A 112,044-nucleotide genomic window follows, 5' to 3' on the forward strand; every position below is an offset into this window, starting at 1 on the left:
GGTCGTATCCTGGGAAGTCAAGCGATTTGCTGTTCCATGTGCCAAGCTTCCAATCGTAGTCCTTTGTTCGTCGCGTAGGTCTTTGCCGATTATTCCGAGTCGTATTTCTTTCTTGATTGTTCGTAACTTCCTTTTTCCGGGCGGCTTGTTAGGCTTGTTGTTTAGAGTCCCACACTGACACAAGGACGGTAATCAGCCGCCCCTAACATGGAGAACAGATGCTGTTTCGAGCCGCATCAACATGGGGAACAGACACTCGGATAGGCTCGCTCTCTGTAAAGAGAGAGCCATACCCCCCCCCCCCCCCTTCCCTGTCAGTATACGACCAAGGTCCCACCGGGGTTGGTTATCCGATCTTTCCTCGTACACCAGCCGGTACAGGTAGGGATAGGAGTCACTGGACAAGAGGCTAAGAACCACTTTGGGGCCTCAATTACGCATTTTCCAGTCGTTTACCATTGCAAAGTCCCAGATCGACCTTCGAATTCTTTCATAGATATAGGGTAAGGGCTCCCTATTTCAGCTCATTTGTAAGGACATCGCCTTCAAACCCCGATTTAGCCACTAAAATCACTGTAATTATTTCATATTACTGATTCATTCGCTTTGCTCCACGTTGAGAATTGATTCACATCTCTTGAAAATTCAACTAATATTTATAAAACATCTAAAAACACTAATGATGTTTTCACTACTCTGCTCCTAATTTCATCTCAATGGATTTTTATCCATCCTATCGTTGATCTTTTATTCATCCTATAAATTAGCAATGGCGACAGCAATCAAAACAAAATATTCCACTATTACACTCTCACCCGCATACGCATGGCTGCCAGATGGCTGACTAAACGCTGCCAGCTATGAAAAATATGGCTGGGCAGACATTCTGGTGACCGACTGCCTCACCGCTGCCTGATATACTACTCAAACGATACAACCGTACCCACCAGGATTTTTCCACATTATTATTATTGGTAAAAAATTTACTCCTTGAATTATCTAATTAATGGGGCAATGGCTTACGGAGATCTAAAGAACTATCTTTTAACATCATTTTATTAGTAAAAACATATAGAACAGATATAGACTTTCTATGCAAAGTAATACATATTTTCTATGAAAATATCTGGCATCTCTGTGCACAGCCGATGAAACACACACACACTTCACAGCGTTATGTTGGCGTATAGCGGAATGAAACCAGTGCTACTAGATTTGCCACAATGGTTATTTCATTAGTATTTAACACGTTCTTTCTGGTAATATTCGAAGCTGAAACAGTTTTATTGAAATATTAATATCAATAATATAATTAAACTAATGTCACGGATACCAAAAACATACTTTTTATGAGAATTTGAAGAAGATAAACAATTTTTGTTTTGTAACATTATGAGATAACTTGGCAACTTTGCGAAACCAAATGAGATGAAAACAAAGCACAATCAAGTGAACGAAGTGAAAAACTTTCATCTCATATTTTCGAAGACTTTTATTGCTTGTCGGGTATTTTTTGAAGTTTTTAATCGTTAACTAAACAAGTGGCAAGTGAACATAACTAATTATGAAGTCATCCAGCATTCAATGGTAGTGTAATTATGCGAAATAGTGATCATGTTTTGAGACGAATCGATTAGTAGATATTCAGAAACATGACGAACTGTAAATCTTGAGACGAAAATGTGTCCTAAATTGAAAAGTGAGTTTATTTTTTATGAAAAAAACTATCACCGAAGAATTTAAAACCATTTCTTTCAATAGGAAAGTGTGACAATAGCTTTTCAAATGATTTTAAAACATTTCACAGTTTGCTTTCGGTAGGTTGTAAAATATTATTCATGTTCAAAGTTGTGAGGTGAAGAGTTGAGATGGAAATAGGAGCTCAGATGAAATAGGGAGCCGTTGCCCTATTTCTTTGAATTTACTCGCGCCCAACCATCTCTTTGAACCGTATAAACTTCGTTCAATAAAGCTCAAGAATTATTGGGTTGTGGAATATAATCCCAGGTTGTGGAATATATTACTAGTGGCTTTTATCTATATATATATATATATATATATATATATATATATATATATATATATATATATATATATATATATATATATATATATATATATATATATATATATATATATATATATATATATATATATATATATATATATATATATATATATATATATATATATATATATATATATATATATATATATATATATATATATATATATATATATATATATATATATATATATATATATATATATATATATATATATATATATATATATATATATATATATATATATATATATATATATATATATATATATATATATATATATATATATATATATATATATATATATATACATATATATATATATATATATATATATATATATATATATATATATATATATATATATATATATATATATATATATATATATATATATATATACATATATATATATATATATATATATATATATATATATATATATATATATATATATATATATATATATATATATATATATATATATATATATATATATATATATATATATATGGATGTAAGTTTGTATGTTTGTAACGCCATAACTTCGGAACTACTGAACGGATTGCCACCAAACTTGGCACAGGTACTACTCGCATTTCAGAGATGGTTTAAGGAGCATTTTCATAGGGGAGGGAGCGTAGCAAGTGTAATTATCAGGAGGGTGTCATGAAGAAATTCATATAACTTGACGAGAATCGATACGATTTGATGACCATAGAAACATTTTGCATACATTAGATATGACTTTACGGGGGGTGGATGTAGCAAGTGGCTTTAAAAAGGGGGGTGTAATATTTGAAACGGCACAATTCCGAAACTATTGAACGGATTGCCACTAAACTTGGCACAGATACTTCTTGCTCTTCTGAGAAGGTCCTTAACAGGGGGGTCATGAAAAAATTAGTCTAATTTGACGAGAATCGATACTTTTTCAGATCATAGAAACAGTTTGCAAATATTAGATATGATTATATGGCTGGTGGATGTAGCAAGTGCCTTTAAAAAGGGGGGGGGGGGTGTAATGTTTGTAATGTAATAACTTCGGAACTAATTAACGGATTGCTATCAAACTTGGTACAGATGCTTATTGCTCTTAATAGATGGTCATAAGGGTATTTTCGTGGGGGAGGGAGCGTAGCAAGTGTCCTTAACAGGGGAAAGGTCATGAAAAAATTTGTATAATTTGACGAGAATCGATACTTTTTGAAAACCATAGAAACATTTTGCATTGCGTAGGTATGATTATATGGGGGTTGGATGTACCTTTAAAAAGGGGGGTGTAATGTTTTTAACGGCATAACTCCAAAACTACTGAACGTATTGCAATCAAACTTGGCATAGGTACTTCTTGCTCTTCAGAGATGATCATTAGGACATTCTCAGGGGAGAGAGTGTGTAGCAAGCGTTCTTAATTTGAGGAGGCCATGTCGAAATTTATATTATTTAAAGAGAATTAACACTTTTTAAAACCATACATACATTTTGAAAAACTCAAATATGGTTTTAAGGATATTTATGGGGAGTGGATATAATGAGTGCCTCCAAAAAAGGAAGTTTAATGTGAAGTTTATAGAATTTTCCGTAAAACGATACTACTTGCTGAGTACAGATATTATTTGTGCTTCAAATGATCCTAAGAGCAAAGTTCCATAACAACTCAGAAAATTATCGCCAAACTTGGCTCAGGTACTTTTCACTATTCAGAGGTGGTCACGACAAGCTTAGATATTCATGACAAAGGTTTATTGTAACACTTTCTTATTCGTCGTCAAACAAGATAGGGGGGCGGATTCAGACTAGGAGAAGGGGATCTTGAAAATCAATTTTCATCTTGATTTTTTTTATAAAATAAGAGAAAGGCAAGAATGTCAGGATTGTGCTAGATAGTATTGCTATTGTTATTTTGAATTAAGTAGTACTGCTATTGTTAATTTCAATGAATTAGTCGATACTTTTTTAAGAGCACAGATACTTCGTACACTACTAAGAGGTGGTCATAAGGGTTATCATGGAAGAGAGCTGTAGTAAATTCACTAATAAAAGGGGAGTTCAATATAAAATTTATTCTACGAGAAACGATGCATCTTGACAAATATAGATACTACTTTTATGTCAATGTAGATTAAAAGGTTCTTTTAGGGAGAGGGAGTGCAGCAAGTGCCACAAACATGGGAAGTGTAAAGTAAAATTGATTGAAAAGCAACATTAAATTGCTCAGAGTATTTCACTAAGTAGGACAGCTTCGGGAATTTTGTTCGGCTTTTCTTCCCAAAACATTTCCGAGCAACGCCGAGTCATTCAGCTAGTGATAAAATAAAATTTTTTATGTTATGTCATGACTTCGAGAAAAGGAAACAAAGCGGTGGGGCGAAAATTGCATTTTTTTGGTAAGTCAAAAATGACCACTGGGCGCGGTCTGAGTCGTAAATTTATTGTTGCTTTTTACAAAAAAAGGAAATGGCCGATCTCATGAAGCTCACCACTATTTTCGAGTCCGTACCAACAAAATAGTACAAAAATTCTTAAATCTCGGTCATAACCGAAATGATTGCACCACATTTGAACGAAACGCTAAGATTCACGGGGGAAATAAGAAATGCTATGGAAGTAACTGAAATGTTATTCATTTGGTTTTACCGACCTTTTCGATTTTACGGACCATTTCTGGAAACACTGAAGCAAAATTAATAATCAAATTCTAAAATTTAGGATTGTTCGAAGACAAAACATTTTTCCGAAATATGATTTTTCGCCGAGCTTCACATGAAACCCTGAAACATCTTCAAACCAAGATGTCGATATGCACAGTCCTAAAGTGCTAAACTAGGTAACTTGAGCAAGCAAAATGCGTTTCTGTTTTGAAACAATTACTTTTTTCTTAGTATTGTGAATGGATTTAAGATCGGGGATAAATGATCTGAAGCTACCTGATATGAACTTGGGTCCGACAAACGGTAGAATATGAAAATTAGAAGTGTAGTTTGAGGCGATTGTTCTATAATTTTTGGCATCGCGTTTCGAAACAGTTTCATCTCCATTGCCAAGGCTATTAAAAATTCAGGTATTGTTTGCTTTGGCTGTTGACACACACTAATGTTTTGTGCATTAGCAACGCAATGGCCTTCGCAAAAAGTGCAACAAACGCATTAACGGTGCTACGGTTCCTTCTGGGCTACCGAATTCCAACCCGTCGTACTAGTTGTTGCGCGGTGTAGTGGAAAAGGTCGAGAAAGTGTATCAGTATTTACTGCTAGTAATTTAGTTGTCTTTCAATCGACGTATTTATGGCTGTAATTAGTTTTGTTATCAGTTTTACTAGAGTAATACGAATTATGAATACCCACAAACACTGCTCCTGTGAAGAACGAACGAAACATTCGCTAGACTGCGAGATGACGAGGGAAGTCGTTCAAGTGATCAATGACTCATTGATTAGCTTCAGATTGTATAATATTTGCAGCGATGTTTTCTATGTTTGTTATTTAATTGTAGAACCCAATCATGGTGGAATCGTAAAACAACGCGGCAAAAAATGTTTACTATCATAAGTGTCTTGTGTGGAAGTGCTGTAGTGGTATTGCTTGTCTCACTTTTATACGCACTCTACAGTAAACAAATTCTGATGTGTGAGTACTGAGAGCTTTTTGATTAGTTATAGTAACAATATTTCATATTTACCACTAAAAGCCTTTTTTACTGTGCCTGTGCTACTTGCTACTCCTTTATTGATCAGAACCAATTGAGCTTGCAGAATGTTTTCTTGAAACAACGTGCTTTTGAATCAAATTGTGTTATATTACATGCTGATCAATAGTGACGCCGGCCACATCCGAACGCAGATCTACTTGGAAAGGGAAGGATTGTTAGTTCGATGCATGTAGCTACTGGAAACCGAGGAATCCTCTGCATTCTTACATGCATCACAGAAAGGGGTTGTTTGTTTGTAGATTTCCGAGCAATTTTATCATGTGTTTATTGCTCTGGGTAGCCGGCTACCGAGAATAATGTGAAATTGTATCGTGTGTCGTATCAACATGTGCTTCCTAATAAAATACGATGTATGAAACGAGTACCTTCCGAAACTCGTAAAACTCCGAACAGCCGACCGTCGAGAGATTCGCCATCAATTCATGCATTTAATCTTTTCGTTCTGTTTTTTTTACCTTTTTGCCTTTCTCAAATAGAAAGGTTATGAAATCACTTGAAAAACCGACGAGTAAAAATTGGCCGGAGGGCCAAGTGTCATATACCATTCGACTCAGTTCATCGTGCTGAGCAATGTCTGTGTGTGTGTGTGTGTTTGTGTGTGTGTGTGTGTGTGTGTGTGTGTGTGTGTGTGTGTGTGTGTGTGTGTGTGTGTGTGAGAGAGAGAGAGAGAGAGAGAGAGAGAGAGAGAGAGAGAGAGAGAGAGAGAAAGTATGTATGTGTGTGCGTGTGGGTGCATGTGTCACTAGGTTTTCTCGGAGATGACTGAACCGATTTTGACGAACTTAAATTCAAATGAAAGGTATCACGGTCTAATACGGAATTCCTGAATTTCATTCGAATCCGACTTCCGGTTCCGGAGTTAAAGGAGAAAGTATGTTCAATATTGTACACCGTCACTTAAACCGGCAAAAAAAAACGCAAGAAATTTTCTAAACTGGTCTCAAAACTATACAAATTTGTAGTCATTATTTGTTTAGTTCATTTGTTTATTTTATAGTTCATCTGACAATGTATGTCTTAATGAATAAACAATTTTAATGTAAAAGTAAAACTTAAAGTACATTATTACGGTAGACAACACGAAAACGATCAAGTAATCTAAGGCTCGGGACCTGGAAAAACATTACTCGGCAATAAAAACAATAGATAAGGTTTCGCCAAACAAGTTACGCGTTGTTGTGTCCGACCTGAAGCAAGCAAACGCGATTGCTACCAGCGAGTTATTCACGAAGGAGTACCGCGTGTACGTCCCGTCTCATGTGGTGGAGATCGACGGTGTGGTCCGTGACGAAAGTCTGACAATCGAAGATCTGATGAAGGACGGGGTAGGCCGTTTCAAAAACCCCGACCTTCATCCAGTGAAAATTTTGGAGTGCAAGCAATTGCACTCCAAATCGATAGATGGTAAATTTTACCAATCGGACTCATTTCGCGTGACTTTTGCCGGATCTGCACAATTACTTGGTAGTGAGTGGAGTTCGTCTACCTGTTCGGCTGTATGTACCGCGGGTAATGCATTGTACAAGCTGCAAACAGTTAGGTCATACGGCAACCTATTGTTGCAACAAACTGCGATGCGGCAAATGCGGAGAGGCCCATGAGGACGATCTCTGCAGAAGAGCAGTGGAAAAGTGTTGCTACTGCGGGGAGAATCCTCATGATCTTTCGGTGTGCCCTACGTACATACAGCGTGCGGAGAAATTGAAGCGATCCGTGAAAGAACGTTCCAAACGTTCTTATGCGGAAATCTTAAAAAGAACCACTCCATCGACCCCTGAGAACCCGTTTGCAATCTTGCCAGTTGAAGAGGATACCTCTGACGACCCAGGCGAAGGACCTTCCTACACACAGGTTGAAGGAAGCAGGAAAAGACAAAATCTGGCTTCTCCCAAGCTTCCTCGTAAAGGCCTCAGACTGTCCTCTTCGTCACAAAAGAACCAAACGGAAACAAAAAGTGCTGACTCAAAACCGAAGCAAACACCTCCTGGGTTCAAAAAACTTAGGGATGATAAGGAGTACCCAGCACTTCCTGGGGCATCAAAAAACCCGAATGACCCCAAAGCACAACCAGAAAATCCAACAAACGCTGGATTATTGAAATTTTCTGATATCGTGGACTGGATATTAACAGCCTTCAATATTACTGACCCTCTGAAAAGCTTCCTAACTGCTCTACTGCCAACAGTAAGGACATTTTTAAAACAGTTGACTGAACAATGGCCCCTCCTTGCAGCGATCGTATCTTTTGATGGATAATTTACCACTGAGAATCGAAGATATGATCATTGTGCTTCAGTGGAATTGCAGAAGTATCATCCCAAAACTTGATTCTTTCAAACACTTAATACATACTCATAATTGCGATGTATTCTCCTTGAGTGAAACTTGGCTTACTTCTAACATCAACCTCGACTTCCATAATTTTAACATAATCCGCCTGGACCGAGAAGACTCTTATAAAGGGGTACTTTTAGGGATTAAAAAGTGCTATTCATTTTATCGTATTAACCTCCCCTCGACACCGGGAATTGAAGTTGTTGCTTGCCAAATTAATATTAAAGGCAAAGATCTATGTATAGCTTCTATCTACATTCCTCCCAGAGTCTCGATAGGGCATCGTCGGCTTGCAGACATCATAGAACTTCTTCCTTCACCGCGGCTGGTTTTAGGGGACTTTAACTCGCATGGTACAGGATGGGGCTGCTTATATGATGATAATCGTTCTTCGTTAATCCAAGATCTGTGTGACAACTTCAATTTGACAATTCTAAACACGGGAGAAATGACACGGAACCCTAGACCGCCAGCACAACCAAGTGCGCTGGATTTATCCCTTTGCTCGACTTCGCTACAGTTAGATTGCAAGTGGAAGGTAATCTGTGATCCTCACGGTAGCGATCACTTGCCGATCATAGTTTCTATCACCAACCGTGGAAGACCATCGGAAACAATCAATGTTTCGTACGATTTCACACGAAACATTGATTGGAAACGTTACGCGAGCTCGATGTCTGAGAAACTAGAAACATCACAGGAGCTTCCTCCGGAGGAAGAGTATACATTTTTGGCTGGCTTGATTCTTGACACCGCAATTCAAGCTCAGACGAAACGAGTACCTAGCGCGCAAACTAGTATGCGTTCTCCCAACCCATGGTGGGACAAAGAGTGCTCAGAGCTGAAAACGAAAAAAGCTTCAGCCTTCATCTCGTTTAGAAAGAACGGAACTCCAGATAATTATCGGAAATACGCGGCGTTAGAATTTCAAATGAAAAGTCTTATTAAAGCTAAGAAACGCGGTTACTGGCGAAGGTTTGTTGACGGATTAACGAGAGAAACAGCAATGAGCACTCTTTGGAATACGGCCCGTCGCATGCGCAATCGAAATCACGCGAACGAAAGCGAGGAATATTCTAACCGCTGGATATTTGATTTCGCTAAGAAAGTATGTCCTGATTCTGTTCCGGAACAGAAGATATCCCGCGTCGCGACATTGAATACAAACGAAACACCGTTTTCGATGGTAGAGTTCTCACTTGCGCTCTTGTCGTGTAACAATAGAGCCCCGGGGTTAGACAGAATTAAATTCAACTTGTTGAAAAATCTGCCCGACTCTGCCAAAAGGCGCTTGCTGAATTTATTCAACAAGTTCCTCGAGGGTAATATTGTCCCACACGAATGGAGAGAAGTGAGAGTTATTACTATTCAAAAACCTGGAAAACCAGCCTCCGATCACAATTCGTATCGGCCGATTGCTATGCTTTCCTGTATCCGGAAATTGTTGGAGAAAATGATTCTCTTCCGTCTAGACAATTGGGTCGAAACAAATGGATTGCTTTCAGGTACACAATTTGGGTTCCGCAGGGGCAAAGGAACGAACGATTGTCTAGCGTTGCTCTCAACAGAAATTCAAATGGCATTTGCTCGTAAAGAACAAATGGCATCAGTTTTCCTCGACATCAAGGGGGCATTCGATTCAGTTTCCATTAACGTTCTATCTGAGAAGTTGCATCAGCATGGTCTTTCACCAGTTTTGAACAACTTTTTATATAATCTATTGTCCGAGAAACACATGCATTTTGAGCATGGTGATTTGACGACAAAGCGATTCAGTTACATGGGTCTTCCTCAGGGCTCATGCTTAAGCCCCCTTTTATACAACTTTTACGTAAATAACATTGATGAATGTATCAACACATCTTGCACGCTAAGACAACTTGCCGACGACAGTGTTGTGTCTATTATAGGACCCAAAGCTGCCGATCTCCAAGGACCATTGCAAGATACCCTCGACAACTTGTCGACATGGGCTTTTCAAATGGGTATCGAGTTCTCTACGGAGAAAACTGAGCTGGTTGTATTTTCAAGGAAGCGAGAACCTGCGCAATTACAGCTTCAACTAGGGGGTGAAACCATAGCTCAGGTTTTCACATTTAAATATCTCGGGGTCTGGTTCGATTCCAAAGGTACCTGGGGATGTCACATTAGGTATTTGAAACGAAAATGCCTACAGAGAATCAATTTCCTTCGTACAATAACCGGAACTTGGTGGGGCTCTCACCCAGGAGACCTGATCAGGTTGTACAAAACGACGATATTGTCAGTAATGGAATATGGATGTTTCTGTTTCCGCTCCGCTACGAATATTCATTTCATTAAACTGGAAAGAATTCAGTATCGTTGTTTACGTATTGCCTTGGGTTGCATGCAATCAACCCATACGATGAGTCTTGAAGTGCTGGCGGGCGTCTTACCGTTGAAAAACAGGTTCTGGGATCTCTCATATCGACTGCTAATCCGATGCGACATTTTGAATCCGATGGTGATAGAAAACTTTGAAAAGCTCGTCGAGCTTAATTCACAAACCCGTTTTATGTCCTTGTATTTTGACTACATGGCTCAGAATATAAATCCTTCTTCGTTTGTTCCCAATCGTGTTCATTTTGTGGATACTTCTAATTCTACTGTGTTTTTCGACACATCCATGAAAGAGGAAATTCGTGGAATCCCGGATCCTGCACGCCCTCAAGAGATCCCAAAAATTTTTAATAATAAATTTAAAGAAGTCGACTGTAATAAAATGTTTTACACTGACGGATCATATCTAGACGGGTCCACTGGCTTCGGTATATTCAATGTAAATTTCACCGCTTCCTATAAACTCAGTGATCCAGCTTCAGTTTACGTCGCAGAACTAGCTGCAATTCAGTATACCCTTGAGATCATTGACACTCTGCCCACAGATCACTACTTCATTGTATCGGACAGTCTCAGTTCCATTGAGGCTCTCCGTTCAGTGAAGCCTGGAAAGCACTCACCGTATTTCCTGGGGAAAATACGGGAACAATTGAGTGCTTTATCTGCAAAATCATACCAGATTACCTTGGTTTGGGTCCCCTCACATTGTTCCATACGGGGCAATGAGAGGGCGGACTCGTTAGCCAAGGTGGGCGCACTAGAAGGTGATATCTATGAAAGACCAATCTGCTTCAATGAATTTTTCAGTTGCTGTCGTCAGAAAACTCTAGCCAGCTGGCAGAATACATGGAATAGTGGAACTCTGGGACGATGGTTACACTCAATAGTCCCACAGGTATCGACGAAAGCTTGGTTCCGGGGGTTAGACGTGAGCCGAGACTTTATTCGTGTAATGTCAAGGCTCATGTCTAATCATTATATGTTCAGCGCGCATCTCCGTCGTGTGGGGCTCGCTGAGAGTGGTGTCTGCGTTTGCGGTGAGGGTTATCATGACATCGAACATGTTGTTTGGACATGTGTCGAGTATTGTGATGCCAGGTCCCAACTCATAGGTTCCCTTCGGGCCCGAGGTATACCACCCTTCGTACCAGTCCGCGACGTCTTGGCAACTCGAAATCTTCCTTATATGACTCTCATCTATAACTTCTTGAAAACTATCAATGCTCAAATTTAGTGCTCTCCCTATCTCTTTCTCGTCTACAGCTCTACCGCACTCTTCTTTACGTTGCTGGAAGTATGGCCTGTGTAAACGATGCTTCGGAGCATGCACCTGCCTTGAACTGACTGAGTTGCTGGAAGCTACCCAAAAACGTCACATCAACGTCAGAACACACCAACGAAGCATCCCAATCCAGAATAATCTCTTCATTGCTACAAGCTGAAAAACATGAAGATTCATCGAACGCAAAATGTGTCTAAAAGATGTATGCCACAAACCAATGATGTATTCAAATTTCAATTCAATACTGTGTAGGTCCCACCCTCCCTATGTCCCCTTACTAACTGGGGAGTATGCCGCCCCGTAATACGGCATCCCTTTCTCTCCCCCTAACAACAAGACAATCGGCCACGTTAAGCTAAAGCAAATGAGCCTAATAAAAATCTTATTTGAAAAAAAAAAAAAGTAATCTAAGATAAAAAACATTAGACGACGCGTTGAAATTAAAATATTCGGCAAATTCATTGAATCGTAGGCAAACGGATCTGAATGGTTCATTTTGACCATATAGTGTGTTACGAGTTTCCAATAGCAGAAAAGGTCGTTGTCGAAGAGGCCTCTCAGGAGTATACAAATTTATGCCGTTTTTCATTGAAAAACACTGGTGGCGTGGATTGCTCTGGTTTTGCACTTTCGAGCAGAAGTGCAATTTTTTGACGGTGTTTTATTGTCATTTCTGCTCGAAAAAGCAAAACCAGAGCAATCCACGCCACCAGTGTTTTTCAATGAAAAACGCCATTAGTCGCTCGAGTAAAGCAGGGCAGTCTACACTACCCAAAAGCAGTTTCGCAGCAAATGATGCTTGAGCATATGCTCTTCTCAATTCCAAAGGTTCAAGATTTAGTAAACGGCAACGGTCCTCGTATGGCGGTAGCCGCGTTGGATCAGACCAAGGTAAAAACCGCAATGCGTATCTCACGAATTTTTGTTGAATTGCCTCAATCCTAATAATCCAATTAGAGTGGAACGGGCACCATACAATCGCATTAGAATCGAGCAATGACCGAACCAGCGAGCAATATAGGGATGTCAAACATAACGGATCACGAAATCTTAAAGATGAAGTCCAGTTGTCGGTTTGCTTTACGAATGATGTTGTCATAGTGTAGTTTAAAAGTAACTTCACGATCCAGAATCACGCCAAGATCTTTAATGTGCTCTGTTCGGGCGAGGGAGCGTCCTAAGATTTTGTAATCGAAAGCAACTGGAGCTTTTTTACGGTGGAAGGAAATAATCCTGCATTTTTCGACACTTAAGTCCAGAAGGTTGTTAGAGCACCAATTTTGGAATACACTCTGCATTTTTTGTAATTCGATGCAGTCCGAAAGGCACTAGATGATTTGAAAAATTTTTGTATCGTCTGCGTAAAATAATCGACAATCCAGTGGCAAAAGCAGAGACACATCGTTTATGTAGATCGAGAACAGCAGCGGGCCGAGTATGCTACCTTGTGGAACTCCAGAAAGGTTCGAAAATTCATCCGACATAACTGAGCCAATTAAAACTCGCACACAGCGTTGCGATAAATAGGATCTGAACCAACAAACTGCACGAGTAGAAACGCCAAGTAACTCCAATTTCTTTAGAAGGATTCCATGATCTACCCGGTCGAATGCCGCCTTAAGATCGATGTAAGCCGCATTAATCTGCAACCCGCAGTCCAAATTCCGTAAACAGTTTGAAGTTAACTGCATGAGATTTGTCAAGTAGGACATTTTGCCGCACCCACAGTATTCTCCTGACATTGTACCTTCTGATTACTGGTTGTTCCGAAGGTTGCAGCACGATCTGGCAGTCCATCGATTTACATTTTTCGCAGAAATTGAAAAATGACTTAAAACTTGGATAATCTCGAAAGACGAAATATTTTTTCGAGATGGATTTCTTAAATTACCTGTGGGGTGGGAAAAAGTAATATCTAGTGACGGACGATATTTCGATGAATCTTTAGATTCTTTTATTTTGAAATAAATGCATTTTTGACCCAAAAAACAGACCGAATTAATTAGTACTCCAAATAGGAGAAACCTGACATTTAATTTTATTTTATTAATCATCAATCAAACGGAATGCATTTATTAGTCATGAGTTTTTCTTATCAGTGGGCAACTAAACAAACCGATTCCGGCTATCCTGGTTTCCAGTCTCCGGTTCCCGAATCACCGGAAATAGTGGTCATATATACCAAAATAGATCTCACGCACTTTTCTCAGCGATGGTTTGACTGATTTCCACAAACTTAGATTCAAATAAAAAGTCTTATGGTCCTATACGGAATTCCTGAATTTCATTCGGATCCGACTTCCGGTTCAGAGGTTATATGGTAAAGTGTGTTCAATATTGTACACCGTCACTTAAAACGGCGAAACAAAAAACGTTAAAAAAATTCTAAACTGGTCTCAAAACCGCTGTTCCCAATCTTAGGGTCAAACGAAAGGTCTTATGGTCCTAGCAAAAATTACTGCATATTTTCGGATACAACATTGATATCATCATTTAGAGTGCGATGCAAAAATGTATAAAATCTTTAAAATTGGAATAAAAACTAATAGAGTTTGTACGTCATGTTGGTTGGTGGCCGTACGAACCGACTTCGATTATACTGGTTCTCGAGATCCGGTGCTGGAAGTACCTACAATAGTGAACCCACTTCGTTTTCTTAAGGATGACCTTCGCGAGCAAAGCACTGTTTCATTTTCGATGTTATACTAATTAATTCACAAACAATCCTTGGTTTCTTAAAAAATTGAAGAGAAAAAAATTGAATAGAATACCATACTATTATACATGAGAAAGGCATCATTACACCGCTAGCTGGAATAAAATAGGTTTTTTTGTATACAAAAAAAAAGTAGAATTCGTGCAAACTGGAGAAATTTTCCGAGGTCCGCTCCTCAACGCTCAAGTAGGACATTTTGCCGCACCCACAGTATTCTCCTGACATTGTACCTTCTGATTACTGGTTGTTCCGAAGGTTGCAGCACGATCTGGCAGTCCATCGGTTTACTTTTTTCGCAGAAATTGAAAAATGACTTAAAACTTGGATAATCTCGAAAGACGAAATATTTTTTCGAGATGGATTTCTTAAATACCTGTGGGGTGGGAAAAAGTAGTATCTAGTGACGGACGATATTTCGATGAATCTTTGAATTTTTTTATTTTGAAATAAATGCATTTTTGATCCAAAAAACAGACCGAATTAATTAGTACTCCAAATAGGAGAAACCTGAAATTTAATTTTATTTTATTAATTATCAACCAAACGGAATGCATTTATAAGTCATTAGTTTTTCTTTTTTGAAAACTAACAACACCGACAAATATTCAAGCAAAAACTCATGATAACAAAGAGGTGTCATCTCACAGGCAAAGGCTGGTGGATTCAGCACGTCGTTTTTCTTCCGAAGCTACACAAATTTATTTTTGCAAGGCTTTTTGAATTAACACGGATTGTTGTTTTTCAATGTTTATTTTGAACAATGTGTAAACACAGAAATGGATGTATTACTTAAGATTTGATAATATACTTAGTGTTCACAAAACATATAAGAATATATGATTCACATGTAAAAAATTATGGATGCAACAAAAGATCATTGTAGCATCCCAGAACTCGATCAATTTCTGCTGTTGATAACATAAAATTCATTAGAGTCTCTAAAATTCAATTCGAAATGATTGAACATTGATGCAAGAATATTCAAATGCGAAACGATAGAAAACGTTGTTTTTTAATAAGCATCCGAAATACTGACAAGATATCACTCGATCAATGTTCTTGTTCTTTGGATATATTCTCTTACAGCTCGAAGCGCTCCTCCAAAAACGCCTCAAGCCCTAACCAGTTTCTATGTTGACCGAGACCCTTTGTGGAACTCTCATGAGATCAGAAGTTCCGAACAAATATGTCTCACTAAAGGATGCATCAATTCAGGTGATATAAATACTTATTTTTTTTAATATAGTGTAAACTTAATTTTAAATTTTATTGCAGCTTCGAAGGCACTTAATCAGATGGATTTAAATATTGAACCATGTGATGATTTTTACAACTTCGCCTGTGGTCAGTTCATACGTAAAACATCTATTCCAGATGATAAAGTTTCTATCAATACTTTTTCGGTGATCAGAGATCGTTTGAAAGAGCAACTTTATACGATAGTAAGCGAAAATGTTGCAGAAAATGAGCCAGAACCATTCAAGCTATCCAAACACTTGTTTAGAATCTGTATGAACAAAAGTGAGCTTTACGCATATTAACTTTAAGGAAATCTTTGCATATCGTTTAAATTTTGAATTTCTTTTAGCTCTAATTCAGAGGAACGGATTCCAACCACTATTGACAGCCTTGGACAATTTAGGCGGATGGCCAGTGTTAAGAGGCAGTAAATGGGACATCAACTCTTCCTGGTCATGGGCTAAATCGGTTGGTGACTTCCGACGGTATGGTTACAGCACTGACTACTTCATAAGTCTTTCGGTAGGATCAGATTTGCAAAATTCAAATCGTCGAATTATCACAGTGAGAATCTTGAACCCTTTATATGAAAAACCTTCTACAATTTTTTTTTTCCTTTTTTCGAACTCATTCCCAGATAGATCAAGCTTCTCTGGGCGCTAATCGTGAATATCTAATCAAGGGAATAAAGCATCCAATAGTATCTGCTTACTACAGGTACATGGTTAATACGGCCGTATTGCTCGGGGCCAATAAAAAACGAGCCCAACAGGATCTGTTGCAATCATTGAACTTCGAAATTGCTCTGGCCAAAATTTCAATACCAAAGGAAATGCGGAGAAACATTACTGGTCTACATAACCCGATGACAGTGAAAGAATTTCAGCAAAGATATCCCTATACTGATTGGGTCGAATATTTCAACATAATTTTCAAGGATACTGGCATATACATTGACGAAAATGAAATAATCAACGTTAACGTACCAACATTCATGGTCGGCTTAGGATTATTGTTTAAAAACACATCGAAAAGAACACTTGCAAACTATGCGATGTGGCGAGTTAGTGGATTTTCTTCGTTCTTCCTCAATGACAGGCTTCGAAAACAACAGTTACGATATACTACTGTAGTTAGTGGGAAACAACAACATGAGCCTCGTTGGAAGGAGTGCGTAGATATTGTTGCTGAAAGTCTATCGATTTCCGTTGGTGCATTGTACATCAGGAAATATTTCCATATAGATTCCAAACATACCGCTTTAGACATGGTAAACAACATTAAGTCAGCGTTTGTGGATATCTTGATGAGTGTTGACTGGATGGATGAAATAACACGACAATCGGCACTGGACAAAGTCGGATCGATGGTTGCCCACATAGGATATCCGGATGAACTCATGGACGATGCAATTATTTCTGAATATTATCATGGTCTCCAGTTCAAATTGGGTGAGAGCTATTTAGACACCATTCTGCATTTGAACAAGTTCAAGACTACGAAGGCGTTCCAGAGACTTCATCAAATAATTGACAAAACTGACTGGATCAGACACTCCAGACCAGCAGTTGTCAATGCTTTCTACTCGTCAAGCGAAAACAGTATTCGTAAGTAGAAAAACAATTTTTTAACAACATGCGTAGAAAATAGTATGCACAAGGTGATTCATTCCAGGATTTCCAGCCGGCATACTTCAGGGACACTTCTTCTCATACGATCGTCCGAAGTATTTAAACTACGGAGCGATTGGATTCGTCATAGGACATGAAATTACGCATGGTTTTGATGACAAAGGTCGCCAATTCAACAAAAATGGTAATTTGTTCGATTGGTGGCAGTCCAGTACTAAGAAGGCATATCTGGAGAAGGCTCAATGTATAAACGAACAATATGGTAACTACACGGAACCGAACGTTAGACTGAGCCTCAACGGCGTCAACACCCTCGGTGAAAACATTGCAGACAACGGCGGACTCAAGGAGGCATACTATGCCTATCAGAAATGGGTTGAATGGAATGGACCCGAACCACAGTTACCCGGGCTCGATTTCACGCCCCAGCAAATGTTTTGGATATCGGCAGCGCAGACCTGGTGCTCCGTGTATCGTCCGGAAACAATGAGCAAAAGAATAACCACGGGAGTTCACTCACCTGGAAGATTCCGCGTTATCGGTCCAATGAGTAATATGGTTGAGTTTGCAAGGGATTTTAACTGCCCTGCTGGAACACCTATGAATCCAGTGAAGAAATGTAAAGTTTGGTGATTAATCTGAACAAATTCAATTTGGAATAAAAAAAATTTGCTGCTAGTTCAATGCAAAATGCATTTTTTATTATAAATTTATAAGTCATCTCAGTTACTTAATTAGGCTACATAAAGAAAATACGAACTTTTGAGTTTACTCCAGCCATTAGGGCATGTGCAGGCTTCTCTGCAATCGATTTAGCTGCTTTTGTCCGTTAATTTGGAAATTTTTCTATACTTGTGTACCTGCAATCCCGGTCAGTTAGGTAGACTGTTGTTTCGCCTCTTTTGGTACAACATGGACTTCATTCGCTTTATACCATTCCAAAACATCTTAGGCGTAGTGAGAAGATGCCACTTCCTCAAACATTCGTGCTACAACTTGTCAGCCCGATTTCAGCCATCACATCATGTTAAGTACAGTTTCCACCTTGAACCACTTTAGACATTCGTTTAGACGACCGCTTTTTCCTGTTTTTGCCTTTCTTATATTGAAAGGCAATACAATTACTGTGAAAAACCTCAAATGTTTTTTTAAACATGTTTTAATTCACCTAGTGGTGGTGCTATAATGCCTTTCTCATATACCTCATGTTTTCATATATAAGGGATTCTTCAAAAGACCTTTCTTTGAATATTAAATAAGAACAAGAAATTTTATTTGGGCATACATTATCATAACCTTTTCAGTTTTTAAAAGTTTTGTCTTAAGTCAATAAGAATTCTGCATTTTTTTTGTATTTTCGCTCTAAATGATGGTTTAAAATTTTAAACATATCTCACCAACTTGTTCCGGAACCGGAAATCATATCCAAACAAAAGTCAAAAGTCTATTTTTATAGACCGCTTTCATTTGAGTTTAAGCTTGTGAAAATCGACTCAGCTGTCTCTGAGAGAATAAAGAGAGTTCCGTTTTTGAGTTTCCGACCACTATTTTCGGTGCTTCTGAAACCGGGAGTTTGGAACCATTATAGGTGAATTCGTTTGGCCAGCAACTAATATAACCTATGATTTGAAACAATTTGCGAATTTGAGTTTGCGAAGGTCTATCTGGCTGTTTCGGAGAAATTGGAGTGATTTCCGGTTTGGAGCACACGACCACTTTTCCGGTACTTACCAAAGCAACGTAAAAGTACACGCGGAACTTTTGAGAACTTGAAAGCACAGATCAAGTTCCGCGTGAACTTTCAAGCTGCTTAAGAAAACACGAGGCAATTTTTGACAGTTCGAAGTACAGAACAAGTTCCGCGTGAACTTTCTTGCTGCTTAAGAGTACGCGTGGTACTTTTGGCAACTTGAAAGTACAGAACAAGTTCCGCGTGAACTTTTTCGCTGCATAGAAGCTGAACAATGCTTTTTAAAAGCAGCTTAGAAGTTCGTTCTGCTGCGTCGCGCAAACTTTTAAGTGTGGATAATTACTTTAAAAATGGGCTGCTTAAAATGTTATTGATGAATTTTGACAACTGCTTAAGCCAAATCAGTCCCTTTTATTCGAACTTTTGGTTAGTTGGGTACGGAACCAGGAACGATGATCCGTTATACTCAAAATCAACGTATTTGGTCATCAGCTAACCGTTCCTGCCTAATTAAAGAATTGCACGGCTATTTGAATGTATTTGGTTTGATTTTTCCGTGTCATGTATAAAGACACGCTCCTGAAAATAATTTTTTTATACTTATCAGCTTGTATAATTCCGGAACCGGTAGTCGCACCCGAATGAAGTTCGGTAGAGTTATATGGAATCGTAAGACCTTTCATTTGAAGTTTGTGAAAATTGGATCGAGTGCATTTTTTTAGTTCGCTTTGCTTATTTTACCCCATAACTCCGGAACCAGAAGTCGGATCCAAATAAAATTCAATAGCAATTTTTGAAACTCTAAGACCTTCATTTTTCTGAACATTCCACCCCGTTACATCCGAGCCGGAAGTTAGATCCGGGTAAAGTGCAATAGCAAACTATTGGACCAAGAAACCTTTGATTTGAATCTAAACTGATGATGCCAATTGTTTCGTTTGGCCATGAATAATATGATATGATGATGCCATGAATGTAATAATTTACATTCTGTAATTCGATTGAGTGATGATTGTGTATGGAAAACTCAAATTCGATCGAGATACAGAATGCAAAAGTCGTATTCGATTCAAATAATCCGATCCGACAAAGAATCGGGGTGAATACTTTGAATACAAAACATTTTGCCTCGATTATTTTCGATGCATAAACGACATTTTAAGCTTGCGCACTCATAAATATTTTACACTAAACTTGGCGTGAATAATAAAAATAACACAGCCACCTGCCGCATTCTTGCAAAACAAATAGTATTACGCGTGCGAAATGCTAGTTTCTCATTTTGTTTGCTCATAGGTAGCTACAGGCAGGTTGAGAAATGACAGCTTAAAACATCACAATTATTTCGGTACTACTAGGAAAAGGGAATGCACTTCACAAAACAAAGACAATCAGTTGATTAACATTTTTTTTTATTTTCGACCTTATACATGAACCATTGTTTGTAGTGGTAGTTGACTGTTCATACTCCCTAATCGATATTATATAATACACATAATATACATTCAGAAGCGAACACGTAATCAACGTTTGAACACATTCGTTTTGAAAAAAATGCAGATGATTCTAAATGCATTCCACGATGTTCTGGTCAGTTACAATCACGGTTCTCCCGTTCGAAGAAGTTTAATATAAATTTCGCTGAGCGGAACGGGTGAACTGAACGCTACTGTTGACATTCTACAAACCCATATGCTATTAAATCGTTCCAATCGAGCATCACATGCTGATAACAAAAGGCATCATAGTTTTGAACGACTGAAAACAATAACAATTTCAGATCAAAAAAACAAAACCCTTCTATCTCAGCATTGAGACCTGCTCATTGAATTTAAAAAAAAATAATTCCTTATAACAAACTTTTTCCGGTATTGGTATCTAAAAAACTTCATTGCGATTAAGATTCGATTACGAAGCCTTTACCACCTGTTATCGATTTGTGGTCCTGTTTCTCCTGTTCCGAAAGCCATGCCATCTAATAGAAAAAAAATTTGGTAAAAAAACGTACCACTGTATCAAATTTATTCCAAACCTTCTGTTTATGTTGGCGAACCGCTGCCTCACAACGATCCAACACCATTTTTTCCGTGAGAATACCATTTTCAGATGCATAGCATGCCGCCTGCCATGAAACACCTAGCTTCGAAATTTCTCGTCCGGACATTCCCTCGCACATGTTTGCCATTCTACTACAGACCGTGGTATAGTCCCATTGCTCTACTTTGAAGCGTCTAAAACAGTTGCAGAATTAATTTATACTTATATATATAGTCCGATTTTTCTAAAACTACTAACTTTTTTCCTTCAGCAGCAGGTTCCAGAACGAACTTGTCAAAATAAAGCCGAATCAATCGCTCTCGTTCGTCTAGTCCTGGGAGCGTAAACTCTACCATCTCATCCAATCGATCGTTGATAGCATAATCAAACTGTTCTGGCGTGTTTGACGCTAGAACCAACATGAAGCGAGGGTTTTGTTCGCCAGTTCTGTACAAGAATGCATTCAGTGCTGATCGCATGTCTTCAGAAATTCTTTCCGACGATCGTTTCCGCAAAAATGCATCGGCTTCGTCAATGAACAACAACAGACCACGCCGACTAGTGTTAGCCCAATCAAACACTTTGTGGATTGCTGTCACCGCGTCTCTTCCCATCGGACCAACGTCACCACCAGTCATAATAGCGTAGTCCAGCCCAGAATGGGAAGCTAGCTTCTTAGCGAACATTGTTTTACCAGTTCCTGGCGGTCCATACATTAGAATATTTCTATGAAATCCCCTATTATGTTTGGTATTTTTTGTGGCAATTGCGATGTCTCGCAAACGTTCTTCCAACTTGGGCTGTAGCACAACTCCTTGTAGTGCATCAGTCGGTTTGGCCTTAAATCGCTTGAGTGTTGTAACTGGATGGCGTATTGCTTCCAGAGGTGAGAATCTAGAAGTTTCGTTCACAAGCAATGGTTTTCCAATTCTTGCCTCTAAATAACGAGCGGCCACACCCGTGGCACCCTTCGCAGAATAGATACCCAAAGCCAACAATGACAGACCCCCTACAGTTGTTGCCACTTTACCCCAATCAGTTAGCAAAGCAGTTGCGCCTTGACCTAACACAGATCCAGCTGTCTTTATACCTTCCATCACTGTAATGCGATTTTCCTCGGCCTTTAATCTTATCTGTTCTAATGTTAAATCACGATTTTCCCGATCAACCTTCGCTTTGGCTCGTAACTCAGCCTCGAGTAATTTCATTTTGTTCTTCTCGCGTAGCTCCATTTCATGTTCAATTGTTTTCCTACGCATTGCTTCTTGTTTGGCTACGCTTTCCTCTTGCTTGCGTATATTTTCCTCCTGCACACGTTGTTGCTGTGCAAGTTGTTCTTCATAACGCTTCCTGGCTAGCTGATCTTGATACTGCGCCCGTTGTTGCTGTTGTTTGGTTTCTTCAGATAGAGTTTTGCGTCGTTCTTCGTGATCAACTCGTTTCTGTTCAACTTTGGATGACTCGATATGTGCCTCATATTCCTTTACTTTGGCCATATATTCTTGCTGTCGCGTAGACTCCTGAAGCTTCGATAATTCTAGCGCTTCACGTGCATGTTCTAAAATAAACGATTTCCATTCCGCAATTTAAAAACATGTTACGCAACTCAGTATTAAACTTCACTCACTTGATCGCTCCAATGTTCTGGCAGCTTCCGCAGCTCGCTCCAGTGCGGAAGAATCGAACCGATATGCTTCCATAGCTTTACGTTCGGCCTTGGTCAGATTCTGATCCCCAGCAGCTTGTCCGGTAGAGCCCGGCTCTGGTGGAGCACCACCATCAGCACCCTGTGGAGGCACCTGCGGTACTTGGCTCTTATACCCAAACAACCAGGACATTTTGAATTACTTTTGAAAATACGTGAAGCTTTAAAATCGGCTTTTAAATTGCTTTAAACGGCAGGTTATAAGATGATGAAATAACCCGTAATCAAATCCAAGTATTATTCCGGTTGCGAATGAAGATAGATAATGCACAGAATGCACACACGAGGAGAGCTGACATGAAATATGTCAAACATGGCACTACTCGACTGACTTACAAATTTCGAGCAGTTACACTGATAACAATCACGATGTAGAATTAACACTGGTGACGAGATAGTGACGTTTTTTCTGTGTTTGTAATTTTCTCATGAAATTAGAGCAGTGAACAATTTTGCGGTTTATTTAAACTTTTGGTTGAAATCTGACACTTTAGTGGTTATTTTGGGTCGAGTAGTTAAATTTAACTAAAACTGCTACCCATTTCAAAATTTGACGGACGGAAATAATTTCAACCAATGAAATAACCAATGATCTGTAAAAAATAACCAAATGCTCTCGAGCAGGGGTATTTTTGACAACCAACGTCGCCAGGTCATTTTTATAAAAATCTGTATTCGGCACAAAAATCAATCGGTATCATATCGGTATCCGAAAACCTACTACATAAGTACCAGGAAAATGTAACCGGGGCTCAGTTAAGTGAGCAAAAAAGGGCAGATTACGATCATTTCTCAAGTCTATCCAATCAAAAAGCAAAATCGGTATTTATCTGGATGATTCGTGAATTATCGGTATTTTATAAAACATATCTGTATTGCGGTACAGAGGTCAAAAATCGGTAGAAATACCGAGAAATCGGTATACCTGGCAACGCTGTTGACAACATCAAATTAACCTCAACAAACGATTCCGAATGAATTCCGCCTACAACCGGTTGATTCGGAAATCTGTCGGAATTGAGTGAGAAGATTTGGATTGAATTGTCAACTCGTTTTCTTCTTATTATTTCCCGTTTTTTTTATTTTCGTGCAGATTTTCAGTTTGTTTCTAAATAATATATTTATATAACTGATATATTTAAATTTAAATCTTCAAGTTTATTGAATATACAGAATTATTAAATAACCAGTTCTTTTAGAATTCCACCATAAATTGTTGAAATTCGCTGGAAATGAACCAAAAGGTACCAAAAGTCGGATGTCTGCTCTCTGTGCTTTTATTAATGACACTTTTAATGGTCGTGTAAGCAAATACAAATAATAATACCCCTAAGTCCCATACAAACGAACCGCCAATGTTTGGTTCACAGCCTGAACAAGTAAGCCTAGCAAATTAGTCCCTTTCATTGCGATTGTTTGAAAATGTGGAAGGAGATCGTTTCTGGCAACGCTTTATGATAGTTGCTACGGTGCAAAATAAACTTGTTTGTTTATGTTTATCGTTGCTGTATACCATCTCGGCGTTTAAGAAATCGAAATATTTTTATTACAAACCACCAGCGAACAAACTATGCGAAAAATGGGCCAATAAATCAATTGATGGCTGTATACAACAAGCATTCAGAAGCAGTCGATTTCACTATGTCAAAAAACAAACTAAAGCAATATTTCAGTTCTATTCGGTAAGCCAATTATTATTATTTAACTCATAATAAATTATACATCTATTTAGAATCTATTTAGAATAGTTTACAAATTTAAGACGATTATTGTAATTATCCTTATGGTCTACTTTTGATTGACGACAAATAAATATACAAATAAATAAATTAAACTGCAACAATCAGTCTAAATATCACTGGTACTAGCACAAAAGATGAAAAATGAACACAAACACCCACGAATCTACAAATATCAATACAGCTAGTATATTCATGGTGGCTCAACCATTATAGATTATTGTTTAACTTACATTTCGCTTGTGATCTTGATCATCTGTTATTCGCATCGATTCAACCTCATCGAGCCCACAAACCAGAGAAATATTATTTAAGTTGGCCGTTAAATGACAATTGTTTTTATAACCAGAATAATTATACAATGATGCTTTGTATTAATTAACGTCTTTGTCCTTAAAATCTCGTGCTTCACTCGAAACATTATTAATATTAACCATAAAAATAATAGAAACCTGATAGACTGATGAAGAATGTAGGTAGCATTCGAAATACGTATCTGTAATGTGACGTCTTTTATACATGTTTTTTTTAGTGTTGTTGTGATACATGCTGAATGTGAAGTGAAGTGATATACTTAGTAGAATTCAATGGTAATTTTTTTTTATTCTATCATAAATATTTTACTAAACACTGAGATCCTGTTAATTAATTAAAATGTTATTGATTGTCTTTCAGGATTATAAATTTAATGATAAAAATAAACTATTGCGCAAATACGTTGATATTACAAAACTAATAACAGAGATAACTATGTATTCAATATACCGAAATATACATAGTAAAAAAAACACTTGATATTAATATTTCACATAATAAGTTAAGATTTTCCTCGGTAGCCGTTTGCCCAGATCAACCAATATAACCAATTAATAATTTTAATAAATAATTTAAATAATAAAGCGGAAATAATACAGAATCAAGACGCGCGTGAAATCTGTTGACCTTTATTTGGTGATTTAACATGATTTTATAACAACTGTTTAGATTGTGTCAATGCAATGAATCAACTATTTTGTCTAAATCCTATTTACTCGTTTATTTTGTATCACGTAATTTCATTTACAAATAATAGGGAAGTTTTTATTCTTTACGCGATAGTATTGCAAATTTTTTTTCAGTTTCCACAAATAAGAGCTGTGAATCAAGACTTCCCAGGACTTCAATATACTATATTGTTGAAACGTTCACTCGGGAAGATAGTGAGTTTAGGGGTGCATCCGAGCATCTTGAAAGAGGAACATACTGAGTCGCGCGCGAATAATACCAATACTGAAATTTTTACTAACAAATATCCTTCTCCCGTGACACTTGTGGAGTGCACAGTAGTATATACGGCCTCTAATAACAACAAGTGGTGGACATCCCTTCCCATTTCTTAGACGATCTACATTCGGGCCTGGCCGACGCCGGTACTGATCAATGAATTCTGGAATTATCAGAAGATGTACATTGAAGGATGATTTACCAGTTTTAAATCTGTGATTGTCTTTAATCCACCAGACAATTTATTTCGCTCGATATAAAAATGATGTAAACTTCAGTACAACAGACAGTGAAGGGGTTAAAACAACTGTCCAACTCCTGGGCAGAGCTGCCAGGTAAAATTTTCACGTTTGCATACTAGAAATTCTCCAAAGTAAGTGTTAAATTTTATAAGTATGACGAGAAAAACCAAACAAGAATCCCGATGCATTTTTAAAAGTCTGTAAATTGGACGACTGTATATAAAAGTTTCAGTTTGTAAAAAGTCTGAAAAATTACAGAGTCTGCTTACAAAATAAATCGACAAATTTACATGCAAATCTGCAACCTGGCACATGTGATTCTGACTCTAATTATTTCGCTATTCTGCGGCGATTCCGTCACATTCTATGCCACGCTGTAAACCACAATATTTTTTGTAATGATTTTTCTGCGTGCTCCCAACATAATCTTTTTGGATGAAGTTTAAGTAATTTTAGGCAGCGTGTATTTCGTGTCCAGTAAGGTGAAAAAGAAGACGAAGTAGTGCAGGATTTGTGTTGACGTTAGCCGATGTGTTTCACACACCTTGGTATCGACTAGAAGAAACGATTAAATCATTGGTGCATTAATACGTAAAAAGTTTGTTATTTATTATATCGCAGAATATTTTATTAGTATAATCTTATAAAGTATTAATACATTGATTACTATCAACAATCGCATTGGAAAGATCGACGTAGTGGAAAAAAATTCTTACGACAAGAACCTAAATGAAAATGACTGCACCGCGACTAGTCGCTAGGGCTAGTCGCAGCAGATTCTTCATCGGACTTGGATTGTTGGTTCTCATGGTTGGGTTTGTGGCTATCTTCCATAGTTCCCAGCAACAGTTGGATGAACTACGTCAGTTAGGGCTACGCTGCGAACAGCAACAAGAAGCAATTTCTGCAAAGATGCAAGGTAATAATACTTAACGTAATAATACTTGTAACGTAGGTTAACATTTACCTTTATCGTAGCTGTTGTTGACCAGAAACTAAGGCTTGAAAATTCGCTCGCATCGGAACGAATGATCAATGAACAAAATCGGGTCGAATTGCATCAAAAAGCAAAAGATGAGAAAGAACAACACAGTAAATCTACAATGGAAGCTAACATCCGGTACGCTTCGTTACAACAACATTACAATTTGATGAAAAGTCAGCTGGATGACTTAACCGAAGAGTGTTCTAAAACTAAGAAGAAACAATTGGAGGAGGTCAATTCCCTGCGATTGCAAGTTAGTGAACTTCAGGGTAAAGTTGCTCTCCATCAGAAAGAATCCACTAGCAATGTCGAACATCTTAAGGTAACGTTTTGTATTTGTTCGTGAGGAAAATATGAGAAGGAATATTTTATTTTCAGGCTCAACTGAGGCAAGTAAAACTTGAAAAGTCAACTTTGGAAACCAATTTTAATCAACAGATGGCATACAAGGATAAGACAATTGAAAAATTGAAAGAACACAATGAAAAAATGGAAAAAGAGAACTCACAGTACATCGAGTTATGCAAAATCCCCCCGGAAAAGATGCCTCACCATTTCAAAGCTAGTGAAGTATTCGGAGAACTTCCACCAGGTATTCCGAACACTGGGCCTCTGCGAAATTTTGCCGAACAAATTTCTGTGAGTGAAGATTTGTATAAAATTCCTGTAGTATTGCGCAATCGTACTAACAATTCAGGTGTTTCACATAGTGGTCTTGCTCCGGTGTTTGCAGCCATCGAACAAGACCAAGAATCCCGAGGTGTTATCGCTAAACCTTTCGAAACTAATGAGAACCCGAAAAAGCCTAGTCCGGCTGCTGCTGTCATTGATGGTGGAGTTATTAATTCTGTGGAAAATTTTCAGATCATTCCCAAACCAATGCCGGTGGTTTCCAACGTAGAACCTGATGCCAAAAAGCAAAGCCCTCAGGCAAACAATGTCCTCCAAGAGCCTGTGCTGGTTAAAACATCAACGTCAATATCGTCTATAAATAAGAAAACGTCAGAGAAGAGTAGTAATCTTCAGGTTCCTATTCTAGCTGCTCCGACTGTAGGTTTTCCAGATGGTAACAAATCTACCAGTACTACAACACCTAACAATATCTTGGCGAAGAAAACTCGATCGAAAGCCCTTCCCGTTGGTGTGGTTCCTTTTCCCGAAAACATGGAAGATTTGATGAAGCCCGACGAAAATAATAGCGAAAATGCTATCAACAATCGTTACTTAAACGTAGCATCACTCCAGACAGCAAATGGTTATGGTGAAAAACGATCGCGAAATGACAAGGATTTAAATTTCATAAACGGAAACGTCGATATCGAAAACGGAGCGCATGAGGTCAATGACAATGACTTTAATCTGGGAGGCGGAGTAAACAACAACCAACTGCACCAACCCAATGTGAAGGATGCGAACCCGAACGGCGAAAATGTGAATGCTGCCGAGGAGGACACCAACCTGTACGACCAGAAGTTGTTTGCAAATCCATTGATTCAGCAACAGGCGCAGCACGGAGATTACAACGATCTGCATCACCATATGAGCGGTAAGAGGGAGGGTGTTGTAGGGAAGGTAGGCATTGGCGAGAAACTGATAAACGAGATTGTGCGAGATCATGGTAAAGAGGGTGACAACTATCCCAACGAAATGGAAGAGGATTTGCACCTTGATGGCCCTCAGGAAGCAGAAGAGGACGGAGGTGATGGTGAGTAGTGAAACGAACACTCGTTTGAAGTTTTTCGATTTGGCAGTGCTTATCTAATACCGCAATATTTCTGGCAATCTCTCTCTCTCCCTCACAACAGTTGGCGACTATGATGATCCAGCCGCAATGAAACAAGGACATGCGGAGCGCAACTAATATGTTATCTTCCAAACTGATGGGTGCTGGAAAATAATCCAGAATTAAACTAACAGATGGCAACTTAACAGCAGTTCAAGGTAAGCGTGACAGTTAAAACCACAGTTTTGATGAAAGTAGATATGATTACTTACAGCCAAAACAGAAATATTTTTATTGCGGACTACTTTACCTAATGTGAAAGTATGATTCCAAAATCGACAAAATATTAGCCAATATTACCTGTCAAACTGTATAAAGTGACACTAGCATTAGTTTTGAATTTGTTATTCTTTCAACTCCCCGTACTACTAAGTAATGAATTGGGCGTAAGAAACTTTGGAACTGGCATTTCCAAACAAAGTGATGTTTCAACCGTAACGCGCACGATGTATAAAAATTTTTGCTTAACAAGCGTAAAACTCGAATAACAGGGTGATTTTTTGGTTATTATACAAGTAAAATCTTTGATTTCGAATCAATCTTGTAGTACTACTTACTAAGTTTAAGGAAATGGTCCAAGAAAGAAGATTGCATTAATCATAGAATGCGCAGAGATCAGTAAGAATTTAGCATTAGGAGGAAAAATCAGTGCTTGTCGATATTACTAGCGGAGCAGTAAGTACGAATGTTACACTGTAAAATTAAATAAAACTTGATCTATGCGAAAAGCTTCCAACGGTACGGTTAAATTCAAAAGTTGTACAATTTTCGCATTAAAACTTAGTTCACTATTCGAGAAAAGATATTATTTAGTAAGGTGCATGTGTTTATGACAACTATTATTTCACATATTGGTAGTAACTATGTTTTCCGACTGTTTACTTCAATTAGTTTGTCGTTATAGCTTTTTAATCTTTATACACGAGAAAATAATCGTCCTCCTAGATCTCTATTTATCTTGTAACTTGCTCAAAAGTGATTATTTAGGAACCGCCTTGGATGGCAGCAATATTATTTTCACACACTTATTCATTCACGATGTAACTTTTAGTAACGATAAGAGATGTATTTTTACAGATATAAGACTAATTAGCATACGTTTTCTTGAATCGTTCCTTTTTTGTTTGCCATATGTCAGTCCTTGTTTTGAAACATTTGTGTGTAAGATTGAGATGTTATTACGACACATTTGAAACATAAGAAGTACTAAAACACTATAGCATATGAATCCACCAGGCAATTATGCCACTAAATTCGTCATTTTGTTTTGATAATGTCTCACACAAATCATCTACGATCATGTCAAAGGCATTCATTTCAAATGTATGACAATTTCTGAACGAAATCTTATTCCTAAACAACAACAACAACGTCGCAGATTATTTTCAAGCGAACTCAATAAAACTTTTATTTTTTATTAAAACTCTACGGTGTTAAAAAATGTAACTACTGGAAAATACTGAGAACCACAAAGCGCTCGGCATGTTTGCGGTATCTTGTTCCGCTTGTTTCTGAAAAGAAAATATGAGAAAGATTTTGATCATTGCACGATCTTCGTCTTCGATTCACACCTCGTAAAGCCGTCTGGTTGGTTTGAAATATATGAATATTTATTGAAAATAACAAAGCTCATAGTGACGCGGTATTATCGACTACTACGACACTCCACCCTAATCCGTGACGCCAATCAGCTCACAGGACTTTTTTTGTTTCTGTGTTGACATCACCTTCTTTAGTCCATCAGCTGGCTGCTCTGTTGTTGGTACATCTCAGATTAATTATTCCATCATGGACAAAATGCTTATGTGTTTAGTCCTTGGATTGTATGATCCGTTATTCACGATGCTGATTGCAGATTGGTTGTTGCAGTTTATCACCACCGGACGCTCCTCGAACAGCTGCGATTATAGACTGTTCCACCGCATAGCTTCTTGAATTGTCCGAGACAAAACCATGTACTCCGACTCACAGAGTTAGCTGCTATTCAGTACACCCGTGAGATCATTGAAACCTGACACAAAGACTATTACTTCATTGCCACGGACAGTCTAAGTTCAACAGAGGCCCTTCGGGCGATGAAGCCAGGCAAAGCATCCCCCATATTTCCTGGGGAAAATACGGGAACACGTGAGAGCTTTATCTTACTTACCTTACCTTACAGCTATAGGCCTGGGGTGTCCTTTGCTGTATCAAGAATACGTCTCCACATAACTCGGTCCATGGCTGCTCGTCGCCAGCCACTCAAGGCACGGATGCTTCTGAGATCACCCTCCACTTGATCGATCCACCTTGCTCGCGGCGCTCCTCTTCTTCTTGTACCAGTCGGATTAGATTCAAGAACCATTTTCACTGGGCTGTCGTCCGACATCCTTATGACATGCCCAGCCCATCGTAGACGTCCGATTTTAGCTGTCCGTACGATAGGTGGTTCTCCTAGCAGCTGTTGCAATTCCCGATTCATATGCCGTCTCCACGTTCCGTCTTCCATCTGCATTCCGCCATAGATGGTCCTCAGTACCTTTCTTTCGAAAATGCTGAGGGCGCGTTGGTCCTCTGCCAACATAGTCCAGGTCTTGTGGCCATAGAGAACAACCGGTCTAATGAGCGTTTTGTAGATGGTCAATTTCGTGCGGTGGCGTACTTTTCTCGATCGAAGGGTTTTTCTGAGTCCAAAGTACGCACGATTCCCTGCCAAAATACGTCTCTGTATTTCTCTGCTGGTGTCATTGACGACGGTCACCAGTGAGTCCAAATACACAAACTCGTCAACCACATCGATATCGTCACCGTCTATCAATATTCGTAGTGGAAGGCATAGTGTTTAATCTCTAGAGCCTCTTCCTCTCATGTATTTTGTTTTCGATGCATTTATGGCCAGTCCGATACGCCTAGCTTCAGCTTTCAGTCCGATGTAGGTTTCCGTCATCTTCTCAAGGTTACGTGTTACAATATCAATATCGTCAGCGAAGCCAAAAAGTTGTACGGACTTTCGGAAGATCGTGCCACTCGTGTCGATCCTCGCTCTTCGAATCACACCTTCCAGGGCAATATTGAACAAGATACAAGAAAGTCCATCACCTTGACGTAACCCTCTCCGAGATTCGAAGGGACTCGAGAGCGTCCCAGATATTCGGACGAAGCACATCACTCTATCCATCGTTGCTTTGACCAATCGCATCAGTTTATCCGGGAAACCGTATTCGTGCATGGTCTGCCATAGCTATTCTCGATCGATTGTGTCGTATGCCGCTTTGAAGTCAATGAATAGATGATGCGTGGGTACGTTGTATTCACGACACTTCTGGAGTACTTGTCGTATCGCGAGTATGTGATCCGTAGTGGCGCGGGCTCCAGTAAATCCCGCTTGGTACTGCCCTACGAATTCCTTAGCTATTGGTGATAGACGACGGCAAAGGATTTGGGAGAGTACCTTGTAGGCGGCGTTGAGCAATGTGATTGCGCGGTAATTGCAACAATCTAGCTTATCGCCCTTTTTGTAGACGGGACATACAACTCCATCCATCCATTCCTGCGGTAGAATCTCCTCTTCCCAAATCTTAGAAATTATCCAGTGCAGCGCTCTAGCCAGTGCCTCTCCTCCATGTTTGAGCAGCTCGCCTGGTAACTGGTCATTGCCCGCGGCTTTGTTGTTCCTCAGCTTGCCGATCTCCTCACTTATCTCCGACAGATCAGGTGCTGGGAATCTGTCGTCGGCTGAGCGTGCACCCAGATTGATTCCACTGGTATCTCTGCACATTTCGGCCTGTGGCGTGAAGCCTCTACGTGAGCGGTTCACCTTCTCATAGAATTTCCGTGTATCATTGCGCGGTACAGCTGTTCCATCGCTTCGCGATCTTTGTCTTCCTGGTGGCGCTTCTTCTCCCGGAAAACCGTGTTTTGTCTGTTCCGTACCTGTCTATATCGTTCCTCGTTCGATCTGCGGTGTTGCAGCATCCTCGCCCTTGCTGCATTCTTCTCTTCGACCAACTGCTGACATTTGCCGTCAAACCAGTCATTTCCTCGACTCGATAACCTCGTACCTAGTACGGTTGAAGCAGTGCTACTCACGGCGGATCTTATATTCCTCCAGCCGTCTTCAAGGGTCGCCGCGCCAAGCTGCTCTTCCGTTGGTAGCACTAGCTCCAGTTGTTGCGCGTATTCCTCTGCAGTACGAACGCTACGTAGCTGCTCGAGATTGAATCCCGGCGTTTCTGTGCGACGAGTGTTGTGCACCGTCTATAGTTTTGAGCGCATACAAATTGCAACAAGGTAGTGGTCGGAATCAATGTTGGCACTGCGGTAGGTGCGGAAATTGATGACGTCGGAGAAGATTGGCCCGTCGATGAGAACGTGGTCGATTTGATTTTCCGTATGTTGATCAGGTGATCTCCAGGTGGCTTTGTGAATATCTTTGCGGGGGAAGAAGGTGCTTCAAACTACCATTCCTCGGGCGGCTGCAAAGTGCAGGCTCTCCAGCCCGATCACTAGCCTGTACATTGCCTCCAGGCCTACCTGAGCATTCATTTCGCCGATGACGAGTTTTACATCGCGCCGTGGACAGCTGTCGTAGGTTCGTTCCAGCTGCGCGTAGAATGCTTCCTTCTCGTCATCGGGTCTCGTCTCATGTGAGCAGTGCACGTTGGTGATGCTGTAATTGAAGAAACGGCCCTTGATCTTCAATACGCCCATTCTATTGCTGATTGGCTGCCACCCAACCACGCGCTGGCGCATCTTGCCCAACACTACAAATCCCGTTCCTAGAACACTGGTTGTCCCACAGCTCTGGTAGAAGGTAGCCGCTCGATTCCCACTTTTCCACACCTTCTGTCCCGTCCAACAAAGTTCTTGGAATACTACGACATCGAAGCCGCGGATTTGAAGCTCATCATGCAGCATTCGATCGTATCCTGGGAAGCCAAGTGATTTGCAGTTCCATGTGCCAAGCTTCCAATCATAGTCCTTATTTCGTCGCGTAGGTCTTTGCCGATTATTCCGAGTCGTATTTATATTCTGATTATTCGTAACAAGTGTTTTCCGGACGGCTTGTTAGGCCTGCACCAACCTCCTGTCTCGCCGGAGGGCCATCGTGTCAGCACTGTTTAGAGTCCCACACTGACACAAGGACGGTAATCAGCCACTCCTAACATGGAGAACAGACGCTGTTTCGAGCCGCCAAAACATGGGGAACAGACGCTCGGGTAGACACGCTCTCTGTTTTACAGGCACGCTCTCTGTAAAGAGAAAACAAGCACCCCCCCTTCCCTGTAAGCATACGACCAAGGTCCCACAGGGGTTGGTTACCCGATCTTTCCTATGGTTACTCGCACCCTAGCCGGCACCGCGGGGAGGTAGGGATAGGAGTTACTGGACAAGAAGCTATGAACCACATTGGGGCTGAATTGCGCATTGTCCAGTCGTTTACCAACCAGCTTTATATGGACGGTCATATTCAATATGCTTCAATGAATTTATAAGTATTTCTCGTCGAAGAGCACTCGAAAGTTGACAAACTTCATAGAGCAATGACGAACTGGGACAATGGCTACATTCCATTATCCCTAAGGTATCGACGAATCCTTGGTTCAGGGGAAGAACGTGAGTCGCTATTTCATTTGTGTGATGTCTCGGCTCATGTCTAATCACCTTAAACACAAATACAAATACCTTAAACACATTAATGTACAAGTGCAATTTGTTATATCTTGCTCTGAAAGTATTCCCTCGACTGATGCTAAGAATACACTTCGCCTACAGGTTCGATACTAACATCCGCCCGATTCTCCCCATCCTTCATCTGCCCACCATCTTCATTGGATCTAATAAGATCTTTTTGCTGTTATTGCCTTTTGTGCCCATCCTTCCTCTTTCTCTTCATCATCACAATGTCAACTAATTAGATCTTTGTCGATCGTAGTCATTTTTTTTTGTTTCGATTATAGAGGTTTTAATCTTAAGGTCATTCGCCTCTTCGGGCCAGAAAAATTTTCTGACCCTATGTGCGAGGATGTAACAAATGTGAAAAGCATTCATATTACTACTTATAAAAACAAATCAAAAACCTAAAAGCATTAAGTTCCACATCGGTTTATTTAACTGATTCTACAACAAGTTCGTTTGAGCAGTTTTATTTTCGGTTTCTATTTAACAAATATTACAGCTATAAATAATATCGAACAAGAAACTTGTTGCACACCATACAGGCAAACTGCACTTTTTCAATCGCACAATCATTGCGAAAAGAGTGAAGAAATACAATTCTAGAACAGTCGATGACCAACATGCGGGCCACCCGCCGGGTCTTCGTAGCCTGGGGGTGTTTCCCGCGGATCCACAGAATGATGCGGCAATTTTCTATACATTTCCACGTCACCTGGAAGTTTTCTATAAGTTTATCATAACCGTCCACGGAGGATCAAGTCGATAAGTAGCACGTGGCACACATTCGCTTCAGCCCAAATAGAAGTATCACTAAAAAATTAATGTGAAGATGTGAAATACTTCTGTTATGGCAAAATAGAGCAAATGCACAGATTGTCATCCCATCCTTTGAGTTAATGCACTGAACACTCTCTAATGGCTTTGACATAATAGACGTTTTTTCTTCCAGATGTGATTCTTGCTTCCGGTAATTGATAAAAACAGTTCACTAACCAGAATCTTGTGTTGGTAAACTTAACACAATGTTGAGTTTCTCTTATAACTATAAGAACTATAAATTCATTCGGTAGAGTAGATTATATTTACAATTTGTATTTAGACCAAGCCAAAAGTTCGTGAAAAACAGATTCGGTTTAAGCAGCATACGAAGCATTCTGAACAGCCTGTTTTTAAGGAATTACTAATACTTGAATGTTCACCCGACACAACAGAGCAAACATAGAAGTAGTTCCTTGTACAGCTTTTTAGCAACGAGAAAGTTTTCTCAGAACTTTTTCTGTACGGCCAAGTTGCCAAAAAGTGCCACGCGTATTTTAAAGCTTTAATAAAGTGAATATTTTTCAGGTACTGTGGAACTTCTGATTGCTTGGAGAATTCTATATTGATCTTACCAATTTGAACATTTTTCACAGAATATGAAATTTAAAATGGCAGTCTCAATCTATGGTAATCACCTTGAACATTGATCTAATTGCCAATGGTAATGTGTGCTGAGTGTAATCTAAATTATTCGATAACAAAATGCAAGGAAAATCTCTCAATTAGACCTTTGCGCTTCTTTAGCACAATCTTTTTAGTGGTTCATTCAAAAAATTTCTGATTTATTAAACTCACGCTCAAAATGACCAATATTCACCCCGACTCTGCAATCCGACGGATTTGTGATATGAACGAATCTACACTTTCGTTCGAGTTCGAATTTTGCATTTTTTATTCCGTTCGACTTGTATGATTCGATCGACTCTCGTTCAAGAACACTTGAAATTTTGAATACTAATCATCAAAGCTGTCAACACTACTTACACGTTCTATATTGTTTATATTATTCATTTCTTAGTAAACGAAACCGTCGAACTTGTACAAACATATTAGGAAGATTCTACACCGAACAGAAGTAATACGTACGCAAGTCGATCGAGTAATGTTCGATAATTTAACAACTCGAACGAATGATATTCGAGTTCATACCCAACTCGAACGGAACGCAGAATGGAAATTGCACATTTGATCGGAATATTTCGAATCGATCGACGTATAACAGATCGGCTGAAAAGTTCGTATCGTTTCTATGAGAGGGCGCCACTAGAATTAAATCCATACCATTTTCAGTTAGTACCAACCTTCAAAAGATACGTGTATAAATTTGACAGCTGTCTGATTATTAGTTTGTGAGATATTGCATTTTGAGTGAAGCTACTTTTGTTATTGTGAAAAAAATGGAAAAAAAGGAATTTCGTGTGTTGATGAAACACTACTTTTTGATGAAAAAAAGTGCCGTCGATACCAAAAAATGGCTTGATGAGTGTTATCCAGACTCTGCACCGGGCGAAGCAACAATTCGTAAGTGGTTTGCAAAATTTCGTACTGGTCATATGACACCGAAGACGATGAACGCAGTGGACGTCCAAAAGAGGCTGTTACCGATGAAAACGAGAAAAAAATCCACAAAATGATTTTCAATGACCGTAAAGTGAAGTTGATCGAGATAGCTGACACCCTAAAGATATCAAAGGAACGTGTTGGACATATTATTCACGAATATTTGGATATGAGAAAGCTTTGTGCAAAACGGGTGCCGCGTGAGCTCACAATCGATCAAAAACAACAACGAAAACCATGCTGAAATTGAATGAATTGAGCTTCGAATTGCTCCCTCATCCACCGTATTCTCCAGATTTGGCCCCCAGTGACTTTTTCCTGTTCTCAGACCTCAAGAGAATGCTCGCTGGTAAAAAATTTAGAAGCAATGAAGAGGTAATCGCTGAAACTGAGGCCTATTTTGAGGCAAAGGACAAATCGTACTACAAAAATGGTATCGAAAAGTTGGAAGATCGCTATAATCGCTGTATCGCCTCTGATGGCAATTATGTTGAATAATAAAAACGAATTTTGGCAAAATAATGTGTATTTCTATTAAACGATACGAACTTTTCAGCCGAACTGTTATAATAGGCGTGATTATTCATCTGGCTCCATTACACACAATCCATCAACTGGTGAACGATATCGGAACATTATTCTCCTGCCTACAGCGGTATTGCTGGAACAGTCATATACATTTCGCCAGTCATCTAGTCAGTAATAATTTTGGTTCCCAATCAAGCACGTGGCTCGAAATGAAGAATCACATGGGTCAACTATGCATATAAAATATCCCCACAAAACAACCCGTTGCGTGCCAAACGATTTTTTCAACGATCTAGTATTCTTTTCTTCAACGCCCAAACACTTATGCAATTCTTTATGCGCCAATCATCTATCGATGATAGCATAGGCGACTTTTTTAACGGAAAATTCCATTTTTCACACAAAACAATTTTATGGATTTTTTACACTTTTCCGGTGAATTTCCTTAATTTTTTTGCGCAGTATGCGAATATGTGGTTTGGTGTCGTATGCCATCATGCTCTAGAACTCGACGAAAAATCGAATTGTCGAAAAAATGATTGTCGTTCAGCACTGATTTTGAATCTTATGAATGCTTCCAAAACTTGACTGTTCTTCTCAAGTAAGAACACCATTAATTTCTTGCTAGATAAGCGTTTAGCAATAAGAATCGGCGATCACGTTTCCAATGAGTTTATTGCTTCATCCGGATGACGTTGAGATCTACTATTATATTCAAAACCCAGAAGATGCAGGTTTTCCACAACGACAGTTGTTGATCTTCGCCGAGTGGTGTAAAGTAAACCGCATGAAATTTAATCCTGACAAATGCTCGACCAAAACAGAGCTCGAAGAAAAAAGAGCCATTTCATTTCGATACTTTCTGGACCACTGTTGTCTAAAGTGTGCACGCATCATGAGTGCGCGTGTTTATGTTCTTTTACCTCTAGCACTGAATCGCATCAAAGTGCTAGAGCATAGCTCTCGTATTCTCGGAGGTGTAAAAAGCGTGGGGCACCCAAAATCAGCAAAAAAAACAATTTATCGTTGAATTTTCATTTTTCCTTGCAAGATTTTCATAGCAAAGCCAGATCTACCCTCTATTAATTGAAGTTCACAGAAGTGTACACGCACCATCACCCGCCAATGATCACTTGGGTGTATTTAGGCGAGAGCTCGTGAGAGCGATTCATGCGAAGAGCATGTGGTTCTCTCGCACCAGCATCTTTCAACACAAGCACCTCATCATCCGATGATGTCAACATTTCAGTTACATTGTAGCTAAAGCTTCCCCTAGCATATGATTCTTAATGAGGATGACTAAGCAAATTACAGACGTACACTGCCTAAAATGCCATTACTGTTCGCTTGTTAGTTCAAGTTTCGCATATTGCTCGGTAGACTCACACAGTTTGGAACCCCTGCTTCCTGAACGGTGCTCATAGAATCGAGGGAATTCAACGCAGATTTGTTCTATTTGTTTTTTGCCAATCGCCGTGGAATGATCCCCATCAACTGCCGAGTTTTGAAAGTCGCGGGTTATTGATCGGGCAGATATCTTCAGCGTCCCGGGTTGGCGGTTCAATGCATAGGACGCTGGTCTTACAATCCAGTTGTCGTATGTTCGAGCCCCGACCTGGAAGGATTCTTAGTGTCAGTAGGATCGTAGTACTAGCCATGCAATGATTCTGTACACTAAGAATCGGCTGCGAAGTCTGTTGAAACAGAAAGGCCAAATTCCACAAAAGGAATGTAATGCCAAGACTAGATATCTTCAGCGGTAGGAGTGACTGTACCGTTTTGCTCAACGAAGTTAATATTTATGTGCGACCCAGAGCACTGTGCTGGGTATGAGTTTAATGTGTCACGAAACAGGATACGTACAAATTTTCTGAATATTATGAATTATTAGGACTAAATTGTGTCTGTTGATAGATTGTAAATAAATTAAACAGTAAGTGTGAGCGAAGCAACCCTTGAAATAATAAAGCAATCGTTTACAAACAAATTATTCATTTATTCACTGAAGTAAACTTTTCTCTACGTTACCAGTTTTACACTGAGGGCTTGAATCCTTTCTGTATTGACCTTAAAAAAGGTTTTAGTAGATTGTTTGGCATCATTTATAAGGTGCCGAATATACTTCTGCTCATACATACTGCGAATCATTCTGCATTCTTCCGAGAATGCAGAATGGTGTCGCTTTTGTAAAATCTCTAAATCCTCTCGGGAGTTGGAGGTTTTATTAACTGTGCATTTTTACACCTGCAAATCGTTCAGTATCCTTTTGGGGATGAAGAAAGATTTGTTTCTTTATGTTTTGTGCTGTTTTCCCACCTCACCCACTTCACAACTCCTTTCCATGATCCTTTTATCCTACCCTTCCCATCAGGAAATTGAGGAGAAGCTACAGCAAGGCACACATCTCCAAATAACTAGGGGAACGTGCCACTTGAGCCAATTAGCTCTGATTCCTGATTCAATTTTCAACTCTGTGATAACCATAAACAACTCAGAAATTAGGTTTTCTCAAACTTTTGTAAAGATTGAGGGAAACTCATCACGCTTGTTGTCAGGCACATATCATTCCTACTGTTAAAAATATGACTCTGGAACTAAATCTTAATTCTGGATTCTGAAATTGGTTTCCTGACTGGATTTTGAATTAAATTGAGTTCCCTAATTTTTTTTCAGAATTTTAATCCAGAGCTCTGATTTAGGATTTCAATTTTCTGAGAATTCTGGAACGAAATTAAGGATATGAATATGAAATCAGGATTCTGACACCTGAATTTTGGAACCAAATTCAATTTCAGAATTCAATTTCAAACTTCAGAACCTGCATGTTGGAACTAAATTCTCGGTTGATTTTTCATTAGGGCGTATAAGCAAGTGACAGTTTCTCTTTGTTTACTTTCTCTTCTATTATTTACCAAGCGGTTTCCACGTTTATCACTCAACTCTTTGCATAAAATGATACCCGAAACTTTCGACTTTCAAACAGAGTAGGGAAATCAAAGAACATTTTTTTAATCGCATCACAATAATCGAAAGAGAGAGTGATTAAAAAGAAACTGCCACTTGCATATACGCCCTAATGAAAAATCAATTGAGAATTCGGAACTTGGATTCTGTAACTGAATTCAGTTTATTATTATTACAACTCATTATTATTACATTACAGCTGCTGGGTTCAGTCTCATGATTCTACAAAATAAAACTCATGAACTGAATTCTTACTCTGGATTCCGGAGAGGCTGAAAATACAGGGTCCGGCACTCGAAGTGTAACCAATTAAAAAGGCCATAAATTCAGTTTGGAAAATTACTTTTACTTAATTCAAAGTACAAAATGTGTAAAAATAATACAAAATTCAGAATCAATTCACTTTTGCTCGATATGACCACCTTTTGCCTTGACTATGGCCTTGAGACGGTCAAAAAACGAATCGCAAGCTTCCCGAATGTGACTTGCAGGTGTATTTTGGCCCACTCGCGGACAATAACTTTTTTCAGCGCCTCGAGACTGGTGTATCTTTTAGTTCGGACTTTGCTCTCCAAAATGGCCCAAAGAGAATAATCCATTGGATTCGCATCTGGTGAATTCGAGAACCATTGTGTGGACGTGATGAAGTTCGGAACGTTGTTTTTCAGCCATTCTTGGTTCACTCGAGCTTTGTGAGACGGTGCCGAGTCCTGCTGAAACGTCCATGGTCTGCCACCGAAATGTTTGTCTGCCCACGGCTTCAAAGCAACCTCCAGAATACTTTCCCGATAATATGTCGCATTTACCTTGACGCCAGGCTCGAAGGTCTGAAGTTTGTTACACTTCGAGTGCCGGACCCTGTACAGTTGCAGAAATATAGAATCAAGAACTTTTGAACTTTCAAACTTTTCAGAATCCAGAATCCTGGTCCGGAATCTTGGTTCTGGTGTAGATAAATAAATGATGGCAAAAAGTACTCAACAGTTGTAAACATCGGATTAATTTCGCAAATTGGTTCATTTTAGTACCATTAACATACTCCCAATGGATTATGCAAAGTTTTTCTCTACTGAGTCTGTAAATCCACAAAAAAGCTACTATAATGTTGTTTGTTGTATTTTTATACTCTAATTTGTTCTGTTTGATTCAATTTTATGATAGAATATGTCGTCAATAAGTCGTACTTTAGTGTAGATGCGCCGTTACAATTCTGGAAACGAAGCAGTAAAAGTTTCAAAATTCACACAATCAACTGATACGAACGAGTATCCATATTCGGAAGTGTAAAGTTATGTCTGCGACATTAACCATCCGCTTTTTTAACCATGAACCTTGAATAATTTTAAAATTCAATATAATTTCTGTTTCATACGGACAAGCAAAGTTGGTAAGTTGGACTGAATGGGAGAAGCCATATTTTGTATGGTAAGTATAAGTTACAGTTAATATTTTTATGAATATTTCAGTAAAACATTTGCACATGTTAAAAAGACAATACACAATTCTTGGCCGATACCAGTGTTCAATTGGTCAACATAGACTAGTCCATCTGATGAGAAATTGAAAAATGAGCCTGGTATACACTTTCGGTGAAACCCTCAACGAGTGAACACGTCGTGTCGTGTTAATGCGGTGAAAATTCGAGTATTTCGCGAGAAAGAAAGGATTTTCATCCGTACTTCGGTGACTCCACGTTGTCCAGTGAAAAGAAAGTCCATTGGACTATAAACGAAAGCTAACTGGCAATATAGCTAAATCGCTGTGCCATCAATCGACGTCATCTCAAGTGAGGTGACACCACCTGAAGTGAAGAAGAAGAAGAGCCTGATTTAGAATTTGCGCTAATACAGAAAAATAAACTTTTTCCATCGCAATTACAGTTACACGTCTCACCATAATAAGGTATACTTATGCTCTTGTTGCTTTCTGTCAGTTTTTTTACCAGCGAACACAGCACCAACAAGCAACGAGAGACCCGGTATTAGCAGTCTGTTGACAGTGAACACAAATAAAATATTATGTTGTCACATGGTGTAAATACGTAAACTATAATACGACCGGTTCGCGATACCCTCATTCCAACATTGCGATATCGCAAACGTCAAAACAAGCTGCTGGATTACGACAGTGTTAATTGAGTTGTTTATAAGGCGTATTCTTAGAGCATTGGGATAAATTCTGCACTACACATCAAAGCGGTTGTAATCCTTATCAGTAGCGTATTAAACTCGTGTTCACCGTAGTCTTTCCCTACAAACATATCATTGAATTCCATTCGACATCAATCAAGGTACTTTAACCTAGAGCCAGATTCTCATTGATGATAAATACTCAATTGCCGCGAATATCGCACGACGTTACCTACTGTAGAATTAAGTTACCAGTCAGTGAGCATCCAACAAGCGAACCGAATACATTGATTAGGTGACCAACTTTTTTGTGGCGTACGCTACGAAAACAAAATGCAGCAATGGCTAAAAATATCACTGTTGCTATGTACGTTTGGCTTCCTGAAGGAAATTCGTCCCAGTGAACCATTTATAGTAGATTACTTAGCTGGACCATGGCGCAATATAACGATGACAGAGGTATGGAACTATCGGATTATGCAACAGTATATGAATAATGGAAAATGCTTTCTGTTTCAGGTCGTCCAAGAAGTCTTCCCAATCGGCACATATTCTTACTTAAGCCAGTTAGTTGTTATTTTTCTAGTTACGGATTTACTGCGATACAAACCACTTATTGTTGTGAATGGCCTTGCGGGGGTAATTGTCTGGAGTATGCTGATATGGACTACCACACTTCAGGCACTCAAAATATTGGAAGTGTTTTATGGTACTTACTGTGCGGTGGAAATTGCTTACTACAGTTACATATACGCAAAGGTAGACCGAGAGCACTACCAAAAAGTGACATCGCATACTCGGGCAGCTATATACAGCGGAAAATGTTTTGCTGGCGTTTTAGCACAGATCTTAGTGTACTTCGAAATAATGGACTACAAGGAACTCAACTACCTTTCACTGGCGGCACAAATATCTGCTACTGTATGGGCATTGTTTCTGCCATCGGTAATGACTAGTATGTACTTTCATCGAGCGGCTGTATCAACCGGAGTTGATGAATTTTTAGAGGACAATGAAAGGAATGATAATGGCAGTATAGGTTATACCAAATCCATCAGTAAGGTTCCGTTGAAACGAAAATTCATTTCCGCATTTGTTTTAATTTGGATGCATTTCAAAACATCATTCACGAATCTTACCGTGCTGGAATGGAGCATCTGGTATGCACTTGCTATGGCAGGTTATATACAAGTAATAGCATATGCTCAGGCACTATGGAGTGAGGTAGAACCCACTCAGAGGGCAGTTTGGAATGCTGCAGTCGAAGCGACTGTAACTTTACTTGCAGCTATTGTTTCACTACTGGCCGGTTACATACACAGTGGTTTCTTGAAGCCCAGAAGTAGTCTCTTTGCGCTGTCCGTGCTATCTTTGGGGCAAGGTGCAACCATAATGCTGGCGGCAACCACCAATCAGCTTATTGTTTCATATCTAGGGTACATGGCCTTCAGTATACTGTATGCCTTCACGATAACCGTGGTGAGCGCCGAGATCGCTAGGAACGTATCCGACGATAGTTTTGGATTGGTGTTTGGATTCAATACGTTGATCGCATTATCACTCCAGACAGTGCTGACGTTCGCAGTAACAGATTCCGACGGATGGTTTGCGCTGAACATCTTTGAACAATTTATTGTGTACAGCTATTACTTTGTTGCTCTTAGCGCTATTTATTTAGTATTTTTGTTAGGTGAAATATTTTACAGAGTTTGGGGTAAAACGGATTGACTTACTGAATGCTGCTATTACATACATTAGAGTAAAATGTAGATCATATAAAAAGACTTAAATAGATATTCGCCAAATTAGGATTTGTTTCAAATAGAGATTACACAACACTAGTACAAAATTGCTATAGACAGGATTGTGATAAATATAGACTGAAATTACACGCACTCTCATCGGTATAAAGAAAATAGTTACAATCTGTATTAACATATAGAAAGTTACATTAAGAAAACATTCTATTTTTCGTTTCGATGCTCATGATAGTTTTATCAATATTTGCGAGTTCAATTATTGCAACGTTAATTACTTGGAAAGGGAAAGAAACACTGTTTTATGCAAGGAAATGTACTTCTTGTTTATAAAAGTCGATATGACAAGTAGCAAATATCTGAATGAATGCCATTTAGAATCCTTTTTTTGCCAAAAATTGTATGTACAAATAAAAAAATAGTTTCGTTTATTTCGTCACAGACCAAATTTATATATTTATTTAGGAGTAGCCAAGCATTTATCCGTTGATGAAAGCTTGCTTCCGACGTTACTCCGTCCATAACTGCTAGCTGACATGGTAGCAGCAGTTGCGGAACTCGAATGTGTCGGTTGCCCAGCTGGAGATGGAGCTGAAGCGGGTTTAATCGTAGCTGTCGATAAAGGATTCTGCTGAGACCATGTGTTGGCAACGATTGTGTATGGTGACGAATGGCTAGCTCCAACGGGGTTGATCATCTGTAAGACAAAGGTAACGTGCACATTAGATAGTGTTTATTAATGTCGTAAAAATGACACACTTGTGCTAAGCCGACTAGTCCATTAGCCGACCAATTACCAGCAAAACAAGGAAAATATAAAGAAAACCGAGAACGTATTTGTTTGCTCCAGGCATTGCACACGTTTTGATTAGAAAATATATTCATGGAAGGAAGCTGAAATCAACTGGTAAATGAAATTAATTTGTGTTATACCAGACCCTGTCAGCTTGGAGCGAAATCAATCTTCAGTTCAGCAACGCCATCGTACGGCATCACATTCAACATATTATGTCAATTGTATGAGTGCACAGCCCTGCTATCTAGGCGCGCACGAATTTGACATTTCTCTCCCCTGCTTCTATGTATGAGATTCGATGCGGACTCGCCTGGTGGCGACATGCTCACAAAAAAGGATGTAGCCAATGATTTGTTCGGAAAATGTGAGAGCTGGATATCTTGCAAAGACATCATATCAACAAGATATCCAGCTCTCACATTTTCCGAACAAATCATTGGCAACATCCTTTTTTGTGAGCATGTCGCCACCAGGCGAGTCCGCATCGAATCTCATACATAGAAGCAGGGGAGATAAATGTCAAATTCGTGCGCACCTAGATAGCAGGGCTGTGCACTCATACAATTGACATAATATGTTGAATGTGATGCCGTGCGATGGCGTTGCTGAACTGAAGATTGATTTCGCTCCAAGCTGACAGGGTCTGATATCTTGTTAATATGATGTCTTTGGTTATACCAAAGACTACATAACAAGATATCCAGCTCTCATATATCCCGAACAAATCATTGGCAACATCCGTTTTTGCGAGCATGGCACCCTCAGGTGATTCCGCATCGAATCTCGTACATAGAAGTACGGGAGAGAAATGTCAAATTCGTGCGCGCCAAAATAGCAGCACTGCGCATCCATACAATTTACATGATATGTTGAATGTGATGCCGTTGTCTTGGTATTACATTTCTTTTGTGGAATTTGACCTTTCTATTTCAGCAGACTTCGCAGCCGATTCTTAGCGTTGCACGGCTAGTACTACGATCCTACCAACCCGTACACAACCTGACAGAAATGAGCCTGTTTCATATGTGTTCCACTGAATTCAGAACGGCGCTAGTGTACCTAAACAATACGGGTGCAATGAATCACGATACAAAAAGATTACAAGAGAAACCAGTACTTTATTACGTTATTTACGGTCACTGTGTATGCGTCCAGCAATATATTTAAAAGGAGCGTAATTTTCATATTGTGACTCACGCAAGAACTCCTGAATGAAATCAAAATATTGTGAATTTTTCTAACAGCGCTGCATAGCAACAAACTTATCAATAACACACGTCATAAATCTCCAAACATGCGTATTTTACAATCTTTCTATCTTTTAATTGACTGCCCAACGTCTTCTCTTTGTTCTAAAAATATAACTATTGATAGTAATTGATAGAGTTAGAAATGAAGTGTTTTTTGAAATGTGGTATGTGACTTTCGAGTATCTAACGTATTTAGTCGTATCAACGAAAACGCAAGGAATTAGTAGCATTTGTAGGAGTATTTGGTATCATTGGGTGATCTTCTAACGACTCGGATAAAGATAAGAGAAACATAGATTTAATCTTGATTTGCAAATTAGTAGTATTGTTCTTCAAGATTCAGTAGAATACCTTACTTCACGTTCACTGTTCATTGAAATGTGATGAACTACTTTTAAACCTTCTATTGATGAAAAGGGAAAAAATCGACGTGAACATTTCTAAAGGGCCTTAAAACAATTGACAGATTCTCTTTGTTTACTATCTCTTTCGATTATCAGCCTCATTCTTGTTTACGGCCGTATGCGATACGTTCGAAAGTATAGCAAATTCGTATTCCCGTTTACGTTCGAATCAATCACACTTTTAAACATCGTACATGCATAAAAACAACGCCCATCCAACTTTAAACTATCAGTTCTGGTACAGATTTGAGTTGTAAATAAAAATCTTTGATATCATTTGTTATTTGACTTGTTTTTTTCACTGATTTTGTATCATCATGTTTGCTTACGTCCGTATCGACCATACGACGAACACATGCTTTCGAACGAATGCGAACAAGCCATTCTTGTTTTCACTCGAACGTGTACGTACGCGACTCCTGTGCAAAAGAAGGATCTGCAGCGCAGGTAGTTTTTTTAGGAAGATTCCAAGCATCAAGGAAGTGACGAATGCTACATAATAAATAAATATCGTACTCAGGACCAATTTTATTCAAGTCGGTAAATGAAATTTTCAAATTAAACTTCGTGCAAAGTAAAAAAAAGCATTTGAAATAGCAGTCCGATCAGTAGTATCTGCGAAAAATATGTTGCATTTTTCTTGCAATTTTGTCATGTTTCCAATAGCCTACATATTTATTTCATTGGTAAAATCATGCATTTGATATAAAATAAAGCATGTTTACCCATGGCGTATTTTCCATAAAGTACTTAATAGATGCAAAATTGATGCGTAAAAACTTTGAACCTCGCATATATTCAAAGGCTCCCCAGAAAAAAAAGCATTTTACTATACTGCTATGCTTTCTAAATGATTTATGCAAAACACAAATTTATGATTTGATTACAAATCACCTTTAGATTCGAGAATAATTTTGTTAGAGATCGGTTAAACTTTTTTCAATGTGTTCGAACGGTTGATTCGCAACATTAAACTGACGAATCGAAACCACGGCATTTCGCCTATTCGTCCGTAAACGGGAATGGGACATTTCGTTCGTACGAATGATGTTCGAATACACGTTTCGTTTAAAACTAAAATGGCATACATTCTAGCGTTTCGCATATGGTTAATCACATGAATTGGACTGATTACATCAAGGCTTAGCATTTATTTTAAGAAGTTTACTGATATTTGAATATTTTGTGGCAAACGATTCGCGTTCGAATTCATTCGAGTGAAAACAAGAATGGCTTATTCGTATTCGTTCGAAAGTACCCGTTCGTCGTATTGCGGATACGGACGTAAACAAGAATGAGGGTGTATATCTGCGTAATTACGCAATTGTTCGTTACATGTATGATACTATTACAAAGCTGGAGATATTTTGTTTCATTCTATATGCAAAATTGGTAAGTGAACGTGAAAATTTAGGTGTTATTAACCGAAGAGAAGTAAACAAAGAGAACCTCTCATTGGTTTATGTGCCCTTATGAAATGTTCACGTCGAATTATACTTATACTAAACCATAGTAACTAATCATCATAATTATTTTATAAATGTCAAGAAAGGCTAGCAAAATTTATTTTACTTATTTAAATACACTGAAGTCTTTTTTTATGCGAATTTACGTACCGCATAAAAAAACCGAATAACTCTGAAAATTCGCATTAAAAAAACCGCATAACTTTGAAACTTCGCATAAAAAAACCGCATAACTCTGAAACTTCGCATAAAAAAAGACCGCAGAAGGGTAAACCGCATAACTCTGAAAATTCGCATAAAAAAACCGCATAACTCTGAAAATTCGCATAAAAAAATTGCGTAAAAAAACCGCATAAAAAAAGACCTCAGTGTACAAAAATTTAAACTGCAGATTGTCGAAAAACAGATACGTTACTTCCAAATGTTATTCTATTTACGACGCCATTGTGGAACCAGAGAACCAAAACTTTTACTTATATTCTCGATGTATGGGAGCTGTCAAGTTGTCCACGGGTTGGATCCTACTGACACTATCCCTCCCAGATTGGTACTCAAGCATACGACAACTGACTTGTAAGACTAGCGCCCTATACATTGAACCGCCAACCCGGGTCTGTTTTTGTTTCGTGTTATACTCACTAGTACCAAATAAAACATATTTTTCGGAGAGCAAGCAAACGGATCCCTACAGGGCGTAGAGCGCGGATGATTTTCTATCTCATTTGTTTAGTATGTCCCTTAAGTCCAGAGCATTTCTTTGACCCCTAGAAGTATATTTTCCCCGTTTCAAGAAAGGCCCCAAGTGACCTAGGCGCATTATAACTAAACATTATTTTAGCTGTCAAATGCGTGTAAGGATATTGATTAAATGCAACAGTTATACATGTTTTTATAAATCTATTATAAAGCTTAAAAGCTTTATTATGTATGTTTTTATCGCTCCGACCTGAGTAAAAAGATTCTTTTGTTTAGATTCGAATCCATGACGATCATGACCAGGCCCGTACCTAGGATTCCGTTTCGAGAGGGGCCCTCAGATGAAAAAATAATGTTACTGAAGATTGCTTAAGTACATAATTTCCGGTGCGCCTTTTACCAACGACCTTAAACTTTTACACTTGAACTATCATTATTGGGTATTTAAATAAAATATGTGACTATGAGTGAGAGATGGTTATTGTATTACATTTCTTAACGTTTGATGTCATGCCATTTCAATCCAACATATCTAAGACCTTCTAAATGTCCATTTCTAGAGCACAAAAATATTCTCCTTTAAAAAAATAGCTCCTTTACTGCAATCCGTGGAGAACGGAAAGCATCTTCTAAATTTGTAGGACATATTAGTCGAGGGCCACCCGATCTACATATCGTATCTGAATAATTTCTATTTGATATTTTAACTACTAACTAGACCAGACTTATGTCAGCACTTACTTGTTAGGGCTTGATGGCCGGGCATACAAACTTACTTTCGTTATACAGGTTTCGGTATCAGGCTCCGGAAGTGGCGGTCTAAAATTCCAAAACGAAACATCGATTTCTCATGTCGTTTTCGCTTAAGAAAACTGAAACTGACCCAGGGTAGTTTCATCACGAAACTGTGTTTATTTCGCACTTAGCAACGGGGGCTTGATCAAACCTAATATAACAACCAGGTTCGAAACTGACTCGATTTTCAGTTCAACAACGTTGAAACTAGGTTCGAAACTAGCTTCAAACAAACGGTTTGACAGCAGTTAGGGTGGAAACTGCATTAGGTTTGGCATCAAGCGAAAACCACATCAGAGATGAGTTGAGGTTTGGAAACAGATAACAGTTCGAGAAGGCAAATTCAGGTGAACAAGGTGATTTTTTCAACTTAGTAGCGATGCTCGTGTGCTTCATGTAAGACCCTTTCAGAGCGATTTTGGTCTCTAATCACTTTAGTACTCCAAAAGTATACTATGACAATCCCAGAACCCCCCCCCCCCTCCCCTCCCCCCTCTGGGGACGTGCCTGAACGCTACTCTGGCTTCTTGACTCGCACCTTTCATCTGAAACCTAATACTTGACAAGGTTTGTTCGCAAATAAGAATCGTACTTTATCACTCTAATAGCATTATAGTGTTTTCACACTTCCCAAATTGGTGCGGGTAATTTTTTTACATCTGTACTACCGACAAATATTGGTGAATAAAATTAAATTTAGACTAGCTTTCAATCAAAGAACTAATCTAATTTTCATCGACACTAAGGCATTGCACTTTTATGATTACAGTTTGATATAATGCATATGGTTCAGGATCAGGGAGAGAGGCAGTCTCTTTACCATCCAGCGAGACTTGAAGGACTATTGGTCCATTGATTTCGAATTCCTTCGTTTTTGTTATTGGAATTCCTCTGTTGGTGTCATTATCGGAAGTCCATTTCGATTTCATTACCGCCAATCAGAGCTCGTAGTGGGTGGCTGACATTATTCTCTCTAGAGCCCACATGGAGGCTGTTCAACCCGATTACCGGTCGGTACATTGCCTCCCTTCCTACTTAGGCAGGCATTCATGTCGCTGATGACAATTTTTACGTCTCTACGTGGGCAGCCGTCATAAACTTGTTCCAGCTGCACGTAGAACGCTTCTGTCTCGTTGTTAGATCTCCCTTCGTGTGGGCAGTGCACGTTTATAATACTGCAGTTGAAAAAACGACCTTTAATTCTCAACTTACACATTCTAGCGTTAATCGGCTGCCACTTAATCACTCGCTGACGCGTCTTGCCCAACACTACTAAGCCAGTTCCCAGAACGATGGTTGTGCCACAGGTTTGGTAGAAGGTAGTCGCTCGATGTCCGCTTGTTCCAAAGATTGAGTTCGTCGTATTATTATCCTTTCGCAGCCTACGAAACCTAGCGACTTGCGTTTATGTGTTCCAAGTTTCCATTCGTAGTCCTGGTTTGTTGCGTGAGTCTATGTCAATTGTTCCGGGTCGTATTTTTCCCTGTACTATTTGTATTTTTTACGGGTAGCTTATTAGGCCTGCGCCAACACTCTGTCTCACCATAGGATCATCGTGCTTGCTCTGTTTAACGTCTCAGCTAGCACTAGAACTTGTAAGCGCAACCACTATTTATACTCACCTTACCTTACCAATGATATTTATTGCCTGAAGATTCTATACCTTAAACTCGTTCGTTCTACTTTAGAATATTGCTCAGTAGTTTGGAACCCTCTTTACCTTAATGGACCTCATAGAATAGAATCTATACAACGTAGATTCGTACGTTTTGTTCTTCGACGATTACCTTGGAATAATTCACATCAACTGCCGAGCTATGAAAGTCGCGGATTGCTGATTGGTCTTGACACACTATAAGTACGACGAGAGCTGTCACGTGCTTTGATGATAGCTGATATTTTGAATGATAGGATTGACTGCCCCGCTTTGCTTCGTGAGGATAATATCAATGTTCGTTCTCGTGCTCCCCGTAACAACGCCTTTCTTCGACTACCTCTACGTCGCACCAACTATGAAACAAACGGTGCCGTTATAGGGTTGCAAAGATCGTTCAATCGCGTATCATCTGGATTTGACTTCAACCTTCCACGCAAAACAATTCAAGCAAAATTTTTACTTAGTATTAGAAATTATCATTAGGACTACAATGTGTCTGTCAAATTGTCAAATAAACTGAGTTGAGAAAGTTATTCGACTTACAATCAACGAATTGTGATACAATATCGTCTCTTCAGCCTTAATAGTATCACAGGAAGATTAGTTGGACAAACGTGGAATATTTGTTATAGCGACGCAAAAATTTGAATCTAATTTCATCTTACCTACAAACTCTGATCTCTCTTCAATTGTCGAATCTTGCCTATTTAGTCAATTCATCGAACAGAGATAGCAGATATCACTCTAGATATTAATTTTATTACATAAGATGAATGGGGGTACTGTTACCCTACGATAAACTTTTCAAACGTATTTTATAACCGATACATCAGTGTCCGAAATGCGAACTAAATTTGCAGACACAAACCAATGTTACATATTTTACTCATAGATGCCACTAGGGTCGAATTAGAAGAAAATGTAATACTCGAAAAAGAACTAAATCATACAGTAATTTTCAGACCATGCATAATTGTAACGAGCCATCAAAAGGGAATATACAGTCGCTACAGGCGATTTTTTCTCAACTACTAAATAGAAATGCAGCACTCTGACGTACTTCATTATATCTTGTATTGGAAACTTAAAATGATAATTTGATAAAATCTGCGCACCAGTAGCAGATATTCTAACATTATATCCAATTTACAAAACCAATTCAATCGGATGCATCACATGTGGAACGACGGCATAGGTGAACTAAAAATTAACGCTTTAATATAGTAAGTAGGAAGGAAAAACGAAAGTTAAAAAGAAAAGTTAGCTTGTCATGGGAGAGTTTCGTGACACAGTTCAATTTACCAATCGCTGGAAGGATTGTCCTTTTCCAAGTTGTGTTGCGCCTCGTGCCAGTGGGATAATGAGTTGCTGTTGTTGACTCTGATGTTGCTGATGTTGGGTGTGGTGTTGCTGCTGTGCTGGCTGTATCGTAAGACCAGATCGCCCATTCAAATTCAACGTTTGCACGGTTGTGATTTTTGGCGTGGTAATATGCTGAGTGGTTACCTTGCTGTTGGTCACATTAGTCGGTTTATTTGCAATCGCTGCGCTCGGCAGATTGAACTGGCTTTGTGTACAATTGTTCATATGGGCAGCCCAATGCTGCTGCTGGCAGGGATAGTCACAGTACGACGTGTTCCAACAACAGTAGAATAATGCCTCCTTTCCGCAATTAGTACACCACTGTTTCTTTTTTGCCTCTTCGACCGCACGAATGCGCTCGATTTCGCACTGTTTGCGAACTTCATTTATAATGCGAGCTTTTTCAAGGTCCATATTTTTGCGCATTTCACACAGCACTAGATCGGAATTGTGTTTGAGCTTGGTGATCTCCTGCTGATGGCAATGCTTAAGTTTTTCAATTTCTAATTCCAACACTTTTACTTTCGCCTCCAGGGCGCCACTGTTGTTCGATAAATCTGCTAGTGTATCCTCGATTACGGAGCGGAAAAAGTCGGCCATCTGAAATAGATAAAGATTAAGTCAAGATCAAAAACTAATATCTTTGAATGTGACGTTCACCTTGTAAGAGTTATTTATCAGAATCTGTGAGACAGGACCCGCACCGGAAGGGTAAATACAATCGCCTTCCGATCGCAGAGCACCACTTGGCCGTGATTGCATTTTTGGCGGTGTTGATACTATAGTTTCCGTAACTGCCGCAGCAAGACTGGGTGTAATGAAGCCCGACATCATATGCTGGCCTTCTCCCGACGAAGGACTTGTCGATGTAGATGCACCTGCGACTGGAGTAACATTAATCGGTGTGCCTATAACGGACGCTGACAGTGGCTGCGTTGAGTTTCTGGGTACGTTAGCGGAATCATGGACATTAATTTGTTGTTGCTGTTGTTGTTGTTGTTGCTGTTGTCGATTCTGGGTGATCGGATTAGATGATGCTGCATCGTTCGGTTGTTCAGAGCGGTTTGATTGGTCATTAACCGTAGGAAGTGGACTTGGAATGTGTACCATGTGCATCATATTGCTGCCATTTTTACCAATAGGAAAACTATTCGTCAGGGAAACAGATATTCCGGTTTGTGGCGCCGATGATCTAATCACATGAGTGAAAGCAGGCTGATTGGACAGCGATTTACGGTTCCGTTGTGGTACATTAGCCATCACTTTGGGAAGCGTTTTTGGCAAACTTTTCGGTTTGTCAACCTGTGTTAGTACCAGTGGTTGCCCGTTGGTGTTACCGGCTACATTCGGACGAGGCCCAATTTGATTGGTTAGTTTATTAATGTCTTTGACCATTATCCTATTGCTAGTACGAATCAACACTTGATTTGGGTTCACAACCTGTTTGCAGGGCTCATTAATGGTTGCGGTCGTAGTGATGTCATTAGCAGTTAGTGACTCATCTTCATCTTCCGACAATGGTTCTGATTTGATCGGTAATAGTTCCTGAGAAGCAGTGGATGGTACGTTGCTAGGAGCGTTCATCGGTGTCGCTTCTTTTTGATAATCAGGAGGTAAAGTCTGTTGCTCTACTGGTGGGTCTTCTACGCTGGTTGTTGGATCAGGAGGAGGTTCTTCTTCCATTGGTTCAGTTTTAATTTCGTTTGATAACAAAGGAACCAGTGGAATACTAATATCTTTGTGGATAACCGATTTCGCCTTAGCCTGGACATTTTCATCAACTGTTGGAACAGTATTATTTCGATCATCTACTTTAGAAGAAGCAGTGTTTGTTTGCTCAGTTTCAGATTCAGGTAGTTCAGAATTGGCGTCTTTTTCCAAACTTTGTATTCCGACAATTTCATCATTTTTTGTTTCTTTCGTTTCTCCTTTGTCCTCACTTGATCTGGATTTTGACTTACGCTTTTTCGTTGCCGGCACCGTTTTCCAACTATCAGATTCGCGTTGTATTACTACTGATTCTACTTTGCTATGCTTTTGTTCTCTAATCGTATCTATTGGAGGACTAACGCTCTTACGTTTTCTGTTCGGATAACATCGGGGTGCAGCTACTGCAAATGATTCCGACGTAATCGAGCCAGGCTCCTCATCTTTTACTTTATGCATGGATGTATTTCGACTATTGCGTTTTTTCACTTCACGAGTAAATTCCTGAATTACATCCTTAGCAGTTTCTTTCGAGGGACTAACACTCTTGCGTTTCCTCGTGCAATATGGTCGCGATGTGTTTAACTCAGTCATCAAATCTGAATGGCTAGTTTTGTTTGACTCCGGATATGATTGATATGGCTCTTCCATTTTCTCCGGGTTTTCAGGTCGCAACTGTTCCATACTTTGTAAGGTATCCTTGGGAATATCCTTCACCTTTTCGGGTGAAGCAATACTACAACTGCGAACCATTTTCGGTGTCGATTTTATGGGATTTATTGAAACAGGAGAAACCGAAAGAAAATTATCTGCAGTTTTTATAATTCTTAGCATCAGCTTTGCTTTCTGGGAATCTCCATTCTCAGCGATTCTTTTCAATACTCCCGGTAGCATTGCTTCTAGGTGTTCATCTAATTTATTCGCTTCAACTTGAGTGCGAAACTCAGCATACTGGAACTGGCCATATTTTTTCCTCAGCTTAGCGATATACGTATCAGCTTCAAGCATACATTCCGCCATGGTGGAACGACGTTGAAGTTTAGTATTCGGATCTTTTTCACAGAATAGAAAACATTCTTTGATCGGCACCCATGCTCGATCATGATCTCCGAAAAAGCGTACGTCGACCAACTGATTATTATTCACAGACATGAGTTTGGCAGGCCAAAACGGAAACCCTTTCAACTTTGCCCAAACTAGCAGGTGAGGTTTGGTGCACACCTCAGTAAACCAGGTTTTGCAAGTATTTGCGTTAAAATAACACTCGTTACAAGCTTCAATTTCATTCATTTCCTGTTTACAGATTTTTAGCAAACCTTTTGCTACCGGTAGAAGTTTATTGTTATCTGTAAAACACATTTACATAATAAAAACGAATTTCATAATGTTATAGAAACCTACTAGGATAAATCGAAGCATTGTGCTGTATCCAACTAACGTCTGCTTGGAAGGCATCTGTCGAGCGATACTTTTGATCATCGACGTTGTTCTGTAGCATTAGAAGATCGACATGATTTATCACATATTGATCGTAGTTGGGATATTGCTCCTTATCCAAAGGGTATAAAATGTCGCTCTGGAATGACAAAAATCAGTGCATCGTTAATGGTTTAGAAAACATTTCAGTCTATCAACAGTAAATTCAAAAATAAGTTGTTGTTAGAAAATACTCACAATAGCTAAAAATCAACACTTTTTTACTAAATTTTTCTACGTTTCCGAATTCGATAGGGTACTATTGGATTATAAGACCTTTCATATGAATCTAATCTTGTGAAAATTGGTCGAGGGGTATCCGAGAAGATCGAGTGCACTTTTTCATAGTTTAACACATTTTACCTCATGGATCCGGATGAAATTCCATTGCAGGCCTTTTTCATTTTTTTTAATGTTTTACCTCATTACCGGAAGTTCACGAGATTCTTTATTTCAGTCTAAGTTTATGAAAATCGGTTCTAAAAGATCGAGTGCATATTTTTTCATATACATACAGACATTTTGCAATCTCGACGAATTGAATTTAAAGGTAATTGGGTCTGTCCAATTTTCGACCACTTTTTCACATATTATTGTTCTCCCTATTGTTTTTCAAAGCATCAAGCGCAGTTCGTGCTCGCATCTCACACGACGCAGTCGAAAATCATATATGGTCGAAACAACAGAAACAAAGACAATACAGTAACAGTTCGGCTGAAAAGTTCGTATCGTTTAATAGAAACACATTTTTTTGCCAAAATTCATTTTTATTATTCAACATAATTGCCATCAGAGGCGATACAGCGATTATAGCGATCTTCCAACTTTTCGATACCCTTTTTGTAGTACGATTTGTCCTTTGCCTCAAAATTGGCCTCAGTTTCAGCGATTACCTTTTCATTGATTCTAAATTTTTTACCAGCGAGCATTCTCTTGAAGTCTGAGAACAGGAAAAAGTCACTGGGGGCCAAATCTGGAGAATACGGTGGATGAGGGAGCAATTCGAAGCCCAATTCGTTCAATTTCAGCATGGTTTTATACCATTATACCATGCGAATCCCAAAATACAGACGCCATAACCTTACCGGCCGATTGTTGAGTCTTTCCACGCTTTGGGTTCGGTTTATCGCGTGCAGTCCACTCAGCTGACTGTCGATTGGACTCCGGAGTGAAGTGATGGAGCCATGTTTCGTCCATTGTTATATATCGACGAAAAAAATCGGTTTTATTTCGATATAACAGCTCCAAACACTGCTCAGAATCATCAATTCGTTGTTGTTTTTGATCGATTGTAAGCTCACGCGGCACCCATTTTGCACAAAGCTTTCTCATATCCAAATATTCGTGAATAATATGTCCAACACGTTCCTTTTATATCTTTAGGGTGTCAGCTATCTCGATCAACTTCACTTTACGGTAATTGAAAATCATTTTGTGTATTTTTTCACGTTTTCATCGGTAACAGCCTCTTTTGGACGTCGCAGTGTTCATCGTCTTCGGTGCCCATATGACCAGTACGAAATTTTGCAAACCACTTACGAATTGTTGCTTCGCCCGGTGCAGAGTCTGGATAACACTCATCAAGCCATTTTTTGGTATCGGCGGCACTTTTTTTCATCAAAAAGTAGTGTTTTGTCAACACACGAAATTCCTTTTTTCCATTTTTTTCACAATAACAAAAGTAGCTTCACTTAAAATGCAATATCTCACAAACTAATAATCAGACAGCTGTCAAATTTATACACGTATCTTTTGAAGGTTGGTATTAACTGAAAATGGTATGGATTTAATTCTAGTGGCGCCCTCTCATAGAAACGATACGAACTTTTCAGCCGATCTGTTACAGTGAACAATAGAGTGTACGGAATAGTCAAATACGATTTAACAAAGCCGGAATCTTGGCCTACAAGACCAAATTCAATTTGTATAGATTTCAAGCGTTGCAAAGTTAGACCAGCAGCTAATTGAAATCTTACTTAAAGAACGAATGCATCTAGACACTAATAATGTAACTGAGATTCAATTCAACAAGGCGTCTGTGTGTACATTATGTTGAAAGCGATGCAATTGCATTCACTTTGGTTAACAACGAGGTGCACAGTGTTGAGTGTGATAAAATTACATACAAAATCCCTGTGCACATGGTGGACAATGCCATAGAAGTACGCGTGCATGACCTCCCCCTGCAGGTCACCGATCAGTACGTTCGGGAGAATATGTCGCGGTACGGTGAAATCCTTTCCATCGAAAGGGAAGTATGGCGGAATTTTTTCCCCGGTATCCGGAATGGCGTGCGAGTGGTACGTATGCATCTACGTAAGGCAATTCCATCTTACATCATTTGTGGTCAAGGTGGGACACATCCGTGTAAAACGCTGATTACTTATGAAAATCAGCTGGTTACATGCCAGTTTTGTGAGCAACCTGCACACTACGGTAAACCTTGCACCGAAACTGCGAAAAGGACATCTTCAACCAAAGACAAGGTCAACCGTTCAACAATGGAAACTAGTGTGCGCAGTACTCCTGTTTCACCATCAAACCAACCAGCAACTGCAACCAATGTACAACAAGGCGCATCTACAGCAACTAGCAACGAGCTCAAGACTGCGAACATCAAGGAAAACGAAAAGAAGACGGAAATCAACAACAAAATCACCGATGCGGCAATGGATGACGAGACGAGTCACGAACAAAGTGCCCCTAAACCCTCGCAGGAGGGAAATGGAAGCTCCTCTCCTCCTAGAAAAAGAGTGACAACGAGACCCACTTCAAAAAATGTATTATTTAAAAAATCGGGTAATTCGGCCACGTAAAGCTTGTACGCAAATAGGCCTGAATAAAAATACCTTTTAAATAATAAAGCATCAAGCGCTTCGTGAGAATCTCGTCAGTGAATACAATTTTGCGGAAAAAAAGCTGATCTTCGGCATAAATCAAATAAATATAGATTTCCCATTGTACGGAGACACTAACAGCGCTTCTAGTGAGAAACGGGTTTACCTTTTTTCCATTAGCTACTATGGTTGTGTTGAATGCGCAGGATACTTTGTACGTGCATTTTAGGAGCATTTACGCACCCATTCTACACCAGAGGCTTTTGGTGTTACGGGTCGCTCAACCACAATACTATTACACTGGGGAATTTAGGTTTAATTTATTTATGTATTCGGTCAACTAATCTAATGCCCACCGAGCGAGTGTTCGACGCTTACCATAGTCAAGCGGCTCCAATTCCTAAACCAACTGGATCTGGTATGGATGTAGACCAAGGTCTTTTCGCAAATTTTTTCGGGTGTACGTTATTTGACCGAATTTTGTTTGGCATAAATTTGTTTAGCATAACTTTTGTTTGGCATAAATTTATTTGGCATAATGTCGTTTGGCATAAAATAAAAAAGAGATACTGTTTCATTTGGCATAATTGTTGTTTGGCATAATTTTCATTTGGCATTATTTCAATTGTGCATATTTTCTTTTGATTCGTTTTATTCTGGGAGTAATTTAAAAGGTTGAAATACATAACGGTCTGATGAGGATTATAGGTTTTCCGATTAGTGTTCCGATTATTGATTGGACGACTCGGACTGCGATACCTCGGCGGCTTGGTGCCGCCGAGGTTGCCTTGTCCTCGTTGTGGTCTAAAACTAGAAAATAAATTCTAAAGGCGGCTTTACCGCCTTGCGGTTTTCTAATGCGAGGCCAAGGGATAGCTCCTAGCTTTAAAAAGACCGGGCAAACGAGTGGATTCGGGGGCCGCCGCTTCCGACGGCGGGTCGGCGGCCGACTCAGCCGGCATCGCCTCGGTGGCTTAGTGCCACCGAGCCTTCTTGGCTTCGTTTATGTGGCTGCGCCACATAGATAGACACATAACAAAGATATTCACTTAAAAGTCGAGAGTAAGAATCGAGCACTAATCGGAAATACTCCCAGAATAAATAGAATATATAAAGAAAATATGCACAATTGAAATTATGCCAAATGAAAATTATGCCAAACAACAATTATGCCAAATGAAACAGTATGTCTTTTTATTTTATGCCAAAAGACATTATGCCAAACAAATTTATGCCAATCAAAAGTTATGCCAGTCAAATTTATGCCAAACAAAATTCGGCCAAATAACGTACACCCAATTTTTTAATGTTTCCATGGGGTTTAATTGTGACACGCGCCGTCGAATCGGCAAATTCGGGTCTCCCGAAACACTTTCATTAACAGCAGCCATTGTGGCTTCATTACGCATAGTTTTGGCACGAGACGACGGCTTATAGTCTAATAAAGTGTAATCCGTGCACAAAATAATCTAGGGGCTGGGGTCCACTAAGAGCTTGATAGTACCTATTATCTTTCTCCGGACAATACCAGCCAAGATGCCGTGTGGAATCCGGCGAAAAAAAATACTCAACCAAGAATAGATCCACTGGGTTCTTGCTTCCATGTCGTAGAAGGCGACAACTGCAGGAGTTTCTTTTCCCCTTCAGTTATCAGATTTTTTCATCGTTTCAAATCTGATTACTCTGTTTCACTAAATTATCTCTGCATTCCATTTCATTCCGGATATCTTCTGAGAAAAATGTTCTTCTTCCATGTTATTGCTTGTCTTTCAAGATTAGAAATTGAATGATTGCGGGGATCCGTTGGTATTGCAATGTTAATTATTATTAACATTGTAATATTAGAGGATCGCGGTGGTTGATTTTTATCATAGATAACATAGATCAGTATATTGAATAAATAGAAGAGATTATTTGTATGTTTGATATATTAATAACTTTTCTCGGCAGCCGGCTATCCTGAAATTTCGTAGTATTTAAAAAAGTTTCCACAAATAAGAACTGTGAATCAAGACTTCCCGGGACTTCAATATCGAATATCGTTGAAACGCTCACTCGGGCAGTCTCTGAGTTTAGTGGTGCATCCGAGCATCTTGAAAACGAAACATACTGAGATGCGCGCGAATACTACCATTACTGAAATTCATACTAACAAATATCCTTCTCCCGTGACACTTGTGGAGTGCGCAGTAGTATATACGGCCTCTAGTGATAACAAGTGTTGGACTAACATCTCTTCCCAGTCTTTAGTCGATCTACGTTCGGGCCTGGCCGGCACCGGTACTGATCAAATAACTTTGGGGCTACCAGAATATGTACATTGAGGGAGGATTTGCCATTTAATCCCGATCAGTCACGGAGTAGCAACCAGGGGTGGACGCTCAACTGAAATTCAACAAGAATCTTGATCTACAATTCTGAAGTAGGTTCAACTCGACCTATCTAATGGCGTTTTCGTTTTTAATTTGCACTACACCGGTGCAGTGCTACACTGAGGCATGAATAAACGAACAAAAATGACGAAAACATAAACAGTAACCATTGACTACAATAAACGATTCCATTGCGCAGAGCTACACCAAACTTTTGATGAGTGCTACACCAGTGGTATCGGTGCAGAAAAAGTGTAGCACTGGTGTAGTGCAATTGGTAAAAACGAACGGTTTCAGTGCAGATTTCGCTACACCAGTGTAGTGCAATTTAAAAACGAAAACGACATAAATTGTGCCATATTACGTGGAAAATTCCAGCAACCACAATTAAACACGTCTAATAATAATTATTTTCATCATTCGTATCTTCGTAATTTCTTCCGTATTCCGAAGGGAGACTTATTGCGGATGACCAAACTCGATTTTCTATTAACGTGTGCATTTAAAACAAAATGGACAAAAATGGACGATTTTTCACTGGTTTACCTTCACCCGTACTAAAGAAAACAACCCATGCAGCATCATAGCAACCCATGAGTCAGCAAACAAAATTTTACAGCTCTATCAGTCGAACTCTAACCGTGATAGAAAATGAACAGTGAAGCAACTTCCACGCGTTCAAAGAACGACACCCCTCCCCGTCGGTAACGGATATCGCGCGGCACTTTGTGGACGCCGGCTATGCCCGTTCCGGCATCTACAACATCTTGGCACTGATAGACAACAATCAAGGCATCGAAAGAAAGTTCGGTTTCGGACGGGCGAATCTCGAGGTTGGCCTTATTCATTATGCAATTCGATTATGAGATTATACATCGTGCTGGTGATAAAATGCAACATGTAGATGCGTTATCGCGTGCGCATGTTTATACACTCAAGGTAAACGAGATGCGTTCGGAATAAACGGAATGGTATGTGAATCAATTGCAAGGCGGAAATATCCAAAAGATAAAGCGCGACGTAGAGGATGGTAAGAACGATGGCTACAGGATTATAGATCAAATCGTGTATAAAATTAGGGGAAAGAAAAATCTTTTGTACGTGTCTCAAGTAATGGAGACGTCAATGATGTTCAAGTATCACAACGAATTAGGACATTTTGGTGTGGATAAGGTAGCTGATATGATAACGTGTAACTTTTACATACCTAACTTAGCAGAAAAGCTCAGAAAACACATCAGCGAGTGTATTGCATGTATCAACTATAAACCGAAGTACAGAAAAACCGATGGTTACTTGAACCTTTATGAAAAGCCCAATAAATCGTTCCAAACCATTCACATCGATCACTTGGGTCCTTTGGAGAATGCTAAGGGAAATAATCTACATATATTAGCTGTTTGTGACGGTTGTACAAAATTATTAAAACTGTACGGAGTGAAAACAACAACGACTAAAGACGTAATGAAGTGTCTCAAATCATATTTCTTTTCATACTCGGTTCCAAAGGTTGTGGTATCCGATCGTGGCTCAGCATTCACTTCCAAAGAATTTGAATAGTTCTCACACGATCACGGATTTTATCATGTCCAGTAGCCACAGGGTGCCCAAAGGCTAATGGACAAATAGAAAGGTATAATCGAACCTTAATTCGGCTATTGCCAAAAATTCAGTTGGAGACTAATTTGCAATGAGACAATATTCTGTACAAAGCCGAATATCTGTAGAATAACACCTATAATCTTTCTATTGCCGATATACCGTCCCGGGTTTTGTTTGGCGTTACGCAAAAACTGTATGTAGACCGCAACTAACTAGAGCATATAGAAGAAATAAATGACAACGTTCACTGGTATTTTCGATCCAACCAATATGAAATTGTATCAAAAATCTAACCCGAATACCGATACTAGAGAAAGTGACCTCAGAACAGTTGCGTCTTTGTTTCAGGCTGAAATCTAATGGGCTTAATCATCCAAACTTTTTAGTACTTAACAAAATAACGACATATTCGTAATTCTTGCTTACTAATTGTTCCACAAACATTTTGTATAACCACTAGCAAACGTATGTTCTATTGAGGACAACAGAAATGCCATATAATTATTCAGAAGGCCTCAGACATGTGTTACAGAAATAACAAGACAGTAAACGTAATGCAATGTAATACAATTTTCAGTTCTAGTGGAAAAGTGTAGTGTATTCCCGTAAAAGGCATACCGAGAATTAGCTACATAAGCACTCTTCAGCAAATTATTTATTAATCTTTGAGGCCCTGATATGAATAGCAGTTTGTGTAGACTTCCTGTATATGTAGAGCTACGAAAAAAAACGCATTATATTTTGTTTTTCTTTCACGAACGCTACGTCCGAGTTTCTTGTGCTGAGAAAATTCCCGATCGTAGATAATTGTAAGTAACGAGCTTACATTATGTTTGCCAAAAAGTAGTTTTGGAAAAAGATATACACCCTTATTCTGAATAACGACGAATTGATTTTTCGATCGAATGTGGTTCGATCGAATCATAGCTACCTTTGATTTTGTTAGCGTTATGGGGAATACAAATGAAATACGAGCGAAAAAACGATACGACGTTATTCAGAATAAGGGCGATATTCTTGTTTTATTTATGTTTTATACACTTCCTGCGACTCAATGTTCAAGTCAACAAAAAAGTTTCTACGTTGCTTTTTCGTTATTTCTACGTTGAGAATCTCAACAGATAGCGTATGAATCAGAGCGAAATTGTATGTTATATCTATGATACTGTTGGTTGGTAAACGACTGGACAATGCGTAATTCAGGCCCCAGTGTAGCTCTTAGCCTCTTGTCCAGTAACTCCTATCACTACCTCCCCGCGGTGCCGGCTGGGGTACGAGCAACCATAGGAAAGATCGGGTAAACAACCCCAGTGGGACCTTGGTCGTATGCTAACAGGGAAGGGGGTCCTCTTTAGAGGATGTCGGAGCATCTGTACTCCATGTTAGGAACGGCTTCAAACAGTGTCTGTTCTGGTATCCAGCGGCTGAGTATGAAATGCTGCATCCCGTCCAGCTAAATCCAAGGTGGCAACCCCACTAACGGGATCGTCCTAGTGCTAGTTGGGACGTTAAACAGAGCAAGCACGATGATCCTCCGGCGAGACAGGGGGTTGGCGAAGGCCTAATAAGCCGCCCGTAAAACATCTATTACGAATAATACAGGAGAGAATACGACGCGGAACAATCGGCATAGACCCACGCGACGAAATAAGGACTACGATTGGAAACTTGGAACATGGAACTGCAAGTCGCTAGGTTTCGCAGGTTGCGACAGGATAATATACGACGAATAAAATCCTCGCAGCTTCGACGTCGTAGCGCTGCAGGAGCTTTGTTGGATGGGACAGAAGGTATGGAAAAGCGGACATCGAGCGGCAACCTTCTACCAAAGCTGTGGCACAACGAACGAGCTGGGAACTGGCGTTATAGTGCTGGGCAAGATGCGTCAGCGAGTGGATGGGTGGCAGCCGATCAACGCTAGGATGTGTAAGTTGAGAATTAAGGCCGTTTTTTCAATTACAGCATCATCAACGTGCACTGCCCACATGAAGGGAGACCCGATTACGAGAAAGAAGCGTTCTACGTGCAGCTGGAAAAAGCCTATGACGGCTGCCCACACAGAGACGTAAAAATTGTCATCGGTGACATGAATGTCCAGGTAGGAAGGGAGGCAATGTACCGACCGGTAATCGGGCCGAACAGCCTGCATGCCGCATCGAATAACAACGGCCAACGGTGTGTCAACTTTGCGGCCTCCCGAGGAATGGAAGTCAGAAGCACCCGCAAGGATATCTACAAAGCTACCTGGAGATCACCTGACCAACAGACCGAAAATCAAATCGACCACGTTTTTTGATCGACGGAAAATTTTTCTCGGACATCAACAATGTTCGCACCTACCGCAGTGCGAATATAGATTCGGACCACTACTTGGTTGCTGTATGCATGTGCTCAAAACTTTCGACGGTGGCTACCAAACGTCGAATCCGAACGTCGCGGTTTAACATCGCGCGGCTCCGGGATGCTGAAGTAGCCCAAGATTACGCGCAGCAGTTGGCAGTTGCACTACCAACGGAAGAGCAGCTTGGTGCAGCTACTCTTGAAAATGGCTGGAGAGACATCCGTTCTGCCATAGGTAGCACTGCATCAGCAACGCTAGGTACGGCGGCTCCGAACGTAAGGAACGACTGGTTCGACGACGAACGTGAACAGTTAGTTGCCGAGAAGAATTCAGCTTGGGCGAGCAAGCTGCAACACCGGACGAGAGCAAACGAGGAGCGATACAGACAGGCGCGGAACAGACTAAGCTCGGTATCCCGTAGAAAAAAGCACCAACCGGAAGACCGAGATCGCGAAGCGATGGAACAGCTGTTCCGTGCTAATGACACAAGGAAGTTCTACGAGAAGGTGAACCGTTCGCGCAGAGGCCATGTGCCACAGGCCGATATGTGCAAGGACACCAACGGGGATCTTCTCACGAACGACTGTGAGGTGATCGAGAGGTGGCGGCAGTATTTCGACGAGCACCTCAATGGCGATGTGGCGGAATAAGAAAGTGGCGGCGCGGTAACGAACTTGGGAACGCGTGCGGAGGACGATAGACTGCCGGTCCCAGACCTCTAAGAAGTGGAGGAGGTGGTAAGCCGGTTGAAAAATAATAAGGCCGCTGGCGTTGACCAACTACCAAGCGAGCTACTAAAACACGGTGGTAATGCACTAGTGAAAGCACTCACTGGGTCGTTACCAAGATCTGGGAGGAAGAGCTTTTACCGGAGGAATGGATGGAAACAATCGTGTGTTCCACCTACAAAAAGGGCGATAAGCTGGATTGTTGCAATTATCGCGCGATAACTCTACTGAACGCCGCATACAAGGTACTCTCCCAAATCTTATGCCGTCGATTTTCACGGACCAAGTGTTCGCCATCCGCCAGGTGTTGCAAAAGTGCCGCGAATACAATGTGCCCACACATCACTTATTCATCGATTTCAAATCAGCCTACGACACAATCGATCGAGAACAGCTATGGAAAATCATGCACGACTACGGATTCCCGGACAAACTGATACGATTGGTCAAGGCTACGATGGATCGAGGGATGTACGTTGTTCGAGTATCGGGGATAAACCTGAGTCCCTTCGAAACTCACAGAGGGCTACGGCAAGGTGATGGCCTTTCGTGTCTGCTATTCAACATTGCTTTGGAGGGTGTGATAAGAAGAGCGAGGATAGACACGAGTGGCACAATTTTCAGAAAGTCCGTCCAGCTACTTGGTTTCGTTGATGATATTGATGTTATAGCACGCAACTTTGAGAAGATGGAAGTTACGTACATCGGACTAAATGTTGAGGCCAAGCGGATCGAACTAGACATCAATGTGTCAAAGACAAAGTACATGAAAGGCAGGGGCTCGAGAGAAGATAACGTCAGTCACCCATTACGAGTTCTGATTGATGGCGATAAAATCGAAATGGTCGACGAGTTCGTGTACTTGGGCTCACTGGTGACTGCCGATAATGACACCAGCATAGAAATTCAGAGACGCATATTGTCAGGAAATCGTGCTTACTTTGGACTGCGCAGGACACTTCGATCGAGCAAAATTCGCCGTCGTACGAAGTTAACATATACACGCTATACAAAACGCTGATTAGACCGGATATCCTCTACGGGCATGAGTCCTGGACAATGCTTGCGGAGGATCAACGCGCACTAGGTGTTTTTGAACGGAAGGTGTTGCGAACCATCTTCGGCGGAGTGCGGATGGAAGACGGTACGTGGAGAAGGCGAATGAACCATAAACTGCACCAGTTGCTGGGAGGACCAACCCTCGTCCAAACGGCCAAGGTCGGTTACGGTGGGCCGGGCATGTTGTTAGAATGTCGGAGAACAACCCGGTTAAAATTATTCTCGGTAATGATCCGAAGAGGCGCGCAGCGTGCAAGATGGATCGATCAAATTGAGGACGACCTGCGGACCCTTCGCAGCTACCGAGGCTGGCGGCGAACAGCCATGAACCGAGTTGAATGGAGACGCCTCCTGTATACAGCAGAGACCCGCGTGGTCTACGACTGAAAGAGTAACAGAGTAAGTAAGCTCCGTGTTTTCTAGTGTTAAACGTATCGCGCGTATTTGAATCGAAGCATTTCGTTGATAATTATAGAAGTAAATTAAATCATATGTATATAACAGGAAAATGCATTGTGTTATTTTATCTGACAGATTGATAACGAAACCATAGTTAAAGAGACAATCATTACCACCTTTGAAACATAGCATACAGATTTACTTCCGTCTCTCTTGATATTTTTTTATCTCGATCACAACCATTCTTTACACAACTTGAAAGAATATTTTGGTTTCAATTTTCGCAAATATTGGTTTGTACCGAAGACTCTAGTATAGGTTAGATTAGAATTAGTTTTGGAGCAAACTGTATTATTAACGGATGTCAGAGTTATAAATTATTATTCGAAATGAAAACCAAACAATTCTAACTGAAGTTCCTCTGCATCTTGCTGCACATTTGAAACTATATGAGGCAAAAAAGGTAGAATTTTATCTGAAATTTCACTGTTCATCGTAGGGACTGTATTCTTTCCCCATACTCTGATCAGGAATGAACGTTGAAATAAATCCGTTTTACTCTGTAGATCGTCTCTTTCGCATTCAATAAAATAATTGTTTGTCAAAGAACTTACCCCTTTCAGCTGTTGCATTCGTTTCATAGCGAATTTGAGCGAAACAGTCAGGCTGTCAATCTTAAGTTTGTCCTTGGCCGGTTTACCGTCGTTATCCGGACCCGCCTCATCTGTTGACTGCAATTTTATACACTCAGGGCAGTTCCACTTCTTCTCGACAATGAAGAATGCCGGGTTTAGCTTCAAACAAACCGGATGATAGCACCGTACACACCCGGAACATGTTTCCAATCCCGGCTCGCATGTTTTGCAACGCCAGCAGAATTTGTCCCATCCAGGCTAGTAAAGAAAACGAAAATAATATATGATAGTGATTAAAGCCGATATCACTGTATAAAATTACCTTAGGTGCCATCGGTATCTGACTTTGAATACTTTTTCTGTGATTTGTAGAGCCTTGTTCGTGATCTGAGTTGTCAGACCCATCGCTATGCTGGTGAATGCTGCTGAGAAACTTTCGTTGTTTCATGGAAAATTCAGCATTCGCCGATCGCATCCCTGTACGCTTACTAGTCGATGGACTTCCATCGTCCAGATCCTCGTCGTCCCGTCCAGAAACGGAATTTCTTTTTTGGGACGTGGGTGTTGAACTACCGCAACTCCGACTGTCATCTCCATCGTAACGCGAGCGGCGTCGCTTCCGTAACTTATCCGACGACATAGAATCCTGCATGAATTCGGTGAGAATTTTTGAGCTACTCTGCGAAGCCTTCAAGCATCTCATTTCTCGTGACATTTTCACGCTGCCCAAACTGCTACCATCATTTTCGTCATTGTTTTCCATTTCCATTGTCGATGAATCTAATGTTTCGCCAGGTTTCATCTCTAGCTTCAGTTCCGGAGCAGATTCTGCACGAGAGCATTGCTCAAGACTACAATTACTCACTGTTGGAGTAAGTTGTTTATTTATTTCACTTGAAGTGGGACTGATAGTAGCCGATGTAATCGTGGTTAGAGAAAGGTTCGAAGATATCGAAGAACTACTCTCAGATTTTTTTATTTCTGGTTCGCCAATCGATAACTTCTTTTCTGGAGATCTTGTAGCCACGATAGTAGAAATGGTTGTTTTTGGAGGTGAGACCACAGGCGGTAGCGGACGTAAACCCTGAACACTCCTTGCGAGAGCTATGGTGGTCGGCGATACACTGCTTCTTGAAGTGGGAGCTGCAATCACCTGAGGACCGTTTTGTGGCATTTTGGGGAGCATTTTAACCAGTACAATCTTATTCTGGGCAGTCTTGAGCTGTAACGTCGGTTGCTGCGCTAGGTTGAAGCTCAATTTTTGTGGCGTTGTTTTATTATCTGGCTTATCTGAAACGAGGTTTGATTTTTTAACGTTTTTGGAGTTGTGTTTTGATGGTGAATCGTGGTTGATTCGCCCAATGGTTTCCGGGGGTTTCTTGATGAAATACGTTTTAATGGTGTCTCGTTTGTTCAAGGTTAGTTGTTTATCCTTATCGATAACGATTAGTGATGAATTCGCTTGGCTAATAATGTTTGGTCGATTACCTTGCAGAGTTTGAGCGGTGCTGATAATCGTCTTTGTATAGCCAATACCTGTTCCGCTGTCGTCCTTTGTGAGCCTAATTTTAACAATATCCTGCTGATGCTGAGGATTGATGATCCCTGTTTTCGCTGGTGACAATTTGTACACATTTCGGCTGTCAATCATGGAAGTTGAAATTGATGGCGACACCATGGTGACCGTTGTCGAAGTTATGTTGGTAGTCAGCCTAGCGGTGTCCTTACTTGGACTGGTGGAGGACATGTTTACAGTACCTGTTAGATTGTTACGAGAAAAAATTCAGTGCTGAACTGTAGTCATTGAGAATAGCCGAACTTCACCTCCGCTCATCGTTTCTACTTCCGACAGACAAATACCGCTATATGTTAGGTGTCTTCAGTGGAATACCATAGGTAAACACCACCAAATTTACAAGATTTCAACACTGATCAAGGTAAGTGTAAACTGAACTATCTGAAAACCCCAAAACGAGCCCTGGCCAACTTCAATAAACAAATGTGGTATAAGCAATCGCTAAAAACGAAACGAATGCCGAAACAAAAATTGGAAAGCAAAGTCTTGGCATTACATTCCTTTTGTGGAATTTGGAATTTCTGTTTCAACAGACTTCGCAGCCGATTCTTAGTGTACAGAATCAGTGCATGGCTAGAGTACTATGGATCCTACTGACACTAAGAATCCTTTCAGGTCGGGACTCGAACATACGACAACTGCCTTGTAAGACCAGCGTCCTATGCATTGAACCGCCAACCCGGGACGAAATTGCCCGATGTTCAATTAAATGGCTTTTAATCTTGGTTTGAAACTAACTTCAAACAAACTGTTTAACAGCAGTTAATGTGGAAAATGGGACAGGATTTTTAGCGAGCGAAAAAGACATTTATATTCTTATTCTTGCAGAAAAAAACTGACAATTTTCTCTATTTTTCTATTATTTGCCCCTAGTACCCTACTGCATCATTCTCATACTTATGAAAGCGTTTATGTACGCTACTATTTAAATATAAACGAGAAGATATTCTTATGTTTCTTGGTCCTGCTCAGACTAGATTAAATTGCAAATGTACGGATCAAATCGACTACGTAAAATGACGATTCTTTTCGTACAAAGAGTTTCAGAACTCACAAAACTTAAACAACAATGTTGACATCTTGCAAGTTGATGTTGAATTAACTAGTAATTCAATAATTTATCTGTTCTAATTTTTACATCAAAACCTTCAAAATGTTCTGACGTAAAGAATTCTAGAGCCCAATATTTTGAAACGTGGACGCTATTATCATTGTGTGTTATTTACGTTAATCAGACAGATTGTGTCTGCATAACAGAGGAATGAAAAAAAAAACGAAACCGCTACAGGCATGATCGAAGTAGTTATTGCAAATAAAAAAACGTCAGAAAGCCAGCACGGAAGCGCATTCTCCACATATACACATGTACATATGTGTACCCGTAACCAGAATAATGCGCTAATAAAGTGTAATGAAAAAGTGGGAAATCATACCATACGATTTTCTGTATCAATAGTTTCAACTAACTCGTGTATTGGAATTTACAAAAAAAAATTAAAGAAACTAAGTATTAATATTTACTTTTGATATTAAGGATAATTTTACAGCAAAATTGAAATTAAATACATGCAATCACGAAAGCGCCATCTCGTTACTCAATCTGAGAACTACAATATTGGCAAAGGAAAAAATGACCGAATTTAGATAGATTACTACTTTATGGCTACTAGATGGTTAGCAAAACATTACTCAATCAAAAATTCAAGTAAACAATTCTTTTCAATCGCTAGGAACTCTACTGCTAGACAGAATTTAATTACTGACGATAACAACTCTGTATGTTATTGAATGCCTGATGTGGCAATGATTTGTTTGAAGAAAAAAACTTCTTGAAAAAATGTACGCATTCAAGGGGAAATTTTCTACTAGGATTCCTCAGCGCTTAGGTGGTTCAGAAACCTTGTTCGCCTCTTCCGATACGATCCCATACCCCTAATTCATAAAATGGATACTCTGAACATAACCAGTCGTGAAAAAATATTTATAAAATTTGGCACTTACCGAATATCCTAAGGTACAACACCCCCTTTAAGTCCAACTATCAGCTATGCACAAGATAATTCCGCTCTATGTGGGTTGAAAACCGGGTAACATATCTCCGAAATACTGCGGCCAGTATTTTTTTCTTCCTTGGGCCTTCCTGGGCTAGCTGAACTTTCTCTGCGAATAATGTGTTACTACACCAGTGCTGCTCTCAACGACCAAGAATAAAGCAATGTATACAGTGAGGAACCTAGTGAGTGTGTGTGTGTGTAGGACAGCAAAATTGTCGATTTCAACCAGCTTCACACAATCGGCATCGCAGCAAACAGTGTAAATACTACTGACTCGAGTGCGATGTCTGATGATGCCAAGAGGCAAAGGTAGTTTTCTGAGTGTGTGTAAGCCTGATGCAGAGCATTGGTGTTCGTATAGTACGGGTTGACGTTTTCCTTCGATAAAACTGGGTTGGAGACACAGATAGATGAATGCCATCTGACGGAAAACAAATCATGAGAAATTATAGGAGGCCGCAGTGATCACAAAGAAGACAAAATGATTATATATGCGAGTTACTCTTGATCCATAATGGAAATTTAACCACCAATAAGCAAGTCCAATCCGCAGTACATAACGGTTACGTACTAATCGAGCACATGTCATCTTGCATTTTATTTTAACTACTGATTTTTGTCAATTTCTATAACTCTTCGTACTGGATCTTCACACGTTCGAACAACATATCGAAAACAGTCCAAACTTACTATTTGATTGTTCTACGTAAGGTTGCATTTAAGCAAATTAAAGAAGAAAAATCGACAGTATTTTCAGTCAGGTGCACAAGCATTAAAATATTATACATTTTATTGTTTATCCTCAATTTTTTATCACATACACCAAGTAGAATATAATCGCTCTTATTCTGAATAATGACGTATTGGTTTTTTGATCGAATATGGTTCGGTCGAATCCTAGCTACTTTTGATTTTGTTAGCGTTGTTACGAATGAAATACGATCAAAAAAACGATACGTCGTTATTCGGAATAAGGGTGAATATTTTTTAACATCTCGACTCGAACACGAAAATACGTTCCTAAAGCTACTTTTGATGTCACTGTTTGTCGGGGCAGAAGAATCCTACTGCAGCAATTATTGTTGTCAATTTATCTTCCAGAAGCACTGGGATTGCTTGGAGGAATCCTATGACCGAACAAATTTAGCTTCATCCTTTATAAATTTCGTCTTAGACTCGTCAGTTCATAACAGTTTATGTTGAACTGTTATACCATCTGTAGTTCAACATAAACCGCTAGGCAGACGTAAAGTTGTTGCCCTGGCACAAAATGCTATTCTGTGCTAATGACACAAGGAAGTTCTACTATAAGGTAAACCGTTCGCGCAGACGCCATGTGCCACAGGTGGATATGTGCAAGAACGGGAATCTTCTCACGAACGACTGTGAGGTGATCGAGAGGTGGGGGCAATATTTCAACGAGAACCTCAACGGCGATGTGGCGTAAAACTGAAGTGCTACCACGGACCAAGTGTTCGCCATCCACCAGGTGTTGCAAAAGTGTCGCGAATACAATGTGCCCACACATCATCTATTTATCGATTCATACCTAATTCAGTCTACGACACAATCGACCGAGATCAGCTATGGAAAATCATTCACGACTACGAATTCCCGGACAAACTAATACGGTTGGTCAAAGCTACGATGGATCAAGTGATTTGCGTTGTTCGAGAATCAGGGATAAATTCGAGTCCTTTCGAAACTCGCAGAGGGTTAGAGAGGGCAACGTAATGCATCAAAGACAAAGTACATGAAAGGCACGGGATCTAGAGATGATAATGTTAGCCACCCATTACAAGTCTTCTCACGAACGACTGTGAGGTGATCGAGAGGTGGGGGCAATATTTCAACGAGAACCTCAACGGCGATGTGGCGTAAAACTGAAGTGCTACCACGGACCAAGTGTTCGCCATCCACCAGGTGTTGCAAAAGTGTCGCGAATACAATGTGCCCACACATCATCTATTTATCGATTCATACCTAATTCAGTCTACGACACAATCGACCGAGATCAGCTATGGAAAATCATTCACGACTACGAATTCCCGGACAAACTAATACGGTTGGTCAAAGCTACGATGGATCAAGTGATTTGCGTTGTTCGAGAATCAGGGATAAATTCGAGTCCTTTCGAAACTCGCAGAGGGTTAGAGAGGGCAACGTAATGCATCAAAGACAAAGTACATGAAAGGCACGGGCTCTAGAGATGATAATGTTAGCCACCCATTACAAGTTCTAACTGGCGATGATGAAATCGCAATGACACCAACGGAGAAATTCAGAGACGCATTTTGTCAGGTAATCGTGCTTACTTTGGACTTCGCAGGACGCAGAGACGCCTACTATTTACAGCAGGAAATCGCTTGGTCTACGACTGAAAGAATGAATGAATGTAAAAGGAAGTTAATATCGTAGTAAGTATTTGCGAATCATATCGGAGGATCTGAATGGAACCGCCTAATTAAACCACTTTGATGCTACGAAATATAGATGTCATTTCACTCGAATATACAACGCAGGAACAACATAATATTCCTCCGTCATTTGAAACTGGAATCTGGAACTAAATGTGTGATTCTGGAACTAGATTCTGTATCTGGAACAGAATTATGTACCTGGAATTAAGTCATAATAAAGATGTTTCCTTCATTCCATTTCTGTATTTCGTTCGAATCGGATTTTTTTTTGTATTGGATCTCGTTGTCACCCTTTTCCTGGGGGAAGAGGAGCTTCCATTTCCCTCCTGCGAGGATTGAGGGGCAGTTTGTTCGTGGTTCGTCTCGTCATCCATTGCCGTGGTATTGTTGTTGATTTCGTTGCTAGTTGCTGAAGATGCGCCTTGTTGTACATTGGTTGCAGTTGCTGGTTGGTTGGATGGTAAGTTGTTAACTGCAGCTGGTGTACTTTGTTCTATAGGGGATACGTTGGATGGTTTCGTTGAAGGGGATACTTCACTGTTGTTGGTGACTGTCACAGGAGTACTGGGGTTGCTTGGGGTTGGTGTGAAGGAACCACCGTTATCCTTTGGTGTGGTTGTCTCCTTGTCCGGTCACATGGCTTACCGTAGTGAACAGCTTTTTGGCAATATTGACATGTGGCCATCTGATTGCCATAGGTAACAAGTGATTTGTACGGGATTCTTGTATCCTGACCGAATGTCACATAAGAAGGTATAGGCCTCCTCAAGCGCATGCGTAACAAACGTACGCCATTTAAAATACCGGAGAAAAGGTTCTTCCACTTTTCTTTTTCGATAGAGAATCTCTCCGTATTGGGACATAGTTTTACGAATACAAGGATCGATGACGCTTGAGGGAAGATCATGCACACGCACTTCTATAGAACTATCTTCCATATATACTGGAATGTTGTACTCAATGTTCTCGTGCTCCACATAATGCACATTATTATTGTCTTTTGCGAATTGAATTGCATCCAACTCTTTATAAAACTGGATGTAAACAACATTATTTGTCTTATTGCATTGAAGTAAATGCACACGTTCAATGTCAAGATGCATTTGCTCCTTAAGCAAATCTTAAACCTTAAGCAAAGTTCTCGTATCGAAGGTCGAATTTTGCACTGCCTGAAGTCAACAATAATTGTATTCTTTCGTACCGGCGGTAGCTTTTGTTCGTTTGGTTCACTCATTTTCGAGGTCGTTCTATTGTACACTACACAATACTGTACTTGGTTTCTTTCGTCCCGAACGTAAGCGGTTTTGTTTTATCGACTGACTTGGATGAGATGTGAAAGCGAACTGATAAATTTTGCATTCTGTATCTCGATCGAGTTCGAGTTTTCCATACAAAAGCATTACTCGATCGAATTACAGAATGCAAATTTTTGCATTCGATCGAAATATACCGATTCGATCGGAATACAGAATAGGGGTGATTGTACTTCCATAAAAAAGAATTGCGAATGTATTCCGGCGGCGTTCGAACAAATTCGAAGAAACTTTAAAGTAGAAACACTAGGCCTCCCACTACGAATATTCATAGACGTCGACGATATCGAGGTGCTTGGCAAATTCGTGTTAATGATAACAGCCGAGAAATCTGGAGGCGGATTTTATCAAGAAATCGCGCGTACTTTTGACGAAAAACCTTCAATCGAGTAAAACATGCCATCGCACGAAATTGACCATCTAATAAATGATCAACAGACTAGTTGTTTTCTATGACCACGAGGGGTTATTTGACCGAAGTCTGTTTGGCATAAACTTGTCTTATATAATTTTTAATTAATTTGTTTGGCATGATGTCATTTGCATAAAATAAAAATACATATTCATTCATTTGGTATAATTTTCATTTGGCATAGTTTCATTCGGCCTAATTTTAATTGTGTATGTTTCTCTCAGATATTCGATTTGTTATAACTGAGTGATTCTTGTTGCGAACTCGTCGCCAGAGCTTAAAATTGTTACGCATTCTCAATGAAAGAATCCAATTCAACAACCTCATTTTCAATATTTTACTGTTTCATTCGTAAATGACCGACACAAGAACAAACGAAGAGCGACGAAGCATTTTCGTTTCTCATTGAAAAAAGAGAGTATAATTACTACGTCCTCTATGACATGACGAAACCAAACTAACGATTCGAGCACCAACAGGTAAAAGTCATTGTGAAACCTTTTTCTATCATTTTCGATTCTCAAAGCTTCGGTTGAATATCGACACTGCATACTATGGGATTTTCACTGACAGCCTAAAATGACTAAAAGGGCAAATGAAAGAAAAAAAAAGCTACTATTCCGCTTATGCCATTGTCTGGACATGGATTTCTTCTATTTGTCTATTTTGAGTCAATGAAAATGACTTTTATTAGCTCTGCTCGTCGCATCGTATTAATATTATCGTTTAATGATATCCGGCTTTAGTCTTTAGTGGTCGTTCGCCGGGTGACTTCGCATCTCGTTTCGGTGGTAATCATCTTGTTCTGGCGACGCATAAGAAGGTCGCAAAGCGACGAAGCCGCCTTTTTTGTTAGATTTTATATCACGACGAGGACAAGGTAAAGCAGTCCGAGTTGTGCAATTATTAATCGGAAGCCATATTCTCTAGAAAGAAAACCTGTAATTCCGGTTTTTTCGGTTGTATTGCATTTATGTACTTTAGCCTTTCAAAGTATTTCCGTTACGGAAACACGATGTGACGAGTCCACAAAAAGAATTACGCGAATTTGAGCAATAGCAATAGGAAATATGTGCAATTGGAATTATGCCAAATGAAACAGTATGCCTTTTTATTTTATGCCAAATGGAAATTATGCCAAAATGGAAGTATGCCAAACTTCGGCCAAATAACGTACACCCAGCCTCGAGACCTTGTTAGCAGAAGACCAGTGCGCTCTTGATGTTTTCGAAAGACGGAACGTGAAGACGGGGTATGAATCACGAATGGAAATAATTTTTGAGAGAATCATAAATCATATGCACAGAAATAAGAACGATTGCGATGGGCTGGACATGTCATTTATTTATTTATTTATTTATTTATTTAGGTATAATCAACAGACACAATATGGTCCTAATGATAATTTCTAGTAATATACAAAAAAATTCAAGTATCCTACTGCGTGATAGATTGAAGTCGAATCCTAATGAAACGCGATTGAAGGATCTATGAAAGCTAGTCGCCCTTATTCTGAATAACGTCGTATCGTTTTTTCGCTCGTATTTCATTTGTATTCCCCATAACGCTAGCAAAATCAAAGGTAGCTATGATTCGATCGAACCACATTCGATCGAAAAATCAATACGTCGTTATTTAGAATAAGGGCGACTCGCCGTAGTTAGTTCGTCGTGAAGGAAGTCGAAGAAATGCACTGTTGCGAAAAGCACGGGATCGAACATTGATGTTGACGTTCATTTGGATACCGGACGACCGTGCCTTGAATGGTTGTCGATTAATAGACAGGGACAGAAATAATTGGAAACGTATGCTTGAGTCAGTGAAGCTTCTAAGTAAGTACTGAATGATATTTTTTTGGATTCCCGCTCAATGACACCCATGACAAAATGTTTTTGTGTTTTGGAATAATTTTCGTTCAGACTGTAAATTTTCTATCAGTGCGGATACACTGCAACGCAGCATTGCTGGTGTGCTGTCCGACCTCGATGACACATGTTCACACTTTACTAACAAATAATTTCTAGCTTTGAGTAGACCGATCAAATCAGTTTCAGTTCCAATTCCGGACTATAAATTTTGTAATCCAATAGTCTCGAAAGCTCATATGTCCAAAATCAACTAAGAACGAATCTAGAGTATTATTCGAGCCACTGATATTCGGGGAAGGGAATGAGCATGATCTTCGCTATGGTTCCACTTGCGCAATCTATTGGATACCTTTCGGATGAGTAATGATGAAGCTGATTTCATATCAATTACATTGAATATGTTTTAATAAGCTGCTATTTTCTAACACGATTGACTGTGATTTCGATTGAATCTCTACCAGCACACTGAACACAACCGAATCGCAAAGGTAGCATTGCATCAGAAAATTTAGTCAACCCTTGTTTAAAGTCATATGTGCTTACAATCTAAAAAACTTATATACGATAGTAATAGCCTAATCCACTATGAGCGGCATTTAATCAAAATAACCTGAGGTGAAACACGGACCATACCTGGAATTTTCACCATGACAAATTGTGATCAATCATTTTCGCTATACGTCAGTCTTTTGTTTATTTTTTCGAGTTTTAATGTTGGCAAAAGCTTACTGCCAGGCATGGCTGTCACTTCAAGTTACTTTTATAATTGTATTTTAGTATTCAATGATGAAGGTAATGTGAGAGACTGTTTTACGTCTATTTAGTTTTGTTTCCCTAATTAGGAAGAAAAGGTTCAGAATAAATTGACCATCACCTTTGTGTCCATTTTTTATTTTGGAAAAACATGCAGAATAGATAGAACATTTCAAGACGAAATTTATTACTCATCTGGCGTTATCTATGGACAGTAACAATCGGTTGCGATCGGTCTAAATTGCAACTCGAAGAGAAGTACAAAACAGACAAAAATTGCTCAAGCTCAGATGCAACAGGATATCGTTTATCATAACATAAAACAAAAACAACTATCTCTTATTTATTAATTACTTACGTCCAGCGAACGGCTGGTACTAGTCGTGACCCGGGGATTTTTTACGCAGTTTATCCTGGCACTGTTCAACGACGGCCTTGAATGTGCTGGCAATTTCTTCATTCTTGAACCGCACTGCCAAATGCTCAAGCTGTGGCCCTTCTTCGGCATGGTTCATTGCTGCCCATGAAAATGCTTTGCTTGAGTTGTTCAATGACGAGATTTGCAGATCATCTGTCACGGCTTGGTTCAGTACTAGTTTGAAGATTTGTTCTCGTCGCATTAATAATCGGTAGCTCTTATGCACTGGGTGATGCAAGACCTTCAACTCACCGACTCCTGCAAGATAATTTGTTTTTTTCTTAATCAGAATATTTGAATAGTTCGAAAAAATTACCTCGTTCCTTCCACTCCTTAGTGTCGGAATCGAATCGATACAACTTGGTTCTTTCTCCGAATATTTTCATCTCATCCTCCTCTCCCGTCCGTACTTCAATTTCATCAGGTAACTGAATGATTGGCTCATAATGCGGGTCATAATTTTCTTCTGCCCCCGCTCCGTCATTGTCACCATCATCATGGTCTGCTCCACCGCTGCTATCATGTTTGGTTTTATTCGCCATTCTAGTGAAGAAATCCTCCTTGACAGTTAGACCAACAAACCCGCTGTTTGGTGCATTCTGTTTAGTCAAGAAATTGCTAGTGTTGCCAGATGCCAGAGCAGCAAAACTTACTCCAGATTCTACATTTTTCAAAAAATCTGGTTCCGATTTGTTGACAGTAGAGTTTTCTGTACCGTTTTTATCAAATCCCTTGGCAGCATCAGCAAAGCTAAACATATTATTGTTGCCACCAGAGCCGAACAATTTCTGCTCCTGGGCCGCACCAGTTGTGTTTGAAAAATCAGTACCAAACACGGATTTAGGTGTTGTATTACTGAAACCACTAAACGTACTGTTGGTACCAACCGACCCAAAAATCGGGGTAGAAGCGTTAGTTTTATAAGTAGTTGAACTATCTTCTTTCACAACAGCTGGTGAGATTGACGATCCACCGAAAATGCTGGGACTAGCAGCATTCTGACCGAAACCAGTCCCAAAAAGTTTTACTCCTTCCATTGACTTGTTCGAAGCAGGCGATGCTGATCCAAAAACAGATGGTTGCAGCAGCGGCGACTTTGCTTTGTCGGACGAAGATTGAGATGGCATGAGCACTGTTTTCGGAGTGGTGTTAAGCGACGAAGAGAAGATCGATCCAGTTGATGATTGCCCGGAGTTGGCAGAGATACCTGAAATTTAGATGTTGGTCACGTTTTTATTCTTGGGATGAATGTTCTTGAAACTTACCTCCAAAAATGGACTTTGGTGTGCTCTGCTCTGCTTGTTTAGCCGATCCTCCAAAAATGGTCGAAGCCGAAGATTGTTTCTCGGCCGTCACAAAACTGTTAATACTATATAGCGACGTCGTTTCCGTCTTCGTGGACAAAGAACTGAAGATGCTTGCCACCGTCTTGTCCGCTGTTGTATCAGTAAAGCTTACTTTTTTGGGAGATTTGCTCAATATAGGTGTTGCAGCTATTGGTTTCACATCTTTCACACTGGTCGGTAGTGGTTTCTCATCTTCGACTTCTTTATTCACTACCAAAGTGTGATTAGGGAATTTGAAACTATCGGATTCACAACCTCTACAACCAGAACAAGGCTGAGCCGGAGAATCGAAGAAATTTTCCGGTAGTTTTAAACTTGCTGCCAGTTCTTTGTCATTCAACGATATGTCACTCAACTGTGAGAAATTAAAGTTGCTATTGGGAGTTGAAATCGTGGTATCGAGTGTGGCATCGTGTTTGCTTTCGGTGCCTGCAGAAGCCTCAAATAACTCGCCCGATAGTGCTCTTTTTATTGCATCTCTGAATTCTTTCGCAATATCAGACGTTTTGAAGCGTAATGAGAAATTCATCACTTCAAATGTGCCTTCGGAAAAGTCATTCGCCAAAAATTGCCACGACTTGTCATCCTTCTTCTGGTACTCAACGTTTGTGTCTAGGGCGTGGTTGAGACATATTTTTAATACTTGATCTCGGCGCATCAAAACCCTGAAAGATTTCCGAAAATACTAGATCAATCCATGTACCTCCACGCGTAGTAGCTTGTGAAGAAGTAGATTTCATATCCAACTTCATATTTTTGCTCATGAAATCAATGAATTTAATGTTATCTTGTTTTATTGCATCTATATTGAGATCCCCTACAACTATCGTTCGCGTGTTTTTACGAGAATATAAAAATGTGGCGTACTTGATGGAAATAATACGCATAGAAACATGAAATATATTTATAAAAACACTTTTTAACCTGAATCGGATCTTTGTATCAAATTAATACAAATCTCAACTTCAAAATAAAATTGAAAAAAAAAACGATCATATGATCATAGATTTCGACCAAACTCAGTACAGATACTTATTGCACTTGGAAAGTAGTCATAAGAGTATTTTCATGCGGGTGGAAGGAGTAGCAAGTGTCCCTAGTAGAAGGATTTCAGGTGGAACTGATCGACTTCACGAGAATTGAGTCTTCTTGACCAGTACAGATAAGACTATCGTCTCAGAAGAGATTCAAGAAGTATTTCCAGGAGAAACATGTATCAACTGTATCAACACTCAAACGCTCGGGTAGGAATTTTCATCGAATTTATTTTTTCAAAAAATCATAACTCTTGATACCGTTGACCAATTTTCATGCGTAGAAAATCTGTTTTTTTTTTACACTGGACGCATCGAAATTGATCAACGGTATCAAGTTATGATTATTTGAAAAAATAAATTCGTTGAAAATCCCTACCCGAGCGTTTGAGTGTGAATAGTGGTTGGAGTATCCTAGGATGAGGATGAAGTATGATTTTGTAATTTAAAAAAATGCTGTCGAGATTTTGAACGTGCGAGTGTGCTATTCTCGGTGTTCTTGAAAAAGAAATATGTGACCAGTTGCTATGTTTGAAAATATGTTACACGTTTCTGTATTCAATGTATTTGATAAATTTACAAATAGAGCAAATAGAGTTTATCCACCTGTTTCTAATCCTACATAAGTAGATAAGAAAAAACAAATATTGCAACAGTCTGACAAAATGTTGGCCTGTTGCTTTTGGTGTGAATTCTGTATCCTTCGATGACATGTATCAAATTAATGCATTAGAACCTTTGTGTTACAATTTTTGAGGGACGGGTGCGGATTTATCAAATGTGGATTTTTAGCGGTGTTAACAAATTATTTCCTTTCGCAACATTTGAACCTGTATTTTTCAGAAGAAATAAAATACAGATTAATCTGTATATGTGGCAGCCCTGTTTCGTGCGGCATATTTTTGGAAGCGACACCCATACTAGTATAAAGATGTGTTCTACATCAATATTTTCATTTTCGCATAGCCTTACCGTCGTAATTGAATGGGTTAGTGACGGCCCAATCTTTTTCAACTTTAATTTTTTTCAAATTGTCACGACCAACAGGATCTGCATTTAGACCAAACTGATATGGTTCTTGGCGTGTACTTGTTTTTGTACTAAGAACGCGTTCTGGTTGGCTGGTGCTGGCATGGGTCAAATCAGACAGGTTTTTAAATAGTGCACTATTTAAATACTTCAATGTTGTTGCAAACACACGTTCAATTTGAACATTTTTGAATGTATTGGTAGTTAGATTATATAAATCCTTCTACAGATCACTGAGCTATAAGCTTTCAAAATACAAGAGAGGCCAACACGCATCATGAGTTTTCTTTTTTGATACTCGTTGACACCAAACATTTCAGAAATGTTTAATTTTGAATTATTTATCATACAACTGAAAAATTTATTATAATATTATGATCATATTTCCGATGGCATGTTGCAAAATTTGTATTGATACGTTAGATACAACAAGATATAGACACGATCAAAAACATAGCATTTGATCTACATTAAAATTTTGTGTAAAATGTTTTTAGCCACCTAATCGTCGCTCTGAAAAATATTTCCAAACATTTTAAATTTACTTTTTCCGGTACTCTCATGCTGTGCGACATCGGTACAATTTCATACGAGCCCACAAGCATCATTGCAGTATTCTGGTCAGAGATCTGGACATTGCGTATCCGGGTTTTTGGTTCTTCATATAGGGTTGAATTTGTGTATGGAGAGCTAAAATTGTAGGATATTCTATCGTTTCTGACAAGAAGCAATAGTCAAAGGAGTTCATCGTTCTTTCGTGAATGAATCCTCTCTGTTTCTACCTTGAAAGGTTTTAGCAGATTGTTTGAAATCCCTTATGGGGTACCGAATTTACTTCTGTTCATACATATCGCCTTTTTTCGGGAATCCAGAATGGTGTCGCTTTTGTAAAATCTCCAAATCCTCTCGGGGGTTTAATTGGATGTGCACCTGCAATTAGTTGAATGTGCACCTGCAGATCGTTCTCTCCACATCCATTAGTCGACCGGAAACGATTAGTCCAGGACCAGGAGTGGAAAAGACTTCTTCATTCGTCATAGACTCACGACTGCGAGTTAAAGAATCAAGCACCACAAACAAAGTTTTGTACCAAAGACTAGTTAATCCTATTTTGCTAGTGTTATGTTTTCATAGATTTTATCAAAAGCGGAAAAAAAGATCGACCGACTGGATAAGGAATTCATCATTGGCAACAATTTCTTCAATTGTTAATAACAAACCTTTTTCTTCACATTTTGTCCTAATTTTAAATAAACATTTAACATCGAAATAGCGATTACTATTCATAATTATATCAGGGAATCGCCTTATTATGCAGGGCATAAAAGGATAGCGTAAAAACAAAAAATATCATCAAACTATTTATAAAAAATTCATCCAAGTATGTTTTCTTTTTAATTTAAAAATTTTTACTCTTACCTGAGCTTTCCACTAGTCCTGTGCTTAAGAATTTTGACATCACCGATACCTCGTTCTTTCCATTCCTTATCAACAAAACGATATAATTTTGCTCTATGAGAATAAAGCACATCCTCATCTTCTTCACCTGTTTTAACATCAACCTAAAAATATCGTATAATTGCATGAATATACTATACATATATGTAAGAGCGGTCCGTTTGGCATAAAGCTGTTTGATAGAATGTTATGTCATTTAAAATGCTGATTATTTGGCATAATGCTTGTTTGGTGTAACGGTCATTTAGCATAATCCTATCCGACAGTAAGAAATCACTTAGCTGTTCGGTACAATGCCATTCGGCAGAAACCCGTATGGTATAAAATATTATCAACGTTTGACATAGATCGTTAAAACGGGAAGCAGCGACTCCTCGCATACAAACCTGTAATCCATCCGTTTGCCTGGTCTACCCGAAGCTAGAAGCTATCCCAGATTGAGTATACAGAGTTTTTGATTTTGTTGCAAAGACAAGGTAACCTCGGTGGTGTACAGCTGCCGAGATGGTGGAGTTTGACTAATCGGAAACGGCTGCCTTTTGCAAAAAAAAAAAAAACAGTCATCTGCAGCGCCTCTTTTACGTTTTAATAGGCACGGGGGCAAGATTTGTTTGTGTGCCCCTAACAAAATGAATGACCTTTTTGTTTTGCTCAGTGGGTCAAGGGCCCCTTAAGACCGTGCGCCTAGTCCCCCTGGTAATCTGTCAATTCGCCCGGGCTTCACAAAGCTAAGAGTTTCGGTGACAAATATTTTATAATTACCAAATGTATACTTTCTCAATGACATTGAAATGCACCGAATTCTTATTTGCGACGAGTATACCTGTTATAACGATCTATGAAAAACATTGATTGTATATTATACATCAGCATCGAACACAATGTAAATTTTATACCAAATACCCGTTTGCCAAATATCCATTCATGTCAAACAGGATAGCCCCCATATATGCATACTTTGGAATTTACTCACTTTCTCCGGTAATGGGATAACTGGGGTGAAGTAGGTGTTGTTCTCCTCTTCTGCACATCCATCACCTTCTTCTACTTCTCCTTCGGCATTTTCAGAACCGACACTCAAAGTGCGGGCAGGGCTTTTTGACTTTCCAGGAGATTTGGGTTTGAATACAAACTCGAATGTAGATTTTTCCGGGGCTGGTAGTACAGAGTTGCTAACAGGTTTATCTTCTGTTGATTTAATCTCACTCAAAGTGGATCCGAATGACATGGTTGGTTTGGGTAATCCGAATCGGAAACCTGACTGGGAAGCAGTGGTAGTTGCTGGGGCTGGTACAGTTGAAGAACCAAACGAGAACCCTGATGCTGGGGTAGATCCGAAACCGAAGCCTCCTTTCATAGTATTGCTATTAGTTACACTTGGCACAGAGGCGTTACTAGTTGTTTGAGGTGCGACTGTGGTAGCAAAAGTGAAACCACCACCCGGCACAAAGTTGAATTTTGGCGTTTCGCCACCAACCTTATCTTCTTTCTTTGGAACCGTTGGGTCTTTGGGGGTATCACAAGCCAAACAATATAAATCATCCCCCTTATTGCTAACATAGCAACCGCTGCATGTCCAAGATCCTGCTTTTGGTTTGAACTGATCACCGAATCCTTTCGATTCTTCTTTTTTGGCGGATTCCGCTGGTTTTGTTGGGGCAGTTGGAACGCCAAAGTTAAACTTTGCTGCTTCGGTGGCCGGCTGTGCTCCAAACTTAAATTTGCTTGTCGATTTTGATAAATCCAAAATATTAGATTCCTTTTTAGGTACTGTGGGATCCTTAGGGCTCGCACAAGAAATACAGTGCAGATCTTCAGCTTTGTTGGATACGTAACACGCATCACAGGTCCATGCTCCGGCTTTAGGCTTGAACACATCTCCAAAACCTTTCGGTTCCAATTTTTTCACCTCTTCTTTATTTGCTTTACTATCCGATTTATCGCTCATAGCCGATTGAATCTTTTTTAGTGTGTTGTAAAAATCATCAAGAATATCCTTGGTCTTGAAACGTATTGCAAATGTTTCCACAGTCAGCTCATTCTCGGAGTAATCATGTCCCACCCAGGTCAACGATTTGGTTTTCTCTACAAGAGTAAACTTCATGTCCTTAGTGATTAACTGATTACAGCACAGCTTTAGCACCTGTTCGCGTCTCATCAACAACCGTACCGTGTTGTTGTCGTCTTTCTTTACCAACACCCTTATGTTACCAATACCGCGTTCTTTCCATTCCTTTGCTTCCCTGTCCATACGGTACATTTTCGCACGATGCTCGTAAACGCAATCAAAACCTTCCTCACCCGTCTTTACTTCGATCAAATCGGGAAGAGGAATTACAGGTTTGAAATCAGCTGTTGGGATGAAATCCTCAACCGTTTCATCGGTTTCGGACGTGGTAACAATCTTTTCCGGTGTTTTCAATACCGGTGGTGTACCGGTCACAGAAGCTGGGGAAGAAAGTTGATTTAAACTGCTAAATATGTCGGTTAGTGATTTGTTACTACCAGATTCATTGCCCGCCGTTGCGCTCGTGACAGATTTACTTCCACCGAATGTGAACGAAGCAAACGGACTAGGTTTACTGGGTTCTTTATTTGTTGTGTCGGAATTTATTGTCGGTACTTGAGTTTTTGGTGTAAAATTATTGGTAAATGTGAATCCTTGGAACGATGAAGTTGTCACGCTCGTCGTCGCTGGCGTTGAAGTGACACCAGTTGTACCGAACGTTGAACTTGACAAAGAACCAAACAGCGGCTTATTGGTAGGATTAGAGGCCGCGGTATTCCCAAATGATAATGCCGGAACTGATCCAACATTTGAGGACTGTTTTTCTTTTTGTTTCTTCAAGTGAATAATCTCCTCTTTTGCTTTGTTGAATTTATCGTGAAATTCTTTGGCCAATTCGGCGGTGGCAAATCGGGCACAGAAAGTTTCTTTCTTCGGTTCCTCATCGGCGAAGTCCATTGCCGCCCACATATAGCATTTGTTGTTCTTTTCCATAGGTTTAATTATCAGCTCGGGACTGATTGAATGATTCGCAGCAATTTTATGAACCTGGTCTCTGCGCATGACAATACGGTATTTGGACGGATCAGACTTACTCTTCAAAATTTTCAGATCTCCTAGGCCTCGTTCTTTCCACTCTTTGTCCACCATACGAAGCAGTTTAGAGCGTCCGCAGAAAATCATCTCTTCGTTCTCTTCACCAGTTTTCACTTCAACTTCATCAGGCAACGCAATGATAGGTTGGAAATCTGGCCGTGGATCGTACTCGCCAGAAATATTGGCCGTATTTTCGTCGTCCTCGTCTTTCTCGACCTCCTCAGTGGAAACCGCATTGATGATGTTTTGACTGAACATGCCCGGATTGATTGCTGGAACAGTAGCCTTTGGAGCGGGCATTGGGAATTTCGTGTTGATCGTTTGTTGACCAACGGGGGATATATTTTCAATACCCGATGCTGTGGATGGTACCACTGAAGTGACACCTGTGACCGTGTTGTTCACAACACTGTGTTTGATGTGTTGCGGTGGAATCGTTACACTGTACGTTGGTTGTGTGGTTCCGAGCGATATGTTGGTTGGAAGTGGATCAGAACTGGTAATCACTACATTGACCGGCGGAGCTTTATCTAGAAGAGCTGGTACATGTGGAGTCGAAGTGGATGGATGGTTTGAGTTATAAGTCGAATTCCATGTGTTCAACAGAGTAGGTGTTTGGAGGGCTTGTTCAATGAGTGCAGATCCTTTCGTGGTAGCGATTTGCTGATGATGTGGAATAGAGACTTGCGGTAGGGACGGTTGTGCCTGTGTCTGTTGCTGATAGTATGCTGCCGGAGTGGCTGGTGCGAGTAGATTGCTATCTTGATAAGCGTGCATGGGTGATGCAACTGCACCGATTTGCGCACGCCCTTGCTGTTGTGCATACTGTTGCATGTACATGGGATATGAAGTGTTGTAGAACTGTTGATAGGGATTTTGTTGTTGCATAGCAACGGCTGCAGCTGCAGCAGCTGCTGCCTGGTGGTTTGATATTCGCGAGTGCCCAGGGGGTAAATTTGGCGTCAATTGTTGAATAGTTTGATTGTAAGTGGGCTGATTTACGAATGATGGATTCTGTAGTTCGTCCAGCATATACAAGTCGTTGAAAACGGCAGCAGCTGCTGTTGCGTCATCGTCAGATGTTTTCTTGTAAATATTATCCTCAATTTTCACTAATCTTTCTTGAATATCACCCACATCATTTCTAATGTTTAGAATATCCTCTTTCACAAAATTCAGTGTTTCCATCATTTTTCGCATTAAACCCTCCAGTTCATTAGTCTTTGCAACAACCTCCCGATCCGACCTGTTTAGGCCAGTGTTAGCAGACGAACTGAACGATTGAAAATGATCACTATCATCGACACCGGCAGCCCCAAAACCATTCATCGAACTATTAAAACTTCCGTCCAGCGATTCGCTCAACTGCAATCGTTTCATCTCACTATTGACAACGTAATGCAACGGATGACTTTTCTCTATGTACGGAAGTTCTAAATATTTCTGGGTCTGCTTGATGCAATCCCGTGCCCTTTCAGAGTAGAATTTTTTTGTCTTGAGTGGGGCTTTATTCGATTCATCTAACTTTTTGAATGCTTCGGCTCGATAGTATGCCGCAAAAGGCAACGGAATACCTCCGAAATCATGCGTGAATTCTTCATACCGTCCATGTTTGAAGTATACTCCAGCCAAATATGTCAAAGCACTTTCCGCTAGTTTGATTGATTCCTGATTGCACTCGAATGAATCCATTCCATACTTAAAAAATATATTGGTACTGCTGAATGACGCTTCATTTCTAATTTTCCACAGCAAAACGCCCGATTTGTAAACACTTTCAGCTCTCAATTCTAACTGTCGACGTTCCTCCGGTAAAACTGTACAGCTGGCTCTTTTAGCTAGAATTTTACCTAATTTCAACAGTACAAGTACATCGGTGATAGGTGTTCCGGTGCCACGTACAGCTTGTAGGCCATGTTGCAGTAGTTGTTTATTCAAAGTTTGTCCTTCTGAATTTGTATTTTTGAACACCGAACAAGCAGCATTCCACCAATCCATCTTATCTTCTTCGCATAATCCCGGAATCATATTTGGACCGGGCAAAATAAGCGGTCTGCCCGTATTCACATCATCCTGATACTTTCGTTCTCCATTCAGACAACTTTGTGCGACCAAAATAGAACAGTACAAAAACGAGTCTACGTCCAACTGATTCAATGTTTCGACATTACAGTTGTCCAGATTATTGGTAGACATCGTTAGTCCACTGAACGATTTGCACCGAAGTTCAGACAAATCTTCCAAACCTAAGCCCAAATAAACCTGATACGGCAATGATGAAGGAAACAGATACTGAGCCATCTCCAAATACATCTGCAGATGCTCACGCTTTGGAAGCACGTAATCTGGTTCGCTGACAGCAGTGCTCTGCATGAAATAGGACGAAGATAGTTTTGATAGTTGATCACCACTGCTACTGTACAGCGCACGGAAAATGTGTTTCTTCCAATTGATATCGCTGCAAAATTGGCGAACCTGCAAAAAAAACAAAGTTTTTTATCTGAAATTTCTTGCAAACATGATAGAATATCGAGGTAATATACATAAAATATACTATCCAATTACATAACAAAATTACCGGATGTGTCAGTTTATATTTTCGATATATTTGATGTGGAGCTCAGTCAGTTTTGTTTCAATCTATTTATATATTATTTCATTAACTGATTGTAAATGTTTCTACGTATCGATTTGATTGTATTAAGCAACACTGAGGTCATCCGTATCGAGTTAAAAAATCACGTAACTTCAGAAGTCCGCATAAAAAAAACCTTAAAACTGAAGAACAAAATTTTTTTTTGATGCCAAATATTTTAAAAATGCATGAAACGTCCAGATCTGGTATAATCTGAAAAAAATATTTTTTTTGTATGAATCTTTGGGACTTAGAGAATTTGACCATCTCTTGTTCAATTGCGTATTGAAAATGAAATAGTATAACGATTGGTTCAAAATATCGATCATTTGTTCCACAAAGCTGGAACCCCATGGGGATGTTCCTTGTAGTTTCGAATGAAAATACGTATTGATTGTATGTAATACTTTCATGATACTTTATTCAAAATATTTGCATTGAAAGGCTATGCATTTTTTCATTGTTTTATCAATATCCGAAGACCACGTTGAAAGAACTGATCTTTCGAAGTGATCAAGTCGTTTAGCCATTTTTACACATCTTCTTCACTATTGAAGTGCTTTTCTGGAAGTGCGTGAGACTTCGGAGAAAATAAATAACAGTCGGATGGGGTCAAGTCTGGAGAGTATGTCGTGTGGAGCAAAAGTTCTCATCTGAGCACAGAAATAATGATTTTGACCGCTTCTGATGTGTGTGTGTGTTGTGGAGAGGGGGAGGGGTGTTATCGTGCTGCAAAATGACGTTCTCATGTCTTGTGGTCGTTTTTCGAGCAATACTTGATACGAAGTCATCATTTGCTGTTGGTAGCAATTAGCATTTAGAGTTTCCTGATTTGAGAAACTTGTACTACAAAACATGTACACAATATGCACAGCATCGTTTTTCCGAAGCGATTGAGCTATGCACTTGATGTCGTTGGTTGACCAGATTCGACTCATGATTTTCTGCGCTTGGGACTCTCAAAATAAATCTATTTCACATCTCCCGTCATGATTCGGTGCAAAAAAAAACCCTTTGTTTAATGCCGAGAAAACAAAATTTCATTCAACGTTTGCTTTTCCTGGTGTATATCATTCAGTTAACGAGAAACCCATTTTCCCACCTTCTGAATCTTTCTAATGACATGTAGACAATCCGAAATGGCTAATGTTTAATCATTCCGCCGTTTGTTTTCGAGTTTCGATATTATCTTCGTTCAATAATCTGTAATTCGGCCTCTTCAAACTTTTTAGTCTGACCTGTGTTTTTTACTTTTTTCACACTGAAATCCTCACTTTACAATCGATGTTTCCACTTCGTGATCAATAGAGCATGATCCCTGCAAATTTCAACAAAAATTCGATGTGATTCAGCAACACTTTTTGTTTAAACAAAGCAATGAATCAAACACTTCATTTAAATGCACTTTACTTTGCAAGTTTTTCCGTGCAAAATGGGAATGCAGCAACATTTTTTGTAACAATTTTCCATTATGCAGGATAAAACTTCTGAATTGATTACAGGACTGAAATGCAAACCAAAAAATACCGGTTATAAATCTTACTAAGTTCTTTATTTTAACTCGACTAGTAAATTTTTATCTGGTTTTTTTTCAAACCGACAACTCTTTCAACTCCTTGAAGAGCAATACAATTGTTCCAACGGCATTCCAACATTTCTGCATTACTTTTATACTATGATTTAGTGTCAAAACACGTTGCAGTGTCAACGAACCTCAACATTCTATGAGAATTTCTTTCTAAGCTTCTTTTTTTTTGAAAAAAGGAAATAGTCGTTAGGGGCTAAATCTGGTGTCCCTGATATTTTATACCATTCGACTCAGCTCGACGACATCGGAAAATGTCTGTGTTTACACAATCCAAATATTTTTTTCCGCTCAATTTTCTCAGAGAAATCGAAGAAAAGTACTGTTGCGTAGAGTAACATTAATATTATCTTTTTTGCTATTATCGAAACGCATGATAATTCCTGTCGCACTTGTAATGTGTCGAGACCGATCAATAACCCGAAACTTTCGTAACTCGGTAGTTGATGAGGATCGTTCTACGGCGATCGGAAAAAAACGAAGAGAACAAATCTGCGTTGTGTTCCATCGATTGTATGAACACCGTTCAGGTAGCAGGGGTTCCAAACTACCGAGCAATATTCGAGAGTTAAACGTACATCGAACAGTGTACGTCTGTAAAGTGTTTAGTCATCTTCATTGAGAATGCTAAGCTACGAGAAGCTTTAGCTACAATATAACTGATGTGTAGATTGAGGGTGTACGTTATTTGGCCGAATTATGCTTGGCATAACTTTGTTTGGCATAAATTTGTTTGGCATAACTTTTGTTTGGCATAAATCTATTTGGCATAATGTCGTTGGGCATAAAATAAACAATATATTCTGTTTCATTTGGCATAATTGTTGTTTGGCATAATTTTCATTTGGCATGATTTCAATTGTGCATATTTTCTTTTGATTCGTTTTATTCTGGCAGTAATTGAAAAGGTTGAAATACATAACGGCCTGAAACACTTGGATTATAGGTTTTCCGATTAGTGATTGGACGACTCGGACTGCGTTACCTCGGCGGCTTGGCATTTTTAATGCGAGGCCAAGGGATAGCTCCTAGCTTTGAATAGACCGGGCAAACGAGTGGATTACAGGTTTGTGTGCGGGGGCCGCCGCTTCCGACGGCGGGTCGGCGGCCGACTCAGCCGGCGTCGCCTCGGTGGCTGAGTGCCACCGAGCCTCCTTGGCTTCGTTTATGTGGCTGCGCCACATTGATAGACACATAAGAAAGCCATTCACTGAAGAATCGAGAGTAAGAATCGAGCACTAATCGGAAATACTCCCAGAATAAATAGAATATCTAAAGAAAATATGCACAATTGAAATTATGCCAGATGAAAATTATGCCAAATGAAACAGTATGTCTTTTTGTTTTATGTCAAAAGACATTACGCCAAACAAATTTATGCCAATCAAAAGTTATGCCAGTCAAATTTATGCCAAATAAATTTATGCCAAATAACGTACACCCGTAGATTGAATGTAAGTTGTTCATCGAGATGGACACCAAGATTATAACCGGTAGTCGATCTTCCAATCAAGTATCCATCCAGAAAGTATTCGACATGGAATAGCACTTTTTTCCTCGTGAACGTAATGACCGAGCACTTATCGGGACTCACTATCACTTATGGGGATTCACCACACTGCGAAGATTAACAATTGCCGCTAGGAAAAGGCTGCGTCTTCTAAGTTGCGGATGATGTGATCGATCTTGATATCATCAGCAAACGATAAGTGAGAACCTTCCAGAGCAAAATTGACATCGCTGAAGTACAGTAAAAATATTATCAATCCAAGATGATTTCCATGTGGTATTTAGGATGATGCGAGGAACTCTTCAGAAGTGTCATCGTCAATTTTAACTACCAAACGACAATTCCTGAAGTAGGACTGTAGCAAACGAAGAATGCTCAAACTAAGTCCAAGTCTGTCCAATTTAGCAATTATTGTGATGTCGTGGTTCCTCCTTCATGTTTAGAGTATCTTTTCCAAGCAGTTCTTTTGATTGTTTTCAAATTCTGCGGTCTACCATGGTGGATGCCGGGTCTGCCGGCTTGATCGATTCGGTACAAAGTAATCGATAGCGTAGTTCATTGCAATAGAGAACATCTGCACAGCAGTATTGACATTATCGTTATCGAGAACTTTATACCAGACAATTTGTGGTAAGAAGTCGGTCATGTTAGTGTAATCGACTTTACTAAAATTATAGAAAATGATGCAGGCGTTCTGTAAGCGGATCGAATCTAGTACACTCTGTAATGGATGATGATGCCGAACAGAATTCACCCGAGGGAAGAGCGCAATATCTTCTCTACTTGAAAGATTCAATAACCGATTACTTTCATTAACGCAAGATTCGATTTTCGAAGAAGGTTGAGGTTGTAGCCATCGAGCATGGTTGTTATGCCAGTATGGATAGTGGAGAGCACCAGATCTGAAAATAAGAAATAACCGGGACCTATCTGCCATTTCATGCTGGGAAAGGTGAAGTATCCCACGACCAAGATTTCGTCTACGGGTAGTGCATGAGTGGAAGATATTTCTTGCAACGACAGTATGTGTGCATCGATTAGCGGTAGATCGCGGCATCGGTCCGGAGAAGATATATCCCACAAAGATAGAGGAAAACGGGCCAGTTTCAAACTTATCCAAACCTGCTCGATGTGTGGTTTCGATCACTTGCGCCTTCAAACGACGATGAACTGCGATGAGCACCTCATCCGGCAATTTTTAAGTTATTTAGGATCGGTGCGTGACTTCGTAGTTAGATCCAAAAACATGAACGGATATAGGAGTCGGATCGGGTCTCTAGGTGCTACTCTCAAAAAAAATCTGAATTCAATGTGCTGTTTGATACGTATAGTTGAAAATTTGATTGAAACAGTTATTTTGAGTGATAGTGCAGGTGTGGCAAGTGTGTGTTTAGTAGTGAGAGTGCTATTTATTGAATAATGTTGATTGGCAGAACTAATAAGGCTCAAGCGGCGGAAATGTGTGAAAGCTTATAACTCAATCGTATTATTCAAGCTGAAGGTCTAAAATTGTTCTGCAGCAATCCCACCCGCGAGTGTTTATTTTATTTTATTTTTTCAGTAGTCGTGTTTCATCTCGCGTTGTTGACAGCAATGCGAATAGGTAAAAAACGATACTGGTGAAATCGTTCCTTAGAGATATTTTATATTTTTTACTTATAATGCCTTATTATATTTCTCCTGATTATCGAAAATCAACTTTTGTTGAGATTATATTGTTTACCAAAACATATTCGGATCTCTTTCCATCCCTACTAACACATCTCCTGTCCCGTGATGGTCGTGGAGATACAGTGGAACCCGTGGTCTCTAGAAACAACGAGTATCAGACTAACATTCCTTCCTTTGCCTCAGTAGCACAGCTTTTGGTTGTATCCGGCGTCGTTATTCATCATTTAATGAAAAGTTAGGAGTGAGTTGGTATGTACAGTGAAAATGATTTGCTTCTCCCAAGCTTCATTTTCTTGGTTCATTGTATATTTCCACTCATTCGATCAATCCCGAAGTGCAACTACGGGCGATCTACTTCAGCGCAGCTCAGATACAAAAACATGAACGGATAGCTTACAGTCGTTGAGCCACGTCTCCGAGAGAGCGATAATGTAGAAACAATCATCTGTTTCAACATACTTTGCTTAGTGCACAAAATAATTGCATGGATAGAGTAACGATCCTTTTGACACTAAGAATTCTCCCGAAATTCTTATTAAAAAACTAATTTGTTTCCATTTCACAATAATCAACAATAATTTTCAATATTCGTTTCATTAATTTGATGCAATGATATTTAGTAATAACTCTAAGATTTTGTTTTATAAAATAAACTAATATGTTTCACATTGTGGTTAACACATCATATAATTATCATTGGGAGTACCAATAGTGCAACTTTATTAGAATACCATTCTGAGCTATTTATCTTCGTTTTTTTAACTTTCACTATTGTGTATTACAAAGTTTAACCAAGTATTTTTCTATTTTAGTAAAATACTCCAGTCTCATCTCAGTTCAAATTATTTCTATGTTCCAAATTGCCGTTCTACGTTTTCGGAACGGTTTCTTTTCGGATAGCCTACATACCTTATGATAAAAAAAGAACCGGAATTTTCATTTTAAAATTCCCGCGCTTGTCCAATCGGTAAACTTTTATTCTCTCAACTTTTGCAGCACTTTTATACACATTCTGTCAAATTTTGACGCTTATCATACGATTAGTTTTTGATTGGCGTCTTACAAAGAAGTTGAAAAATTTTCGTTTAGCGATTTTTATAATGGATGAAAATTTAGAACAACGTGCGTGCATCAAATTTTGTGTTGCAAATGGATTTAAGTGTTCCGAAACGTTGAAAATAATAGAAAAGGCCTTTGGTGAATCGTGTCTGGGAAAAACACAGGTATACGAGTGGTATAAACGCTTCAAAGGTGGTCGTACAAGCTTGGATAATGATGAGATCCCTGGCCGCCCAACAACATCTGTTACTGAAGAAAACATTGGCTAAGCAAATCGTGTTGCAAAATCGTTCTGTACCGATTAGAGAGATTGCTGTGTTGTTGGGCATCTCTTATGGATCAGCCGAACACATTTTAACTGATGTTTTGGGTTTGAAACGCGTCGCTTCTCGGCTGGACCACCACCACGATAATGCGCCGGCTCACACAGCGTTGGTTGTGTCGCAGTTTTTGCCAAAAACTCAACCAATATCATCAACCAAGCACCGTACTCTCCAGATATGGCCCCGTGTAACTTTTTCCTCTTCCCCAGACTCAAATTGCAATTGCGGGGAACGCGTTTTGAGACCATAGAGACCATAAAAGAGAATTCGCTGTGTGAACTAAAGGCCATACCTTCGGCGGCCTATAAAACTTGTATGGAAAATTGAATCAAGCGTTGGCATGCATGTATTGCCGCAGGAGGAGAGTACTTTGAAGGCGATAATAAAGAAATTTATTAAAAATTGAAATTTTGCGTTTTTAAATAAAATTCCGGTTCTTTTTTGATCATAAGGTATATGATACAGTTATACTTGAAGCAATAGCAAAAGCATTTTTTAATGCAATTTTATTTTCGGAGTTACACGCGATCTCGACGGTTCATGTTTTTTTTGGCATCAAGATAGAATCGGGAATCTTTTTTGATCGAAAATATTCAAAATAACTTGTAATAGATTTAAAAAATCGCGAAGAAACTCACGTTTTGTTTTTAAATAAAATATATTTGTGTCTTACTCGACTATATCTACAATCTACACTATGTTATGTCAGGTGTATTTTAAGTGTAGCTCCGTTTTATAGATATCATCAGAGCATTGGATAGAGACTTTATTATTCGATATTCATAGTACAAGTAACTGTAAGTCTCTGAATCTCTATATGTACAAGCAGGAACCGTTTGTATGCTATTCGGCTTTTACTTATGCTATAAAACGGAAGTCATTATAATATTACTCAGAACATAAATCGATGAGAAAAATATCGTTTAAAGATGAAAAAGTTTCACTGATTGAGCTATCATCTAGTATAATTTTTATGGGATTGAAAAAAAAATCAAACACAAACTTACGCTTTCAAAGAATTCTCTATCTATATGCTTACCTGATTCACCAAATCTTCAGCGGTATTCCAAATCTTACTATCGGTTACGCTCTGTATTTGTGCAATGACCGAAGCGTCCACACTTTCGTCCACACAGGATAGAATAACATTGCCCGCTTGGCAACATCGATAGGATGCTTGTTTTTTCCAGTTCGCCCAAAGGTGACGGATGTTTTCGTTGGTATGCTTCAACCACAGTTCGTCCGAATCGGGTACCCCACATTGGTACGCCAGAAATAGTAGCGGCAAGCACTTTGTGGTTATATCGCGAGACTTTCCGCGATATTTTTCGTTTTTGAACAGCAACGAAGCCGAATGTAACATCAGCTGACCGCGATAGTGTCGTAGAAATTCCTCTGCCAACTGTTTATGAGGACAGGAATTTTTTCCTTTTTCAGAAAATTTGCCAAGTAACTGATCCAGTTCAAACAGCAGGGATGAAATTTCCTTTATATTACATTGTTTGATGGCCTGAAGTGAAGAATCTGCGAGGAGGTTCAAATAAATTTGGCGATCCAAAGTCATCACCGAAAGTAACCAGTAGCCCCAATTTGACTGAACTGAATTAGACTTCGCTTCGGCATATTTTGTGAGCATGGAAGAAATCGCATTAGCCCATTCGACCGATTGTTGAAACATTTCCGCAAACTTCATTTCAATATCAAAGCAATACTTAAACGCATCGTCCAACATTTTCTCATCAACAAAATGTTTCACGAGGCGTATCCTTAGTCCTGGATCTAACGGACGAGCACAAATCTCCTTAAGTATAATCTCCTTTACTAATTTATTGTCGGTAGCATTATCTTTATTTGCCACCTTCAATTTTAAATTCAACACCGCTTCGTGATTGATTCGTTCTGTTTCAGCTATGTCGCACCAGTGCTTCGCTTTTGACAAGTTTCGACTGAAATTATCGTCCGATAGTAACAGTTTGCAGACATCAGTGATCAAACCAGTTTGTTTCGAATCTAGCTGTAGGGATCGCTGATACGATGTGATAGCCCGGTCAGTTTTCTTCTGCTTTTCATAACACTGGCCGAGCAGCTTGTGTGCTTGGGCGCTATCTTCCTGCACTGTTAGAAAACAGGATAACCAATGCTCAGCACTAGCATACTCGCCCAACTTGAAGTATTGTCGGGCAATCGCTAATCCTCGTTGAAATTTCTGAAAAAAAAGTAAGAAAATCATTATTCGAGAATATATCTAGAACGGTTAGTGACATCTTTGTTGCCAGCCAGAATTAACTATTTCTTTTTTATCGGGTACTCTAACCAACATCGTCAAAGCATACGATTTTCAAGTTGATTCCAGATGAATCAGCAAGGTCAGAAGCGAAATTTTCTCTTCAGTGTTTTCAATTACTCAACCTACCTCATTTTCCGGTAATTTCGCTAGTGATGTTTTTACGTGGCGATCGATATCCTTCTTACTATTGAACATTCTCGATTGTTATACTGCTTTCCACTTTTTCACAAAACTATCAAATTCAAGAACTGCTTCTTTCACTAGGTAATGCCGGACGCAAAGTTACTCTAATATTGCGAGAAAATCTGGCTTTCAGTTTCACATTAAATTGTTTTTCTTTCCGCAATTATCACTTCGCGTGTCTGGTGTGGTTTTCTTTCTGCGTCTTTTACTTATGGCGGTCGATTTCAGTTTGAAAGTGACGGACCGTACAAGACGTAACGTGTGTTGCTGCCGGTTATGAAAGAGAAAATGCAAAAGCGAATGCAGTTGTCAAATTTTACCCCAAAGCTAAAACTATGGCTGTTACACGAGAAAAAAAATTATGCTTAAAACGGTATAAAAACAATTCAGCTGTTGTTCAAGGATTTGTTTACTTCTATTCTGGTTGTCGCGACTAATAGTATGTTCACATTAGCGCTGATATCAAGTGATATACGGATATACTTGATATCCGATGATATCATGTGCGATATCACATGATATCCCATACAATTTTATGTCAACGCGTATCACCATTTTGGCATGATATCCGGGATATCATGTACGATATCATGTCGAGTTGTCAAAAATCGCTACTAGCAACACGGATGATGGCATTGAACGTACTCATTTATAAACGTCACTTTGAGAGTGACAATAAACAATCATTATAATTTTAAATTTTCAACGAATACTGGGGTTCGGAAACCATTCATTGCAAGACTTCAATTATTGATTGAATTGTAGGAGAGAAAAGCAATATTATTGATCTTACTCCTAATGGGAACATTCAATATGACAACTTGATTGTCAAACGATATCATTTCGATCATATGTGAACACTTCGACATGATATGCATATCATCTCGCTATATCAAGTGATATCAGCGCTAATGTGAACATGGTGTAAGCAAATACAAATAATAATACCCCTAAGTCCCATACAAACGAACCGCCAATGTTTGGTTCACAGCATGAACAAGTAAGCAAGATCAGAGTGGCGAAATGGTAGCGCGTATGCACGGAATGCATAAGAACGCAGGTTCGAGTCCTGTCTCTGAGCGTATCTTTTTCCAAAAATTCATCTTTTCTGTCAGTTTTTCTTTCACTTGGCTTCTTCAATATATATTTCCGCTCAGTCATTGCAAAAACTGAACTTAGTCATGGCGGCTTTACGTCAAACTAAAAATTAATAAATCGTTAAAAACAATTGCGGTTTGATTTTCCGTAACAATCTGCTTCTGGTAGGAAAGGGCAGACAATCAATACAACCTTCATAGGGGTCTGTCGCTGACGATGTCCAGCCAGCGACTGGCACCATTAAAGAAGGTGACAAGCGATTATAAATACACTCTCCTACTCAATGCTTGATCGGAGAAATAGGTATAAAGCGAGAGGACTAGTGTCTGATGGACAGAGAAGATGTTTGGATATAAGGTGCCGGTCGGATGACGGCCAGGATGTAGACCATGTTCGATGTACGTTGCTACTATGTCTGTGAGTTTTAGTGTGGCTAAAGCAAGATCAGAGTGGCGAAATGGTAGCGCGTATGCACGGAATGCATAAGAACGCAAGTTCGAGTCCTGTCTCTGAGCGTATCTTTTTCCAAAAATTCATCTTTTCTGTCAGTTTTTCTTTCACTTGGCTTCTTCAATATATATTTCCGCTCAGTCATTGCAAAAACTGAAGTAAGCCTAGCAAATATCTCCCTTTCGTTGCGATAGTGTGAAAATGTGAAAGGAGATCGTTTCTGGCAACGCTTTATGCTAGTTGCTACGGTGCAAAACAAACTTGTTTGTTTATGTTTATCGTTGCTGTATTGCAACAAATTCAAAGGTACACTCCAGCTAATCGATGGATGAAGAATTGCGTTATAAGAAAATTTGTTTGCTCTGTCATAGCAAATTTGTGGACACCATGCTTAATGCACTGATAAAAGGACAAGTTACGAAAATTCAGTCCAAAACCGAAAAAAAAACAACGCGCAACAGGATATTTCCGTCAATGTGGAAAGGCCAGAAGAATGAACGTATCGGGAAATAAACTAGTTCCCGTTAACGTGCAGAAAAATACTAAAATTACAAAACCTGACGATACGCAAATTGTTTTAAAGTAATCTAATGTGATTAAACCACATTGTATTATCCTGATCATACATACCGTTATAGAGATTTGAAGCATATACCAATAAAAGAAATTTTGCAAAAGTATTCTAGATACGAAACAGAGATGAAGGACATTTTCAACAAGTATAAAAAATTTTGCGAAAGGCAATGGCCAAATTACAAAACGAGAAATTTGTGCTCTGGTCAGATGTGGTCATGATTATGACTGACGACCAAATGTATGAAATGGCACGCTTCTTAGAGCAAAAATTATGTTCCCAAGAAGAGCTTGGAATGGTAATGATATTCATATTTTTATTCTACTTAAATTTAGTATTATGTATTTCAGTATACAGAATTTATAGATGCTGTTCTATTAGGGGAGTGGGCCCTTCGTATTTTCATGGACCAGTTCAAATTCCATCATAAGGACGATGCTTTACAACATATCAAACTGCAGGAACAGGAATTCAGTAAATAAAACTCAACTCCGTCTGCAAATATATAAGCCCATAAGCCACACACACATGTACACCAAATATATATATATATATATATATATATATATATATATATATATATATATATATATATATATATATATATATATATATATATATATATATATATATATATATATATATATATATATATATATATATATATATATATATATATGTACATATAGCTTCCAAGATAATCAGAAATAGATTTTTCGCTACTACTGATCTATGAATTTCGAGCTTGCTTTTTGAATTATTAAGGTAGATTATTATTAGAACTTAATTTATAATAATACATGCATGCATTCTAGAAAATCAAGTTAAACAACGCAAATTGTCGGATACTTGAAAAAGACCGCGAACAAACGAGATTTATCAGCCCGCATGTATGACTAATTTAAATAACATTCCAAAGTACTTATTTTTGTTTTATTAGTTGCTGTAAGCATTAGAAATTATCTGAGGAAAGCTTTTGGTTAGCATTGTAAATAAATGGTAATTGCTGTTGATGGAATGTATTTCTATTCTGTAACCTCACTTTAATAATATACTGTCTTATTAATGAACCGACCTTCGTACCGTTTCTTTTACTTGTTTGACCATCGCCAGAAGAAACACCCAAATCAGTTGCAAACATCTTCCACTTTGTTGTTGTTGTTGTATTTTCTTGTTTTTGGCTTGAGGATCGTAGCCTCATATCCGCCACTGTCTTCTCTTCCACTTTGATATGCCATCGTGATCGTTGTCAATTTTTACAAAGGATTTTTGAAATTTGGACTAATTTATAGGCACAAATCTCCAAATATCAAGGGGAACGTGCCATTTGAGCCAATTTGTTCTGATTCCTGATTATCATAATTTAAAATGTTTTTTTTAAACCTTACTTTTCTTATAACCGACATCAGTTTATCGATTCGCACCAATTCCTCGCTAACAACGCCTGTTGGCCCATCATCATCAGTAGTACGTTTTTTGACGGCGATCACTCCAGTATTACAATATCTCGGTTAATATTATAGTTCTCCTGACTTCGCTTGTGTTTACATATTTTTCACTACAATAAACAGTAACTATGGTGAACTTGTTCTTACCCTTCAGTGTTGCTAGTTTTCTAGGAAATTCGTTAAAGTACATTGTCACTCTGACAGTGTATCATGACAATGTACCGCACGATGCAAAATGTGTCCTTGAAAATTTGTCGGAGTACTCCGTATTATAATTTGTATTTGGTATAAGACCAATCTGCGGGTAATTTTATCGTCTCATTTACTATTTCCAGTAGTAAAAATTTCCAATTTAAGTGGGGTGATTGTCTAGTAGGGATTATAAAGCGCGCTAAATATTTTATTTTATCTGAGCATTTAATTCTGTACGTGGAAATCTACACTAAGAAAAAAACCATAGTAACCGTAACCTGTTTTTCATTGTCATTTCAACTATACGCTTAAAAAGTGTCAACAATCATGATATATGACTATTCACCATTTGTATTGTATAAATTACTAGACAACAAAGACTACGACTTGACTAAACTATTTGTATTTATGACTTTCCTGGCATGGTCATTCTGACAATGGTAGTCATCTCAAATATAAGAACAAATAGTTAAAAGCACAATTTCTAGTAAGGTGAAATTGCTCTAGAGCCTTGATATATATTATAAGCGAAATAGTTATTGCTACCATGTAAATATGTTCACAATATAATAATGTTACCAAAAATAGATTCATGGTTTAAAAGACGATTATGAAGTTTGAAAACACTATTCATTTAGTCCATAACAACAGAATTTATGTAGTAAGCACATTATCGTATAGTGTTTTTCAACCTACTATGTATTTCATTTGTGCTGACTATACAAATTGTCAATGAACGGGTGTACTGTTATTGTCACATAAAGTTACAATTTAGCAGAAAATTTCGTACATGGGTAACGCATCAATGATGGATTTGAAAAAAATATTCTATATTGTGACTGTGTACTTTGGTAGGTCTTGTAGGTAAGTAAAGTTTGTAGCCTTACTAGTTTCCGTCGTTGAAATTCAATTTTTCAACAATTTTGTCGGCAACGGTTATGTTTTCCAGTGAAATCAACATCTCGTATACGGTTCATTATTCATTATCGGTCGCTGTAGAAACAACATTAAGCGATTGATGAAAATGAAGATTATCATTTGATTCTCGGATTCAATTCGCTCGAATCCGACGGAAATCGCAGGTGGGTATCGAGGTTTGCATCTGGACTTGGCAAATAATTTCTTTCATGCTGCCAATTTCTACTTCAGGAAAAACTCCACCGGACAGAGCCTTGAATCAACTGCTGCTATCAAGCAATGCTAAGCAATAGTACACTAGATATATTATCATTCAATTTGATGCGAAAATAAAATAGAGTTTAATGAAATTATTTTGTTGTTCTTGTTTTAGAATTTAAATTCATAAAACTTCAACATTAGCTCATGTTTTGCTGATCTTCAGCATTGTTGAATCAACCACTGCTTTTAGTTTCAAAATAACTAGAAGTGAAATGTCAAAAATACCATGACTCTGGTTATAGCAAAAACTACAATGTAAAAAAAATATTCGGTCATGGTTAGGCTAACCATCTCAATCGTATTAGTTATTCATACAATACACTGTTCAATATTACTATTCTACAGCCGATACTATTCATAGTAAACATGAACTTGACTATTGTTGAAATCATCTGACTTCATAGTCGGCTGAAAACCACTATACGATCATGGTCAAGTTTGCCCTCTATATAGTAACAGTTACCATATTATTTTTCTGAGTGTAGTAAGAATAATTTTAGGAAGAGTTTTATGATTCATAAGATCTTATAGATTTGACATGATATAACTTGTATCGTTTTTCTCAAATTCAGTGAGTTAACAGCATAAAACATATGTAAATTATTTCACGTCTCTTTCAAATATCATATACTCACTATTTATCAATACTTCCCACTGATGGTGAACAACGCGGAACAATGCAAATGTAAACAAGCAGATTTGAACCACTTTCGATATTTCGATTGGAAATATAACAATTTATTCGCTGATCTCTGATGTCTCTATTTTCCATATGACTTCTACGAATTATAATCACAGATTAACAGACATGACAGTATGAGTAAATTCTTATAAATATATTTTTTCGTGATGCGCTAGCTCCACCTATATTGTACTGCGCGAACTATTTACTATCGGTACACCCCTTGTGTTATGTAAAAGTTTTTTACTAGTTGGTTTCCCCTCGATTGTCAACACCGATCAGCTGCTTGCAGGGATGCCTGATTTCAGCATAATATTTGAAAATGAATCGTCACAATTATTGGATTACGTTGACAATATATTTACCTTTTTTTAGCGATGTTGGAAGATAACCATTTATTTTTCTCAACGTTGTTCATCTAGATAATTTTTTATTGTGTTGGTAATTTTCACCCGAAATCAAGTGGCGGCAGACCAGAAGCAAGTAAATATTGTAACAAAACGGGCTCGATTTTGTATTGCGTTGGAGGATGAGAAGTAGGCACAATTATGTATATAGTTTTGGCAATATGTATTAAAATCGGTATCCTGCATAACATTCGCATGGACGTATACAAATCAATACATTACAGGTAATTCTGTATGAATGGCAACTCTGTTGGTAAATGAAAAAAATAAACACAGTCTAGATGACAGACAGGATGTTTTTGATAGGGTAACGTGGCGCCATCATGACATATGCGAGTACTGTCCCAACTAAAGGAATATTCGAAATGACCGTTAAAATGATTGAAGAATCTGATTTGAGTGTCCTGTCTGTTAGTCTATGTTATAATTGCATACGATTCATGACAATTCTAATGAATACAAACAAAATTTTCCTTCCAGTATTAAAGCCTCTGATCCAACTGCACACAGATAAAATGATATATTCGACTCGAATTCGAAAATCCTTAGAACAAATAATGACTTTCAGACATTAAGCTGTTTCATACATAAGTTTGTCGTAAGATATAGAGGGGGAATTCTTCAAAACTTTTAGTTAAGATATTTATAAGATAGTTTCACGAAATGTATAAAAATGTTCGAATAAATTTTGTAGGTAAGGAATTACGATAATCATTTTGTAATACAGTAAATTTTGTTCTGTAATTCAGTTCGGAATTTGGATTTTATCAAACAATTCCCGAACCAATTGTTTGGAATTTTGAAAATATTTTCAGCATAAACCCAAGGGGCAAATCACTCTAAACTTTGTCTGAACTCAAACAAGTTTTACCGGGAGTAAAAAAGTTTAGCAGGGATCTCGCTGGATTAGAATGGGATTAGTGAAGTTTAGCCGAGATCTGGAAAAGCATTATATTGACATACGAAGCTGTAAACGTGGGAGATGCCAGATATTTTCATAGAAAATCTGTATTGATTTGTATAAAAAATCTGTATTTATCTGTATTCACTAATGAAAGGAAATTTCGGAAATAAAGTGATGTTTGAAGATGTTATTCCATTAGATTATTGTTATAGAATGGCAGATGCAAGGAGCATTCCTTTATATCGTAAGTCCTTGCCGCACTGACAAGAACATTCAACGACGAAATTTAATTGTTTTTATTATCAATCACAATTGAATTGTAAATTCATATACTTTCTTCGTTTGAAAATGATGACTTGGAATTCAAACGCCCAATACGCAACGTCAAGTCAGGTCATACAACTTTTCAGTCTGACAAATCAAATTGGTTTCAAATTATGATATAAATGTATTTCAGCGTTCATCATCATCTGCATAAATCTGTATTTAATTGAGAAATCTGTATAAAATCTGTACTCTGTATTAAATCTGTATGCGCATCTGTATAAATGGCATCTCTGCGTGGGAGCTCGAATGACAGATACACTTCAAACAAGATTAGGAAAAACTAGGTTGGATTAGTTTTAGAGTGATTTGCCACTTTGCATAAACCTATTCAAACTGAAAACTATTCACTTCACAAATATTTTCGATTTGACTTCTGATTTCTATGACTGAAGAATATTATATTTTCACTTCAAACAAAATAAATATGGTTTCTCTTTTGTTATTATACATTCTTGATACATGACGGTTCTCCGAAGAATCTTCTTCAAAGTAAAATTTTAGAGTTGGTTTTTAAACTGAAATCCTGAAATTTGCGAGATTAATTCATTTACCAATTCTGACTGCCTTGAAGTAATCAAAAGTTTCGATTCAAAATTGTACCGTCATCGTTCGAATTTTTGGCAACTCAATCAGGAAATTTTTAAGTTATCGAATTTCGCCACCCTTTTGGTGTTTAGCTTGAATAGACATGAGAAAAGGTTGTCGTGGGACCATTTTTTTGTTCACCTAGATGAGTCTTGGTGGCATTTTCCTGGAACTTATGTAGAAGACATTTTGATACCAATATGGTACAGATACATTTTTGCGCCGAATACCGATTTTTGGAAAAATGACCTGGCAATGCTGACGTATTGTAAAATGTTAATGATTGTATTGTCCAAAATAAAAGTTAGTGTTTTTCAATACATAGTAATTTATTAATCAGAAAATCATCAAGTTTTGTCTTGAACAGAGCTAATAAAAGTAATTTTCATTGACTAAAAATTTGTCTATTTGACAAGAAATTACTGTCACTCTCAACTTCGCTTGCAAACTATGAGAACGGAATCCATGTCCAGTCAATGACATAAGCGGGACAGTAGGTTCAAAATTGTGTTTTTTCTTTCATTTGCCCTTTCAGTCATTGGCAGTTTTCAGTGAAAATTTCATAGTATGCAGCGTCGATATTCTAACGAAGCTGAGAGAATTAAAAATGACAGAAAAAGGATTCAGAATAATTTTTAACTGTTGGTGCTAATACTACGGTGTTGGTGAAATACTACACAATCAGCTGACACAAGACGATTCTGACACCGGCATATCACGCCGAATTTTACAACCAAGAACATGGGGTTTCTTGTACCTAGCTAACTGGAGCTAACAATTCAAATGATGAATAGCTGGAAGCAGTTAATTCGTCGGGAAGCGATAAAACGACCGGTCTGGTTCATCGGCCGGATCGTTGAATGAGTCCTACCGCTACGAAGAATTGAGTAGTATTCGGAATACCGCCTGCGAGATTACTCCTATGGCAATTGTTTCAATACATCAACGAGAGCGAGAAATACTGCATCTTAGCCAGTTTTCCGTTACCGGAGGGAATTTTTGTTTTTGGCTAGTAAACTAGTGAATTGTCTTCGATAGAGGAATCTACAGAAATAGTTTTGTGTGCGGGGTATACCGATATAGCCAATGGAAAACATCATTGCTTCAGCTCTCGAACATGACAAGATGATAAAACTACGGAAGTGGCAAATAATATGGGCGCTTGCAGTTGGGTGAGTTTTTGCCATGAATCTCAACATCACACGAACAATTAGGTATCTCTCTATCTCATTACTTTCGTTATATTATCAAAAAATGCATATTTATGATGTTGTTGTTTCATTTCAATCAATGCATTTCTGCTTCGTTATCAAAAAAAATCCGTCGTTTGTACATAATTTAACACTAATGGAACGATTCCACCGCTTCCTCAAAATGTTTGTTTACTTATGTTATGGCTCCTTGGTAACTAGTTCGTAGCAACTTAAACAGTGTTGCTCGAGAAAGGGTCAACAAGGGGTCGCCATATTTGTGGTAACTGGCGGTAAATCGTTAACGGACAATATTAATGCTGATTTTCCTTCGGAGCCTGGTCGTGTCATCGGTTATAAATTATTCAATAGTTTGTCACATCAGAGCAGATATTCTCCACAATGTCGAATAGCCTAAGGGTTTGTTTAGTCATACGTAAGTTGATATGGAGAATGGATAAAAGAACAGAAATTTAAACAAACGTATCTCCAGTAAACAAATTTTATTCAAACAAACGTATCTCCAGTAAACCTTATGTGACCTTATGCAATATTCACGTCGCTATATAAACAAATACAATAATACCCCTAGGTCTATAGTAAATTCGTTAAAGTACATTGTCATTATAACAGTGTACGCTGACCAGTGCTGTGATTCATACCGATTTTTGTACTCGATACAGAAATACAGATATGCTCTCTTAAAATAGCGATAATCCAATGTTCATGCAGATAAATACCGATTTTCAGTTTTTGTGTTAGATTCCATAGAGTTATCCCAGGTGGAGCGACCTTTTTTTGCTCGCAAAACCAGTCTTCAGTAAATCGATTTTTCGGGATATATATTCTACACAGATTGATTATTACGCCTAATACAGATATTTCTCGGTAAATTTTTCAATAGGGCGTATAAGCAAGTGACAGTTTCTCTTTAATCACTCTCTCTTTCGATTATTGTGATGTGATTAAACAGACCTTTTTTTTTTGCTCGCTAAACCAGTTTTCATTAAATCGATTTTTTGGGATATATATTCTATACAGATTGATTATTACGCCTAATACAGATATTTCTCGGTAGATTTTTCAATAGGGCGTATAAGCAAGTGACAGTTTCTCTTTAATCACTCTCTCTTTCGATTATTGTGATGTGATTAAAATTTTTTTTTATATCACTATTCTGTTTGAAAGTCGAAAGTTTCGGGTATCATTTCATGCAAAGAGTTGAGTGATAAACGTGGAAACCGCTTGGCAATTAATAGAAGAGAAAGTGAACAAAGAGAAACTGTCACTTGCTTACACGCCCTTTTGAAAAATTAACCGAAATTTGAAAAAAGAGTTAGCAGCTCTGACGCTAACATTGCCATGTTTATTACTTCAAAAATCTGTCTCTGACTCAAAAATTTATCTGGATTTAACTGTGTCTAACTATGTACAAGAAAATTTCGACCGGGCTTCTTTTCCAATGAGCAAAAAACAGGTCTCACCACTTATCGTCTAGAGTCCAAAAGATCGTAAAGATCTGATGAGATTGGAGAAAATCTGATGAAATCGCTAAAATCTGGAAAAGATCTGGTTAGTTAGTGTGTTTGCGAAGCGAGAAAAGTCTGGCGTTTGCCAGATAAATCTGGAATGATGGTAACGCTGAGTGTTTCACATGTTGTAAAATGTGTTCTTGAAAATTTGTCAAAGCATTCCGTATTATAATTTGTATTTGATATAAATCTATTCCATTTATACCATGCATATATAATAAATAATAAAATCATATGACTGTTTATAAAATTACAAAAATCATTATCACTCAACTGAATTAATCTTGGAATTGATTTTTACTTGGTTTGTAACTAAGTTGGTTAGTCTTAGGTTTGTAAGTGCTTATAAAGTAAAACGAGTAAAACCTTTCAATTGCTTTTTCTTCGGTGCATGACGGTGTTCGACGTGATGTGATGTCGCTCGAAAAACTTAGACCTGTGAAGTACAGAATCCATCTGCCACTCATCAACTGTCAAATTACTTTTAAAGCAGTAGCGGAAAAAGTTAAATGTTCGTTGCATTTGAGCAGCATTTGAAACCAGGTGGACATTATTCGGGTTTTGTTCATTTTATCTCGCATACAAATCAACTTTGTTCTATAGTAAAGTACATTGAACCTGTTTTATCTTTAATAATTTTAATACAGTTGAATAGAATTTACATTCTTTTAAACAAATGTCGCAATTCAATAAAGAGAACCGCAAAGTCGTTCTGCAGCCATGGGCAGTAAATAAACCTTCCACTGCAAGTTCTAGTGCATCAAAAACAGATAATACAGTCAGTAATGGAGATGGACGAAATATTGTTAAAACGAACTCGCAGATAAGTTCTGGATCAGAAGCAAAACAGTTGCATCAGTTCAAAATACCACCGCCGCCGTTAAATTCCGTTAAAGGAACACAAAAAGTTCCCGTTAAGTCTCTTCTTAACCGAGCTAAGTTTTTTAATCAGGAATCGTTAGAAGATGAAAAGAACCCGACACCACCACCGAAAGATGAGCCACAATTCAAAGTTCCAACAATAGCTATTAGTAAACCAATATCGGCACCACAAAGGGTCACTGCTGCCACAACACAAAATGCATCGTCTGCTGTGCAGCATGCTACACAAGCGTCCTCAACAGCTTCCAATTCCGGTAAAAAAAGTTGGACTCTAGCTAATTTCGATATTGGACGGCCGCTAGGCAAAGGAAAATTTGGAAACGTTTATCAGGCTCGTGAAAAAGAAACTAGATTTGTAATTGCTCTTAAGGTGCTATTTAAAAAACAGGTTCATGCTCAAGGCATCGAACATCAGGTAAACATATTATTTATTAGTTAGGGATATAGCTATATATTGAAATTAATTTTTTCTTAGGTGCGACGAGAAATCGAAATCCAGTCTCACCTACGTCACAGAAATATTTTGCGAATGTACGGATATTTCCATGATGAAACGCGAATTTATCTCATATTGGAATACGCTCCCGGAGGAACACTGTTTAGTAAACTACAGACTATTCCAGATCACAAGTTTCCTGAAAAGCAATGTGCAATTTATATCAACATGCTCGTTTCCGCACTCATTTATCTTCATGAACGCAACGTTATTCATCGCGACATAAAACCAGAGAATTTACTACTGGGCCACGAAGGAGAACTGAAAATGGCCGATTTTGGATGGTCTGTGCATGAGCCAACATCTACACGGACTACCTTATGCGGCACATTAGATTATCTGTCACCAGAAATGGTTCAGGGACAGCCACATACGAAGAATGTCGATCTCTGGAGCCTGGGAGTGCTAGCGTACGAACTGTTGGTCGGTCGAGCGCCATTTCATGCTGTCGAGTATGACGCTACATACACCAAAATTATGAAAGTGCGTTACGAAATGCCTCCAGAAGTATCCCGTTCTGCATCGCATCTTATTTCTCGTTTGCTGGTAAGGAATCCGGAGCAGCGTATGCCTCTCGAGCAGGTCGCCAAACACCCTTGGATTTTACTACATGTTGACTCGAAAAAGTGACAAGGTAAATATGTTTTGTTGGACTCACGTGGTATTAAATTCTGTATGTTCAGGCGTGGATAGTCTTTTCTTAGTTCTATTAAAAAAGCTACACCGATTCATAGACTTTAAGGACTGTACTCTTTTACTGTAGAAACGTTTATGTGAGTTAGTAGAATAATCATTCGCATTTGAAAAGACAATAAAAGTTACTTAAGATTCTTGTGCAGTTGTCGATTTGTCGATAGTTTAATAAAGCTATTTTAGCATTTTTTTTCTAAAAAGATTGAGAAATAAATAGATAAATCAGGTTTTGCATTTGACGTTCGTGTTAATTGATGATAAAACTATCAATATTGGCCCAAGATGGTGTTAAGCAACATGGAAAAGACGAAAATTACATCTAGACCTATGCTCAAAGGGCCTTATTCTACACAAATAAAACCAGTACTCCGGAGACAGAAATTGAAAACAACGCAGCACGCTCATATCATAAATCAAATAAACATAGATTTCCCACTGTACGGTGACAATAACAGCACCTCTAGTGAGAAACGGGTGTACTTTTTTCCATTAGCTACTGTGGTTGTGTTTAATGCGCAGGCAACTTTATGCATGCATTTTAGAAGCATTTACGCACCCATTCTCCACCAGACGGTGCTTTTGCTATCACGGGTTGCTCAACTACATTAGTATTACACTGGGAAATCTATGTTTATTTGATTTATGATTCAACTCAGCTTGATGAGATCGGAAAACGTCTATGTGTGCGAATGCAGCTTTCAAAACGATTTCGGGGATTCCCCAAATCAGTTTGAACAATCCCGAATGAATTTATGTCTATTTTGTGGATAAATTTGAGTCACAAATTATTTACAATGACACTCCTTAAATGACAAGAGAAATGCGCTATCTCGCCACACTCGGATTGAGAAGCGGTCTTTAATATTATATAGTACTCGGGTCGGTGGTTAAGAGTACAAGACACTGGTCTCATAACCTGGTTGTCGTATGTTTGAGCCTTGACTCCGATGGTTTGTTAGTCTCAGTAGGATCATAGCAAATACGAATTGGCTGCGAAATTTGTTGAAATAGGTTCTATAACGGAATGTAGTGCTCAAAGCTTACATTTTTGGTTATATAGCTTATCATTCAAAGTATTTAGGCATGCTCGACATGAAACCAACTTAGAATTTATTAATTTATTGAACAGGACATTCCGATAGAGAAGAATCGAGCTCTTCTATAAGCTACCCAAAATTTGGTCGTTATCTACTCAAATTTTTATTTGATCGTGAAAAATATATAATGTGCTTTGTTATGGAATCACTTTTTGGGTAAACTTACATTTACCTAAATTTTGAGGTCATCACTTGTTACCTAAAATTGGGGAGATGCACTTCAGTTGATTTTGGGTAAGTTCTGACCCAAAATTGGGTAGCGGCTGGTAAGAGTGTATTATATTATTTAAAAGCCGTCGTATTTTGCTAGTTGTAGGCAGCGATGTCAGATCTACGGAAATCTCCGTAGATCTACGGATTCGAACATTTTCTACGGATCCGTAGACAAAATCTACGGAAATTGGATTTTTTCTACGGAAATCTACGGAAATTACAATATATCAACGGAGAACTACGGAAACTAGTTTTGTCTGGCGAGCAAAAAAAAAGC

General features: G+C 39.0%; 7 protein-coding genes and 1 long non-coding RNA gene across 16 annotated transcripts; 5 read left to right on the top strand and 3 right to left on the bottom strand.

The window, feature by feature from the left end:
• Positions 1-15,550: 15,550 nt before the first annotated feature.
• Positions 15,551-17,973, top strand: LOC131431923 (neprilysin-2-like). The gene is made up of 5 exons (XM_058597883.1): positions 15,551-15,685; positions 15,746-15,991; positions 16,059-16,273; positions 16,347-17,316; positions 17,384-17,973. The coding sequence occupies exons 2-5, from the start codon at positions 15,766-15,768 to the stop codon at positions 17,971-17,973; spliced, it is 2,001 nt and encodes a 666-aa protein (XP_058453866.1). The 5' UTR covers positions 15,551-15,685; positions 15,746-15,765.
• Positions 17,974-20,453: 2,480 nt separating this feature from the next.
• On the bottom strand, positions 20,454-23,083 carry LOC131430805 (ATPase family AAA domain-containing protein 3A homolog). 2 transcript variants are annotated; one of them, XR_009229565.1, is made up of 5 exons: positions 22,695-23,083; positions 21,326-22,625; positions 21,063-21,261; positions 20,849-21,005; positions 20,454-20,788 (listed from the first exon to the last, which is right to left on the bottom strand). XR_009229565.1 is itself a non-coding variant. In XM_058596017.1 (4 exons), the coding sequence occupies exons 1-4, from the start codon at positions 22,903-22,905 to the stop codon at positions 20,928-20,930; spliced, it is 1,788 nt and encodes a 595-aa protein (XP_058452000.1). In that variant the 5' UTR covers positions 22,906-23,083; the 3' UTR covers positions 20,454-20,927. The 2 variants fall into 2 exon arrangements, 1 of the variants encoding a protein (XP_058452000.1); XM_058596017.1 differs by having other exon boundaries at positions 20,454-21,005.
• Positions 23,084-26,510: 3,427 nt separating this feature from the next.
• Positions 26,511-30,207, top strand: LOC131429836 (calponin homology domain-containing protein DDB_G0272472-like). 3 transcript variants are annotated; one of them, XR_009229461.1, is made up of 5 exons: positions 26,511-26,935; positions 26,995-27,323; positions 27,380-28,706; positions 28,807-28,942; positions 28,999-30,207. XR_009229461.1 is itself a non-coding variant. In XM_058594233.1 (5 exons), exons 1-5 carry the CDS (start codon positions 26,746-26,748, stop codon positions 28,860-28,862), a joined length of 1,677 nt encoding a protein of 558 aa, XP_058450216.1. In that variant the 5' UTR covers positions 26,512-26,745; the 3' UTR covers positions 28,863-30,207. The 3 variants fall into 3 exon arrangements, 2 of the variants coding, with proteins under 2 accessions (XP_058450215.1, XP_058450216.1); XM_058594233.1 differs by having other exon boundaries at positions 26,512-26,935; positions 27,380-27,640; positions 27,866-28,706; positions 28,807-30,207; XM_058594232.1 differs by having other exon boundaries at positions 28,807-30,207.
• Positions 30,208-41,902: 11,695 nt separating this feature from the next.
• LOC131427064 (thiamine transporter 1-like) lies at positions 41,903-44,350 on the top strand. Its single transcript, XM_058589967.1, has 2 exons — positions 41,903-42,901; positions 42,962-44,350. The coding sequence occupies exons 1-2, from the start codon at positions 42,776-42,778 to the stop codon at positions 44,168-44,170; spliced, it is 1,335 nt and encodes a 444-aa protein (XP_058445950.1). The 5' UTR covers positions 41,903-42,775; the 3' UTR covers positions 44,171-44,350.
• LOC131427063 (MYND-type zinc finger-containing chromatin reader Zmynd8) lies at positions 44,344-71,682 on the bottom strand. Of its 5 annotated transcripts, none has more exons than XM_058589964.1 (8): positions 71,359-71,682; positions 69,270-69,539; positions 68,104-69,071; positions 67,761-68,039; positions 55,734-55,908; positions 53,286-55,678; positions 52,566-53,225; positions 44,344-44,896 (listed from the first exon to the last, which is right to left on the bottom strand). In XM_058589964.1, exons 2-8 carry the CDS (start codon positions 69,526-69,528, stop codon positions 44,657-44,659), a joined length of 4,974 nt encoding a protein of 1,657 aa, XP_058445947.1. In that variant the 5' UTR covers positions 69,529-69,539; positions 71,359-71,682; the 3' UTR covers positions 44,344-44,656. The 5 variants fall into 5 exon arrangements, with proteins under 5 accessions (XP_058445947.1, XP_058445946.1, XP_058445945.1 ...); XM_058589963.1 differs by having other exon boundaries at positions 68,104-69,213; XM_058589962.1 differs by having other exon boundaries at positions 68,104-69,539.
• Positions 71,683-77,800: 6,118 nt separating this feature from the next.
• On the bottom strand, positions 77,801-98,085 carry LOC131427260 (E3 SUMO-protein ligase RanBP2). Of its 2 annotated transcripts, XM_058590281.1 has the most exons (8): positions 97,762-98,085; positions 96,388-97,554; positions 85,968-89,040; positions 84,436-85,910; positions 83,424-83,566; positions 79,861-80,606; positions 78,912-79,802; positions 77,801-78,853 (listed from the first exon to the last, which is right to left on the bottom strand). In XM_058590281.1, exons 1-8 carry the CDS (start codon positions 97,828-97,830, stop codon positions 78,555-78,557), a joined length of 7,863 nt encoding a protein of 2,620 aa, XP_058446264.1. In that variant the 5' UTR covers positions 97,831-98,085; the 3' UTR covers positions 77,801-78,554. The 2 variants fall into 2 exon arrangements, with proteins under 2 accessions (XP_058446264.1, XP_058446263.1); XM_058590280.1 differs by having other exon boundaries at positions 84,436-89,040.
• A 1,443-nt stretch (positions 98,086-99,528) lies between these two features.
• On the top strand, positions 99,529-100,471 carry LOC131431182 (uncharacterized). The gene is made up of 3 exons (XR_009229652.1): positions 99,529-99,948; positions 100,005-100,238; positions 100,291-100,471. It is a non-coding gene; the product is annotated as an uncharacterized LOC131431182 (long non-coding RNA).
• Positions 100,472-108,890: 8,419 nt separating this feature from the next.
• On the top strand, positions 108,891-110,594 carry LOC131430054 (aurora kinase C-like). Its single transcript, XM_058594678.1, has 2 exons — positions 108,891-109,683; positions 109,744-110,594. The coding sequence occupies exons 1-2, from the start codon at positions 109,063-109,065 to the stop codon at positions 110,392-110,394; spliced, it is 1,272 nt and encodes a 423-aa protein (XP_058450661.1). The 5' UTR covers positions 108,891-109,062; the 3' UTR covers positions 110,395-110,594.
• The last annotated feature ends 1,450 nt before the right edge of the window (positions 110,595-112,044 follow it).

This window comes from Malaya genurostris, chromosome 2 (genome assembly GCF_030247185.1).
Source record: "Malaya genurostris strain Urasoe2022 chromosome 2, Malgen_1.1, whole genome shotgun sequence".
NCBI classification, from domain to species: domain Eukaryota; kingdom Metazoa; phylum Arthropoda; class Insecta; order Diptera; family Culicidae; genus Malaya; species Malaya genurostris.

What these genes read in the sequence shown, in the direction of transcription:
- LOC131431923 (XM_058597883.1), top strand. Translation starts at nt 15,766, where the DNA reads ATGGATTTAAATATTGAACCATGTGATGATTTTTACAACTTCGCCTGT. An exon ending in TAGAATCTGTATGAACAAAA is followed by an intron (nt 15,992 to 16,058) that starts GTGAGCTTTACG and finishes AATTTCTTTTAG; the next exon opens with CTCTAATTCAGAGGAACGGA. An exon ending in CAAATCGTCGAATTATCACA is followed by an intron (nt 16,274 to 16,346) that starts GTGAGAATCTTG and finishes ACTCATTCCCAG; the next exon opens with ATAGATCAAGCTTCTCTGGG.
- LOC131430805 (XM_058596017.1), bottom strand. Translation starts at nt 22,905, where the DNA reads ATGTCCTGGTTGTTTGGGTATAAGAGCCAAGTACCGCAGGTGCCTCCA. An exon ending in CAGAACATTGGAGCGATCAA is followed by an intron (nt 22,626 to 22,694) that starts GTGAGTGAAGTT and finishes CGTTTATTTTAG; the next exon opens with AACATGCACGTGAAGCGCTA. An exon ending in TTCGCCAACATAAACAGAAG is followed by an intron (nt 21,006 to 21,062) that starts GTTTGGAATAAA and finishes TTTTTCTATTAG; the next exon opens with ATGGCATGGCTTTCGGAACA.
- LOC131429836 (XM_058594232.1), top strand. Translation starts at nt 26,746, where the DNA reads ATGAAAATGACTGCACCGCGACTAGTCGCTAGGGCTAGTCGCAGCAGA. An exon ending in GCAATGTCGAACATCTTAAG is followed by an intron (nt 27,324 to 27,379) that starts GTAACGTTTTGT and finishes TTTTATTTTCAG; the next exon opens with GCTCAACTGAGGCAAGTAAA. An exon ending in AGAAGAGGACGGAGGTGATG is followed by an intron (nt 28,707 to 28,806) that starts GTGAGTAGTGAA and finishes CCCTCACAACAG; the next exon opens with TTGGCGACTATGATGATCCA.
- LOC131427064 (XM_058589967.1), top strand. Translation starts at nt 42,776, where the DNA reads ATGCAGCAATGGCTAAAAATATCACTGTTGCTATGTACGTTTGGCTTC. An exon ending in GCAATATAACGATGACAGAG is followed by an intron (nt 42,902 to 42,961) that starts GTATGGAACTAT and finishes TTTCTGTTTCAG; the next exon opens with GTCGTCCAAGAAGTCTTCCC.
- LOC131427063 (XM_058589962.1), bottom strand. Translation starts at nt 69,528, where the DNA reads ATGTCCTCCACCAGTCCAAGTAAGGACACCGCTAGGCTGACTACCAAC. An exon ending in AGATACCGATGGCACCTAAG is followed by an intron (nt 68,040 to 68,103) that starts GTAATTTTATAC and finishes TTTCTTTACTAG; the next exon opens with CCTGGATGGGACAAATTCTG. An exon ending in TGATAAATAACTCTTACAAG is followed by an intron (nt 53,226 to 53,285) that starts GTGAACGTCACA and finishes TATCTATTTCAG; the next exon opens with ATGGCCGACTTTTTCCGCTC.
- LOC131427260 (XM_058590280.1), bottom strand. Translation starts at nt 97,830, where the DNA reads ATGTTCAATAGTAAGAAGGATATCGATCGCCACGTAAAAACATCACTA. An exon ending in CGAAATTACCGGAAAATGAG is followed by an intron (nt 97,555 to 97,761) that starts GTAGGTTGAGTA and finishes CTTTTTTTTCAG; the next exon opens with AAATTTCAACGAGGATTAGC. An exon ending in AGGACTAGTGGAAAGCTCAG is followed by an intron (nt 80,607 to 83,423) that starts GTAAGAGTAAAA and finishes GAAATCTTTCAG; the next exon opens with GGTTTTGATGCGCCGAGATC.
- LOC131430054 (XM_058594678.1), top strand. Translation starts at nt 109,063, where the DNA reads ATGTCGCAATTCAATAAAGAGAACCGCAAAGTCGTTCTGCAGCCATGG. An exon ending in CTCAAGGCATCGAACATCAG is followed by an intron (nt 109,684 to 109,743) that starts GTAAACATATTA and finishes ATTTTTTCTTAG; the next exon opens with GTGCGACGAGAAATCGAAAT.